The sequence below is a fragment of the Schistocerca gregaria genome, chromosome 1 (genome assembly GCF_023897955.1).
Source record: "Schistocerca gregaria isolate iqSchGreg1 chromosome 1, iqSchGreg1.2, whole genome shotgun sequence".
Classification (NCBI taxonomy): domain Eukaryota; kingdom Metazoa; phylum Arthropoda; class Insecta; order Orthoptera; family Acrididae; genus Schistocerca; species Schistocerca gregaria.
This window is the reverse complement of record NC_064920.1, coordinates 853741270-853885448: the sequence shown is the minus strand read 5'-3', so window position 1 is coordinate 853885448 and position 144179 is coordinate 853741270. Positions and strand designations below refer to the sequence as shown.

Genomic DNA, 144179 nt, shown 5'->3' with positions numbered 1-144179 from the left:
TTTGGAACAACTCACGGCTTCCGTTCCCGGCTGCATAAACTATCTGAATGACATTGTTGTCACGGGGGCCTCCACTGAGGAGCACCTTCGTAATTTGCGTTCACTGTTGCGGGTTTTGCATTCGGCTGGGTTGAGGTGCAATCTGGACAAGTCACAGTTCTTCCAACCCTCCATTGTGTATCTTGGTTTCCACTTGTCACGTACAGGTATACGTCCTCTACGTCAGCACGTTGCGGCCATTAACGCTCTACCCCGGCCGTCTACGGTCAAAGAACTTCAGGCGTTTCTAGGCAAGATTGCTTATTATCACAAATTCATTCCATCCTCAGCGGCTGTAGCTTATCCTCTGCATCAGCTGTTACGCAAAAACGTCCCCTTCTGTTGGTCCGACGGGTGTGAGCAGGCTTTTGTCCGCCTGAAGGCTCATTTGCAGTCAGCGCCTTGTCTTGCCACATTCCGTCCGGGTCAGCACTTGGTTCTGGCGACTGATGCAACACAGTATGCCCCAGGGGCTGTTCTCGCCCATCGGTATGATGATGGGTCAGAACTACCCATCGCCTATGCTTCCAAGACCCTCAACGAGGCGCAACGGCATTACTCTCAAATCGAAAAGGAGGCGCTCGCTATCATTTATGCTCTAAAAAAGTTCAGCGTTTTTTTGTATGGTTCTAAGTTTCACCTCATCACCGACCACAAACCGCTGTCTCACTGTTCAAGCCCATCGGCGTCGCTTCCAGATAAGGCAGCTCACCGCCTGCAACGTTGGGCCTTATACTTGTCTCGTTTTCATTATGAGATTCACTATCGCCCCACAGCCCAGCACACCAACACTGACGCATTGTCGCGATTGCCAATGGGCAACGACCCAGTTTTCGATCGTGATGAACTCCTCTGTTTCCACATTGATGAGAAAGAACGTCGCGTGGTCGAGCATTTTCCACTTACAGGTTCGAAGGTCGTGTCGGCTACTGCGCGGGATCCGGTCCTACATCGGGTGATCGGTTTTGTTCACTGGGGTTGGCCAGACAGGACTAAGGGCCGGGCATCGGACCCCCTTCGCAAGTACCATGCCTTGCACCTTCGTCTGTCTGTTCGTGATTGTGCTGTTCTTCTGGCCACGGATGGCGCATCTCCACGGGTCGTGGTGCCAGCCTCTCTTCGCAAAGATGGTCTCAAACTGTTGCACGAAGGCCATTGGGGTATTTCTTGGACTAAGTCCCTGGCCCGCAGGCACGTTTACTGGCCCGGTATTGATTCGGACATCGCCCATATGGTTGCTGCGTGTGGTCAGTGTGCTCAACAACTGGCTGCACCTCGTACAATGCCCTCGCCGTGGCCTGATCCAGCTCAGCCATGGGAACGGGTGCACGCCGACTTTGCCGGCCCCTTCCTCGGTACTTATTGGCTACTGTTGATTGACGCCTACTCGAAGTTTCCGTTTGTTGTTAGATGTCCGTCACCCACCACTGCGGCGATGACGCTGGCTTTGTCCAAAATCTTTGCGCTAGAAGGTCTTACATCCACGATCGTCACAGACAATGGCCCTCAGTTCTCTTCGCAGGCCTTCCGTGATTTTTGTACTGGACAAGAGATTCGTCATGTTACAGCACCTCCCTTCCATCCGCAATCGAATGGGAAGGTCAAGCGCCTTCTCCTCACTTTCAAATGCCAGATGAAAAAATTCCTTAGTGATTTTTCCACAGATGATGCTCTGCTGCAATTTCTGAGTTCTTATCGCTTCATGCCTCTGGGTGATCGCAGCCCTGCTGAACTCTTGCATGGCCGCCAACCGCGCACTCTACTGCACCTGCTTCACCCTGTCAGGCCTTGTGCTGTGTCCCCTAGTGCGGGAAAATACTTGGTGGGCGCTGACGTGTGGGCATGAGGGTATGGATCTCGCCCTAAATGGATTCCAGGGGTGGTCAAGGTTCTTCGCGGCCGCCGGCTTTGTAAGGGCGACGGCACCGTTGTTCGCCATTACGACCAGACGCGCCCACGAGTGGTGGCCACGCCAGTGCCACCACCCCATCCTTCGCCTCCGCCAGCCCGAGAAGCCAGTCCTGTCGCTGCTGCCGATCTACTGTACGTGTTGATGCAGCCGACGTTGCTGGAACCGGCCCCAGTTGCGACGCCGCCTTCTCTGGGACCCATCTCGCTGGAGCACACTCCTAGGTCCATGACACCTATGGATGCTGCTCCGGAGTTTTCACCCATCATCTCATCCAGGAGGCACGTTCCATGCACAAGCTTCCGTCCTGGACATTTTCGACCATACTCTCGTGTCTCACCACGGGATCTCCTCGGGGCCTCACAAGAGGCCATGGATGTCTCCGCGCTGTCCATGTCTTCAAGAAAGTGAGTGTTTTTTTTCCAAGGGGGGAAAAGTGTTGTGACAGTGCCACGACATTTAACAGTGCCACCACGACAGTGCGCGCAAACGGCGATAGAGGCGCTCCGCAAATCGGCCACCTAACTACGAACGGCGCCGGCCGCATGTCACGGCATGGCAGTCGAATACGAGAGACTGAGTTGTTATCATGTGATCAGCTATTGTTTCTAAGAGAGAGTGTTGAATATCCTCGCAATTATTGGTGATTAAAGGTTATAACAGTAAAAGGCGACGAAAAGAACAAACCACTAATAGGGCTAACCCCCCTTTTAGTGTGATTAGTTGGTTCAGGACACAACTAAAGAAGCCTCAGACAAGTGCTGTCATGGTTGGGGACAACGCTTGAACCCTATGCTTACCCACAATGGTAACGACACTGCTAGCCAACTGGAAAATGATTTAAATCGAAATAGAGGTGGTTTGCAGGATATGCTTCCTGCAACCACTCTAGAAGGATAACAAAGACAGAGGATGAGATGGTCAGATGAAGTTAATCGACACCTCATGTTCTGTTATTACCAAACAACAAACCTAGGAACCAACACAACTGGATACAGATCACAAGTATACACAACATTTATAACCAGATACCCAGAATTAAAATTTTTAACAGAACAACGACTAGCTGATCAGATCCGTGTAATAATAAAAAAGAACAGGATACCCCAGTCAGAATTAGAAAACATCAAACAACAAGAACAACAAATACTGGAACAAAATAATGTGCAATCAAAAGAAGAAGAAGAAAATACAGTAATGGACTCACACACCCCAGAACAAACAAACAAAGAACAACACGCATCAATTAAACAATCATAGGAAAACGAAATCTTACGACTGCCACCAGAACAAGTACAAATAGAACACGAAGTGACACACATGTTAGATATAGAACAAAAATTTCAGCTGACATATATAGAATACAAAGACACAAATACAGACATTAGACCATTCTTGCATAGACTGCCAAATAACCCACAAGTCGAAACAACAATAAAAACTATCAACACAATCATACACAACAAAATAAATGAAAACACAACTATGGAAGAGTTACAACTACTGATTTATATAGGCGCACTCACTACACTAAATATACACACTGGGCAGAGATCAGAACCAACCAACACACAGAAGAAACCCACAAAACCTGCATGGCAACACAGCCTACAGATCAGAATAGAAAAACTGAGAAAAGACATTGGACAGCTAACAAAATTTATAAGAAAAGAAATATCAGACAAAAAACGAAAAAGGTTAGATAAAATCTCACAACAAGAAGCGATAGAGCAATTAGATGAAAAGAAGCAGAAATTACAAGCATTGGCCAAACGACATAGAGGATACAAAAAAAGTGAAAATAGAAGGAAACAAAACCAAACATTAAACAAAAACCAAAAGAAATTTTACCAGACAATAGATAACACACACATTAAAATAGACAATCCACCAAACATAACAGACATGGGACACTTCGGGAGCAACATATGGTCAAACCCAGTACAACATAACAGGCATGCATGGTGGATAGAAGCAGAAACAGACACATAGAAGATGATACCACAAATGAGTGAAGTGATAATTTTGTAACATGAAGTCACCAAAGCAATTAATTCTACTCACAATTGGAAAGACCCTGCAAAAGATAAAATAGCAAATTTCTAGCTAAAGAAGTTCATCTCAACAAATTCACATCTAATTAAATTATTTAACAGTTACATTGCAGACCCATACACATTCCCTGATACACTTACACATGGAATAACTTATATGAAACCTAAAGATCAAGCAGACACAGCAAACCCAGCTAAATACCGCCCCATAACATGGCTACCAACAATATATTAACTTCAGTCATTACACATAAATTAATGACACATACAACACAGAACAAAATTATAAATGAAGAACAAAAAAGCTGTTGCAAAGGAGCACGAGGATGTAAAGAGCAACTGATAATAGATGCAGAGGTAACATATCAAGCTAAAACTAAACAAAGGTCGCTACACTACGCATACATTGATTACCGAAAAGCTTTTGATAGTGTACCCCACTCATGGTTACTACAAATATTGGAAATATACAAAGTAGATCCTAAATTGATACAGTTCCTAAACATAGTAATGAAAAATTGGTAAACCACACTTAATATCCAAACAAATTCAAATAATATCACATCACAGCCAATACAGATTTAGTGTGGAATATACCAAGGAGACTCATTAAGTCCTTTCTGGTTCTGCCTTGCTGTGAACCCACTATCCAACATGCTAAATAATACAAATTATGGATAAAATATTACTGGAACATACCCAAACAATATCACACATTTGCTATACATGGATGATCTAAAACTACTGGCAGCAACAAATCAACAACTCAACCAATTACTAAAGATAACAGAAGTATTCAGCAATGATATAAATATGGCTTTTGGAACAGACAAATGTAAGAAAAATAGCATAGTCAAGGGAAAACACACTAAACAAGAAGATTACATATTGGATAACCACAGCGACTGCATAGAAGCGATGGAAAAAACAGATGCCTATAAATATCTAGGATACAGACATAAAATAGGAATAGATAATACAAATATTAAAGAAGAACCAAAAGAAAAATATAGACAAAGACTAACAAAAATAATGAAAACAGAACCGACAGCAAGAAATAAAACAAAAGCTTTAAATACTTATGCTATACCAATATTGACCTACTCATTTGGAGTAGTGAAATGGAGTAACACAGACCTAGAAGCACTCAATACACTTACACGATCACAATGCCACAAATATAGAATACATCACATACATTCAGCAACAGAAAGATTCACATTAAGCAGAAAGGAAGGAGGAAGGGGATTTATCGACATAAAAAACCTACATTATGGACAGGTAGACAATTTAAGAAAATTCTTTCCACACTCCTGGAAATTGAAATAAGAACACCGTGAATTCATTGTCCCAGGAAAGGGACACTTTATTGACACATTCCTGGGGTCAAATACATCACATGATCACACTGACAGAACCACAGGCACATAGACACAGGCAACAGAGCATGCACAATTTCGGCACTAGTACAGTGTATATCCACCTTTCGCAGCAATGCAGGCTGCTATTCTCCCATGGAGACGATCGTAGAGATGCTGGATGTAGTCCTGTGGAACGGCTTGCCATGCCATTTCCACCTGGCACCTCAGTTGGACCAGCGATCGTGCTGGACGTGCAGACCGCATGAGACGACACTTCATCCAGTCCCAAACATGCTCAATGGGGGACAGATCCGGAGATCTTGCTGGCCAGGGTAGTTGACTTACACCTTCTAGAGCACGTTGGATGGCACGGGATACATGATGACGTGCATTGTCCTGTTGGAACAGCAAGTTCCCTTGCCGGTCTAGGAATGGTAGAATGATGGGTTCGATGACGGTTTGGATGTACCGTGCACTATTCAGTGTCCCCTCGACGATCACCAGAGGTGTATGGCCAGTGTAGGAGATCGCTCCCCACACCATGATGCCAGGTGTTGGCCCAGTGTACCTCGGTCATATGCAGTCCTGATTGTGGCGCTCACCTGCACGGCGCCAAACACGCATACGACCATCATTGGCACCAAGGCAGAAGCGACTCTCATCGCTGAAGACGACACATCTCCATTCGTCCCTCCATTCACGCCTGTCGCGACACCACTGGAAGCGGGCTGCACGATGTTGGGGCGTGAGCGGAAGACGGCCTAACGGTGTGCGGGACCGTAGCCCAGCTTCATGGAGACGGTTGCAAATGGTCCTTGCCAATACCCCAGGAGCAACAGTGTCCCTAATTTGCTGGGAAGTGGCGGTGCGGTCCCCTACGGCACTGCGTAGGATCCTACGGTCTTGGCGTGCATCCGTGCGTCGCTGCGGTCCGGTCCCAGGTCGACGGGCATGTGCACCTTCCGCCGACCACTGGCGACAACATCGATGTACTGTGGAGACCTGACGCCCCACGTGTTGAGCAATTCGGCGGTACGTCCACCCGGCCTACCGCATGCCCACTATATGCCCTCGCTCAAAGTCCGTCAACTGCACATATGGTTCACGTCCACACTGTCGCGGCATGCTACTAGTGTTAAAGACTGCGATGGAGCTCCGTATGCCACAGCAAACTGGCTGACACTGACGGCGGCAGTGCACAAATGCTGCGCAGCTAGCGCCATTCGACGGCCAACATCGCGGTTCCTGGTGTGTCCGCTGTGCCATGCGTGTGATCATTGCTTGTACAGCCCTCTGGCAGTGTCCGGAGCAGGTATGGTGGGTCGGACACACTGGTGTCAATGTGTTCTTTTTTCCTTTTCCAGGAGTGTAGAACGAGCAGAAACTAGCAAAATACACAAAGCAATCACTCATATAAATACATCGGCTACACCACTGCAATGTCATAACCACTTCTACAACCCTTTAGATCACAGAACATCAACAGATACGAAGAAAGTAAATTGGAAAAAGAAAACACTACATGGCAAGGACCTGCATCATCTAACACAGCCACACATCGATCGAGACGCATCCAACACATGGCTAAGAAAAGGCAATATATACAGTGAGACGGATGGATTCATGATTGCAATACAGAATCAAACAATAAATACCATATATTACAGCAAGCATATTATTAAAGATCCCAATACCACAACAGATAAATGCAGACTTTGCAAACAACAAATAGAAACAGTAGATCACATAACAATCGGATGTACAATACTAGCAAATACAGAATACCCCAGAAGACATGACAATGTAGCAAAAATAATACATCAACAGCTTGCCTTACAACATAAACTTATAAAACAACACGTTTCCATATACAAGTATGCACCACAAAATATACTGGAGAAAGATGAATACAAATTATACTGGAACAGAACCATTATAACAGATAAAACAACACCACATAACAAACCTGACATCATACTCACCAATAAAAAGAAGAAATTAACACAACTAATCGAAATATCCATACCCAATACAACAAATATACAAAAGAAAACAGGAGAAAAAATTGAAAAATACATCTAACTAGCTGAGGAAGTCGAGGATATGTGGCATCAGGATAAAATTGACATTATACCAATTATACTATCAACTACAGGAGTCGTACCACACAATATCCACCAGTACACCAATGCAATACAGCTACATCCAAACTTATATATACAACTACAGAAATCCATAATTATTGATACATGTTCAATTACCCGAAAGTTCCTAAATGCAATATAACATATACTGTACAGTTAAAAGGAAGTCACGCTTGATCAAGGTCCGCGTCACTTTCTACTTTTGACCAGACATAACGTCTGAGATAAGAAAGAAATAATAATAATAACAAGAATGCATAACTTATCTGACAAAAGAAAGGTATTATTTTTGTGAAATTTTGTTGTTTTGTGCAAAATTAAGTACTGTTTAGGGCAATAAGGAAATAATTATACAGGCAAATGTACAAGATACATAACAGATGTATTAGTTCATGAATATACTTCTAGGGTCAAAATCAGATATTATCATGCTGCACTCACACAATTACTTCTGCTAACTGTACACTTGCTAGTTAAGTGTTCACTTGTAGTCACGCTTATTTGATTTTGTCACTCTCTCAGTCAAAGGATCTGTTCTCAGAGGTCCTAGTTCCTTTGTAGCTAACTTTTCATGGTAATTTACTTTTCTGTTTCCAGAATGAGATTTTCTTTCTACAGCAGAGTGTGCACTGATAAAAAATTTCCTGGCATCTTAATGCTATGTACCAAACTGAGACTCAAACTTGGGACCTTTGCCTTTTACAGTAAAGTGCTCCACTGACTGAGCTACTCTAGCAAGACTCACAATGAGTCCTCACAACTTTACTTTTCTGTTAGCATTTAAAACAGCTTCAACATAATTCCTGTATACACTGCACACAAAAGCTGAATCACACAGTAAACAACGAACTCCAAATACAAAGTGCCTTTCGTGGAAATGATTAAACTCATGCACTAATGTCTACCAACATGGTCACTTGACTAGAATCCAGATGAGGTGCTGAGATCCATAAGGGTCTAAAGCACACTGCTGTTGATCTCACATTTAAATATCAGAGAAACCACTGAGGGCTTTTCATGAATTTTCATATATACAGTGTGGGCCTATAGGACAGATAAACTTGACTCACCATAAGCTCAACATATTTCAGAAGCATGAATAAATGCTGCAATCTCACAATCGACAGTGACATACTTTAGACCCTCATGATTGTTGGCGCCTCAAATGGGTTACTGTCTGATAAAATTCATAACGTAATATACCATAACTCATTCAGAAACCCAAAAAATAGATTTACTGTTAGTACAACTTTAACATATACTGACATCCAATTTTACTGCAGTATATAGTGAGTGTATTAGTATATCTGAGGAGTGTGCTATCATCTAGCAGGATTTATGCTGAGCAAATGGGGATAAAAGTTTCTAGCATTGTGCTATCATCTGGTGCCTCTGATGTAAACGTCTAGTTGAGTAGCAATGTTTAGCTGTGCACATCGTGAACCGTATACATGTTTATCAGGCTGTATTTGACCTGTAAGGCAATTATGTCATGCGAGTTGCACATGCGTTAAAGCTCCTTAAAATGTGTACAACTGCAGGTGTGTGTGTGACCCTGACACCAAGTTTCAAGGAGCAGTAGCACAGTAGTTTAGGTGCTGTATCTTTCAGATTTCAGCATCTATGTTATGTTCTAGCACCATTCAAAGAAAAATAACAAATAAATCTGCAAGGTGTTGAAAGTTAGGGTGTTCACATGCTCTTGAGCTCTTACACAGCTGCTGCCACTGGCTGCAGCTAAGTTTGGTGGTGTGATAAAGGTCCACCTCTCATTCTGCATGATGTTACGATGGATGTGTTATATATTCAGTTACTTTTACACAATTTGACGATACCCCAAAAGGATGGAATGTGTTATTGAGATACATAACTTTGCAACTCAGACTCTTTTTCAATCTGAAAGGGATTGCAAATAATTGCTGTTTGGCATAAACTGAAGATTTAGTCAGTTCTGATTTAGGTGTACTAACATGCCATGTTTCTGTTCTCATTATATATTGATATGTTTTCATGTGAGCAATCGCTGGGACACTGTATGTGAATAATTTTTTTCTTCACACTCACGTGTGCGCACATACACGCACACGCGCGCGCGCACACACACACACACACACACACACACACACACACACACACACACACAAACAAACCTGTGTTGCAAACCAAAGTCAACTGTTGTGACCAACATCTTTCCTTGTTCTAAAGAGCAGTCAGGCTATGTTAAAAATTGTACTGTTCTGTGTAACACTGTCCACACATCATCACTGATGCTGTGTTTAAATCATAATCAAGGTATCTGGATGTGTTACCTTTCCTTTAACATTATTCAATGCCATTATATTTTAGTCACACACCAAGTGAGCTTGTTTTTCAGTGGTAAGTCTCCTACAGGCATCCAGCTTAGCGTTAACTTTATACTGTTTGAAACTTTTTGAACAGTGTTGACTACTGGTTGCACCTTTGCCCATGTTTAAAAAGCAAAAGAAAAACCAATATTCTATGAACTAAATCTAGTTAGAGCAAATGTTTAGCTAGTTTCTGCTTTTCCTGTAAACACTATTTGCACAGAAAAGGGAGTGGCTCATGTCAAATTTCTTGTATGGTCACAAATGACTGGACTTAAGTTCTTTTGTCAAAATGATGCATATGTGTAGTGATTAAATTATTTATGGAGACATGTTAAATGAGATCACCTTACTTGACACCTCTTGACTCACTAGACTAGTTAGTTCAGAATAATGTGCAAGCACAATCTCAGATTGTTATAGGTGGAACATAGCTCCAAGCATTATTGATAAAATGTTTTCTTCTCTTTTGCAAGAGTATAATATTTTGTGTATCACAATATTACAAAACAGATAGATCACTACTCACCATATAGCAGAGATACTGAGGCACAATCAGGCACAACCAAAAGACTACTAAACATGTAAGCTATCAACTAGAAGGCTGCCTTCTGAAACAGACAACAGAGGAAATGTTTTCCGCTAGAGATACAATGACTACAGGTGGCTAGGTTGTATGGAAGGGACTTCTTGACAGCTGTCAAAGTGGAGGTTCTGTTTGTGGTTGGCAGGTTTGATATGGACAGAGGTGTCATTGTAGACACTTTTGAGGTGGAGGTCACAATTGAGGAAGGTGGTTTGTTGGGTTAAGGCATTCAGGTTCAAGAGGAACATGGATATGGTGTCCTCACCCTTGACCCAAATCACGAAGATGTCATCAGTGTATCTGAGCCAGGTGAGACTTCTTGGTGCTTAGGAAATATTCCTCTAAATACCCCATTACTATGTTGGCATAGGATGGTGCCATGTGGATGACCATTTCAGTACTCCAGATTTGAATGCCCCACCCACTATTATCTCTACTCCTCCCATGGTGCCATTCCACCACCCAAAAACCTACACAATATCCTTGTCCATCCCTACCAACTCTTCCTCTCAACCCCTTGCCTCATGACTGATATGCCTGTAATAAACCTAGATGCAAGACCTGTCCCACACTTCCTCCCACCAGCACCACCCACTCCAGTCCTGTCACAAGTGTTACCTATTCCATCAAAGACAAGGCTACCCATAAAACTAGTCACATTATCTGCAAGCTAAGCTGCATCTACTGTGTTTTTTTCTATGTGATCATTGCAAACAGCAAGCTGACTGCTCACATCAATGGTCACCGACAAACTTTGGTCAAGAAACACCTGGACCACCCAGTTGCTAAGCAGGCTGCCCAACACAACATTCTTCATTATAATGACTGCTTCACAGTCTGTGCCATCTGTCACTTACTTACCAACATCAGCTTTTCTGAACTGCACAGGTGGGAACTCTCCTTGCAATACATCCTATGTTCCTGTAATCCTACTGACCTCAACCTTTGTTAGTCATTGTTCTTCATCCGTCTTCCCCTTCCCTGTTGCCACCACAGCCCCACATGAACTTCTATTCCACCAATGCACCCACAGTATTTTACTTCCCTCCTTTTCCATAAACCTCCCCCTGCTGTCCATCTAACCTCCCAACTGCAGTTAGCTGCCCTACCCTTTCTGCACCTTGTCTGTGTATGCTCCCACAAAGAGCACTTTATTGCCCCCAGGTGTACCCTGCTTCCCCTTTCCCTTCCCTCCTCAGCCTCTTCCTTCCTCCCTCCCCCCCCCCCCTCCCCCATGCAAAGTTGCTCACAGTCTGGGTCAGCTGCCAGAAACAGTAGTTTTGTGTGTGTGTGTGTGTGTGTGTGTGTGTGTGTGTGTGTGTGTGTGTGAGAGAGAGAGAGAGAGAGAGAGAGAGAGAGAGGTATGATGATAATGATGATGATGTTGGTTGTTGGTTTGTAGGTTACTCAACATCATGGTCATCAGTGCCTGTACAAGTTCCAAATCTTTCCATTTCTAGTTTCAGCACTTCCTGAATGATGACGAGATGACAAGGACAACACAAATGCCCACTCCCCATGGCAGAGAAAATCCCCAACCCGGCTGGGAATCAAACTGGGACCATGTGATTTAGAGACAGCAATGTTAGCCACTAGACCATGAGCTGCGGATGGGGGAATAAAGAGAGAGAGAGAGAGAGAGTGAGAGAGAAAGAGAGCTGTAGCTGTCTTTGTGTGAATGTGTATTTGCATTTGTCTGTTTCAGAAGAAGGCCTTCTAGAATATGTTTTTAGTAGTCTTTTTGTTATGCCTGTCTGTGACTCAACATCTTCAGTATATCATGAGTAGCAATCTATCCTTTTCATAATGTTTTCATTATTTCATCCTGGAGTTTTCATTTTTTAATGTTTTGTCTTTGTATTTCTTTAAGGTGTGATGGCCTTGTGTTTGTACTCGATCCACAAGTGGAGCATGCTAAATGGAAGACTAACTCACTAATTGTTTTGCCAAAAGGGATTTATTTTGATGTATGTTGCCTGCTACAATGGGAATTTCAGAGGTTGCATTATCCATATCACTGTTATTCACTGCCTTGTGGGGGGGATAGTTGATGAATGATTACTTTTAAAGCACCCCTAGACCCAGATAAGCTGACTTAGTTTGTGTGTGTCTATTGTAAATGCTTGCTCTGTACAACAAAGAGAATCCAAGTTATATTTGATGATACAATGTAAATACTTTATTAATCTTGTAGAAACATTGTTTCTTGTGTGAATGATTCTGATTACTCTTTGCAGCTGCCATGATGTTACTACTTTGTGGAATTCTGACTTACAAACTGAACCTCTGTTAGTTCCTTGGAACTAAGATTATTATAATTATTATTTTGCCCAATTTACATTTATTTCTGTTCAGGGGAGTGTCTTTGGATTTTGACCTTACCTGTTTCCTTAAATTCATACTTGACCAACTACCACTACCACTGGCACTGTTCATTTATAAACTGTGCAGTGGTATTAATAAATAAATTGTGTTTGATTAAATTGAATCTTTATTGGCATCGTGGTCCAGCACCTAACCACTCCTAATGCAGCTCAGCTCCCTGCCACCACAATTGTCACAGAGCATGGTGCTACCGTTGCGGCAGTATGCAAGTGCCTTATGGGAACGAAAGAGTGTGTGAGAGCTATTGATACAGACTTGTACCAAGAAAATAGAAATGTGCATGGAACATAAATATAATAATTTGGAACAAAATGTATTTTGTATTAGAAAATAGTAGTTTTTCCAGAAATAGAGTGAATCATAAGTATAATGTGTGGGAACTCTGAATGTGCAGTTTCCTGTTTGACAGTATTTTGTGGTTGGTCTCACTCATGTACAGCACTTCTGATTAATGAGTGCTATGTTAATGTATAAGAAATGTCAATAAATGTTCACTTAAGTAGCACATGAGGCTTTTTATTTAAATGCTTGCATAATTTTGCAGAACCTTAGAATCATTTTGCAACAGAAATCATAAAACAAATTGACAGCCAATTTGTAACAAGGATAAGAAAAAACACTAATTACTTATATTAAAAGCATAAAATATACAATTTCTTATGTTCATCTCATTTCATATTAAGGTATGAGAAAATATTCAGCAAACAGATTCATAAAGTCTGCAAAATAACTGATTAATTACTGATCTATGTGCATGTAGTAAAGAGGTGAATCCACTGTGAAACCATTTCTGCCTCTCCCAAAGTTGTATTCCATGACCACACAGTCTGTGAAATATTCTGAGCTATCCTTAAGCTGCACCTACTCCCAACAACATCTTGCCGTGTTTGTCATACCCCATACATATACACAAGTGCAGTACCTGTCTAAAGTGCACAACCAGCACATCCTATTGCAGTCCAGTCACAGGTATATAGTATCTCATTGGAGGCAGAGTCCCCTGTAAAACCCGTCATATCTATATCAGCTCTTTGTATGTGTTGTATGGTCTTTTGTATGGGAATGACCTGTCAAATTCTCAAACTGAATAAATAAACCCTGTGAAATAATTGCTAACAGAAGAGGATTGACCAACCAGTGGCACAACATGCAGCTCTGGTTGTTACACAACCAATACCTTGTAGCAGCCCCTCCCCTCCTTCCCTTTACTATAAATAAAAGCTTCCTTAAAATATGTAAATATAAATTCTCCTAATGGTATATTCTTTGATCCCACAGTTTCCTGGCTTCAGTCTCCATTAGCACATCTCACAAACATTTCCACATTTTTCCCCAAGTACACCACTTCAGTTCTATATTCAAGCAGTCATCTCCACAGACTTCTTCTTGTTCTGTTCTCCCTCAAACAAAAACTGTACCAAATAATTGGAAGAAAGCACATGCCACATCACTCTTTAAGAAGGGCAACAGAAATGAAACACAAAACTACAAGTCAGTATCTTTGAAATACATGTCACATCAGTCTATAAGAAGGGTAAGAGAAATGATTCACAAAGCTACCAGTCAATAGCTTTAAAATCTATACGTTTCAAAGGTCATAGAACATATTCTCAGTATTTATCTCAAATGGATAGCTTTCTCCATTTCAACAAGCGTGAAATATGTAAACTTCAGTCATGTGGACCCTAACTTGTGTTTTTATCACATGGCACCCTCAAAGTCATAAATCAAGGCAATCTTGCCATTGCAGTATTTATAGATTTCTGAAAAGCATTTGATTCAGCACCACACCAATATTCATTAATGTATGTACAGTCATATGAGAGCCAAATGAAATTTTGTCTGAATCAAACAATGGAAAATCTAAGGTGGTATAATAATATTATTATTAGGGAAAGCCCAGATTGCTAGTCATCATATAGAGCAGATATTGGGCTGAAGACATTTGCAACACAAAGGCTGCTGAAATTATTAGCTTTTGGTCACTGTCACTGGCCTCTGTGGTCATACCGCAAGCAACTCAACTGTTCATGATGGGAGAAACAATCTGCATGGTGGGGGCAAGGAGGGGCTAGGGCAGGGAGGGGAAGGAACAGCAGGGTAGGGATGGGACAGCAAAGTGCTGTTTGAGAGAGCATGCAGGTATATGGTGGGGACAGAGTAGGGCAGCTAGGTTTAGTCAGTAGGTTAGACTGGAGGGGGGGGGGGGTTAAGTGGAAGAGGATAGAAGTTGAAGAGGGGAAAAATTAGTAATGAGTGTGTTGGTGGAATACAAGACTGTGTAGTGCTGGAATGGGAGCAAGGGAGGGGATAGGTGGGTGAAGGACAAGGACTAATGAAGATTGAGGCCAGTGGGTCACAGAAATATATTGCAGGGAGAGTTCCCACCTGCACATTTCAGAAAAGCTGGTGTTGGTAGGAAGGATACAAGTGGCACAGTCTGTGAAGCCATTATTGAAGTGAAGAACACTATGTTAGGCAGCATGCTCAGCAACAGAGTTGTCCAGCTGTCTCTTGGCCACAGTTTGTTGGTGGCCTTTCATGTGGACAGACAGGGTGTTGGTTTCCATGCCCACAAAGAAAGCAGCACAGTGGTTGCACTTTAGTTGTAAAGCTTATTACTGCATTCACAGGTACCTCTTTGATATGATGGATGATGCTTGCAACAAGACTGCAATAGATGGAGGTAGTGGGAGGATGTATGGAAAAGGTCTTGCATCTAGGACTATTACAAGGATATGAGCCACGAGGTAAGGGATTGGGAGCAGGGGCAGAGTAGGAATGGAAGAGGATATTTCGTAGATTTGGTAGGTGGTAGAATAGCACTATGGGAGGGATGCAAAGAAAGGAAGGATGGTGGATAGGATATTCCTCATTTAGGGCACAATGAGAGGTTGTCAAAACCCTGCTAGAGAATGTGATTCATTGCTCCAGTGCTGGGTGGTATTAAGTCATGTTCAGAATGTGGGAGGTGGTGGGTGACTAGAGAGATAAGGCACAGAAGATTTGTTTCTGTACAATGTTGGGAGAGTAATTTTGGTCATTGAAGGTCTCACTGAGACACTTGGTATATTAAGAGGCAATACTTGTTACTGCATATGTGATGGCCTGGGTGGGTAGAGTATATGGAAGGGACATCTTGGTATTTAGGGGTGGCAGCTGTCAAAGTGGGTGTATTGCTGGTTTTTAATAGGTTTGATATGCCAGAGGTACTGATGTAGCCTTCTTTGAGGTGGAGTTCAACAACAAGGAGGTTGTTGGGTTGAGGAAGACCAGATAAAGCAAATGGGGGAGGCAATATAGAGGTTCCGGAGGAATGGGAGTAGGGTGTCCTCATCCTCAGTTCAGATCATAATGTTAACAATGAATCTGAACCAGGTGAGGGGCTTAGCATTTTGGGTGTCCAGGAAGGATTTCTTTAGGTGGGCCATGAGCAGGTTGGCAGAGGATGGTGTCAGGCAGGTGTTCATTGCCACACCACAGATTTGTTTGTAAGTGATTCCTTAAAAGGTGAAGTAATTGTGGATGAGTATATAGATGGTCATGGCGACAAGGAAGAAAGTTGTGGGTTTGGAAGGAGAGTTGGCGCAGGGGATGATTGGTATCTTTCATGTAGGAGGGTAGGTTGTGGATAATAGGCTAAAGGCAATGGTCTGTCAGACCAGAGATTCTCTAAGTGGGGGCACAGTGACCAACCACAATGTGGTGTCCTGGTTGGTTGGGTTTACGGGCATTAGGATGCATGCAGAAGATAGGACTGTGGGGAGTGGTAGGGGTGAGAAAAGAGGTTCTGCAATGAGCCAAGGAATTTGAAGAGAGACTGGGAATCTTGCTGGGTTTCTGGAAAGGGATGACTTTGGCAGGATTTTTAGGTGAACAGATCTGAAAATTTGAGGAGTCCTTCTGCCATGTAATCCTTGTGATTCATAAGAACAGTGGCGGGACCTTTGTGAGCAGGTAGGGTAGGAAGGCTGGGATCAGATTTTAGGTGGTGAATTGCAGTTCTTTCTGTCATTACTCCATTCTAGAATTCCATTATTTGATTTTGTCATTTATGTCATGTATTTTAATACTCACGAAATCACTGATCAAAAGCTATAGGGCACTTCCTATTGGCCTAAAACCATGAAATTTGGAGAAAAGGAAGGTTTCACAGTACAAACAAAGGAAAAAAGTCTGAAAACTATAAATTGGTAATTATATCATGGTAATTACATCACTTGAAGAAATATTTCTTTTATCATTTGTTATCCAATGTCACACATGAAATGAAAACAATCCATAGTTCTGCATTCGGACTGGCCAGGTCCCAAGGTCAAACATCAAGCAAGGAATGACTTTATTGCTCATATGATGCATTTCAGAATTTATCCATCATCAGATATCCAGGAGCAATTATAGCACATAGATGTGTGGTTTCAAGTTTTATATGAAATGCCTATGTGCAATAATCACTCTTGGATTTGTGGTGATGGATAAATTCCAAAACACATCATATGAGCAGTAATGCCACTTCATGCCTGATGTTTGGCTTTTATGATTGCAATCCAGTCAGCTTGAAAAGAGAGCTACTGATTATTATAATAATGATTCCTGCCTACTGCATAACTTTGTCACATATATCACTGAAATTAAAACATTTTCTAAAATATTGGAACCCCTGGGACCAATATCTTGCCATTATTAATGTCAATAACAGGAAAAGTGGTTGAGATTCTTGGTTCCTAGAATGGATGTACTGTCTATATACATAATTAAGTTTGTATGGAACCCCACAGTACACGAGTCATACTCATGCAGGGCCATTTTTAATATAGTCACTTCTGAAGTACTTGGACCTTGTGAGGAACTGGCCATATCTCTAAAGAGTTCAAATTTTAAGCCAGCTGTAGTGAAACATTGTATAGACATTCTAAATGCAGATGTGAATTTTAGGACTGCAGAAGTATTTGGTATGTGTTAGAGGGTGACCAAGATTCTTCTAAGAACCTAAATGTGAAAGGCCCAAATATCTCACAGGAAAAAAAATTCTATCTTGAATAAGTACTTGTTATGTCTTTCTAAACAAATCCTCCATCTACATGTTGTTTTGATCATGCATTCACACACAAAGAAAAACCAAGAAGTGGCCTTAAGCATACACAAAATATTAAAAAGGCCATGGATTTTGTACTTAGCTGAATTTCTGACACTTTCTACACGTGTGTGCCAAAAACAAACACTCAGTGTATCCTACTCAAAACAGTACAAATCCTGGAGCACAAACAAAAAACATCTATTTATGGTGGCTAACAAGACCTGTAAGTCAGTGTAGTTTTCTAAATAAAATCCCTGGTAGAGAGATACATACTGCTCTGAAAGGACCAAAAGTGATACAGAATAGGTGAATTTCTGATGTTGATAGCAAAAGGCCAAATTTTGTAAATACATGATTTACAGGATGAGACAAGAAAACCAGTGATGGATAAGTCTGTTCTTGGGGCAAAGTGTCTAGAGTTTTCTCTCTGTATTCTACTCATATATGTTCAACTGCACATTGTGAGCTGAAACTACAGCAAGTTTGTGTAAATGATTGGCTGTATTGGTAAAACTGAGTAATAGTGATTTAAAGAAACACTTGTATATCTTTGCTGGGTACAATATGTATTTAACCAGTTTCAGTGGACTGTTGAAGCAAAGCTAAAAAAAAAAGGATAGTGATAACGAAATTAATGATAACCACTTGAAGCAGAGCATATGGAAAGGTGGAAACATCAATGTTTTTTTATATACATATTCATGAGAATTTGAACTAGTAAAAAACTTGTATTGGAACCCCTGAAACAACTTAGTTCAGCCATGTTTACACAACAGATCATTGTAAATCTTGGGGAGAGAAAAATCAGTTGACGTATTTTGCATATTTTCATTCTATAGTGAGGGATGTAGTAGTGAAGGCAGCAGAGGATAAAGTAGGTACAAAGATGAGGGCTGCTAGAAATCCTTGGGTAACAGAAGAAATATTGAATTTAATTGATGAAAGGAGAAAATATAAAAATGCAGTAAATGAAGCAGGCAAAAAGGAATACAAACGTCTCAAAAATGAGATCGACAGGAAGTGCAAAATGGCTAAACAGGGATGGCTAGAGGACAAATGTAAGGATGTAGAAGCTTATCTCACTAGGGGAAAGATAGATACTGCCTACAGGAAAATTAAAGAGACCTTTGGAGAGAAGAGAACCACGTGTATGAATATCAAGAGCTCAGATGGCAGCCCAGTTCTAAGCAAAGAAGGGAAGGCAGAAAGGTGGAAGGAGTATATAGAAGGTTTATACAAGGGCGATGTACTTGAGGACAATATTATGGAAATAGAAGAGGATGTAGATGAAGACGAAATGGGAGATACGATACTGCGTGAAGAGTTTGACAGAGCACTGAAAGACCTGAGTCGAAACAAGGCCCCCGGAGTAGACAACATTCCATTAGAACTACTGACGGCCTTGGGAGAGCCAGTCATGACAAAACTCTACCAGCTGGTGAGCAAGATGTATGAGACAGGCGAAATGCCCTCAGACTTCAAGAAGAATGTAATAATTCCAATCCCAAAGAAAGCAGGTGCTGACAGATGTGAAAATTACCGAACTATCAGTTTAATAAGCCACGGCTGCAAAATACTAACGCGAATTCTTTACAGACGAATGGAAAAACTGGTAGATGCAGACCTCGGGGAGGATCAGTTTGGATTCCGTCGAAATGTTGGAACACGTGAGGCAATACTGACCTTACGACTTATCTTAGAAGAAAGATTAAGAAAAGGCAAACCTACGTTTCTAGCATTTGTAGACTTAGAGAAAGCTTTTGACAATGTTGACTGGAATACTCTTTTTCAAATTCTAAAGGTGGCAGGGGTAAAATACAGGGAGCGAAAGGCTATTTATAATTTGTACAGAAACCAGATGGCAGTAATAAGAGTCGAGGGGCATGAAAGGGAAGCAGTGGTTGGGAAAGGAGTGAGACAGGGTTGTAGCCTCTCCCCGATGTTATTCAATCTGTATATTGAGCAAGCAGTAAAGGAAATAAAAGAAAAATTTGGAGTAGGTATTAAAATTCTCGGAGACGAAGTAAAAACTTTGAGGTTCGCCGATGACATTGTAATTCTGTCAGAGACGGCAAAGGACTTGGAAGAGCAGTTGAACGGAATGGACAGTGTCTTGAAAGAAGGATATAAGATGAACATTAACAAAAGCAAAACGAGGATAATGGAATGTAGTCAAATTAAATCGGGTGATGCTGAGGGAATTAGATTAGGAAATGAGACACTTAAAGTAGTAAAGGAGTTTTGCTATTTAGGAAGTAAAATAACTGCTGATGGTCGAAGTAGAGAGGATATAAAATGTAGACTGGCAATGGCAAGGAAAGCGTTTCTGAAGAAGAGAAATTTGTTAACATCGAATATAGATTTATGTATCAGGAAGTCGTTTCTGAAAGTATTTGTTTGGAGTGTAGCCATGTATGGAAGTGAAACATGGACGATAACTAGTTTGGACAAGAAGAGAATAGAAGCTTTCGAAATGTGGTGCTACAGAAGAATACTGAAGATAAGGTGGATAGATCACGTAACTAATGAGGAGGTATTGAATAGGATTGGGGAGAAGAGAAGTTTGTGGCACAACTTGACTAGAAGAAGGGATCGGTTGGTAGGACATGTTTTGAGGCATCAAGGGATCACAAATTTAGCATTGGAGGGCAGCGTGGAGGGTAAAAATCGTAGAGGGAGACCGAGAGATGAGTACACTAAGCAGATTCAGAAGGATGTAGGTTGCAGTAGGTACTGGGAGATGAAGCAGCTTGCACAGGATAGAGTAGCATGGAGAGCTGCATCAAACCAGTCTCAGGACTGAAGACAACAACAACAACAACAGTGTCATTTGGAATTATGTTCTGGGATAACTCAACCTTAAAAAAGAGTCTTCATTGCTCAAAAATGTGCTGTAACGGTTATATGAGGTGCTCATCCACAATCATCTTGTAGACATCAATTTAAAGAGTTAAGCATTTTGACTACTACTTCACTGAATATTTACTTCCACACAAAAGTTTCTGGTAAGCAAACCACTGCAGTTTAAAAGGAACAATGATGTACGTAATTACAATGCCAGGTGAAAAATTGATGTTCGTTACTCCACATTAAGATTGGTTTAAGCACAACACGGTGTGCACAATGTTGCCATTAAAGTGTAGGTGTACCCATTGACATAAAATGTCTGACAGACCAAAAAGTTAAATCTGAAAACAAACTGAAGAAGTTTTTCCTTGACAACTCCTTGCATTTCATAGAAAAATTTTTAACTTTGTAAAGCATTAAAAGGTCATGGGTAGGAATTACTAAAAAATGACAGAACATTAGCATGTAGCCATATTTACACATGAATTTACAATATGAAAGCAAACTGACTTGTTCAACACCATTAAAATTAATTGTATAAATGATCCATGTAGCATGAAACTAACTAACAAACAAACTAAATAACTACGTGTATATATACACCCTTCTTTAAGCTGACCAGTTCAGACATCTGCTGCACTATTGACATTTTCCTCTGGAACATCAAGGCTAAATATGAACAGGAGAAGGCAATTTAAAATTTAAATTGTTGTAAAACACTATTTATCTTATTCAAATAGAATACAATAATACACTCCAAAGGTTTTGGTCTTTTCATGCACTACTAAATATTTTACTAAATAAATATTTTACTAAATAGATGTATGAGTACCAATAAATAAGAATTAAAAACATTTGAAAATGTTGCATCACAATGATACTTTAACATGAGCCCAAGGTCAAAGAATGGAAGTGAAATATTCAGAGTCTAATTTCTATCACTTATAAGCAAAAGGGCATACTTTTATTATGATATTGCTGCATAAGATTTAAAAATGGTATGTTCAATGAACATGAAAACTGAATACTGACCTGTCCTGTCTGTGTATCCTCAGTTGCTAGGGCCATTGTAAGAGAAATGCCACACCCAAAAAGCATATCAATGTTTATTAAGGAATAAAAATCAGGTATTCATGAGAAACACACATCAACTTATAATAATTGCTTTCTTGTGGCTGCAACTTTTGCTTTCAGTAGTAACTATTTCAGAAAAATGGCAACAGTTGTCATTGTTTCATTATCAGATTTTTGTTATTTCTCAACACTAAAAGAATGTAGATTAGCGTATATATAACTTTTTCTAGTTTACAGTTTATTTGTCATTCAGACTATCTGTAACTTTATACTGTATCTATGTGATGAGTGGTTATCTTTCATAACACCATTGTTTTTATAGCATTGTGTTTGCCTTGAATTTTTGGCATGTGGAATCACATATGCATAAACTATATGTAATGTTTTCATAGTTCATAGTTTGAAAATCATCATGTGAATCACAATTAACTCTGGTTCTAGAAGACCACAAAGCAAAACTTCCTGAAATCACATACCTTTTTGATATGCTAGGGATTTTACGATAATTTATAAATAATTTGTAGATGGGAATGACAATGTGGATCACCATAAACACAATATTAATATGTTCAAAATACATCTGAAATTTAATTACCTATGTCAGTAACACTGGTGTCACACAGTAAACTGGCAGCTATGATAATCATTCAGTTTGGGGTCATTTTCCAAATCATATCTGATCAAAAACTTTAACAGCTGACCATGTTTATAAAATCTCACAATGTGTGAGTAGGAGCTCCATGATGAACGGATCAGTGCATACTAAATAATTAGAAAGAAGTGAAAAAGAACCGTGGAAGAGTTATTCCTTTGACACCATTTTGAAGAACATGGCGTATTTTGTATGCATGTGTTTGTAATCAATGTGAAGAAAATATGCAAACAATGTGAATGCCACATCAGCTAATATTAATATACAGAGAAATAATCATTTAAAATATTATAAAACACTTTACTGCAGTTTCTTGTTAAAGACTTCATCCATATCAGTCTTGTCTGCATACATACTCATAACCTTAAACCTTATTGTCAATTTTCATATATAATGTGTTTATAATTGCTCTAAATTCACACAATAATAATGCCATTCTTAAATAACATTAAAGAAATTACCATAGAAATGTTAGTCGTAAAGATATAAACTGTAATTTTTGTATCCGAATTAGTAATTAATACTCTATAATAGTTATCTTTAGAAAAACTAGTATGAAGACTCTACAAAACAAAGAAAAAGATAGAATCTTTCATTGATTTCATATAAATGAAGTTTAATATCACATTATGATACACTCACAAGTGCCAGGTGTAGAAGTATGTAACTGGAATTTCCATACAGATGGTGCTAGCTGTTAGCGTAGGGCCCATGAGACCACGTCCGCAGCACCATCTGCTTCATATAACAGCTGACGATGAATGTCAACACACATTAACCCAAGTTCCATACATCAGTATCTGTTTCAATCCCATAAAAATGTTGAGTTTTGTGCTAACAATCTACAATTTGTGGACATTATTGTTGTTCTGTTATCATTTGAAGAAAACTGCTGCAGAATCACATCGAATGCTTATCAAAGCTTTTGGCAAACATGCTCTTGGGAAAACACAGCGTTTCAAGTGGTTCAAAAAACTTAACAGTAGTTCGTTTTACATGAGAAACAACAAGGGCAGGAAACCACCAAAAAAGTTCAAAGACAATGAATTGCAGGCTTTATTGGATAAAGATGATACTCAAACTCAACAGGAGCTCGTTGAACAATTGATTGTGATGCAGGAAGCTGTTTCTCTTCAGTTGAAAGCTAGGGGAAATGTGCAGAAAGTAGGAAAATGGGTTCCACATAAACTGAATGAAAGACAGTAAGCATATTGAAAGATGACTTGTGAAATGCTGCTCGCCAGATACAAAAGAATGTTGTTTCTCCATTGGCTAGTGACAGATGATAAAAAATTGATATATTTTTGAGAACTGACATCCACTGCAAGGCAAATCGTTTTGGAAAGAAGAAAATGCTCTGTGTTTGGTGGGACCAGGAGGGTGTCATCTATTAAGAGCTGCTAAAACCTGCTGAAACCCTTAACACTGATTGGTACCAACAGCAAATGATTGATTAAAATTGCGCATTTTGTGAAAAACGACTGGAATACAGAAAAAGGCAACACAAATTTTTATTGCTCCATGAAGACACCCCATCACACACAGAAAAATGGGTCAGGGAAACAATTGAGGCATTCAGTTGGGAAATAATATGGTATGATGCGTATTCTCCAGACTTGACTCTGATTATCATCTATTTGCATCACTGGGAAATGCTGTCACTGAATAACACTTCAGTTTGTAATAAATAGCAATGGAGATTACTTTGAATAAAATATTGCTTATTAGTTTCAAACAACAGATGTATCATTATTGCAACCAAATTCAGGTTTCATACTTCTACATCTGGTACGTGCTGTAGGTAACTGATGTGTTGTGTCAGGCAGAAGAGAAGAAAACCAGTTTCTGTAAGTTATATAACAGCTATTTTACACAGATAAGTACTGACAACCAACATCAACAACCATGGACACCTGCCAGATTTAATCCCATAGAATTGTTGGTTATCCACTGAAAATATGTATACAATCTCTGTACTCCAGATCCCAGTTAGAGGACGGCAAGTGGGAGGGGTGACAATCTCTCTTGCCCTTCCACCCCATCCTTGTGAATGCCTGTGCAACAACAAACAGTATTATAGAAATAAACAACAAAGTATACAAAAGTTATATAGATCCGTCATACCATAGAAAAACAGAGAAGAATTTTTAATGAAATTGAAACACTACTTTTAAGTGTATTATCACTTACTTACAGCACCAGAAATGCAGTTTTGGACTCATTATACAATACATTCTTCTATATTCTCAGAATTTCTCTTTTCCTGCCTTTCCACACTCCTTAAGAAAGTGGTTTCCACAACTGAAAAAGAACAACAGCAACAGCCCTACACAAAAACAAAAATGTATGATAAATAACTGCTATCTTTGATTTATATGCTTTTTAATTTAATTTTGAAAATTTATTGTCTATCATTTATAAACTCATTAATACTGTAAGGACTAAATGATCATAGACAGGTAGTATTTTCCCAGATCATGTACTATCAACAGCATTGCCTAAAAATTTGTGACAGTATATCTAATTTAGAACTGAGTTCACCAGTCATAAGACTGAGTTCCTTTCAGTTTGCTGTTTTGTTGGCACCAAATTACAAATATATTGTTACTTTTTTAATTTTTTATTTCTATAATTAAGTTTTCCTCCCCTGAAGAACATGTTTCAATGAGTTATGTATTGAGGTATTACAGGTCTTGTCTTGAATCAGTAATTACTATGAAAGGTATTTCGTCTGTACACATGATTTCACTGTCTAAAAGCATGTAGTTTACATATAGTACGAATAGAAATTGTTCCAACAGTTGTAAGATAACCATCCCAGTTATTTGTCTGCCTCTTTGGTAGGGCATCAGTCTGTAGGTGTGAAACTGAAAACCTGAATGAATAGAGATTGTTGTCTACTTAGTAATGCATGCAGGTCTAAAGTTTCGAGTTCACTTTTTTTTACACAAGTATTGAACTATAAGTAAATAACCCTTAATGTGCAATCTTGATTTGAATTTATTGACTGAAACGTCAGCACTTTTTTTTTTTTTTTTTTACTTTGTACAGCCATGAGCTGTGAATTCACTGCATGTTTCAGGAAAAATATTGAGAGATGCATTACATTACCTTTAAATTTTTGTAGAGTTCTGAGGGTTAATTAATCATGCAGACATAGAAAGGCTTCCTTACTTATGTCTTCCTGATTTACTCTTAGACAATCTTCTTCTAGATTGAACAAATTATCATCCTTATCACTCTCAGTATCAAGAACACAGTAGTCCTCAGTCTGAGATGCTGGATTCTGATGATTAAAAACTGACCAGAAAAACTGAACTTTTCTTGCACTTTTAATGTCCTCTCCTCAAATATGGAATCTGTTAATGGATTTCCACTCATTTGTACAATATATTCTGTAATATTCATAAGAATTCCTTTCACTGTTCTCTGATCCATCATCATCCTCTGTTTTTTTGGAATATGAACTTGGCAGGTACAGCTAATCACATGCAGATGTTTCAATCTTGGCTTCTTCCCATAAGATAGTTCATATGGAGATGTTTCTGGAATATTGGAAGGCCCCGTTTGGTTCAGGATATATTTTGCAGTGTTCGCTATCTATCTCCACATAAGAGTTTCATCGAATATTTCTATATGCATGTATTATGGCTCTGGGAGTTTCCTCAACTGTATGATTCTCTTTTTCACAGCATCCATTCTGTTCCAGAATGTATGGTATTTTGAGGCACTGAATTATATTTTCTCTCCAAAGAGTTTCCTTTACTTGTTTGTTGTCAAACGTTTTTCCCTTGGTACTCAGGGGCAGGTCCAGCAGTTTTTGGTTCAGCTATGAATGAACTTTTCTGCAACTTGAGATTTTTCTTTGAAGAAAACTGTCACCCTAAACTTTGTATAATCAATCATCTTTGAGAAAATACAAAATACTGATATCTCAATAACGGTGTTGAATTGTGAACAGGACCACACAGATCAGTGTGAATAAGCTCATCCAGTTCAGCTATCCTCTTCCTGGTGCCAAATGGTAATTAATGTGCCTTGGCATAAATATTGCCAGCAAACAGTTCACTCTCTATTTTCTTCTTTATATTTAGCTCCCTGCTGAGTATGAACTTCATACAGTGATTGATTTGGTGTCCAAGCCCTCCATGATAAAGGTGTAAAAGACTGTCTTTGCTAGATGTAAATGGACATCCTCCTCTAGCATTATTTTTCCTCAACAGAAGTAGTCAAGAACAGAAATGCTTTTTGAATTTTGGACAGGGCAGTGTTATCTCAGCTGATTTTTTGAAAAGTTTCATACAGTTTTAGAACAGCAATTACTTTATTTTCATTGTTACAGCATACTTTTAATTTTTTTAATTTTTAGAAACATTTAAATTTATTAAATATATGGCACACTTAAAATTTCTATTGTTAATTACACAATCTAGTACTGTTTATTATGTTTATTTCTGGATTCCTTTATAAAATAATAATCTAAACTAATATAAATTCATTTGTCAAGAAAAATTGTTTTCCCAATGGAATATTGTTATTACTGCAGAGTTGGGTAGTAATATGCATGCCCCTGATGTTGTGGGATGTATTTTTGTATTTTGACCAAAAAATTTAATTTCAGCTTTGTTAAAGTGAAAATTCAAAAGACAGTGTGATAAAACAAAATGTGGGACAATAAATTATCATGAAAACAAAAATTCTGCAAAGACATTCTTCAAAAGGTGTAAAAGGTGAATCAATTGAACCCTGAGAACCTAAAATTTGAGAATTTCAGCTTCAAGGATCAGATGCCTAGACATGAAAAACTGGAGTCAGCTGTGCAAGAAAAGATAAGTAAAAAGTTAATTGTAAATCTTACTCCTTCTGCAAAGACTTCACCACCATGGACAGTAGCAACAACAAGAAAGGTAGGGCTGGATTACAAGTGTTAGTGTCATCTGGGATTAATTGACCAATAATGAAGTTTTGTCTCTTGCAAAAAAAGAAAGTGACTTATTTTGTTCACAATTTACGTATGAATAAATTTCCAGTCACATGAATCAAGAAAACTCTGAAGGCTGTCCAACAGAGCAACTTATACCAAAAGTGAAGATGTACTACCAATAATGATGCACTGGATCAAATGAAAGAGGAATTTACAACTACAACCAGAAATATCAAAAAGGAAAGATAATTACAAACTATTTGTGAAGTTAATTTGTTCTTGGACTCATGTGTTTGTTGACAAAATGAAAAGGTACAAGGGTAGAAGTGAAGAAGAAGTGAAAGCTGTAGGATCCAGCCAGGAAATGTTAGAGCAAAGTGATGTCATAGTCAGTGAAGAAACAGTAAAAACTGATATTTTGCAGTTAATTTTGGCAAAGATAGAGGAAATGAAGATAGACAACAATAGTAAATTAGACAGAATATAAAATCAATTGGATCAACTTAGTAATCAAGTTTCAGACCTAACAAATGGTATTGTTAGAGGGGTTGAAAAGTGTGAATGAAAAAGTTGATGATTTAGGAAACGCAAGTGCTAACCACAAACCAGAATGGGAGAGTAGTGAGAATTTTGATCTACTATGTACTAATGATTAGTCATTAGTCACTAGAATACATAAATCAGATGATGACTGTATTGGATCTGAACTAGGTGATATTTTTTATGTAGGTTGAATGAGAGCTGTGAAATAATTGAAGTTGGTAAGTCTGAGACTGGTGGCTTATTGCAAATGACTGTAGGTGAGGTAAGTGACTTTGATGGGGATGAGACATGATGTCTGCGTGTGTCAGTATATGTGTGGATGGATATGTGTGTGTGTGTGCAAGTGTATACCTGTCCTTTTTTCCCCCTAAGGTAAGTCTTTCCACTCCCAAGACTGGAATGACACCTTACCCTCTCCCTTAAAACCCACATTCCTTTTGTCTTTCCCTCTCCTTCCCTCTTTCCTCCTGAGAGAGAGAGAGAGAGAGAGAGAGAGAGAGAGAGAGAGAGAGAGAGAGAGAGAGCGAGAGAGAGAGAGGGGGGGGAGGGGGGGCGGAGAGAAACATTCCATGTGGGAAAAATATATCTAAAAACAAAGATGATGTGACCTACCAAACGAAAGTGCTGGCAGGTTGATAGACACACAAACAAACACAAACATACACACAAAATTCAAGCTTTCACAACCAATGGTTGCTTCATCGGGAAAGAGGGAAGGAGAGGGAAAGACGAAAGGATGTGGGTATTAAGGGAGAGGGTAAGGAGTCATTCCAATCCCGGGAGCAGAAAGACTTACCTTAGTGGGAAAATAGGATAGGTATATACTCGCGCACACACACACACACACACACACACACACACACACACACACACACATATCCATCCATACATACACAGACACAAGCAGACATATTTAAAGGCAAAGAGTGAGGGCAGAGATGTAAGTCGAGGCGGAAGTATGGAGGCAAAGATATTGTTGAAAGACAGGTGAGGCATGAGTGGCGGCAACTTGAAATTAGCGGAGATTGAGGCCTGGTGGATAACGAGAAGAGAGGATATATTGAAGGGCAAGTTCCCATCTCCGGAGTTCGGATATGTTGGTGTTGGTGGGAAGTATCCAGATAACTCGGACGGTGTAACACTGTGCCAAGATGTGCTGGCCGTGCACCAAGGCATGTTTAGCCACAGGGTGATCCTCATTACCAACAAACACTGTCTGCCTGTGTCCATTCATTCGAATGGACAGTTTGTTGCTGGTCATTCCCACACAGAAAGCGTCACAGTGTAGGCAGGTCAGTTGGTAAATCACGTGGGTGCTTTCACACGTGGCTCTGACTTTGGTCGTGTACACCTTCCGGGTTACAGGACTGGAGTAGGTGGTGGTGGGAGGGTGCATAGGACAGGTTTTACACCGAGTGCATTTATAAGTGTAGGAGCCAGAGGGTAGGGAAGGTGGTTTGGGGATTTCATAGGGTTGAACCAAGAGGTTACGAAGGTTAGGTGGACGGCGGAAAGACAATCTTGGTGGAGTGGGGAGGATTTCATGAAGGATGGATCTCATTTCGGGGCAGGATTTTAGGAAGTCGTATCCCTGCTGGAGAGCCACATTCAGAGTCTGATCCAGTCCCGGGAAGTATCCTCTCACAAGTGGGGCACTTTTGGGGTTCTTCTGTGAGAGGTTCTGGGTTTGAGGGGATGAGGAAGTGGCTCTGGTTATCTGTTTTTGTAGCAGGTCGGGAGGGTAGTTGCGGGATGCGAAAGCTGTTTTCAGGTTGTTGGTGTAATGGTCCAGGGATTCAGGACTGGAGCAGATTCATTTGCCACAAAGGCCTAGGCTGTAGGGAAGAGACCGTTTGATATGGAATGGGTGGCAGCTGTCAAAATGGAGGTACTGTTGCTTGTTGGTGGGGCTGATGTGGAAGGATGTGTGAAGCTGGCCATTGGACTGATGGAGGTCAACGTCAAGGAAAGTGGCATGAGATTTGGAGTAGGACCAGGTGAATCTGATGGAACCAAAGGAGTTGAGGTTGGAGAGGAAATTCTGGAGTTGTTCTTCACTGTGAGTCCAGATCATGAAGATGTCATCAATAAATCTGTACCAAACTTTGGGTTAGCAGGCTTGGGTAACCAAGAAGGCTTCCTCTATGCGACCCATGAATAGGTTGGCATATGAGGGGGCCATCCTGGTACCCATGGCTGTTCCCTTTAATTGTTGGTATGTCTGGCCTTCAAAAGTGAAGAAATTGTGCGTCAGGATGAAGCTGGCTAAGGTGACGAGGAAAGAGGTTTTAGGTAGGGTGGCAGGTGATCGGCGTGAAAGGAAGTGCTCTATCGCAGCGAGGCCCTGGATGTGCAGAATATTTGTGTATAAGGAAGTGGCATCGATGGTTACAAGGATGGTTTCTGGGGGTAACAGACTGGGTACGGATTCCAGGCGTTGGAGAAAGTGGTTGGTGTCTTTGATGAAGGATGGGAGACTGCATGTAATAGGTTGAAGGTGTTGATCTACATAGGCACAGATACGTTCTGTGGGGGCTTGGTAACCAGCTACAATGGGGCAGCCACAATGATTGGGTTTTTGAATTTTAGGAAGTAGGTAGAAGGTAGGGGTGTGGGGTGTCGGTGGGGTCAGGAGGTTGATTGAGTCAGGTGAAAGGTTTTGTAGGGGGCCTAAGGTTCTGAGGATTCCTTGAAGCTCCACCTGGACATCAGGAATGGGATTACCTTGGCAAACTTTTTATGTAGAGTCGTCTGAAAGCTGACACAGTCCCTCAGCCACATACACCCCACGATCAAGTACCACGGTCGTGGAACCCTTGTCAGCCGGAAGAATGATGATGGATCGGTCAGCTTTCAGATCACGGATAGCCTGGGCTTCGGCTGTGGTGATGTTGGGAGTAGGATTAAGGTTTTTCAAGAAAGATTGAGAGGCAAGGCTGGAAGTGAGAAATTCCTGGAAGGTTTGGAGAGGGTGATTTTGAGGAAGAGGACGTGGGTCCCGCTGTGATGGAGGACGGAACTGTTCCAGGCAGGGTTCAATTTGGATAGTGTCTTGGGGAGTTGGATCATTAGGAGTGGGATCAGGATTATTTTTCTTCATGGCAAAGTGATATTTTCAGCACAGACTACGAGTGTAGGACAGTAAATCTTTGACAAGGGCAGTTTGGTTGAACCTGGGAGTGGGGCTGAAGGTGAGGGCTTTGGATAGGACAGAGGTTTCCGATTGGGAGAGAGGTTTGGAGGAAAGGTTAGCTACTGAATTGGGGTGTTGTGGTTCCAGATTGTGTTGACTAGAATTTTGAGGTGTTGGGAGGAGTGGAGCTGGAAGTGGGAGATTGAGTAGATGCAAGAGACTGGGTCTGTGTGCAATGAGAGGAGGCTGAGGTTTGTTGGAAAGGTTGTGGAGGGTGAGTGAGTTGCCTTTCCGGAGGTGGGAAACCAGGAGATTGGATAGTTTTTTGAGGTGGAGGGTGGCATGCTGTTCTAATTTGCGGTTGGCCTGTAGGAGGATGCTATGAACATCCGGTGTGGATGTGGGAGAGGAAAGATTGTGGACTTTGATTTGGGATAGGAGTTGACGGATGTGTTCATTGGTCGAGTCGATGTATAGGTGAAGGATTAGGCGGGTGAGGGCTATGGATTGTGCTGTTTGGAACTGGTATAAGGACTGATGGAAAGAAGGATTGCAGCCAGAGATGGGAACTTAAAGTGTGAGGCCTTTGGGGGTAATGCCAAATGTCAGACAAGCCTGAATAAATAAAATATGGGAGCGTAATCTGTCTAGGGTGAAGGCATGTTTGCGGAGGGAATTTAAATAAAATTTAATGGGGTCGTTGTAGGGATGTTGTGAGGTTGACATGGTATTAGAAGGTGGAAAGGGTAATTTGAGGTTAAAGTGAAAATAAATAGAAATTTATATATAGAGAGATAAAGGTGTGAAAAAAGTCGAAAAAGTGTTGGTTTGAGATGAGCTATGTTGATCCTGTGCTGAACTTAGGTTGGTGAACAATAGGTGCAAAGGGTTAGGTGGTTGTGTTGTCTCCAAACCACCTTAAAGGGTGGGGAAATTCAGAAAAATATCGAAAAAAATTTCTCGAAAAAAGTTTCGAAAGAAAAAAAAGAAAAAAATTTTCGAAAAAGTTTCGAAAGAAAAAATTTTTCGAAAAAAGTTTCGAAAGAAAAAAGAAAAAAATTTTCGAATTTTTTTTTCGAATAAAATCTCGAAAAATATGCGTGTAAATGTATTCAAAGGACTGGTTGTGTACTGGCAGGTTACGAGAATGAGGCTAACACATCCACATCAAACCCACCAACAAGCAACAGTACCTCCATTATGACAGCTGCCACCCATTCCATATCAAACGGGCCCTTCCCTACAGCCTAGGCCTTCGTGGCAAACAAATCTTCTCCAGTCCTGAATCCCTGGACCATTACACCAACAACCCGAAAACAGCTTTCGCATCCCGCAATTACCCTCCTGACCTTGTACAAAAGCAGATAACCAGAGCTACTTCCTCATCCCCTCAAACCAAGGACCTCTCACAGAAGAACCCCAAAAGTGCCCCACTTGTGACAGGATACTTCCCGGGACTGGATCAGACTCTGAATGTGGCTCTCCAGCAGGGATACGACTTCCTAAAATCCTGCCCCGAAATGAGATCCATCCTTCATGAAATCCTCCCCACTCCACCCAAAGAGTGTCTTTCCGCCATCCACCTAACCTTCGTAACCTCTTGGTTCATTCCTATGAAATCCCCAAACCACCTTCCCTACCCTCTGGCTCCTACCCTTGCAACCGCCCCCAGTGTAAAATCTGCCCTATGCACCCTCCCACAACCACCTACTCCAGTCCTGTAACCTGGAAGGTGTACACGATCAAAGGCAGAGCCACGTGTGAAGGCACCCACGTGATTTACCAACTGACCTGCCTACACTGTGACGCTTTCTATGTGGGAATGACCAGCAACAAACTGTCCATTCGCATGAATGGACACAGGCAGACAGTGTTTGTTGGTAATGAGGATCACCCTGTGGATTAACATGCCTTGGTGCACGGCCAGCACATCTTGGCACAGTGTTACACCGTCCGAGTTATCTGGATACTTCCCACCAACACCAACCTATCCGAACTCTGGAGATGGGAACTTGACCTTCAATATATCATCTCTTCTTGTTATCCACCAGACCTCAATCTCCACTAATTTCAAGTTGCCACCACTCATACCTCACCTGTCTTTCAACAACATATTTGCTTCCACGCTTCCGCCTCGACTTACATCTCTGCCCTCACTCTTTGCCTTTAAATATGTCTGCTTGTGTCTGTGTATGTTGGATGGATATGTGTGTGTGTGTGTGTGTGTGTGCGCGAGTATATACCTATCCTTTTTTCCCCTTAAGGTAATTCTTTCCGCTCCTGGGATTAGAATGACTCCTTACCCTCTCCCTTAAAACCCACATCCTTTCATGTTTCCTTTTCCTTCCCTCTTTCCTGACGAAGCAGCAGCCGGTTGCGAAAGCTCGAAATTCTGTGTGTGTGTTTGTGTGTTTTATTCATTGTGCCTATCTACCAGCACTTTCCCGCTTGGTAAGTCTTGGAATCCTTGTTTTTAAAATACTGTTCAACTTCATTCAATATCAAATAGGATGAAGTGTGAATGCAAATTTTGATTGAAGAAGGAGACATACTAGGCTCATTGTGCACAGCCAGTGTGTAAGGGTGGTGTTGTGATTAGCATTTCAGCCTAGTGAGCAGAAGACCTGGGTTTGAATCTTGGCCTTGGTACAAATATTCATTCATTGCTTCAGGTTGCATAGGTACATCACAGAATCTTTTTGCGTTTTCTTTCACATTTTGAGACAGAGTTTCATTGTGGAAACTATTAAAAGTATCTCACATTGAAGTTCATGCTAATTTTCAAGCATCTGTAAAACTTTCCTAATCTCAGAGATTTTGTGTTCTTTAAAATTTTTCATGATTCTTCCATTGCTTCTGTAACAGAGTTCTGACCTGTTTTGCATACCATGGGAGATCAGCACCATCTCTTACTAATTTATTTAGTATACATCCTTTGTTTGCGATTTATACCATTTCTTTGAATTTAAACTGCTTCTCGTCTATTTTTACATAGTCAGACTAGAAGGAGTGGAGACTGTATCATAGAAAGGCATCAAGTGAATTTTTATCTTCTTTCTTAAACAGATATAAGTTGTGTGTATTTTTCAAACAATGGAAAATCCAAGATGGAATGTAGCAATACTATGAAAAAGATATTCGCTACTCACCATACAGTGGAGATGCTGAGTTGCAAACAAGTAAAACAAAAAGACTGTCACAAAATAAGCTTTTGGCCAACAAGACCTTTGTCAAAAATAGATAAAAGACATATACACACACACTCATGTGTGTTTGTGAGTTGCATATCCATGAGTGTGTGTGTGTCTGTCATATATTTTTGACATAAGCCTTGTTGGTCGAAAGCTCATTTTGTGGCAGTCTTTTTGTTGTGCCTATCTGCAACTCAGCATTTCCATTATATGGTGAGTAGCAACTATCCTTTTCATAATATTCTGTTTATTTTTGGTGGTTTTGGATGTTACAATATTCAGTCTTGTTACATAAACTTTGTGGTCACTAATCCCTGTATCCGTCATGATGCTCCTCATTCACTGAGGATTATTTGTACATAAGGAAGTCAAATATGTTTTCACTACTATTTACACTTTGAGGGGCTCATGAACTAACTGTTGAATGAATATAACTTTCTGAGAAAGCATTCATTTGAGTTCCAGATGACATTTTATGCCTACTGCTAACTTTAAACATGTATTTTTACCAAAATGTAGAGGGTAGTCTGAAGTCACCACCAACTGTAATTGTATGAGTGGTGTACTTATTTGAATTATTAAGGCTAAAGTTTTCTCTTAACTGCTCAGCAATTGTAACATCCAAGTGTGAGGGTAAAGGAGGGGAGAGGAGGGGAGGTCTGTAAAAAGGAACCAATTTTTACAATTTTTAATTTATTCCATTTGTCAGGTATAACCTCTACCTGTAGTAAACCGCACAAACTCTTTACTTCTGTTTCACTGAAAGATAAATTACCTGTGATGGATCCTCCACCATCACCTGTATTTAATCCTTTCTTTATGAACACAGTTAGATCCTTTGTAAAAATTTTAGCTGAACTTTTTCCTGCTTTAACCGGCTTTCCATACCTACAATGATTTAAGCTCCAGTGCTTTCTATTAGTGCTTGGAACTCTGATTCTTTCTCAACACAGCTATGACAGTTTATAACTATAATACCAATCGTTGTTAGCATTACCTTTCCGTGTTTGTCCTTCATCATTTTAGAGTGGCACACTTCCTGTAGTTTCCTGAGACCCCTGACCAATAAAATTGCCTAGTCCTCTCCACACAGCTATGTAGCAGTTTTCTGTGTGTACTGGACCCCTGACTTATTAAGTGGAACCCATAAACCCACCACCCATTGTGTAAGTTGAGGAATCTGCAACTACATGGCTGTAGAACTGTCTGAGCCTCTGATTGAGACCTTCTACTCAGCTCTATACCAAAGGACCACAGTTGGTACCACTGATGATGTTACAGATGCTGAGCTCCATCTTCTTCTTGCAAGCAAGACTGCCAGTCTTTGTCACTTTAGCTATCCATTCAAACCAAGATAGAATCTCTTCCAATACAAAATGACAAACATGCCACCACCCACAGTTGACTGCACCCTGTGTTCTTCATGACATCAATAAGCATCCTTTCCAAATCTGGAATGGCCCCTCCCAGTGTGCACACAGAATGCACAAAGGGGTCTCCATTCTTAGCAGCCATATCCCTAAGTGGCTCCACTATGTGCCTAATGTTGGAGCTCCTAACTACAAATAATCCCACCCTCTGTGAATGCCCAGATATTGCAGGCTGAGAAGATTCCTCCAGAACAGGCTAAATAGCAGCATCCGGCTTCAGGTCTTCGTCAGCCATGGAACTGCCTAAAACTTGTTCATCAGGTCAACACAGAAGGACCTCCAATTTGCCGTCCAGAAATTCTTTCACTGTCTGCCACACCTTGGAAGACTTCCCACTCGACCGTGTGTGAGAGGTCGGCATCAGTGCAGGCAGTACCTGGGGCAGCCAGTTCCCCTGGACCGATCAGGGGAAATGTGGGATGTGCTAGACATCTCTCAGTTTTCCATGTATGGCCCACCACATTGGCAGCAGTCTCAAGCTTTCTGACCAAAGCCAACACTCCCTGAAGCTGCAAACAAAGCGTTACCAACTCAGCTCACATCTGAACACAACAGTCACAGTTCCTCTTCATCCTAAGGATTGTGGAACTATACTATAGACAACTAATAAATGTGGAAATGCGTATGATAAATAAACACACACACACACAATTAACAAGACTAAATATCACCAAGGAAATTTAAAGTAAGTCACTTATTATGAGAAGCAGTATCAACACACAGATAAAAACAGTGTTCTCTGATGTACTGCTGCAGGTATGAAAGCTACCATTTAAGTAAGGGTCAATAACTACTGCATTGACTATTTAAACACAAAATAAATGTCTAGTGTGATGCGAACAGTGGTACCATGCACTGCACAGTAAATAAAACATGACGCTGTGCCTGATAAATAAACCAATATGCATGAAATTAATGAGTTTAACCTTTAGCTAACATAGTGGCATACATGGGACACTAAGATCATGGTGTGGTCAATCTGACCTCTTAATTATAGGTGGGTGTAATGTTAAGAATTTGAATTCCTTTGAAATTCTCTGTTTTGTGTATAGCAGAGTCTTTAATACAATGTAAATAAACATGAAAATACCGAACATTAACTTTAAATAATTATTGATAAAGTGGCATTCAGATATGTTACCTGCACATCTTGTAAATTTATACATTTATATGTTTTTCATAAGCTAATAACAAAATTAATGCTTTGATAGATTTTGTATTTCTTCTTGAAGAACTAATAGAACAAAAATGTGACGTTTTTAACCTGAAAAAATACCTCATGAAAAATCAGAGTCCTCCAAATCACAATTTTTCACAACAGTGCTTGCAAACCTGGGAACAGCAATGCATGCATATTGGTCTCTTGCAGATGTAGCAAACATGCAAACTCTTCCTTTTCTTACTCACTGGGCAGATTCTGCATGTTTTACTATTCCTAGGTCCTAATTCTGCTTCCACTGCTTCTTTTGCTGAAGTATTGGGGCCTAAAATCCGGCGGGTCATTAGTCGTAACTCCTGTGGAAGTCGTGGGTTCTGAGCTCACGTTTGCATATGTTTCAGCACAAGACTACAGGTAAGCTCTTTCAGGAAGATACCTCTCTCAACAGGAGCTTCATCTGATCCACTCTTCTGAAGAACATATGCATTTCCTGTGCTGATGTCCAATAAACAGTAGAATAAACGCATTGGCCAATGCCGAGTTCTTCGAATGCGGGAGTATATGGAGCGCTTTTTGTCCAGTTCATCAATACCTCCTTTAGTGGTGTTGCAGTATGATAGTGTTTCTGATTTCTGACAATTCAAATCCTCAGCATTGAAGAGACAAGAATAACTGCTTTGTTTGTCTTTAGTACGTGCAACAATAGAGTCATGCCTTGCGTAAAACTGTACAAAGACGAACCAACTGGACTATGCTTATTTAGTTGGAAAGTTTGCAGAATCTCTCATTCTTTTTTAGAGTTCCCATAAAAGTCAATCCTCTTTTCCTTAACTCTTCTACAGCCTGTATTGATCTGCACTATTTGTCAGCAATAATGTTGAGATTACTGCTATAGATTGGTTTACACAATCACAACAGAGACTGCTTTGGTATCATCAGTTTATTACCATTGTCCGGCAAAGTATCATCATCAGAGCCTTTTCCACTGTACATATACCCATTATAAAAGTAACTGGTCCTCGCGTCACACAATGACATGATTTTTAAACTGTATTTACCAGGCTTCTTTGCCATGTGGACCATAAATGAGCATTTACCATGGAAGGAAACTAGTTGCTCATCTACAGTAGCACGTGTGCCTAAATTGAAATATTTTTGGGAATTTTCCACAATTTTTTCTAAGGAGAAAAGAGGTTGCTGCCATTTTGTCAACTTTGAGACTCTCTTTTCTAGTTTGAAAGTCATCAAACCGTAAGGAGTTCAACAACATTAGGTAATGGTTCTTAGACATGACAAATTTGAAAATTTCCCAACCTCAACGATCAATTGTAAATATATAATTAACGTTTTTTTGCTCGGATTTAAAGACAGAAGAATATATCAAAAGTCCTCAAAAAGCCTAAAGTTCATCAAAATCCAGGTTCTGCAGTTCAGCTTTGCTTTTGTCAGAGTACTTCTGCCTGATGCAATCTATTTTAGCATTTTTAGGCTGTAATGGAAAACTTCATCATCAAAATAGAGATGCCATAATAAAAATGGTCTTTTGGACCTCCTGTTGTCAATGTGGCAGACGGAAATTTCATTATGATGTTATGGCGAGGAGCTCTAGCAGCTCGGATCAGAGGTGCTTTGGCCCATTTGTACTGATTCTTGCCATAGAAGTAATTGCTTCTCTGTTGCTCATCACATGGATTCCTACTTTCACTACTTTCATCAGAGTAATTTTCTGTTGCACTTTGTTCTGACAATGTGTCATGCTCACTCACAATGGGTTCAGTTTCTTCAGAATTATCACCACAGTCACTATCATCTGATTCCTCCAACCATCTACTCACAGTTTCTTCAACATTTTGGTCTGAAGTGCTCACACATTGTCTGCTACTTTCATCAGATCCTTTACCTGTGGAATTACTAGGTTCTGCCATATTTCAAAAGCTGTGAAATGGAAAATTTAGAGAATATGTAAGGAGAATAACTGCAGAAACAATTACACAAACAACATAATGTGGTGAAAATGACAGTGAGTGACTTTGAAAAGCACGTCACTCACATTATAGAAGCTCTGGAATAACACCAAATGTGTTGCTGATCCACTCACAACTAAACTTGAAGCTAACAATCCGATGGCTCCAATAATGGGTAGGGGACTGGCTAAATCGCAATTGTTGATGAAAGTGCATGGTCAAATAGATCACACCACATTAGTTAAAGGTTAAACTAAAGAACACAACAACAAAATTTTTGTCACTTCTTATGAGAATCTGTGTTAGCTCAAAGACGAAAATGATGTCCACTGATGTGCTGCAGTAACAAAACCTAGCATTCAGCTGAGAGCTGTAACTAATGTGTGGCTATTCAAATGTAAACAAATGACTGGCTTTATGCACACAGTGGTACTATGCACTACAAAGTAAAAAAAAATGTGGAACTGTTTCAGGCAAATAAAATGCACGAAATTAACAAAACTAAACAGTGCAGGTGAAATTTAAAACAAATCGCTTCTTATGAGAAGCTTTGCCAACTCACAAATGAAAACAGTGTCATCTGATGTGCTGCTGCAGCAATGAGAGCTACCACTTGAATGAGGGCATAGACTACTGCAGTAGTTATTCAAACACGCTTGGTGTGTTGCAAACAGTGGTACTATGCACTACACAGTAAATAAAACATGAAACTGTGCTCATAAATAAACAAATATGCATGAAATTAATGAGTTCAAACTAAATAGGACAGAGGAAATTTTTGTCACTTGTTATGAGAATCTATATTAACTCAAAGATGAAAATGGTGTCCACTGATGTGATGTGGCAACAAAAGCTAGCACTCAACTGAGAGCTGTAACTAATGTGTGGCTATTCAAATGTAAACAAATGACTAGCTTTATGCACACAGTGGTACTATGCACCACACAGCAGATAAAGCTTGAATGTCATGTTGGTTATTGGTCTTAAGCATAAGTGTTCACCCAGTTTATTGCCAGGTGTGCACCAGGCTGGGAATGTGTTGATATCTGAGCCAGTGTCAAGCAGGGAGGTCTGCAATGCAGTTAAGATATGCTGATGACAGTAGTGTTAGTGCAGCTTTAATAGACATTACTCTGCTGCCATGGGTGTAACAACTGGCATTTTGCAGTTTTTTTTACCAAGTGACCACATGATGTACATTTACTGAAATTTTTCAGTTGACTTCACTTCATTCAAAGTGCCAGAATGCATTTGTTACATATCAGTACAAAGCTCTTTATTGGATGTATCACATCTGAAGAAGACGGCTACTTGCTGAAATTGAGCCAGTTTCATCAAAAATTCGGTACATATTTTCATGATAACAGAAGTTTTTAGTATAATTACTTCAGTTATGATTACTTCAGTTAATATACAGGATGTTGCATATGTGACTGTAGACTGAGGATCCTATATTTGAAAGTTCAATTGGAAATTGCTTTGGAGAATATCAAAATATATGTACATTTACACACATGCATCCTTAGTTATGAGTAAAACAACTAGAAAATAGTTGGGAGGCCATATTACTTATAGTGTGTGAGTGCCAGGCTGTCAAGAGTTATCAATTTAATTAGAAACTTAAAAAGACATGTCCCTAATAGTTATATAAGATCAGCATATTTTGCTTTCTTTCAAAGTATCATATCATATGGAATCTTATTGTGGGGAAATAGCAGTCACGTAAAGGGCATTCTACTTTTACAAAAAAAAATTTGTGAGATAATAACCCAAATGATTAATGGAAAATCTCATATAAAGGTGTGAAACACATACTAACAAAGAGATAGAGGGGCTGGCCAGTACTTACCTCAGCTCAGTACAGCTGATAGATACACAAAAAACAACCAAAAAAATACATTCCTAGGTTTCGGAATAAATGTTCCTTCATCAGGGAGGAGAAAGGGGGAAGAAAGGGAATAAGGGAAAGTGGATTTAGCTACTCACAACCCAGGTTGTGAAGCAACAGGGAAAGGAAAACAGGTAGGGTAGCAAGGATGGAGGAATGGTTGTCAGAGGGAAGCCAAAGATATTCTATTGTAAGTACTGTGCCAGCTTCAAACCAAAGAGGATGCATACAGAAGTAAAGAGGTATATAATATAAAGATAAACACAACTATGTAGGATGAAAAGATGCGTGAATGGCTAAAGACAAAAGGGAAAGAGGAGAAGACTAAAGAGTAAATGGGAGTGAGGTTGTTTAACATAGGTTCAGTCCAGGGGGATGGAGGGATGAAAGAATGTGTTGGAGTGCAAGTTCCCATCTCTGCAGCTCAGAGGGACTGGTGTTGGGTGGGAGAAGCCAAATGGCACATACGGTGTAGCAGGTTCCTAGGTCCCTAGAATTATGCTGGAGGGCATGCCCCGCTACTGTGTATTGGACATCTCCTAGGCGGACAGTTCGCAGTTCGTCTGTGTCCGTTCATGCGCTCAGCCAGTTTAGTTGTTGTCATACCGATGTAAAAGGCTGTGCAGTGCAGGCATGTCAGCTGATAAATGACACGTGTAGTTTTACAGGGTGCCCTGCCTTGAATTGTGTATGTTTTACCAGTAGCGGGGCTGGAGTAGGTGGTTGTGGGGGGATGAGAATCTGTTTTACACCGGGGATGGTCACAAGGGTAGGAGGCACAGCGTAGGGAAGGTGGTTTGGGGATTTCGTAGGGATGAACCAAGACGTTACAAAAGTTAGGTGGACGACGGAAAGACACTCTTGGTGGAGTGGGGAGGATTTCATGAAGGATGGATCTCATTTCAGGGCAGGGTTTGAGGAAGTCGTATCCCTGCTGGAGAGCCACATTCAGAGTCTGATACAGTTCCGGAAAGTATCCTGTCACAAGTGGGACACTTTTGGCATTCTTCTGTGGGAGGTTCTGGGTTTGAGGGGATGAGGACGTGGCTCTGGTAATGTGCTTCTGTACCAGGTCAGGAGGATAGTTGTGGGATGCGAAAGCTGTTTTCTGGTTGTTGGTGTAATGGTTCAGGGATTCAGGACTGGAGCAGATTCGTTTGCCACGAAGACCTAGGCTGTAGGGAAGGGACCATTTGATGTGGAATGGGTGGTAGCTGTCATAATGGAGGTACTGTTGCTTGTTGGTGGGTTTGATGTGGACGGATGTGTGAAGTTGGCCACTGGACAGATGGAGGTCAACATCAAGGAAAGTGGCATGGGATTTGGAGTAGGACCAGGTGAATCTGATGGAATCAAAGGAGTTGAGGTTGGAGAAGAAATTCTGGAGACGTCATCAATAAATCTGTACCAAACTTTGGGCAGGCAGGCCTGGGTAAATAAGAGGGCTTCCTCTAAGCTACCCATGAATAGGTTGGCGTACGAGGTGGCCCTCCTGGTACCCATGGCTGTTTCCTTTAATTGTTGGTATGTCTGGCCTTCAAAAGTGAAGAAGTTGTGAGTCAGGATGAAGGTGGCTAAGATAATGAGGAAAGAGGTTTTAGGTAGGGTGGCAGGCGATCGCAGCGAGGCCCTGGATGTGCAGAATATTTGTGTATAAGGAAGTGGCATCGATGGTTACAAGGATGGTTTCCGGGGGTAACAGATTGGGTAAGGACTCCAGGCGTTTGAGAAAGTGGTTGGTGTCTTTGATGAAGGATGGGAGACTGCATGTAATGGGTTGAAGGTGTTGATCTATGTAGGCAGAGATATGTTCTGCGGGGGCTTGGTAACCAGCTACAATAGGGCAGACACAATGGTTGGGTTTTTGTATTTTAGGAAGTAGGTAGAAGGTAGGGGTGCGGGGTGTCGGTGGGGTCAGGAGGTTGATTGAGTCAGGTGAAAGGTTCTGTAGGAGGCCTAAGGTTCTGGACATCAGGAATGGGATTACCTTGGCAAACTTTGTATGTAGTGTTGTCTGAAAACTGAAGCAGTCCCTCAGCCACATACACCCGACGATCAAGTACCACGGTCATGGAACCCTTGTCCGCCGGAAGAATGACGATGGTTCCGTCAGACTTCAGATCATGGATAGCCTGGGCTTCAGCAGTGGTTATCTTGGGAGTAGGATTAAGGTTTTTTAAGGATTGAGAGGCAAGGGTTTAAGTGAGAAATTTCTGGAAGGTTTGGAGAGGGTGATTTTGAGGAAGAGGAAGTGGGTCCTACTGCGACGGAGGACAGAACTGTTCCAGGCAGGGTTGAATTTGGAGAGTGTCTTGGGGAGTTGGATCATTGGAGTAAGATTAGGATTATTTTTCTTCGTGGCAAAGTGATATTTCCAGCAGAGAGTACGAGTGTAGTAAAGTAAATCTTTGACGAGGGCTGTTTGGCTGAATATGAGAGTAGGGCTGAAGGTGAGGCCTTTGGATAAGACAGAGTTTTCGGATTGGGAGAGAAGTTTGGAGGAAAGGTTAACTACTGAATTAGAATGTAGTGGTTCCAGATTGTGTTGATTAGAATTTTGAGGTTTTGGAGGGAGTGGAGCTGGAAGTGGGAGATTGAGCAGATGGGAGAGACTGAGTCTGTGTGCAATGAGAGGAGGTTGAGGTTTGCTGGAAAGGTTGTGGAGGGTGAGTGAGTTGCTTTCCCGGAGGTGGGAAACAAGGAGATTGGATAGTTTTTTGAGGTGGAGGGTGGCATGCTGTTCTAATTTGCGGTTGGCCTGTAGGAGGATGCTATGAACAGCCGGTGTGGATATGGGAGAGGAAAGATTGAGGACTTTTAATAAGGATAGGAGTTGACGGGTGTGTTCATTGGCTGAGTTGATGTGTAGGTGAAGGATTAGGTTGGTGAGGGCAATGGATTGTTTAGTTTGGAACTGGTATAGCGACTGATGGAAAGAAGGGTTACAGTCAGAGATGGGAACTTTAAGTGTGAGGCTTTTGGGGGTAATGCCAAATGTCAGACAAGCCTGAGTAAATAAAATATGGGAGCGTAATCTGTCTAGAGCGAAGGCATGTTTGCGGAGGGAATGTAAATTAAACTTAATGGGGTCATTGTGGGGATGTTGTGAGGGTGACATGGTATTAGAAGGTCGAAAGTGTAATGTGAGGCTGAAATGAAAATGAAAATAAAAATATATGTGGAGAGATAAAGGTAATCTAGAAAGCAACTGGAGATCTGGTGTGAAAAAAGGAGAAAAGTTTTGGTTAAAGCTCAACTATTTTGATACTGTGGTGAACTTGGTTTGGTAAACAACGATGTGCACAAAGGTTAGGTGGTTGTGTTGCCGCTAAAACACGTTAATGGGTGGAGAAATTTGAGAAAATTTCGAATCCAATGGAACCAGCCAATGATCCAACTCCCCAAGACACTATCCAAATTGAACCCTTCCTGGAACAGCTCATTCCTCCGTTACAGCGGGACCCACCCCCTCTTCCTCAAAATAACCCTCTCCAAACCTTCCAGTAATTTCTCACTTCTACCCTTGCCTCTCAATCCTTCTTAAAAAAAAAACCTATTCCTTCTCCCAACATCACCAATGCTGAAGCCCAGGCTATCCATGATCTGAAGTCTGACCAATCCATCATCATTCTTCCGGCAGACAAGGGTTCCACAACCGTGGTACTTGATAATTGGGAGTATGTGGCTGAGGGACTACTTCAGATTTCAGACAAAAATACATACAAAGTTTGCCAAGGTAAACCCATTCCTGATGTCCAGACAGAGCTTCAAGGAATCCTCAGTACCTTAAGCCCCCTACAAAACCTTTCTTCTGACTCAATCCACCTCCTACCCCCACCGACATCCCGCACCCCTACCTTCTACCTACTTCCTAAAATTCAAAAACCCAATCATTGTGGCTCCCCCATTGTAGCTGGTTACCAAGGCCCCACAGAATGTATCTCTGCCTACATAGATCAACAGCTTCAACCCATTACATACAGTCTCCCATCCTTCATCAAAAGACACCAACCACTTTCTCAAAAGCCTGGAATCCTTACGCAAACTGTTACCCCCAGAAACCATCCTTGTAACCATTGATGCCACTCACTTCCTTATACACAAATATTCTGCACATCCAGGGCATCGCTGTGATGGTTCACTTCTTTTCACACCAATCACCTGCCACCGTACCTAAAACCTCTTTCCTCATTATCTTAGCCACCTTCATCCTGACTCACAACTTCTTCACTTTAGAAGGCCAGACATACCAACAATTAAAGGAAACAGCCATGGGTACCAGGATGGCCCCCTCGTATGCCAACCCATTTCTGGGTTTCTTAGAGGAAGCCTTCTTGGTTACCCAGGCCTGCCAACCCAAAGTTTGGTACAGATTTATTGATGACATCTTCATGATCTGGACTCACAGTGAAGATGAACTCCAGAATTTCCTCTCCAACCTCAACTCCTTTGGTTCCGTCAGATTCACCTGGTCCTACTCCAAATCCCATGCCACTTTCCTTGATGTTGACCTCCATCTGTCCAATGGCCAACTTCTCACATCCGTCCACATCAAACCCACAAACAAGCAATAGTACCTCCATTATGACAGCTTCCACCCATTCCATATCAAACGATCCCTTCCCTACAACCTAGGTCTTCGTGGCAAACGAATCTGCTCCAGTCTGGAATCCCTGAACCATTACACCAACAACCAGAAAACAGCTTTCGCATTCCGCAACTACTCTCCCGACCTGGTACAGAGGAAAATTACCAGAGCCACTTCTTCATCCCCTCAAACCCAGAACCTCCCACAGAAGAACGCCAAAAGTGCCCCACTTGTGACAGGATACTTTCCGGGACTGGATCAGACCCTGAATGTGGCTCTCCAGCAGGGATACGACTTCCTCAAATCCTGCTCTGAAATGAGATCCATCCTTCATGAAATCCTCCCCACTCCACCAAGAGTGTCTCTCTGCCATCCACCTAACCTTCATAACCTCTTGGGTCATCCCTATGAAATCCCCAAACCACCTTCCCAACCCTCTGGCTCCCACCCTTGTAACTGTCCCCGGTATAAAACCTGTCCCATGCACCCTCGCACCACCAACTGCTCCAGTCCTGTAATGCGGAAGGTGTGCACGATGAAAGGCAAAGCCACATGTGAAACCACCCACGTGATTTACCAACTGAGCTGCCTACACTGTGAAGCTTTCTATGTGGGAATGACCAGCAACAAACTGTCCATTCGCATGAATGGACACAGGCAGACCGTGTTTGTTGGTAATGAGGATCACCCTGTGGCTAAACATGCCTTGGTGCACGGCCAGCACATCTTGGCACAGTGTTACACCGTCCGGGTTATCTGGGTACTTCCCACTAACACCAACCTGTCAGATCTCCAGAGATGGGAACTTGCCCTTCAGTATATCCTCTCTTCCCATTACCCACCAGGCCTCAACATCAGCTAATTTCAAGTTGCCGCTGCTCATACCTAACCTGTCATTCAACAACATCTTTGCCTCTGTACTTCCGCCTTGACTGACATCTCTGCCCAAACTCTTTGCCTTTACAAATGTCTGCTTGTGTCTGTACATGTGCAGATGGATATGTGTGTGTGCGCGCGAGTGTGTACGTGTCCCTTTTTCCCCCTAAGGTAAGTCTTTCTGCTCCCGGGATTGGAATGACTCCTTACCCTCTCCCTTAAAACCCACATCCTTTCGTCTTTCCTTCTCCATCCCTCTTTCCTAATGAAGAAACCACTGGTTGCGAAAGCTTGAATTTTGTGTGTGTGTTTGTGTTTGATTGTGTGTCTATCAACATGCCATCGCTTTCGTTTGGTAAGTTACATCATCTTTGTTTCTAGATATTTTTTTCCCACGTGGAATATTTCCTCTCTCTCTCTCTCTCTCTCTCTCTCTCTCTCTCTCTCTCTCTCTCTCTCTCTCTCTCTCTCTCGATATATATATATATATATATATATATATATATATATATATATATATATATATATATATAAATATATATATATATATATATATATAAGGCAAAGTCTTACACTTCTTTATCAAGCCAGTATTCACAAAATAATAATAAAACATCATGTAGATGCATTTTGTTTCATGTAAATAAAATGCATACTTTCTAATTTAAAAATTATCCAGAAATGCACTTTTAACAGTGTTTACCAGTCTCAATACAAATTTTATTAATAATTAGTTGCTGCTGGCCAGTGGCTGTGGCCGAGCGGTTCTAGGCACTTCAGCCACGTGACTGCTATGGCCGTAGGTTCGAATCATGATTGTGTGTGATGTCCTTAGGTTTAAGTAGTACTAAGTCCTAGGGGACTGATGACCTCAGATGTTAAGTCCCATAGTGCTCAGAGTGACTTGCTGCTGAGTTACACAGCACCTTCAAATGATAAGTTACGCTTTGTTATGGCAGGCAGGCAAGTGACTTTTGATGAATACTGCACTACATTTCAGAGTGACAGATAATTGACAATGTATTACCAAGTTCCTGTAAAGAATGGTCAGAACATTTTACCAATGATTCAGTTCTGTGATGTTAGAATTCCACTGCTTGGCCCCACAGAATTTCAAGATCCACTGTGTGAACATCCTCATTGTCTGAAAATCTCTCTTTTATGTGAATCAGTTTCTGCATGGGCATTGTTATCTGGGGCTGAGGCTGGTGGCCTTTCTTCCCAATTAGTATAACCCACATCTGTCCAGTCTTGGTCAAATTATTGACACAATATGGTCAAGAAATTGCATTTGGTCCACAAACAACAAGAATTTGATGCTAAACCTGTGTGCAGTTTATATATTTAGTCCACAAGAATCATACTACCCTCTATACTCCAATTTGTGACTATGTTTCCAATTCCGAAGCCCTTGCACCTGTTATCCACACAGAATGAGAACTGTATCTGTTGAAACCTCAGAACATGTATTCTCTTCTGAAAATGCACCGCTATAGCTGTGCAATGTCTTGGTGTGGAATGACAAGTATATATTACAATTTGAAGTCACTCATAATTTACACCAGCTAGCTGAAGTACAGTTGCTTGAAAAGTCTTGTGTCTATCTGCCAGTATTGTGAGGTGAGGTTGGTTACAATTTTATGATAGCAAGCTCAGAAATTTTGTTATACTTTATCTGTTATTCACAAGAAATTCACCAGTAATGAGCAATATGAAATGTGATTTTGACTTGCTGCAAAGGATACTAAACAGAGGTCCACCGAAGCATGCTGCAAAGCCCATTCTTGGAAATCCTGCTCTTGCTATTGATGTATTAGAAATCAAATCTGAAAGGAGAATACAAGAGTACTTATTTACAAAAAATGTTCTCTGATAAATGACATATTCTCAAAACTTGGGTGAATAGCATAGCTATACTCCACTGTCCCAGTGAACAACTTATTTGTTAGGGCTATATATATATTATATCTACATCTGCATGTACTGCTATATCTACACCCACATCAACAGCCATATCTAAATCTACATTTGCATTTACATTTTATACTATGGCAGACAAAGTTGGATATTATGAGGTGCATGATACTGTCCATTAAGAAACACTGAGATTTGTAAACAACAGTGGCAGCCTTTGTGTAAGAGCACAAGAGCATAAGAGCATGTTAACATCCTGACTTTTCACACCTTGTGGATTTATTGGTTATTTTACTTTGAATGTTTCCAACATAATTTAGATGCAATAATTGGAAATGCATGGCACTAAATGAATCACGCTGTGCTACATTGCTCCTCCAGACTCAGTGACACTTGGCATCACGGCCGTGAGCAGATCTTCACTCTTGCATGCTTTAAGGAGCTTCTGTGCATGTGCAACTAGTATGACATAATTGCCTTATGGGCCAAATATGTATGAAGTTGATAAACAATGTGCACGGCTCATGACGAGTGCTGCTAGCCCTTACCACTCAACTACGAGTTAATGTCAATGACATCAGGTGGTAGCATAGTGCACCACACTTTTGTCCATATTCATTTGGCATAAATTCCACAAGATGGTATTACACTCCACAGATATACCAATTCATTCACTATACAGGGTGTATCAAAAAGAATCATCCGATTTAAAAAAAAAAAAATTATAACTATTATGTTATTTGAGATATGTGTGTGAACAACATACTGTTGGAAAGAGCAAACTCTCAAGTTTTACAAGGTTCCTGGTACACTGGCATCTGGAGGTGCAGGAATTTTTAAATCAAAGGATTACTGAATGATGGATTGGTTACACTGGACCAAATGATTCAGCCTTACATTACCGGCCTCCAAGGTCACTGGACCTGACTATATCTGATTATTTCTGGTGGGGGTTTATAAAAGACGCTGTTTATGTGTCTCCATCACCAACAACAATGAATGAACTGAGACATTGCTTAATAGCAGCTGTGGAATCTGTAACTCAAGACATGGTTGCTGCTGTATGGGGCAATCTGAATACCGCATTGACATATACTGTGCATCTCAAGGGAGGCACCTATGTAAAGGTATGAAAGATACTTTGAGTTTCCCATTAATTAAAAAACAAAATTCATTGTATACATTTATTAGTTTCAGAAGTATAGAGATGCCAAATCAGATGATTCTTTTTGATACACCCTGTATAGTCAAATTAGATTGGACATCAGTGTATGTTACAGTTATAATGGTAGAAAAGCCTATCTTGTGTGATTCTGAATGAGATATAGTACATTAAGGTTTGGATTTTATCACACAGTAATCCATTTTAGGTGGTGAGAACCATAAAGCACTTCATCATCGATTGTGAGACTGTAGCATCTATTCATGCTTGTGACATCTTTTGATGTTAGGGTGGGTCAATGTATATCTGAACATTCATGAAAAGCTGCCTCACTGGTTCATCGGGAGCCAAAGATGGTGTACTTTTGCCCTGTATGTCTCTCAGAACCTCATTTTTAATCTAGTGAAGCAATCTTGTTGGTAAATAGTACTATGAATTTAATAATTTCAGCAAACAGCAATTTGTGTTTGGAGTTAGTTGTTTACTGTGGATGAATTGGCTTACCTGTACAGTGTCAACATGAATTCTTTTGAAATCGTATTAAGCACTAACAGAAAAGAAAACAACCAGGAAAAGTTAGCCACGAAGGATGTATGGCTTCCCAGACCAGATCTGTTGTCTGAGAAAGTGACAAAATCAAATAAGTGAAACTACAAGTAAACATTTAACAAAGAAGTGTATAATAAGCATGAGATGTTGTGTGGATGCAACATAAGAATGCCTGATTTTCAGCCCCAAAGTTGATTCATTAACTAATACATGAATTACGGACCTTCTACATTTATCCAAAAACATAAAAAAGCATGAAAACCCTCACTAACACAAAAATGTGAAACAGAGAGTAGCAAAAGCTTGAATATTATTTAGTTATTGCCATAAACTGCACTTAATTAAAAACAAAACAACAAAATTCACAAAAACAATTTGTCCTTTCTTCAAACAAGTTATACATACTCTTATTATTATTATTATTATTATTGATAGCTGCTGAAGTGTTATAAAGGTGCTGTGCTGATGAGCATAGCTGTTATACAGCAGATGCTATTAATTTTGCACTCTCATATTTATCTGAACTAAAAATTTGTGAACACCCAGAACGTGTATCTATGAGCCACAATGGTAAATGGAAATGATTGAATGGCATCTGTGGGCGGGAAGTTCGGCCACCAAGTGCAAGTCTTATTGAGTGTGAAGCCATATTGGGCAACTTGTGCATCGACAATGGGGATGACATGATGATGAGGACTACACAACACCCAGTTCCTGAGAGGAGAAAATCTCCCACCCCAGCGGGGAATCAAACCCGGGCCCCCGTGCATGGCATTCCAATGCACTGAAATGGTAAACAAACATCTGTATACACATTTCCTTTCATCTCAAATTGTTCTTTTAAAACCAACTTCATAATTCAGATGTACTTTACATGAGAAAACAGGATAGTTGCTAGGAACCAGAAAAACACTTTATCAAAAACAGTTAATGACTTTTTTTAAATTTCTTTGCATTTGAAAAACTTGCATTTTATGCTAAAGAAAACACTATACTAAATTGTTTATGTATGCAACCAAATGAAATGCCCAGAGTAATGAAAACTCGAATGTTATAGTTGAAAATTAAATTATTTAATGAATTTAAGAATAGAGCTCTAGGTTTCCAGTTGTTGTAAACTATAAAAGCCAGAGTTGTGAAGGCAGCTATAGTTCTTTGCACCAAAATTTCATTAGGTCCCTTGTCACTAGAAGTTGCAACTTTGTCACATTCTCAAACTTTTATTAATATTCATTTTACTCTCTTTTGTGCAGAGAAGTAAAGTGTAATGAACATCAAAAGTATTACAAGCCTGGTGTTCTCTACATTATTTAGAGAGCCAATTCACATATAAGATTTTTGCAGGCAGCCAACTGTAGAGAGACATCGCGAATCATTAAGAAGGACAGTATCACAAAATCAGATGAATAACTTCAATTTCAACTTAAATGTGTATTCCAGTCTGTTAAAATTAATTACCACATGATGAATACTCATAAAATGTTTGTTACTTGAGTTCAAAACTTTAAAATATATTACTGCACAGATAACAAAAGGAATATCACATTCCGCATCTACATCTGCATCAACAAACACACCCATACTTTGCAAATCATTGTTAACTGCATTGGAGTGGAACCTTCCCATTGTACCAACTTCCTGTTCCTATTCCTGTTCCTGTGTGTGTGTGTCTGTCTGTGTGTGTGTGTGTGTGTGTGTGTGTGTGTGTGTGTGTGTGTGTGAATGTGTGCAAAATGGAAGCAGATGATGTGGTTGATGCAACAGCTGTTTGAGGAAATGGGAGCCAACATGGGGCCAGAGAAGAAGATGGATATGATACTGAAGGCAGTTTAGTTACCACCAGTGGAAATAGAGATGTGTGTGGGGTGCGTATATCATCATGGAAAATGAAATTTCTAGTGCAAATAATGAAGTAGGTTTGTGACAGTCTTCATGTATGGTGAGGCCAAGAAAATATGTTTTGTGTCTCTTTGCACACTTTTTACTACCTCAAGTGAAGTGAATCCATCTGATCCAACATCAGCATAAGAGGCTTTAGCCTCACTTCACAGCAACAAGTGGTTTACAGCAATGGAGTTAGAGATGCTACAATACATGGCAACTTGTTGGCAGATCAAAAGTTGATCATGTTATAGGAAGTAAGTGGGAGTTTACTACAAAGAGAAACAGAGAGAGTGAAATTACTAATTTTAAAGCAAGCCAGATATTTGGAAATTATTGTGAAAGCTACAGCTTAGTAATGAGACAAAGTTGATTGAGAATTCTTACAGCAATTACAATACTTAGGGGATCGAAAATCATATACTTTTATGTAGAAACTGTTTATCTAATAGCCCTGCTAATCTTAGTAGTCTCATAAGTGGCACAGTTTTCACTGAGCAACTGAAATTGTTTTGTTTGGGGAATGAAGTGTGTTTATTGCATAAAAGTTTGTATGGGCTTCGCCAAGCAGGTAAGAATTGGAATGATTTTTCTGTCCTGTGAAGAAAACGTTATGTTTGGAATAATGTGAAAAGGAACTTTGTGCATTCTTCTCTAATCATTTGATCATTGGGGATCATGTTGATGATGTTGTTGTAATAGGTGAGGAAGAGGGAATTGAAAAATTCAAGAATGTTTTTAAATGTCACATTAGCATTGAAGAAATCGATGACTTGTTGTTTGTTCAAAAATATTCAAATGTGTGTGAAATCTTACGGGACTTAACTGCTAAGGTCATCAGTCCTTAAGCTTACACACTACTTAACCTAAATTATCCTAAGGACAAACACACACACCCATGCCTGAGGGAGGACTCAAACCTCCACCGGGACCAGCCGTACAGTCCATGACTGCAGCGCCTTAGACCGCTCTGCTAATCCCGCGTGGCACTTGTTTATTTTAGGACTTAAGATTGAGCAGTCTCAAGAGAAAGTGAAATTAAACCAAACTAGTTATATTCAGCTGACGATGAGTGAGTTTAAATGCATGACTCCAAGGGCATAGCTACACCATGTAATGACAATCATTTTGGTGAAGATGATAATGACAAGCCATTTGACCAAAAATTGTACCAAAAGGCGTTGGGTTGTTTGTTTTATATATCCACATGTACTAAACCTGATATTGCCCTTATAGCTAGGAGGTTGAGTCAGTTCAACTTTAAACCTAGTGCTTCTCATTGGGTCAGAGTAAAAAGGGTGTTTCATTACCGGCAGCAAACTAAAGATCTGAGCTTATGTTCCAATGACAGTTGTTCTGATCATAGTGCATTCAGTGATGCTGACCAGGGAAGGAAGCAGCTACAGTAAATCTGTAACAGGGTACACAATTTTGCTGGCTGGAACAGGAGTCACCTGAAAGAGTAGAGGCAATCCTTTGTAGCCACCTCCACAGTAGAAGCTGAATACATTGCAGTGTTTGAGACATGTAAGAAATGCAACAGTTTGTAGTTTTTTTTTTTAATGAGATTGTGGCGCCAATGAGATTGACACCAGTATCAATCTGAGCATCATCTTTGAGCTAAGCAAAACATTATCTTTGTGCAGTTCCGCCATCCAGTTGTTTGTAAGCCTTACTTGTGTAAAGAGGTGAATAAATGAACTCCTGATTATAAGGTGTTTGGTGTAACTGTCCCGAGCATTCACCTCACTGGTGACTCCAAGTTGTAAAATCTTCCGTTTTTGCCGTTTTACTGTGTCTGTGGCCTCTGCGTTGGTTATTTTTGCATGTATTACATCAACACAATATTCGAACAATGGCTTCGGCCCAACGTAACGCTGTGTGGGCAATGTACACCCACTAGGACTGCAACACAATGCCTCTCACTCGTCGATTATGCCTATTTCACCGGACATTATGTTCTCTCGTCTATCAACAAAACAACTCACTGGGTCAAGGCTGTCCCCCTCCCCAATATCACGGCAGAAACTGTTGCTCGAGCTTTTGTCGAGTCATCGGTATCGCGTTTCGGATGTCCAGCTATCATCACGACTGACCAGGGCAGACAATTTGAGCTGAGTTCGTATACGGCCAGAACGTTGTTCTCTCTGGTGAACTTGTGAGCCCTTCTGCTTCTCTCCCTCAGTCTCACTTACCTTCCTTCGTGGACCATGTCAGATGACACTTCATCAACCTCCACATCCCTCCACCCACCAGCCATTCCTGTCCTAAGGTTCACATCCGAAAATCTCTGAACAACTGCGAGTACATCACGCTCTGAGATAACACTGTCCGTGCTCCCCTCCAACCCCCATATACCAGCCCGTACTGAGTTCTCCGGTGCTCAGCCAACACCTATGACATCCAGATAAAAGATTTAACTGTTACAGTCTCTCCCAACAGACTTAAGCCTGCTCATGTTGAGCTTGCTTCTACCCCCCTTCAGCTATATTATGTCTGCTTGTGTCTGTTTATGTGCGGATGGATATGTGTGTGTGTGTGTGTGTGTGTGTGTGTGTGCGAGTGTACACCTGTCCTTTTTTTCCCCCTAAGGGAAGTCTTTCCGCTCCCGGGATTGGAATGACTCCTTACCCTCTCCCTTAAAACCCACATCCTTTCGTCTTTCCCTCTCTTTCCTGAAGAAGCAACCATCGGTTGTGAAAGCTAGTAATTCTGTGTGTGTGTTTGTGTGTTTTGTTCATTGTGCCTGTCTGCCGGCGCTTTCCTGCTTGGTAAGTCTTGGAATCTTTGTTTTTAATATAGAAAATATTTGTAGGTTTATAAGACTACATAATTTTGCTTTGTTTGCCATGACTGTTGTATGTAAGAACATGTAGTTTCTAAAGTTCTATGTTATCCAGTGACTGAGTTTAAATCCATCAGTAGATTCATAAAACTATACAATTGTGTTTTGCTTGTCAGGAATTTAGTAGCTAAGATGATGTGATTTTTGAAGTTCTGCCTTACCTATTGACTGAGTTAAAATCTATGATACACTATATGTTGTATCCACAGACCCAACCAAACAAACAACCAACCAACTTGCACATGCACGCCCTGGCTGTGACATCGCTGGCCACAGTTCCTGTCACAGCTGTTGGTGTCTCAGGGCATTACCACCGATGGAAGAGGTCGCGCCAAGGCTGAGCTCGGGTCTGCAGCACCCTCTGCCTTTTGCATATAAGGAGGAGCGCTGGCACCAAGACGGACTGTCTATTGTCGATTGTCTATTGCTAACCTTTTGTGGAGTTTATAGCGGAGCCATTGCAGTGGGATATTTGCTACTTTATTTGACTAGGCTCAGTACACGGATTACTCTTGGATATTACTTGGACTTGTGTTGTTGGTGCATGTTTTGTCAGAAATAAAGATAAGTTATCTCTTCATTTTAGCTGGCGCAATTCTTGTCATTAATTATTTTTTAGCCAACATACATAGCTACATCCTGGTCACTACCCATGCTTTATACAATTTGTGGTGGCTGCCCCAAAAGTACCGCCGAGGACCTTTGGTTTGGAAGCCATCACAAAACTATATAATTATGTTCTGTAATAGATTGGTGCTTTTGAATTTGCTACACATATGCCATGAGACTAAATGAGTAGATCTTCTATACAACTTTGAAATGGGACAATATACATAAATTGTACTGCAAAGATTTGGAATAGTATCTAAGCATGTCTGTGTGTATTACTTTACTAGTCCGTTCATTCATCATTCAAAGTTAATTTATGGCTATGTTTTACCTGAATATATCCTGAGTATTGCAATATTGAATCTAACCGGAACTTGAGTTGTGCACTAGTCAGATCTCTAATGTTAGGCACATTATGGAGCCCCTTAGGAAAATAACATCCAGGGTTGAAAAGAATTCCAGTGTGCACTCAATATGTTTGCTGGGGGACTTCATCTGAGATGTGGAGGAGGCATGCCTGCAGCTATTGAGGGTACAAGGTATAGTTGTCTGCAAGGTATTATTCATGTTGGCACCAATGACAGCTGTTGCTGGTGTTCTGAGAATGTGGATGAGTGGTGGAAGTGGTGAAGAGTGCTGGCCTCACTTGTGGGGTGCAAGCAGTGCTTGCAATTTGCAGAGTTGATAGGGTCCTTTGGTTTGGAGCCAAATGTTGAATCTTAACCAGACTCCATCAATTCTGTGATGGTCATGGTTGCAGACTTCTGGACCTGCATTACAGAGTGCAGAGTTGTATGACTCCTCTTGATAGGATAGGGGTGCACTACACACTGAAAGCAACTACTTGGGTATAGGCTAGGCAGTAATCTGAGATCCTCTGATGAATGTTTGCCAATCAACATGCAGAGCGTGAAATCTGACTGCACATAAGTAGACACGCTTCGACTGTCAAAATTATAACAGTAAACTGTTGAAGTATTCATAATAAAATTCCAGAATTTACTGCTCTCTAGGAAATTTCTAATGCTCAAATTATTTTTTGGATGGAGAGATGCCTGAAATCCAAAATATATAGCTCTGAGATATTTAGCAATTAATGAAATATGTATCAGAAAGACATATTAGACACCATAGCAGCTGACAAAATATTCTCTCTATCAAGGTCAAATTTGAGTATGACAGTGAAATTTTCTTGATGTGTACATTCGGTCTAAGTGAAATAAAGCAAATTTTTGCATGTTTTTACCAGCCATCTAATTCTACTGTGACAGTATTAGACTCATTCAAGGAATGTCTATGGTCAGTATTACAGAAATACCCAGATAATTTCAAATTAGTTGCAGATGATATTTTTGCCCTAATTGAAAATGAAAATTCTGACAATATATCACAGAGTGTCGAATACATTAAGCAACCTGCAAACATTTCAAAACCCACATGATTTGTTTTACAACCAAACATTCCAAAACTGAAGAAATCTGTGTCACTCACAACAATCAAAAAATGTAAGGACTTAACTCAGTCAGGTTTCTGGGAATAAACTTAGACAGAACTTTGAGTTGGAATTCTCATATAGAATATCTAGCAAATAAATTAAACAGCCTTGCATTTACAATGGAAATTTTAGCCTGTGCCACTGATATGGCCACCAAGAAAACAGCATATTACAGCTACTTTGAATCAGTTATTCGATATGGAATAAATGTTTGGGGAAACTTGGGAAATGTTACATGAATTTTAAAGTTAAAAAAAAATCATTTGCATGTGCTCTGTACAGCCAGGGGCATCATATCGACCACTATAAATACCTAAAAATATTAACTGTCCCCTCTTTATACATATTTGAGGTGGTTCTTTTCCTATGCAGCAGAGATGATCTTCTAAAAAAATCATTTTGAACACAAAACATAAAGAGAACTTTATGCTCACCTCTCATCCCTTAACACTGCTTGTGCAGGCTCCTCAGTATATAGCCATGAAAATTCACAACACAATAAAAGGATGTGACATAATGAATATGAAGACATATATTTTAAAAAGCAAGGTACATGATTTTCTAATTGAACAATGCTATTATTCTGTGGAAAATTTCATGAAGGACAATGTGATACCTTGAGTTGGATCCCTAAAATCGAATAAATATTTAGATGTAAATACTGTAAGTTTGACAAATTGCAAGTAAGAAAACACTCCACAAAGTATTATTGTAAGTGTGACAAAAATTTTAAATAAGCAAATTGTAACCTTGATATGTGTCCTGTACATCAGACATATGTTCTGAAATTGTGTATGTTAGGAAATGAATAAACCACATTTCACATTTCAGGTAGCTTTAACCTATCGAGTACAGACTGGGATGTCTATGGATTCACTATAGGTGGTACAGACACAAAATCTTATGAAGTACTTCTGAACATGTTTTCTGAAAACTGTCCTGAATAACTAGTTAGACAACCAACATGCAATGGAAATATTTTAGATCTTGAGCTACAAATTGGCCTGACCTTATTGACAGTGTCAGTATAAAAACTGGGATAATGTCATCATAACAATGATGGTTACTAAAGGTAAAAAATCCATCAAGAAAACCAGGAGACTGTTTAAGTTAGAAAAAACATATAAGCTGTTTTTATCACCCATTTAGGTATGTGCCTAGTAAGTGGGTTAAGGATGGAAGGGTTTAATAATCAAATCCGGAAAATGCTGAGGAAACCGAGGATTGTTGCATGCATAATCCAAAAAGAGTGTGCAAACATTGACAGGCAAAAGTCAATAGAAATTTGTGTGTCCATAAGAAGAGCAATGCATAAAGTGCACAACAAATTGTGTGATCACATCTTAGCAGAAGATCTTGCTAAGAACCTGAGGAAACTGGTCATACATAAAATCACTAAATGGGTCAATGGTTCTATACAGTAACTCATTGACCAGTCTGGGGTGGCACTAAAAGATACCAAAATGAAACCTGAAGTTTTAAGTTTCACATTTAAGAAATCATTCATGCAGAAGGATTGTACAAACATACTATCATTTTACTGTCAAACAGATTCCTACAGGTAGGACATAAAAATTTGCATCAGTGTACTGTAAGATTTAAAAGGAAATTCACTACATCCAGATGGAATCTCAACTCATTTTACAAATAGTATTCTCCAGTATTGGTCCTATACTCAGGCTTCATTTATCACAAATCTCTTGTACAGTAGCCGAGCGGTCTAAGGCGCTGTGGTCATGGACTGTGAGTCCTCCTTTGGGCATGGGTGTGTGTGTTTGTCCTTAGAATAATTTAGGTTAAGTAGTGTGTAAGCTTAGGGACTGATGACCTTAGCAGTTAAGTCCCATAAGATTTCACACACATTTGAACATTTTTCTTGTACAGTGAAAAATCCCAAGTGAATGGAAAAAAGTATAGATGACACCTGTACATAAGAAAGGAAAAAGAACTAACCTGCATAATTACAAACCAATAGTCTTAACATTAGTTTGCAGCAGAATTCTTGAAATGATTCTGAGTTGAAATACAGCAAATTTCCTTGAGACAGAATAGAATCCATACACAAATCACCAAAGATTTAGGAAGCATCGCTTGTGCAAAACTCATCTTGCCATTTTCTCACGTGATATCCTACAAACCATGGATAGAGTGAAATAGTCAAATTCCATAGTCCTAGAATTCCAAAAAGCATTTGACATGGTGCCCCACTGCAGATTGTTAATGAAGGTTGAGTATATGTTTTAGGTTCCCAGATATGTAAGTGGCTTGAAGAAGTAATAGAACTCAGTATGTGGTCCTCAATGGCAAGTGTTCATCAGAGACAAGGGTATCAACAGGTGTGTACCAGGGAAATGTGACAAGATCACTTTTATTCTTTGTGTACATAAATGACCTGACAGACTAGGTGAGCAGCATTTTACAGCTGTTGGCTAATCATTTTGTGGTGTTGGGGAGGTTTCATCATTGGGTTACTGAAGGATTATACAAGATGACTTGGACAAAATTACTAGTTGGTGTGATGAATGGCAGTTTGCTCTAAATGTAGAAAAATATAAGTTCATGTGAAAGAGTAGGAAAACAGTCCTTTAACATTCAAATACAGCATTATAGACTTATCCATGAATAATGGTTGTTGTCGCAAGTCATAGGTTGAGAAACAGATGTGGATTGCAGTGTTGCCCATTCCAAGTGGCAGTTTCCACATTTACATACCCATACTTTCACTTGATGTAAGTGTGTATCCTGCAAATTATGTCTCACATTTGCTTATGTAGAATATGTCCCTTACCACCACCATTAGTCATAACAGAAAATGGTATAAGAATTCACTAAACAACACATGATGATTACATTTAATGCTCACATTTGGTATGACATTCACAACATAGTGCTCAGAACATTACTAACACAGGCACTTTGATTAAATATTTAGACATAATATTGCAAACCAATATGACATGGAATGGGCATGTCACATTGAGAGCAAGAAAGGCAAATGCTTGACTTTGTTTTATTGGTAGAATTTTGGAAAATTGTAGTTTATTCATAAATGAGTTTGCATACTGAATGCTAGTCTAACTCATTCTTGAGTACTGTTCAAGTGTTTGGGATTCCCATCAATTTGGATTAAAGGAAGACACTGAACCAATTCAGAGATGGACTGCTAGATTTGTTACCAGTAGATTCAATCATCAGGCAAGTTTTACAGATATAGTATGTGAACTCAAATGGGAATCCCTGGAAGAAAGACATTATTCTCTCTGCAAAGCACTATTGTGCAAATTTAGAGAAGCAGCATTTGGGGCCAACTGCAGAATGATTCTACTGTTGCCAACATACATTTCACACAAGGATGGCTAGAGATCAAATGTAAGGATTTAGAGGCACGTATCGCTAGGGGTAAGATAGATACTGCCTACAGGAAAAGTAGAGAGCTTTGGAAAAAAGAGAACCACTTGTATGAATATCAAGAGCTCAGATGGAAACCCAGTTCTAAGAAAAGAAGGGAAAGCAGAAAAGTGGAAGGAGTATATAGAGGGTCTATACAAGGGCGATGTACTTGAGGACAATATTGTGGAAATGAAAGAGGATGTAGATGAAGATGAAATGGGAGATATACTGTGTGAAGAGTTTGACAGAGCACTGAAAGACCTGAGTTGAAACAAGGTCCCCGGAGTAGGCAACATTCCATTAGAACAACTGACAGCCTTTGGAGAGCCAGTCCTGACAAAACTCTACCATGTATGAGACAGGCGAAATGCTCTAAGACTTCAAGAAGAATATAATAATTCCAATCCAAAATAAAGCAGGTGTTGACATGCGAAAATTACCAAACTATCAGTTTAATAAGTCAAAGCTGCAAACTACTAACGCAGATTCTTTACAGGCGAATGGAAAAACTGGTAGAAGTCGACCTCGGGGGCAGATCAGTTTGAATTCCATAGAAATGTTGGAACACGTGAGGCAATACTGATCCTACGACTTATCTTAGAAGAAAAATTAAGGAAAGGCAAGCCTACGTTTCTAGCATTTGTAGACTTAGAGAAAGCTTTTGACAATGTTGATTGGAATACTCTCTTCCAAATTCTGAAGGTGGCAGGGGTAAAATACAGGGAGCGAAAGGCTATTTACAATTTGTACAGAAACCAGACGGCAGTTATAAGAGTCGAGGGGTATGAAAGGGAAGCAGTGTTTGGGAAGGGAGTGAGACAGGTTTGTAGCCTATCCCCGATGTTATTCAATCTGTATATTGAGCTTGAGCATGCAATAAAGGAAACAAAAGAAAAATTCGGAGTAGGTATTAAAATCCATGGAGAAGAAATAAAAACTTTGAGGTTCGCTGATGATATTGTAATTCTGCCAGAGACAGCAAGGGACTTGGAAGAGCAGCTGAACGGAATGGACAGTGTCTTGAAAGAAGGATATAAGATGAACATCAACAAAAGCAAAATGAGGGTAATGGAATGTAGTCGAATTAAATCTGGTGATGCTGAGGGAATTAGATTAGGAAATGAGACACTTAAAGAAGTAAAGGAGTTTTGCTATTTGGGGAGCAAAATAACTGATGATGGTCAAAGTAGGGAGGATATAAAATGTAGACTGGCATTGGCAAGGAAAGCGTTTCTTAAGAAGAGAAATTTGTTAACATCGAGTATAGATTAAAATTTCAGGAAGTGGTTTTTGAAAGTATTTGTATGGAATGTAGCAACATATGGAAGTGAAACATGGATGATAAATAGCTTAAACAAAAAGAGAATAGAAGCTTTCAAAATGTGGTGTTGCAGAAGAATGCTGAAGATTAGATGGGTAGATCACATAACTAATTAGGAGGTATTGAATAGAATTGGGGAGAAGAGGAGCTTGTGGCACAACTTGACTAGAAGAAGAGATCAGTTGGTAGGACATGTTCTGAGACATGAAGGGATCACCAATTCAGTATTGGAGGACAGCGTGGAGGGTAAAAATCATAGAGGGAGACCAAGAGATGAATACACTAAGCAGATTCAGAAGGATGTAGGCTGCAGTAGGTACTGGGAGATGAAGAAGCTTGCACAGGATAGAGTAGCATGGAGAGCTGCATCAAATCAGTCTCAGGACTGAAGACCACAACAACAACATGGTAAATCATATATACTTTAGTTAACTATGTAGCATGGTTTTGCATACTGATATGTAAATCACAGGTGATAATTGAAACGTAGGCAGTGGATGTTAATGTGAGAATATGAATGAGAATATTAGTTAAACACATTATTAATTCCATAATATTTATGAGTAAAAGAATGAAATTCAACCAAGCTACAAATTCAAATTTATCAGTTGAACACCTACTAAAAAGCTGTACTAGAAGAATAGTTATGCTCTTCTCATGATTGTATGATAGCCATTTCTATTAGCACATGACATAAACTCGCAGAGTATAATATGTTGAATGAAACTTGAAAAAATTGGTTTACCTCCTACACTGTTTCCCCAGGCCAGGATTGATAATCCAATTGTAGCTTCTGATATTCTGAAAACAACTCCAACACAATGTAGAATGCTTATGACCTCTCCAGCAATGCGAAAAACTATTATCATTGCACTTATAAAGCCGAGAATTGCAAAAATCTGAAAATAAATTAAAATTACATAAGTAAAACAATAGAACTGTACAATGTTTATGGTCTGTCATTTAGATTTTATGAAATCATACCTTTGTCTTTGTCGGCTGACACATTACTGTATGTAAAGTGGATGTGTCTCTTATCTTCTAATTATTACTACTGTCTTTGCTTTAATAACAGTTCCACTTGACCTTTATTTAAGTCAGTAGTAGAGAAATACTTGTAAACTTATACTTTGCAATTTATTTTGATGGATTATAAAATAAATAGCATTTTTTAGAGAAATTACAAAAACGAGAGTGGTATAGTCAAAGATTAATAATAATAATAATAATAATAATAAAATCTGTCTATACCGTGAAGAACCAATATAAGGCAGAAATGCTAGAAAGCATCAGGAATTCACACAGTCCATACTGTTACAAATACCAGTAGTAACACTCACATCTTTCTGCCCAACTGATGTCAGGTAAACATTCTTAGGAAGGGACCTGGGAAAGGATGGTGTGGCCAAGTTGTAGGTATGGAATTTCTGAAAGGTGATCAGGCAGTGGTGAGGTGGGCAGTGGAGAGGATCACAATTGGATGATGATATGAACTGGAAGAGGCAGGGTTCAGTGTTGGAATTAGCTTGGTTTGGTAGCAGGGATTTGTAGCAAGGAAGTGTTTCCATTGTAGGAATTGGGAGAAGGAGGGTAAGTCTTTGACAAGTCCAAGATGATTAAGTTTGAATTAACTTGTGATATTAATTAGAAAACTATTAGTGTGTCAGCCAAAACAATCTATAAAACCTGTAAGGAGTGCCCACATTGACTCAAACTATGATGAATAATTGATTGTTGAAATTCTGGGTTGCAGAAAATTTGATTATGAGTCAAGGCACCAATCTCAGTCATCATCATCATTATCATCATTTAAGACTGATTATGCCTTTCAGTGTTCAGTCTGGAGCATAGCCTTCAGAGTTAATGAAGCAACTTTGTCATTTATTATCCAGTTGGAAGTTAAGGACAAGTGCATTACACCTACAAGTGAATGGGAGACCAGAGCACATTCATTGGGCATTTTAACCTGCAATAAACCATCTGGACCATTTATATTCTCAAATTTATGATCCTATACTTTTTCTGATCTTATTTGAAATGTTTTAAACTCTGACTGTATTATAGTACATGTCATGTGAACACAATTAACCCCTATGATTAAAAACACAAATGTCATAAAATTACTGTACTACAAAAAGATAATTTTTTTTATTGTTCTATTGTGCTGTTGAGTGAATTTCATTTTTTGCAAAATTATTTTTGATTTAATGTTCTATGTTTTGTTCTTAATATGACTATATCTTTACTGATGTACTTTGGAATGATGTTAACATTGGGAGAGCTGTTTTTTTGGTGAGTAGGAAGGAAGGAGGGATGTAAAGATTTTCCTGTTGTGCTCAGTTGCTGGACAAAGTGAAAATTCAAGTTGCATACAAATGGAATGTATTTCGCTGAGTGAGCATCTAGGACTATTGAACATGAAAATTACATATGAATCAATTCATCATCTATGTTATTCAAGAAACACATCCAGACCTACAAGAGAATCTGAGTTCCAGACAGGAGGAAATCAAGCAATGAATTGAAGGAGATCCCCAAAAAACAAGATAAGTATTTTTTCTTTAAAAGTACCACTAGAGCCGACCAATATTTTTTACTCCATAAACATTTATTATAATTGACAGTCATCCAAATGTGCATAACAAAGGAGGTCATTAAACTGGCGCCATCATGACCAGTATACTTGTAATTTGGATTTTTGAGTGTGTTTATGTTTCAGGTGACCAAAAAGCATAAAATTGTGTTGCAAAGTGGAATGATTTTAAATGAAATATACTTTGACATAGTATACGTGGAGAAGTTCTGGAATGATGCAACACTATGGATAAACATGGTTGTAAAGGTTGAAGCATTGTTGGTAAAGTTGATGCCACCTACCCAACCCAAGACAATAGTAAGCTAAGTACCAATTAAAATATTTATTTTTGTATTTTCTCTGTGCAGTGTTGTGCGAAAATTTTGACTTTTTGTTAGCATTGATAATTTATGAACAAATTAAACAGGACATATCCGATAATTACATGTTTTAAGATGTATTAGACAATAGTCATTCAAGACAGTTAAATGAAATCAGTGTAGACTTGAGAGTTTTATATTTTAGTGTTTTAGATTTAAGTCCAGATCATGAGAAAGAAGTACAGTCGCATGAAAGTAAAACAATGCTGAGTGAAAAACCCAGACAGTTAACTTTTCAAGACATGTTTACTGAATTAATGACAGCAATTGGAAAAAATAGTGAAAAAGTTGGAAACTGTCATTTATGGAAAAATATAGTGAAAACTTGGGAAAAAACTTGCATCAATGGAAAAAATAGAGAAAAACTTGTTAAGTCAATAGCCTCAGAATGTAATCTCATTAAAGCAATGCTTAATGCACAAATTTCAAACATTAAAAAAGACTTAGTTGATGTGCGTTATCCAGCGAAAGCTATAGATGAACGTGTGAAAGAAGTTGAGTGAAGGGTAGAGGTTTCAGAATCAAAAATACAATCATTAGAGACAAAAATAGGGAAAGTATACAATGATCTCAGATCTGAAATAGGTGTTGTTGAAGTTAGATGTAAAGATGTTGTTGGAGACACTAGTAAACTTTTATAAATACATTAAATGAAAAATGGACAGTGTTGCCACAGATGTAGATGAAAAAGTTCAGAAGATAGCTGGGATAACAGACTCAAATGTGTCAGACTTACATGATGATGACACTATTATCAATAAACAAGTACAACAGCTACAAGACGGGGCTTATCTAAAAACATTATGTAATGTAGGGCACCCAAGCTTTTCTACTATGGCAGTAAAGTGTTTCCCTGGGTACAAGTTTTTTCATCCAGTTGATTTTATACAACACTGTTGTGATAGTTTTCTCCTGGTATGAGTCATGAATAAAAAATTTATTAAAGTTTATTAAAGGATCATTAGACGGGGAAGCCTTGTCATGGGCCAACCAACTTGACTCTACAATTTATCAGCAGATTAATTTCAAAAGTGTTTCTTGAAAGTGTTTTGGTCTGATACTGAACAGTCAAGGATAAAGAGTGTGTTTTTTAAGTCCAATGTACAGGGAACAGAGAGGGGGTATGAAAGAGTTTTGGAAAGACCAGATCGTGAAACTTGCACATTTAGTTAAACCTTGTGATGAATTAATTAAATAGGTGCACTTAAGGCTGCCAGATGCAGAATTCTACAAAGTACACAAAGGTATACTGTTTTGTAGAACCCAAGAAGACTCAGATATTTGGAAATTATGCTGGCCACAACAATTTATTGAAAAATTAGTTAGTTATACTCATGAAAGCTACAGACATTTTGGTGCACAAAAATGTTTACAAAAATTACAACAAAATGTTCATTTTTATAGTATGCCAGAACATATTGAGAAAATTATGCTAGGTCTGACAAATACCAAAGAGTAAAGGTGAGCAACCAAACTAGTCAAGGTTTGATGCAGAATATTTTACCTGAAAAATCGTTAAGTCTCATGACTGTCGATCTTTATCAACCCTCACCACATCAAAAGAAGGATACAATTACGTTATGGTGATTGTAGACATTTTCTCAAAATTCATTAAACTCTACCCTATTAGGAAAGCCACTAGCCATGCAATTGGATTTACAGTTGAAAACAAGTATATCCCTAGAGTAGGTAAACCTGAAGCCATTTTATCAGATAATGGGTCACAATTCATTGCAAATAATTGGAGATATATGATTTAAACAACAAAAATTAAACACATTTTAATATCTGCCTATAATCTGTCTAGTAGCCTAGAAGAGAGCTATAAACATACATCCTGTATTGAACACATTGAAGATTTGGAAGATGTCACAAATAGTTTACATCACTCAACTACTGGTTTTCCCCCTTTTGAAGTTATGTTTAACAGGGAACCACCAAATTTCATAAATGAATCCATAGATTTCCCAACCTGTACACCCATTTTGCCCCAGGAGACAGAAGAAATTGTTAGAACCATAATGAAGAAACAAGGTGATGCTAGGAAAGAGGGGCATGACAACAAAGTAAAAACCACTCAGATGAATCTTGGTGACTTGGTTGTTGTTAAGACTCATTAATGATCCAAATTACTCACTTTTGAACTACAGAAATTCTTCCATATTTACATTGGACCCTTTGAAGAAGCTGGAATCCCACAATCCAATGCTTACAGTCTGGTATACCATAAGCCCAGAAAACTCCTAGGTTTGAGAAATATTACTAGTTTGAAACCTTACATCCAAAAAACTTAGTTTTCAAAATTTTCAGAAGACAAGTAGGGTTTCCCAAGATCTGTCTGGGACACTTCAGTGGCGATGTCACTTACTCTTCTTCTTGCCATGTCATTAGTTAGGTAGTATCTTCAACTGTCTTAGATTCTGGATAATATATGGTTAACATTTTGAGAGAGTGACATATATAATTTGAGCAGAAGTATTGGTGAACAGTAATCTTTGAGAGTAAACAAAAACATAAAAGCTATACAGTACTGCTTATGTAGAATTCAGAGAGTTAACTCATATTTGATAAGTAATGCAGGGGAATGATTTTCTATTTGTAGTGAAAAAATGAGTTTTTTGATTAAACCAAAAAGATAAGTTAATGGAAATTTACAAATTTTTACAAGTATATCAAATTAGTTGAACACCCTCAGTAGCTCGTACACATGAAAGTGTAAAAGGTTGTATAATTGGAGGAGAAATGAGATTAGTACATAGTGTACACACAATTTTTGGTAAATCTTGAGGAACTACGCACATCAAAAATAGTTTTACATCACCTTGGCACTGAGAGTTCTGGAAATTGTACAGAAAATTGGAATAGGGATCAACATAAACATCATTTCTGCCATTTTTATTGCTCTTGAAAACCACACATTGCATGTTGTACCACCATACAGTGAGACTTTCAGAGGTGGTGGTCCAGACTGTTGTACACACTGTACCCAGCAGCATGTCCTCTTGCATGGAGGCAAGCCTGTATTTGTCATGGCAAACTATCCACGAGTTCATCAAGGCACTGTTGGTCCAGATTGTCCCACGGCGATTCAGTGTAGATTCCTCAGAAAGGTTGGTGGGTCACATTGTCTAAAACAGCCCTTTTCAATCTATCCCCATTCAATCTATGTTCAATAGAGTGCATGTCTGGAGAATCTGCTGGCCGATCTAGTTGAGCGATGTCGTTGTCCCGAAGAAGTCATTCACGAGATGTGCATGATGGGGGTGCAAGATGTCGTCCATGAGGACAAATACCTCCCCAATTTCCTGCTGATATGGTTGCACTATTGATTGGAGAATGGCATTCACGTTTCATACAGCCATATGGCGCCTTTCATTACCACCAGCTGCATACGTCAGCCTCACATAATGCCACCCCAAAACAGCAAGGACCTCCACCTTGTTACACTCACTGGACAGTGTGTATAAGGCATTCAGCCTGACCGGAATGCCTCCAAACACGTCTCTGGTGATTGTGTGGTTGAAGGCATATGCAATACTCATTGGTGAAGAGAACGTGATGCCAGTCCTCAACAGCCCATTTGGTATGTTGTTGGACCCATCTGTACTGTGCTGCATGGTGTCATGGTTGCGAAGATGGACCTTGCTACAGATATCGAAAGTGAAGCTGCACATCATGCAGCCAACTGCACACAGTTTGAGCTGTAACACGACGTCCTGTGGCTGCACAAAAAGCATTATTCTACATGGTGGTGTTACTGTCAGGGTTCCTCAGACCCATAATTCATAAGCAGCGGTCACCCACTGCAGTAGTAGCCCTTGGGCAACCTGAACGAGGCACCTCACTGACAGTTCCTGCTCTCTGTGTCTTGTCCATGACCAAACAGCATCTCTATGGTTCACTCTGAGATGCCTGGGCAATTCCCTTTTTGAGAGCCCTTCCTGGCACAAATTTACAATGCTTACATGATCAAACTGTGGTACTGACTGTCTAGGCATGGTTGAACTACAGACAACAAGAGCTGTGCACCTCCTACCTGGTGGAATGACTGAAACTGATGGACTGTTGGAACCCCTCCATCCAATAGGCGCTGTTCATACATGGTTGTTTACATCTTTGGGTGGGTTAAGTGACATCTCTGAACAGTCGAAGGGACTGTGTCTGTGATACAATATCCTCAGTCAATGTCTATCTTCAGGAGTTCTGGGAACCGGGGGGATGCAAAACTTTGTTTTTATGTGTGTATGTGGTACATAGAGATATCAGTAGATGAGTACACCTGAGTTATTCAGTGTCATGCACTAGTTTTCAAAGTGTTTATCTAATGTAACAAGTGAAAGCACAGTTGCCTAGTGAAGTGTATATGAAAGTGGTTGCAGGGAGTGTTATCTTTCTGACCCTTACATTGAAGTAATATGATTGTATACAGTAATGAGTTGTGCAAGCAATGCAATGATTACATACAATAAAGTATTAAAATGTGTAAATAGTACAATGTCTAATCACAGCGTGTAGGCTTTCACGGCCGGTGTCTTCAGTAAAAATTCTGGGCTAAGAGGTAGAAACACTTCTCCCTGACGTTTTATTGCCAGCTGCGGGCAACATAATCCTAACACACCTCAGATGATGTTGCCCGCAGCTGGCAATGAAACATCAGGGAGAAGTATTTCTACTATTGGACCACGGCCTCTTAGCCCGGAAGTTTTAATTACTGGAGTGCAATGTCTGTTTCTGTTGTCAGAGAAAAATCTGTACTAATTGTGAGATCTGCTGATGTGTGGTGTTATTTCATGAGGTTAATCTATTGTGTAATATGATGCAGGTGATTTTTCTTAGGTGATTATTATTATTATGGAGTATTTAGTGGAATAATGAGGTGATATTATGAGTATATGACATAAAGTTGATGCAATGAGGAGATATTTGATGTATTTAGTGATGTATTGATGTATTCTGACATAATTAGGAGAGTGATGCTAGGTATGGACTGGTTAGGAACCTGTATTTTCTTACTGTGGACAAAGTTTATGAAAGACACACATAGTCAGCAAGGTTTTTAATGCAAGCAATTTTTGATTTGAAGTAACAGATGCAAGTAAATACTCCGCTATACTTATGCAGAAAAGTTGATCCTATGTGAAGTATGACATCTTATGTAATTAGATAACACATCAGTAATCCACAGACTGTTGGTGAAACTTTCTGGCAGATTAAAACTGTGTGCCCGACCGAGACTCGAACTCGGGACCTTTGCCTTTCGCGGGCAAGTGCTCTACCATCTGAGCTACCGAAGCACGACTCACGCCGCGTCCTCGCCTCTCATTCTGGCACCTTGTTGGTAATTGATGTGAAGAACATGGCACTTGAAAATAGGAAGTAAACTGGAGAATGTTTTTAGTGAATTAACAACTGTATCTATACATCACTGCATACTTGTACATTGTTGAAAGGTAATGGGAAGTGAAAACTGTTTATTTCTGAACTTATGAAACTTTTTATACTTACACTGGACCATATAAGGTAAGTCAGGATGACACATTTGAACACTTGATGGTTGATGTATTTAGCACTCAAAAGGCTATATGAACTGAGCTACTTCTGTATAATACTTGTATACTATTGTATACTACTTATTGTAACTTGAGACCTGTAACTGTTTTGTTACTGTTTCTAAAAATCTAATTAGTTATTTTGTTACTTTTCTGAAAACCTGATGAGGCATTTATTAAGTTTTTGAAACTTTGTATCCTTGATGGGAGACGCTATATTGAATTTGTCTTGTGTTCGATGTGTACAAAGTGTTACAACCATACAGTGATTTATTGAAACATGTAATGATCAACATTTATCTGTACAGAAATTCCAGTTTTTGAGTGTTTCAGCAAAACGATATCCCACACAATGACTTTTAAATATCTTAGTGCTATTCATGGAACATTGCTACACACCATATAGCGGAGATGCTGAGTCACAGATAGGCACACAAAAAGATTTTCATGCTTAAAACTTTCAGCCAATGGCCTTTGTCAACAATAGTCACACATACATACACACAGACTCACGCAAATGTAACTCACACACACACACACACACACACACACACATCCATCCTGGATTTTGCATTGTTTGATCTTAGTACTATTACATATTTTCTTTGATGTTTTGATATTTATGTAACCATCTATGAGTATGAGGGTGATTCTTGAAAGATACTAACAGGTACAAGGAGTACTTTCCCATTGAATACTATACTCACATTCCATAAGCACTGCATAACATTTTATCGTTTTTGTAAATACCTTGAAGATGCTTTCTGATAACTAGTGATATATGTATACTGGTCTTTGTCTTGGAGCTACTTGTAAATAGTGAAGAATGCATCATGCAATTTTAAATTGATGTCTATGACACAGAACTCTTAAACAAACAAATCCTATTTTCACCAAAGTGTGTAAAAAATATCGGGAGAGTTACTGAAATCTATGGGCACTTGTTCCCAAAAATTATATATACAATTTCATTTGTGTAGAGTATATAATCTTGCATATTACCTAAGTGCACATTTTCCAATTCTATCTGACTTTAAGTGAATTTTCAACTAGAAATGATAACTAAATTTCATACAACCCCATGATCTGTGGAGGACATTTTCATTTTTGTATTTAAATTTTACATTACTCGTTCTATGGACATTCACCATAGTGCTTATAAATATAGGTTATTTCACTGATGTTGTATAGTATCCTCACCAATGAGTTGAACCAAATTGACAGTGAACTTAGCTGTGTGCTTTAACACACTACATGGTATACTAAACTGGACTTGAACTTAAATTGTTATAAAGAACTTTTAGTTGTGTGAAAGATTTTTCCATTTGCTATTCCAGACTGAAGTTGTGCCATGTTAGCACACTGGACTTATATTTGAACTACTATACACATAATCTAATATCCTGGAACTGAGTAGCACACAGAACTTTACTAAATGCTTTGACATTTTAGTAGTACCTGTGCTGCACACAGTATTTCATAAACTACTGACAATGTAAAATGGTACTGTAGACCATAGTAGTGCCAAAAAGACACAGAGGACTTGCTTCTGAGATATGGCAACGCATTTTTTGTAGTGAAATTGGTATCATAATCTACAATATTGCAAGTGATATCACATTTTTACAGTTATGATGAAAGTAACAGAAAAGTTTGTTTTCAAAATTGGTTTAACTTTTCAGAAATTGAGTAACTTTAGGAAGTCAAGTGTATAAGGGAACAAATCATTTATCTTATTATTTTCTGCATCCAAGTTCAAATTTACTGATTGTTGAGCATTAGTTTAGTCTTGTTACCCTTAATGCATTAATATTTGCTTTACAGTTTTGTCTAAGTTTTTTTGACATTGCTGATTAGTATTTGTACAAAATCAAACAACATAATTACATGTGACAAAATCTAAAATTTTTTTGTTAGAAGTAACCTTTTTCAATTTTTTTTCAAGATTGCAACTTTGTCATTTATTATCCAATTGTAAGTTAAGGACAAGTGCATTACACCTAAAAGTTAATGAGAGACCAGAGCACATTCATTGGACATTGTAATGTGCAATAAGCTGTTTGGACCATGTATATTCTCAAATTTATGATCTTATCCATTTTGCGATCTTATTTGAAAGTTTTTAAACCCTGACTGTATAGTAGTATATTTTGTGCTAACACAATTAACCCCTGTGACAAAAAAATTCATAGAATCACTGTACTACAAAAAGGTAAATTTTTTGTTACGTGAATATATATTATCATAATTGTTTTATAGTGCTGTTGAGTAAATTTCATTTTCTGTAAATTATTTTTGATTTAATGTTCTATGTTTCAATCTTAATATGACTATGTCTTTACTGATGTACTTTGGAATGATGTTAACGGGGGTGAGGTCTTTTTTTTTTTTCTGGCGGGAAGGAAGGAAGGAGGGACGTAAAGTTTTTCTGTTGTGCTCAGTATTTGGACAAAGTGTAAATTCAAGTTGTTTACAAATGGAATATATTTTTCTGATAAACACTGTAACTGATGGCAGTAAAGAATCTAGGACTATTAAATATGAAAATTACATACAAATCAGTTTGTTGTCTATGTTATTCAAGAAACACATCAATCTATTAGGTTTCCAGACCTACAAGAGAATCAGGGTTCAAGACAAAAGAAATTCAAGCAATGGATTGAAGGAGAGCCTCAAAAAACAAGATGAGTATTTTTTCTTTAAAACTACCACTAGGCCTGGCCAATATTTTTTACTCTGTTGTTGTTGTTGTCTTCAGTCCTGAGACTGGTTTGATGCAGCTCTCCATGCTACTCTATCCTGTGCAAGCTGCTTCATTTCCCAGTACCTACTGCAACCTATATCCTTCTGAATCTGCTTAGTGTACTCATCTCTCGGTCTCCCTCTACGATTTTTACCCTCCACGCTGCCCTCCAATGCTAAATTTGTGATCCCTTGATGCCTCAAAACATGTCCTACCAACCGATCCCTTCTTCTAGTCAAGTTGTGCCACAAACTTCTCTTCTCCCCAATCCTATTCAATACCTCCTCATTAGTTACGTGATCTATCCACCTTATCTTCAGTATTCTTCTGTAGCACCACATTTCGAAAGCTTCTATTCTCTTCTTGTCCAAACTAGTTATCGTCCATGTTTCACTTCCATACATGGCTACACTCCAAACAAATACTTTCAGAAACGACTTCCTGATACATAAATCGATATTCGATGTTAACAAATTTCTCTTCTTCAGAAACGCTTTCCTTGCCATTGCCAGTCTACATTTTATATCCTCTCTACTTCGACCATCATCAGTTATTTTACTTCCTAAATAGCAAAACTCCTTTACTACTTTAAGTGTCTCATTTCCTAATCTAATTCCCTCAGCATCACCCGATTTAATTTGACTACATTCCATTATTCTCGTTTTGCTTTTGTTAATGTTCATCTTATATCCTCCTTTCAAGACACTGTCCATTCCGTTCAACTGCTCTTCCAAGTCCTTTGCCGTCTCTGACAGAATTACAATGTCATCGGCGAACCTCAAAGTTTTTACTTCGTCTCCATGAATTTTAATACCTACTCCAAATTTTTCTTTTGTTTCCTTTACTGCTTGCTCAATATACAGATTGAATAACATCGGGGAAAGGCTACAACCCTGTCTCGCTCCTTTCCCAACCACTGCTTCCCTTTCATGCCCCTCGACTCTTATGACTGCCATCTGGTTTCTGTACAAATTATAAATAGCCTTTCGCTCCCTGTATTTTACCCCTGCCACCTTTAGAATTTGAAAAAGAGTATTCCAGTCAACATTGTCAAAAGCTTTCTCTAAGTCTACAAATGCTAGAAACGTAGGTTTACCTTTTCTTAATCTTTCTTCTAACATAAGTCATAAGGTCAGTATTGCCTCACGTGTTCCAACATTTCGACGGAATCCAAACTGATCCTCCCCGAGGTCTGCATCTACCAGTTTTTCCATTCATCTGTAAAGAATTCGCGTTAGTATTTTGCAGCCGTGGCTTATTAAACTGAAAGTTCGGTAATTTTCACATCTGTCAGCACCTGCTTTCTTTGGGATTGGAATTATTATATTCTTCTTGAAGTCTGAGGGTATTTCGCCTGTCTCATACATCTTGCTCACCAGCTGATAGAGTTTTGTCAGGACTGGTTGTTCCAAGGCCGTCAGTAGTTCTAATGGAATGTTGTCTACTCCGGGGGCCTTGTTTCGACTCAGGTCTTTCAGTGCTCTGTCAAACTCTTCACGCAGTATCGTATCTCCCATTTCGTCTTCATCTACATCCTGTTCCATTTCCATAATATTGTCCTCAAGTACATCGCCCTTGTATAAACCTTCTATATACTCCTTCCACCTTTCTGCCTTCCCTTCTTTGCTTAGAACTGGGCTGCCATCTGAGCTCTTGATATTCATACACGTGGTTCTCTTCTCTCTACAGGTCTCTTTAATTTTCCTGTAGGCAGTATCTATCTTACCCCTAGTGAGATAAGCTTCTACACCCTTACATTTGTCCTCTAGCCATCCCTGTTTAGCCATTTTGCACTTCCTGTCGATCTCATTTTTGAGACGTTTGTATTCCTTTTTGCCTGCTTCATTTACTTAATCTATGAACATTTATTACAATTAACAGTCATACAAATGTCCATAACAAAGGAGGTCATTAAAACATTATGGAAGATGTTAATCCATTTTGTAAATAGTCATCATAATGATTAGGAAACGCTATTAGCCAACATTATGGCTTTATATAATTCAAGTTTCATGTCAGTATGGGTCTATCACTGTAAAAGATAGCAGATGGCCAGAAAATGCCATCACTATTCAAGGTAGTGAAGCCCAAAGAAGGGAAGAATGGAAAATCAGTAAGGAGTTCCAAAAGAACTTTATGCAAGGTTGCAATGTTCTCTCCTTTTAAGGTGCGCACAAAATTTTTACTTTTTCTGATATTGCATGTGAGTGAACTTTGTAAAAGACCATCCTCATCTCTTGGCACTTTTGTTTCCTGGTCAGCAAATTGCTGAAGGTGGTTTGAAGCTGGAGTGCCAGAATTGCTGCAGTCTCACCAAAATGTTTGGCTGTAGTTCTTGAAGACTGTGAGGGTCCTTGTGATACACCTTAGACTTGGGGATTTCCCACACAAAATAATCACACACTGAAAAATCAGGTGACCTGCATGGTCATCTAGAGCCATAACCAGACTGACATCTGTTAACAGCTCTGTCAGAAGTTAAGATTGTATAAGTGTACTCCAAGGTTTAGCTGGCTTTATGGGCAGTTGCTCCATCCTGTTGGAAGTACTTAAAGGTCTTTTGCTTCACATACAATCATCACCACTCATTCAGGCCACTTTTATTTGCTCCACCCTGTACTTTTCTTGAAACATTCTTTGTATGTCATGCATACAACAGTTTTATTTCAAGAATTTGCATGTCAGTACCTTCATAAAATCAACATCGTCAATTCTATTTTCTGTTCCTATACTACATTGACTCCACTAATGGCCTCCTTATATAAAATATTATACTATTCAGCACACAAGTCTGAAACTACCTTTTTCATAAATGCAAAAAATCAATTATTCCCAGAATGATGATTTCTAAATAACGTAGGTAAATATGTCATCAGCCCTTAGTCAAAAAAAATTAGAATTTGAGATTAATCATACAAAGGGGATCTTTCATAATTCAGATGCAAGGATAAACAAAAAAAATTGTGGAAATATTTTTAGTATTGCTCCACATATGATATTTGTACCTTATGCAGGTGGCAGGGGTAAAATACAGGGAGCGAAAGGCTATTTACAATTTGTACAGAAACCAGATGGCAGTTATAAGAATGGAGGGGCATGAAAGGGAAGCAGTGGTTGGGAAGGGAGTGAGGCAGGGTTGTAGCCTATCCCCCATGTTATTCAATATGTATATTGAGCAAGCAGTGAAGGAAACAAAAGAAAAATTCAGAGTAGGTATGGAGAAGAAATAAAAACTTTGAGGTTTGCCAATGACATTGTAATTCTGTCAAAGACAGCAAAGGATTTGGAAGAACAGTTGAACAGAATGGACAGTGTCTTGAAAGAAGGATATAAGATGAACATCAACGAAAGCAAAACGAGGATAATGGACTGTAGTCAAATTAAGTCGGGTGATGCTGAGGGAATTGGGTTAGGAAATGAGACACTTAAAGTAGTAAAGGAGTTTTGCTATTTGGGGAGCAAAATAACTGATGATGGTCGAAGCAGAAAGGATATAAAATGTAGACTGGCAATGCCAAGGAAAGCATTTCTGAAGAAGAGAAATTTGTTAACATTGAGTATAGATTTAAGTGTAAGGAAGTCATTTCTGAAAGTATTTGTATGGAGTGTAGCCACGTATGGAAGTGAAACATGGACAATAAATAGTTTGGACAAGAAGAGAATAGAAGCTTTTGAAATGTGGTGCTACAGAAGAATGCTGAAGATTAGATGGGTAGATCACATAACGAATGAGGAAGTATTGAATAGGATTGGGGAGAAGAGAAGTTTGTGGCACAACTTGATTAGAACAAGGGACCGGTTGGTAGTACATATTATGTATCAAGGGATCAAGGGATCACCAATTTAGTATTGGAAGGCAGCGTGGAGGATAAAAATCATAGAGGGAGACCAAGAGATGAATACACTAAGCAGATTCAGAAGGATGTAGGTTGCGGTAGGTACTGGAATATGAAGAGGCTTGCGTAGGATAGAATAGCATGGAGAGCTGCATCAAACCAGTCCCAGGACTGAAGACTACAACAACAACAACATCAACCTTATGCAGACTATTACAGAGATCAAACAAAATTTTATTATTATTCAAGTGTTCTTAGGTTCAATTGAAAACAGTTTTCTATCGTCTTGCAAACATGAAGCTACAAAACTGGAAGATATTGATAAAATGTGTTTTACATTTTGATGAAATCACATTTGAGCCACTTGTCAGTGGAAAGCGAATCAAAAATATTTTTGCATGTTCTTGGAACTTTACTTATGCCATTTTTCAGCACACAAGTGAGATAAAGGGGCTTATTTCAATACAAGTCACTTTAAATTTTATTTTTTAGTAGTAGTCTATTTTTTAAGCAACCATGTGTTGTGTATTCAACTAATTTGATCTTACTATTTTTTTTTCTACTCTCTAAATGGCAGAGAAGCAGAGTTGTAATAGGCACAAAAAAAAAAGATTCACACAATTATAATGTTCATCCATTAAGGCCTTGGACAGCAATAGACAGACAGACACACACACACACACACACACACACACACACCCACACACACACACACACACACACACACACACACACACACACACAAATGCAACTTGCACACACATCTGCAGTCTCAGACAACTGAAAACACATTGCGAGTAGCAGCACCAGTGCATGATGGGAGTGGTGACTGGGTGGGAGTAGAAGGAGGCTGGGGCGGAGAGGGGGGGGATACTATGGTGGGGGTTGCGGGTAGCAGACAGTGAAGTGCTGCAGTTTAGACAGAGTGCAGGAGAGAAGGTGGTGAGGTGGTGGTGGGGGGGGGGGGGGGAGTAAGTAACAGAAAGGAGAGAAATAAAAAGAAATTAAAGACTGGGTGTGGTGGTGAAATGATGTCTGTGTAGTGCTGTAACGGGAACAGGGAGGGGGGGGGGGGGTGGTGGATGGGAGAGGACAGTGACTAATGAAGGTTGAGGCCAGGAGTGTTACGGGAATGTAGGATGTATTGCAGATAAAGTTCCCACCTGCACAATTCAGAATCCTTCCCATAAACACCACCTTTACCACCTTTTCTGAATTGTGCAGATGGGAACTTTCCCTGCAATACATCCTACTTTTTATATCTCTCCTTTCCGCTACTTACTCCCCACCCACCCATGCCCCATCTTCTCTCCTGCACTGCAGCACTTCACTGTCTGCCACCCCCACTATACTATCCCTCCCCATCCCTGCCCCAGACTCCTCCTTACCCCCACCCAGTCACCACTCCCATCATGCACTGGTGCTGCTGCTCGCAGTGTGGTTTCAGTTGTGTGAGACTGCAGATGTGTGTGCAAGTTGTGTTTCCGTGAATATATGTGTGTGTGTGTGTGTGTGTGTGTGTGTGTGTGTGTGTGTGTGTGTCTACTGCTGACAAAGACCTTAATGGCCGAAAGATATAATTGTTTGAACGTGCCTACGCGACTCAGCATCTCCACTATATGGTGAGTAGCAACTTTCCTTCTCTTTTTGTTACATTGTATTCTGGATTTTCCACTCTTTGATTTTTTTTTCTTTTCTGTATGATCTATAATGACTTTTTCAACACTTTCTGGTACAAGAACCTTTACTAGTGGGCACTCACTCTGAAGTACACTAAATGTAATTTGGGTGCTATCTAAAGCCAAAGCTTCGGATAATTCTTGTTTTGTCAATTTTATATATGACAAGAGCCACTTGGCTTCAGCTAATCTAAGGTACCATTTTGTGACTTAACAAGTCCCACTCTTTCTGAAGAAGATATTTTTAGAAATATTGAAATCTAGGTCAAGGGCTAATAAACCTTTGTTTTGTAACTTGTTGGCTGATTTTTTTCAATCTCTTCAGATTTACACAATTGCTGTTTCGAATCCATGTTTACGATTTTGACATATTTTATGTATTATAGTAACCCAGTCCTCCTCTCTAATAAATCAAATTGAGACATGATGCAAAGGCCACAACTAAGAGAACAACCATAAAACATGGAAAAATTTAGGGAAAACAATGGAAATAACATATGGAAAGAGAAGAGTACATAACTAGGTTAATTTCTTCTTGTCTGTTCACAATACTGAACATGTGCATGCAGTTGCATCATGTAGACAACCAACAAACTTTTACAGAAACAAAGTGATTTTACAAATGTTATTCTATGTGAATATAGAGACAATTGATTCAATTTTTTACACATTTGTCAATTGTTCTTCAAAAAGTAATCAAAATCTAACTAACTGGAAACAGTTCTTTCAGAATCAGAAGAAAGGAGCTCCACTTTATATAACATATGATTTCTTTGTATTTAAACTGATTTTCATTGTAGAATAATTAAATAAGCACAAAACATGAATGTCATAATAACCTTATGCTTCTTATTGATAAAAAATATGAACAAAATTTTCAGTATGCATTGATATTAAGAGTTTTAATCAAAAAATTGTTACAAATGATAATACAGATTTTCTTTACCTTTTCTTAATATTTGTCATTATTATGAAAAGGATCGCTTGCTACTCACCATATACTAGATATGTGGAATCATAGACAGGCATAATGAAAAGACTGCTAGCAAGTAAACTTTCAGCCAAAATGCCTTCTTCTGACATAGACAACACACACACACACACACACACACACACACACACACACACACACACACACACACACATGACTACTGTGAGCCCTGTGAGCAACTGTGCATGATAGGAGAAGCAGTCTGGAAGGTGGGGGTAAGGTGGAGGCTCGGAGAGGGACTGATGGCAGTTTACTGGGGTGGAGATTGGGGGACAGTTAAGTGCTGCTTATGATGACATGGACAGAGGATGGGGCAGCTAGGTGCAGTCATAAGGTTAGATGAGAGGCAGGATGGAGGGTGGTGGGGTGGGAGAGAGGGCACATTGATGGAATTCAAGGTTGTGTAGTGCTGGAATGGGAATAGGGAAGGGGGCAGGTGGCTATAGGAACATGACTAAGAAAATTTGAGGATAAGAGGGTCACAGGAAAGTAGGTTATATTGCAGGGAGAGTTCCCCCCCTCCCCCCCCCCCCCCCCCCTTGCGCAGTTCAAATAAGTTGGTGTCGGTATGAAGGATGTAGATGCCACAGGCTGTGAAGCAGTCATTTAAATTAAGAACATAGTGCTGTGCAGCATGCTCAGCAATTGGGTGGTACAGTTGTTTCTAGGTCACAGTTTGTCAGTAGCCATTCATGTGGACAGATAGCACATCATTCGCCATGCTCAAGTAGAATGCAGCACAGTGGTTGCAGCTTAGCTTGTAGATCATATGACTGGTTTCACAAGTAGCCCTGTATTTGATGGAGTAAGTGATGCTTGTGACCAGACTGGAGTAGCTGGTAGTGGGAGCAAGTATGGGATAGGGCTTGCATCTAGGTCTATTACACTTATATAAGCCATCAGGCAAAAGGATGCATGTAGCACTTGAGTAAGACTGGATGAGGATATTGTGTAGGTTCGATGGATGATGGATGACCACTGTGGGAGGGGTGGGAAGGGTAGTGGGTAAGACAGTTCTCATTTCATTGAAAGCCTGTTGAGATGGAGGGGAGAGGAGTAAGGGTGCAAAATCCCTGGGGCTCAAGTGTCATGGGTGCCCAAATCTCTGAAGGATTCAGGTCTTTGAGGGTGATCTGTGTGCAAATATCAGACTGCAATTCTGAAATAAATTTTGTATCATATTGCATTTTAGAACATGTCCAAAGTGTTGCCAAGTCAGCAATGTTAAAATTACATCTTCAGTAACACAAGTTTGCACGTGGAAATTCCCTGTTACAGTGGCTCTTCTACAAATAAACAAGGAAACGTGTTCATCTAGCAAAATCCAATTCCTCAGTTCTTTCTTGTTAACAGCAGACAGCAACTGACAGTGCCAAAGTAAAGAATTACTATTAACTATGTCACCTCTGGGATTCCCCTTGCTGTTCCTAAAGTCACCATCTCAATGGACAACTGTCACCAGTTACCTGCACCCAGAGCAGGTGTAACACCTATGGTTTCATACACAGCAATACCAAGAGGTGAGAGCAACGTGCCTCAACCTTGTCTTGAGAGATTTGAGTTGGATATACTGATAGTGATTCATTTTACAACCTCTTGGCAGTTGTGTGTAGGTGTGCAAGAATGCAAGCCTATTTACATGATATTAACATCATGAACTCTAAACACAAGCCTGGGGCAATGAAGAGAAAAGAAAGAAAGAGAGCAAGGGAAAAAAGGGTCAGACAAACTTATTCAGCCTTGGATATGTTTCTACCCCTATGTGTAACAAAAATGAAAATGACGAAAATCACCCACCTGGTGTTCAAGCTGCACAAATGGAAAACGGTAAGGATGAATCTCTTACATGACTGTGGAATAATTACTATTTATTAATTTGTTAGTTTTTATAACTTTATTTCCTTCGGTGGACTGTTGTATAAAATTTTCATTTATAGCCACATGGTAACCAGTATACTATTTTTGCAGTGTCCAATGATAATGCAGGAAACAAAAGTCATACAACTGAATTTAATGAGAGCTGCACCAAAGCTGAATCATTAAAATACATTACTGATAAATCACTTTTTACTGTCTTGGGGTGGGTACAATTTGGCCTGCCCTTGATCAGTATTTGTCAGAGACCATTGTTGTTGAACAACTGAAAATGTATGCAAGCTAACAGTGGTTGGCACTGAATTATTACCAGTGTGTTGAGCCATTATACTGTGGCTGATGGTAAGTGACCATGATTAAAGAGCTACAATGCACTTTCGCAAAACACTGTTACTTCCATGCATCGGTTCTGGCAATAACAAATTATCAGTATGACATGTGAAGTGGCCAGAACTGACCAAGCATAGCAGTTGTTTGCAGATGGAACAAAGAGGTAAGCAGCACTGCCACCATAGGTAGTGGAATATTGCAGTGGAGGATCTCCCACAATGCTCACAACATTTTCAGCTCATCCTACTGTTTGATCACTTGCTGTGATATAAATTACACACTGGAGTAACAAGGTTTCATGCATGTGCAAAACAGTGATTTTCATATTCAGATGTTATAATTGTATGTAGAATTGAATAGGAAATGAAATTAAGGCCACAGCTCAAGGCCAAACAATAGGAAGTTCAAAGCATAATTATTACTGCAGTGCCACACAATGTCAGCTCATACTGACTGGTTGTAGTGGTGAAATTACTATAGCTGTTGAATGTAAACTGAAAAAAGTGGTGGTCAAAAACACCAGGCATAACATTTTGTGTCAGATCTTGTGCACTGAGGCAAAACTGAACTGAAGTAATTGTGCACCCTTGGCTGAACTGCCAAAACTGCACCCTCCCCTTTCTCCCCTCCTCAACCCCTTTGGAAAATAACTTTCTGCCATTTTGTCCAATCTCATTTGACAAGTTTAAATTTTGTGAGAAGGTATAATAAAAACAAAACACAGCAAAACTGATAGTTTATTGAGGTTTGGTATAAGAATGACAGTTAAATATGAGCAAAGTGATTAGCAAAATACATTTAAGTTTTTAGGTGCTTCAGTGTGTGTCAGAGTTCAGTTCACATTAGAATAAACCAAAATACCTTATACTAAGTGAGAACTACTTTCAGCATCCTTACGACACCAGATGCTTAAGCAATTCAGCTGATGACCAGTGGCAGCATGTACGTTTGTTTCCACTAGGGTGTAGCACAGACAAACAGAGTACAAGAACTAACGAGTCCCATAATGTTAGTAATCAGCCGCAAAAGGCTTATTCTTGAATAATTTTTTATTTACACCTCAGATCATATCAATTGAAACATGGGAGCAGTAAATTATTGGTTGAAGGGGCAAATAAATTTCATAATGTATCCTCTCCACCTCAGTTGGTAGAAATCACCAAAACTAGGGAGCCTTCAGTCAAATGGCATACTTGCTTCAGCACCATTTACAGATTTTTGAGATCCTACAATACCATAATGAAGCACTGGCAACAACTCTATTGTTGAACATGGACTAGCTGTGTAGGTAGTGTTGTGTGAACAGAGCACACTGTTGCCACTTGAACCTGGACATCTGTTGGATAGTAGCCATTTTTTATGCTGCTACTTGGACAGAATGACTTTGTAGAAATGACACTATGACAGCAATGTGCATTTACAGTCATAGGAGAGGGAAAGGCTTCTTCTCCTAGGCAGAGGATAAGCACACAAGGGTTACGAGAATTCACATATGTTTGTTGGTTAATTTTTAAAATGTGTTTCGCCCTTACTTTTTTTCAGTCAGTGTTTGCAACCCCCTGTGCCCACACCCTTGGTTCAGGCCTATCTTGCCACTTCCTTGGTACAGCCCTGCTCTGAAGTAAAAACTATTCCATGAATAGGAATGAGTAAGTTTTAAAAGTAAAACCATCTTCCCTACTTAAAGTGCACTCCGATCACATCAGCTGATGCTGATCACAGCTTTTTTATGTATAAAATCTTGTTGGCAAATAATCAGTGACCCATGAGAATGAGAATGAAATTGTAACAAGTTCATTCGAATACAGGTATCATGAACCATTATGATGATTTGCCAACTGTCTCTACCTCAAAACAGCAGTTTCATGATTGTCATTATCACAATTGTGTTTGTCAAATGTATATTTAATGTGCTTCATTGTTTGGCCACCTGTGGGACTAGCTGACACCTACGCTTTCTTCTTCTTCTTCTTCTTCTTCTTCTTCTCTCTCTCTCTCTCTCTCTCTCTCTCTCTCTCTCTCTCTCTCTCCCCCCCCCCCCCCTCTCTCTCTCTCTCTCTGTTCTTGGTTTGGGTAATATAGGCTACAATTTTGTTGCTGATTGCTACTAATTATCTGCTGTGTTTGAAGAATGAAAACATGGTCCAAGCAGGCTGTAATCTCTTTACTGTCAGTGCTATTAGCTAATTTTGACTGGCACTCATTTTCACAAGCTTCAAGTCATATTTGTGATGTGAAGCTTGAGGCTTTTGATAAGTGCTTGCAAATGACCAATGGTCAAAATTAGCTAATAGCACTGACAGTAAATAGATTACTGTCTGCTTGGACTCTTTTTTTGGTCTTAAAACATAATGAAGCTGTGGCCCCCCACAAAACAAAATTCTATCCACTGTGTATTATCAATGTTTATAAAGAACAATACACTAACTTCCCGAATGTTACAAATGCTGGGAATTATCTAATTCCAAGGAAAATTAAGTTTGGTTAAGCTGGTAGAGAGTGGCTGCAATATGTCCGATGTACAGATGTACGGCTAGTGCTATTGGCATGATGTATATTTATGAAAATCAGTGTTCCAGGTTAGGGTCAATGAATTAATTTCAAATGGAAAAGTGATTTGTGTTTAGACTCCATAAATATATGATTTAATATCAGTTAAAGTGGCCAGGTCCATACCTCAGTAAACTGTTGGTAAGTACATTGTCACTTCAACGTCTTTCAAAATTTTATCACTCCACTGGTAGGCCTTTGGGAGCAAGTACGCCAGTGGCAATGTAAGTGTAATTTGTAGAAAAACATTTAGCAAATACTTCATTTCAGTGTGCAGTTCTGTTGCTTCTGTTGCTTTACACATCCAAAACTTTTGTGCAGATAGTGGTTTGTGTGGTCACTGACAACAGTGGTTATGGACATGCATATGCAGTTTAATTTCACCAATATATGTGTAGTGGTATTCCATGCAGGTCAGTACCTATGCCATATTCCTTCTAATTTGAGACAAGTTAATGTGTGTATATAATCCATAACCACAAGTATAGTATCTGACCTACATTGTCAGATCTTGCAGTTTGACTGTTGTACAGAAGACGGAAAAATTGTTCATTTTGAGAGTTGCTTCCCATGCTCTAGGATTCATACACAAAATGCTTTTCTGCTGAACAATTCTTCAGTAGAATGAAATTACACAGGGATATATTTCATTTACACTAGGTTAAGGTGTACCGTCCTTTAAAAGGCTAGCAGGCACCTAGTAGTTGTTTTCTTCAATGAGAGGCTATGAGGTAGAATACAAAAAGCCAAATTATTAAATGCTTTGGAGAAACCAGAAGAAATTCCTGTGATTAGTCAGGGCAAGTCATGCCCATCCATTGGCATACGTGAACAGCTTTTGGCCAGTCATGATGCACTGGAACAAGGAAAATATCTGGACTGAATGCATTCCTGTGATCATGACCGGTTGTGATTGTTACTCAAACAAACCTAATTCAGCTCAAGAATAAGGTAAATTAAAAATATTACATACAATGCTCAAGACCCTTGTTTATGAAATATTTGTTAAACATTTACTATATGATAATTTTATAAAGTATTTTCATAAGATTTATGTCATTACTTAAAGTCATTTCTAGTGTTGTATGTTTTGACCATCCCTACTGTCTTGTTGCCCAGTGTTGAACTTACTGACGTCTCGAGTAAGTTAGTAATCTGGGTGGCTGGTCACATTTTCACAGCACTTGCACACTGAGATAGTGACACACTGCAGCAAGTGACAGGGGCAGTCGAATTTTAGTAACGGGTTCTGTTAATAATCTTTGAGAAATACATTCCATAAGTAAAATACTATTAATTGCTTATCTTTTTTCAGAAGTCCATAATCATCATTGTAATTCCATTAAGTACTTATAAATGTTAACATTTAAAAGTTTTCACATAGCTTTGTAGTAGTGAATTTTTATTTTTGCATGTCTTCACTGTGGTATTGTTCACCTCATATTAGCCAAGATTGGGTAGCACATTTATCTCACTACAACTAGTTTTATACAGTAGCCCCCCAAAAATTTTGAAAGCATAAAATGCTAAAAAAATTTGGTACGAAATAATAAAAATGGTTATCCCAGCAAATTTTGGAGTGCAAGAAATTAATATTCAACAGTTTATTCATTACATGATACATGCTTTTTTGACTCCCTTAACATCACCACTTCATTCAAATGAGGTCAAGATCAAAATTTCATTTCACTGAGCTTTTTTCTCATAAATTTTCAAATACATTTTCAAAGTGTGACCTTTTACCTATTCTATCGCTCTCAAATTGTCCACACACACACACACACACACACACACACATACACACACACACACACACACACAAATTCTAAAACTTTTAAAAAAACATTTCGAAACTGCTGGTCAGACTAGGTGCTGTGAAACCTATGTCAATGCGAAAGTAGTGCCAGACAGTACTACGAACAACTCTCTGTGCTGTGGTCCCCGAGCACCGTGTGTACCAGCGCAGTGTGCTGCCTGTGAGCACAAAACAGGGAGTAGTGGATGTGAACGAGGAGGCAAATTGTTAAACCAGATTGGCAAAAGTGTTGCCATCTACTGTCAGAGAGAAGAACACGGGGCCACCAGCCTGACAGCTCACAGTTTGAATTTAGTGGTTTACATTTAAAACGAAGAAAAAACAAAAAAACTTACATAAAAAATACACAAAATAAGCTAAAAGTGCGTTATGCATAGTAAAGGAGCATACTGAACAGGTCAGTACAGAACTGTGGTAGAATTGAGTGGAAGGTGTGATATAAAATTATTGTATAAACCGTAAACCACAATGAAACTTTCTTTTTACATGAGTGGCAAACAAGTTTTAAATTTAGTGGGAATATATAAGTGGAAATGTGGAAAAAAGTGCCACAGTCATCAGTTAAAAAAAGATACACATGTGCCGCTCCTATTTACAAGCTCCCGTTGCTGATCAACAAGGAAAGTAGTGAAACGTTCATTTTAAATGTAAACCACTAAATTCAAACTGTGAGTGGCCAGTCTTCCCTCTGTCAATAGATGGTAGCACTTTTGCCACTCTGGTTTACCAATTTGGTTCATCATACACAACTGCTACTCCCTGTTCTGTGCTCACAGGCAGCACACTGCACCTGGTACACATGGCACTCGGGGACCACAACACAGCGTAAGTGTTGTAATACCATCTGTATATTTCCCTGCCCAGGCAGTCATCTGTAATACTGTCTGGTGCTACATTCACATTCACAGCACCTAGCCCAGCCGATAGTTTCGAAATGTTTTTTAAAACTATATAATACTTCTTAGAAAAATTTTTGTTTTATTTTTTATGTGTGTTGCAGCATGTGGAAATTATCTCCCATCTTTTGCTATCTCCAGTATGATACCTGAAGATGGGCTTATAACAGTACGAAACCAGTCATAAGAAAGTAAAGAAATTTACAACTGAAGCAGTATTTTCAGCCTCTGCTATAATGCTAAGTTGCAGATGTTCTCCCAACAGAATCATTAATGTATATGGGATAAGCAAAAAGATGGTGCAGATAACAGCAATTTTATTGTATTAGCATGACAGTAGATCTTTTATTTACAGACGAATAGAAAAACTGGTAAAATCCAACCTTGTGGAAGATGAGTTTGGATTCCATAGAATGTTGGAACACGCGAGGCAATACTGACCCTACAAGTTATCTTAGAAGATAGATTAAGGAAAGGCAAACATATGTTTATAGCATTTGTAGACTTAGTTTTGACAATGTCATCTGGAATACCCCTCTTTCAAATTCTGAAGGTGGTGGTGGTGGTGAAATAGAGTGAGCAAAAGGCTATTTACAATTTATACAAAAACTGAGGGGCATGAAAGTGAAGCAGTGGCTGGGAAGGGTGTGAAACAGGATTGTAGCCTATCTCCAATGTTATTCAATTGGACAAGCAACAAAGGAAATGAAAGAAAAATTTGGAGAAGGAATTATAATCCATGGACAAGAAATAAAAACTTTGAGGTTTGCCGATGACATTGAATTCTGTCAGAGACAGCAAAGGACGTGGAAGAGCAGTTGAACGTAATGGACAGTGTCTTGAAAGAAGGCTATAAGATGACCATCAACAAAAGCAAATTGAGGATAAAAGACTGTAGTCTAACTAAATCAGGTGATGCCAAGGGAATTAAGAGTAGGATATAAGGCTGATGATGGTCGAAGTAGGGAGGATATAAAATTTAGACTTGAAATGGCAAGAAAAGCGTGTCTGAGGAAGAGAAATTTGTTAACATTGAGTATAGATTTAAGTGTCAGGAATTCTTTTCTGTAAGTATTTGAATGGAGTGTAGCAATGTACATAAGTGAAACATGGACAATAAGTAATTTAGACAAGAAAAGAATAGAAGCTTTCAGAATGTTGTGTTACGGAAGAATGTTGACGGTTAGATGGGTAGATCATATAGCTAATGAGGAGGTATTGAATAAAATTGGGGAAAAGAGTAATTTGTGGCATAACCTGTCTAGGAAAAGGGATTGGTTGGTAGGATATGTTCTGACACATCAAGGGATCACCAATTTGTTATAGGAGGGCAGCTTGTAGGGTAAAAATTGTAGAGGGAGACCAAGAGATGAATACACTAAGCATCAAACCAGTCTCTGGACTGAAGATGACAACAACAAGTAATGGTTTTTTTGGATCTTTTCTCCTTGAGTTGTGATGTTTTATGTATTTATGGTTTTCTGATGGTGCTTTAATTTGTATAAGTATGTTTGATTTTCTCAGTTTTCAAGGTGTTATGGTTTTGACTTTATTTTTTATAGTTGTAGGTGTTCTTTTTTTTATTATCAGTGATTGTGGTTGACCTATATAAGTCTTTTCATAGCTTTAGGCGTTGGTGTTTTGGTATTGTCAGCTATGGTTGACCTCCTATATAGGTCAAGGGAAATGTCTTAATACTAATTTTCACAGTTTTAGTTGTAGGTGTTGGTGTTTTGCCAATGCCAGCTGTGGTTGACCTATATAGGCCAAGAGAAACATCCAGTTCAAATTTTCATAGTTGCAAGTGTTTTTGTGGTATTGACAGTTGTGGTTGAGCTATATAGGTCAAGGGAACTGTCAGATTCCTGTATATTTTGTTGGTGTATCAGAATGTTGTAATTTGTTTTTCATTATTCTGTGTGTTTTGGGATCACAGTGTGTTTTTTTGCTGTTATATTTAGCTCGTCCCACCCTAAAACCCCTAATTTCCCATGGTTGTTTCATTAGTTTGATTGCATTTTTGGAGGGACATGTTGCTGTCTTATTTAGATGCATTTTCGTGTTTGTTGCCATGTGTATGTAGTGACATCATAGGTGCCATATTGGAGAGTAATTACAGTTTGTGATGGCCTCAGAGAGACCCTTGGTATATTTTGAGAGGGCCTGCTTGTCACTACAGATCTAATGGCCACAGGTGGCTAGGCTGTATGGAATGGACTTCTTGGTATGGAATGGGTGGCAGCTGTTGAAGTGGAGGTACTGCTACTGGTTGGTAGTTTTGATATGGCAGGAAATACTGATGTAGCCATCTTCGAAGTGGATGTCAACATTGAAGAAGGTGGCTTGCTGGGTTGAGGTGGTCATTCTGCCTACAGCCTTTCAAACAAATGGAGGAGCAGAAGAGGTTCAGGGAACTCTCTTGTCCTTGAGGTGGGAAACTGCCCCTGAAGGAGGAAGAATCAGCAATAATCAATGATATGAGGAAGCAGAAAGCAATGGAAACCACTACATTAAAAACACATAATGTGTACCTGCAGGAAATATGGCCTGTAATAAAAAAAGTGACATGATTATCTCTCCATTTGCAAAAGATTTCAGAATACTCCCTCATTTAAGTCTCTGGAAGGGGACTTCCAAGGGGAAAGTGACCATGAGAAAAGGTTGAATAACCAACAAAAGGATAACTTTTAAAAATCAAAGCACAGAATGTCAGAATCTTGAACATGGCAGGGAAGCTATGAGGGTGATCCCAAAAGTAAGGTCTCCTATTTTTTGTAAGTACATAGACCTGTTTATTTCTACAATGTTTAACATCAGTTTACAGCTTGAACATTTGGCTGTTTTTGACATAATCACAATTTCTGTCAATGCATTTTTGTAGAAGCTGTGGCAGTGTTTGCATGCCCATGTCATACCAACTCGCCGCCATGCTGTTCAGAAAGTTATGTGCCTCTTCTTTCACCTTGTCATCGGAGCTGAATTGATTTCCAGCCAAATGTTATTTTAATGTAGGGAACAGGTGAGTCACTGGGCACCTAGTCAGGACTTTAGGGTGGGTGGGTGATTATGTTCCACTGAAACTGTTGCAGGAGAGCAACGGTTTGCCGAACGATGTGTGGGTGAGCGTTGTCATGGAGAATGTGTATGCCCTTGCTCCGTGTTCCTCTTCTCAAGTTCTGAATTGCCCATTTGAGTTTTTTCAGAGTCTTACAGTACCTGTCAGCGTTAATTGTGGTCCCAGTGGGCATAAAGTTGACCAAAAATACCCATTTCTCATCCCAAAAAGTGGTTGTCATGACCTTACCAGAAAGTTGTCCTGTTTGGCTGCAAGGCAGTGAAGAAATGCGCAGGAAGTATCAACTCATTGCTGCATGTGGTCCTCAGTCAGCATGTGTGGCACACAGCTTGCATGCACCTTCGGGTAGTTCAATGTTTCCATTAAAATTCTGTGAGCGGTGCTTCAGAAAACCTCAGGAACTAACATGCAGAGGTCATCCAGGGTGATCCACTGATCTTCACACATGCTTTGCTCAACCTTCAACACTGTCTCCTCAGAAATTGATGCTCTCCCACTCATTTGTTCATTGTGAATTTCGGTCTGACCAGCTGCACACTCTCTACATCACTTACGAACATTTTTGACATCCATGCACAACTCCATACACTTCCGTCAATTGGTGATGGGATTTCAATTGGGGCTGAATAACTGCACGCAATTCACACTTGGCAGTAACATCCAATGGGAACTCCTTTCCCAATAGCTGCCAAGCCGAGACTGAGCACCTCAGCACAGCGTGCACATGTTTACACATAGCGTGTGGAGCACTCTTCATAACAGTGTGACCAACTGCCACACAAACAGTGTTCTGTATTTATAAAAAAAAAAAAAAAATTAGACCTTACTTTTGGGATAACCCTTGTAGAAAATCTGAAAATGGAAATACAATGCCAGGCACGTACTTAGGATTTGTCAATAATAAGAGCCAAGATGGCATAACAACAGTGGATGACCAAGAATGAAGTGCTCTGATTAAAAAAGAATCTTTTGCCCCTACTGTTCAATTGTTCAATCTGTACATCAAAGAAGCAATGATTGAAACAAAAGAGAGGTTCAGGAGTGGGATTAAAATTCAAGGTGAAAAGATAGCAATGGTACCATTCACTGATGACATTACTATCCTAAGTGAAAGCGAAGAAGAATTACATAATCTGCTGAATGGAATGAGCAATCTATTGAGTACAGAAAATGGACTGAGAGTAAATGAAAGAAAAACAAAACTAATGGTAAGTGGCAGAAATGAGAACAGCCAGAAACTTAACATCAGGATTGATGGTCACAAACTAGATAAAAAATAACAAAATACACTCCTGGAAATTGAAATAAGAACACCGTGAATTCATTGTCCCAGGAAGGGGAAACTTTATTGACACATTCCTGGGGTCAGATACATCACATGATCACACTGACAGAACCACAGGCACATAGACACAGGCAACAGAGCATGCACAATGTCGGCACTAGTACAGTGTATATCCACCTTTTGCAGCAATGCAGGCTGCTATTCTCCCATGGAGACGATCGTAGAGATGCTGGATGTAGTCCTGTGGAATGGCTTGCCATGCTGTTTCCACCTGGTGCCTCAGTTGGACCAGCGTTCGTGCTGGACATGCAGACCGCGTGAGACGACGCTTCATCCAGTCCCAAACATGCTCAATGGGGGACACATCCGGAGATCTTGCTGGCCAGGGTAGTTGACTTACACCTTCTAGAGCACGTTGGGTGGCCCGGGATACATGCGGACGTGCATTGTCCTGTTGGAACAGCAAGTTCCCTTGCCGGTCTAGGAATGGTAGAACGATGGGTTCGATGACGGTTTGGATGTACCGTGCACTATTCAGTGTCCCCTCGACGATCACCAGAGGTGTACGGCCAGTGTAGGAGATCGCTCCCCACACCATGATGCCGGGTGTTGGCCCTGTGTGCCTCGGTCGTATGCAGTCCTGATTGTGGCGCTCACCTGCACGGCGCCAAACACGCATACGACCATCATTGGCACCAAGGCAGAAAAGACTCTCATCACTGAAGACGACACGTCTCCATTCGTCCCTCCATTCATGCCTGTCGCGACACCACTGGAAGCGGGCTGCACGATGTTGGGGCGTGAGCGGAAGATGGCCTAACGGTGTGCGGGACCGTAGCCCAGCTTCATGGAGACGGTTGCGAATGGTCCTCGCCGATACCCCAGGAGCAACAATCTCCCTAATTTGCTGGGAAGTGGCGGTGCGGTCCCCTACGGCACTGCGTAGGATCCTACGGTCTTGGCGTGCATCCGTGCATAGCTGCGGTCCGGTCCCAGGTTGACGGGCACGTGCACCTTCCACCGACCACTGGCGACAACATCGATGTACTGTGGAGACCTCACACCCCACGTGTTGAGCAATTCGGCGGTACGTCCACCCAGCCTCCCGCATGCCCACTATACGCCCTCGCTCAAAGTCCGTCAACTGCACATACGGTTCAAGTTCACGCTGTCGCGGCATGCTACCAGTGTTAAAGACTGCGATGGAGCTCCGTATGCCACGGCAAACTGGCTGACACTGACGGCGGCGGTGCACAAATGCTGCGCAGCTAGCGCCATTCGACGGCCAACACCGCGGTTCCTGGTGTGTCCGCTGTGCCGTGCGTGTTATCATTGCTTGTACAGCCCTCTCACAGTGTCCGGAGCAAGTATGGTGGGTCTGACACACCGATGTCAATGTGTTCTTTTTTCCATTTCCAGGAGTGTAGCACATGATGGATGGAGCAAGGAGGATATCGAAAGCAGACCAGCACTGGCAAGAAGGTCATTCCTGGGTGAGAGAGAAATCTACTGGTATCAAATGTGGGCCTCAATTTGAGGAAGAAATTTCTGAGAATGTACCTGTGGAGTATGGCACTGTATAGTAGTGAAACATGGCTGTGGGAAAACAGGAACAGAAGAGTATTGAAGCATTTGAGATGTAGTGCTACAGGTGAATGCTGAAAACCAGGTGGAACAATAAGGAAAGGAATGAGGTGGTTCTGCTCAAAATCAGAGGGGAAAGGAGTATGTGGAAGACACTGACAATGAGAAGAGCAGGGTGATAGGACATCTGTTAAGACATTAGGGAATGACTTCTAGCAAATAATTGAGGATATGGGTTGCAAGTGCTATTTTGAGATGAAGAGGCTGGCACAAGAGAGGAATTTGTGGTGGGCCATATAAAATAAAAAAAGGGAGGAAGGATTCCTCTAAATGGCCCACAAATAGGTTGGCATAGAATAGTGCCCACTGCCATACCCTGGGTTTGTATGTAGTTGATGCCTTGCATGGAGAAGTAATTGATGGTGAAGATATAGTTAGTCTTGGTGATCAGGAAGGAGGTTGTAGCTTTGGGATCTGTTGTCTGTTGTCGGTTGAGTGTTGGGGAAGTTAGTGTTCAATAGCAGCAAGGAAATGAGTGTTAGAGATGCTAGTGTAAAGGGAAGTGGCATCAATAATAACAAGCAGGCACCATTTGGTAAAGGAACAGAAACTGTGTGAAGTTGGTGGAGGAAATGGTTGGTACCTTTGTATATAGGAGACTAAGTTGTGGGTAAAAGGTGTTGGTCTATAAGAACAGATATTTTCTCAGTGGGGGCACAGTAACTGGCCAGAATAGGGTGTCCTGTGTACATCTTGTTATATTGTCCATATTAGTACATTTCTTCCATATTATTTGCTAATTGTCCATACAAACTAACCTACATATATAAAAACCTAGAAGATTCATTTAAAGATGATTAAAAAAAAACAACATGAATTTATGCTGAATAACACTGTCTTTACAGTCCTTGCTAACAATTCACCAATATCAGTCACAACACAGATCCAGCAGACAGATGCTCAATTATGTTACCTGGAACCAAGATCTCTCGCAAGCTGACTTGACCAGCAGGGTACAGTCATACAGCAGTGTAGGGAGTGGATACGCCCACATCTATCAGTTAACTCCCTAGAGTTCTCACCACATGCTCTAACAGATAGGTAACTTCCAGTGCAGCATTCACATCAAATGCTGAAACACTGTTTTGTGTACTAAATATGATGTTCAATAGCTTCTTCACATCACACGAGATATATTCTTCTTAGTCATTTTTCAAAGTCAATTATATGGGATTAATGTCAGGTGAAATTAAAAAATGTTCACATATGAAACATTAATAATCAGAGTTTAAAACAATACAAAAGAAATGAACTAACAAGGTGACACACACAGATATTACTAAGATACTATTCCTAATTTTTAGATTACAGATTATAAATATTATCTTATTTCAAAATTGCAAAAGGATCTGCTCATATAGTCTCATGGCATATACGTATCAAATTCTACAGCACAAATCTATTACAGAATATAATTATATAGTGTATCATAGATTTTTAACTCAGTCAATAGATAAGATAGATCTTTAGGGATCACATCATCTTACATACTACGTAAATAACCAACAAAATACTATTATAGAGTCTTATAAATCTACAGATAGATTTAAACTTAGTCAGTGTATGAGACAGAACTTAAGGAACTACATGTTCTTACATACTACTCAATCTCACTGTATTTTCATCACACATAACAGTTTTCATACAACCAAAACATTTTTCTTAAGCTTGACACCTTCCTGTCTGTCAGGAACTATCACATTCATTTTTCCATAGTCTACGAATCTCTCCAAGTTTAAGAAGACAACTGTCTGGACCTTACGAAAGTAAGAGAATGAATGAATAAGTAAGTGTCTCTTCTCTTCTTTCAACAACATTCAAATGTTCACACAATACTGTTTGACATCACACGGAGTACAGCGTGTTTATTCCTTGAGCTGGACTTCTTAGGCGGGCTCGGTGACTACCTGCCCACACCGATCGTCCGTCTGATACACATCTTGCCTGCCCGCACATGATTGTGGTGCAGTAGACACAGTTTTACTTCTCCATACTTATCTCTAAAATAACACATGTTCAAGACAGTGGAAATATGAGGGTCTCTAAAATTCACTCCAAAATTCTCGAGGCACTACACATCCCTCCCCTTATCTCGAACACACAATATTTTATACATGTTCATTATGTACATCAGTATTGTTTTCATATAATATTACTATACATTTCCATCAATTTATGTAGCAATTTTTCTAGCAATCGGGTACTTCATGTATAGCTCTCTCTCCTTTTCTGTGTTAATACCATTATATCATGGACCTTTTGATCAATGTAAACTTTGTAAGGACAAGAATCTTTCTGTTCCCCTTTCAATCGTAAACTCCAAGTGTGCATTATCCCAGAGTTTGCTGTTGTTTGCTCGTACTTCACATACTACTTTTTCTAAGTAAGGATTTTTATTCAATACCTTTCACAATCTGGAGGAACTCTGGGTAAACAAAGCTGTTCTTTTCAACACATGTAACTTCACACAAACATAACTATGTAAGTGGAAACAAGAATTCAAACTTACCAGAGTAATCTCCACAAAATGTGTGATTTTTGTCATGATACTGCCGTTTTCCTTTAGGCTCAGTACCTATAGCTGACATACAGGTTGATACTATGAAAGAACTTCCTCCTTCCGTTCTAGTAGGTAAGCAAATTCCTAATATACTATGGTACATGTCAATCCCATTCTTGGTGCCCCTGCCTGCACAGTATAGGTCACCTTTCTTGGGTCTGCCCGCCTGCCCCATTCCATCCAACCAGTACTGCGTGTGCCCTCCTTCTCCTTACTGAGTTGGCTTCATAGACCATTGCCCTAGCATACATCTTTATGTACTCTAGAATTTGAATACTTCTTAGAGAAATTAACATTCTACTTCACTCCTTATACTCACTTCTCAATACGTTCTTTAACCCTCTAGAGTCTTCCATTACTCTTCCAGTCCTATGTTCCCGATAGACACCACACTTGGAAATATTATTTAGAGGGTTTCAGATAGATTATATAATGGTAAGGCAGAGATTCAGGAACCAGGTTTTAAATTGTAAGACATTTCCAGGGGCAAATGTGGACTCTGATGGCAATCTATTGCTTATGAGTTGTAGATTAAAACTGAAGAAACTGCAAAGAGGTGGGAATTTGAGGAGATGGGTCATGGATAAACTGAAAGAACTAGAGGTTGTAGAGAGTTTCAGTGAGAGCATTAGGGAACGATTGACAAGAATGGGGGAAAGAAATACAGTAGAAGAAGAATGGGTAGCTTTGAGAGAAGAAATAGTGAAGGTAGCAGAGGATCAAGTAGGTAAAATGACGAGAGCCAACAGAAATCCTTGGGTAACAAAAGACATATTGAATTTAATTGATGAAAGGAGAAAATACAAAAATGCAGTAAATGAAGCAGGCAAAAAGGAACACAAATGTCTCATAAATGAGATCGACAGGAAGTGCAAAAGGGCTAAGCAGGGATGGATAGAGGACAAATGTAAGGATGTAGAGGCATATATCACCAGGGGTAAGATAGATACTGCCTACAGGAAAACTTAAGAGACCTCTGGAGAAAAGAGAACAACTTGTATGAATATCAAGAGCTCAGATGGAAACCCAGTTCTAAGCAAAGAAAGGAAAGCAAAAAGGTGGAAGGAGTATATAGAGGGTCTATAGAAGGGTGATGTTCTTGAGAACAATATTAAGGAAATGGAAGAGAATGTAGATTAAGATGATATGGGAGATATGATACTGCGTGAAGAGTTCGACAGAGCACTGAAAGACCTAAGTTGAAAAAAGACCCCAGGAGTAGACAACATTCCATTAGAGCTCCTGACAGCCTTGGGAAAGCCAGGCCTAAAACTCTACCATCTAGTGAGCTAGATGTATGAGACAGGCTAAATACACTCAAGACTTCAAGAAGAATATAATAATTTCAATCACAAAGAAAGCAGGTGTTGACAGATGTGAAAATTACTGAACTATCAGTTTAGTAAGCCACGGCTGAAAAATACTAACGCGAATTCTTTACAGATGAATGGAAAAACTGGCAGAAGCCGACCTCAGGGAAGATCAGTTTGGGTTCCATAGAAATCTGTGTACTGAGCAAGTAGTAATGGAAACAAAAGAAAAATTTGGAGTAGGAATTAAAATCCATGGAGAAGAAATAAAAATTTTGAAGTTTGCCAATGACATTGTAATTCTGTCAGACACATCAAAGGACCTGGAAGAGCAGCTGAAAGGAATGGACAGTGTCTTGGAAGGAGGATATAAGATGAACATCAACAAAAGCAAAACAAGGATAATGGAATGTAGTCGAATTAAATCAGGTGATGCAATGGGAATTAGATTAGGAAATGAGATGCTTAAAGTAGCAAATGAGTTTTGCTATTTGAAGAGGATAATAACTGATGATGGTCGAAGTAGAGAGGATATAAAATGTAGACTGACAATGGCAATGAAAGTGTTTCTGCAGAAGAGAAATCTGTTAACATTGACTATAGATTGAAGTGTTAGGAAGTTGTTTCTGAAATTATTGGTATGGAGTGTAGCCATGTATGGAAGTGATATGTGGATGATAAATAGCTTAGACAAGAAGAGAATAGAAGCTTTTGAAATGTTTGGTGCTACAGAAGAAGGCCGAAGATTAGATGGCAGATCACATAACTAATGAGGAGGTACTGAATATAAATGGAGAGAAGAGAAATCTGTGGCACAACTTGACTAGAAGAAGTATGCGATGTCACATGTTATTCTTCTACAATGTACACATACTAGTGTAATACCATCATCATAGCGATAAATACTCTTAGCTGTTACACATATAAATATATCCCTGTACATACTTTTATGTGATGTGGAACCTTCATCTCACATAGCCAGGTGCGCATACCTATCACTACGTGCACAATTTTCACCCTCCAACACATGACGGTTCCCACTTTGCCTTAAATTGTACTCTTCCTGTTTGTGTCTTTGTGTTTCATTGTATGTATGTGTATGGGTAGTCGTGTAGCCTGATTCTTCAGCCAGATTATGGAAAATAAGTTGAAGGTTATAGAAAACTACGGAAATTGAGAAGGACTTCAGCGATAGAAGTGTATGCGTATGGAGAGAGGGAAAGGTAGACTGGTACTCAGAAGAGAAGTAAGAAAGTAAAAAGTAGAAATGGTTGCTAAGATTGAAAAAGAGAAAGAAGAAAGCCCCAAACACAGGACACCCTTCCCATCCCCCTTCCCCAGGACCCCCACTTCTCCGGTACTTGAGTGAGAAGCCTGGGAGGTATGATGTTAAATGTCTCCTGCAGAACGGACATTCTCACCTTCACCTTTGAAGTCCCTGAAGGACGTTCTTAGCAACTTCTATGGAAGGGCAAATGGTGAAGAATCAGTCACATTAGTCTGCAAGGGTCATTTGTGAGGTGTGGTGTGTGTGTAATGTTAGTCATGTTTGTACCTACACTACCCACCCCTTTCAAAATTTATTTAAACCCTCCACATTCCTATCACATTTCACAAAACATAAAATATTCCATAATAAGTAGAAAACTATGTATCATTTCACTGTAAGTAGAAACTATGTACCGTATTGTTGTAAGTAGAAACTAGGTATCACATCATCATAAGTAGAAAATATGTATCATATCATCATAAGCAGAAACTAAGTATCATACATCACAAATATCTCATTATTCCTATTACCCCGTATCGTATCTTTCACATATTTTCACAAAGGATACCAAATATTCAGTAGTAAGTAAAAGCTATTCATCATACCATTGCAAATATAGAAATATTCGTATCATATTGTATCCTCCAATAGGTTAGGCCCGAATCAGACTTAACTATACGTTGGTTGGTTATGCAAAAATAATACCTTACTATATGTGGATGGCGGGATAGACTGGCTGGTTAGGCAAAAATAGGACCTAACAATCCATGGAGACGGTGTCAGCTGCTGTTGACACTACAATCGAGATCCCAGGACAGGTCACAAAAATGATCAATGGTGCCACTGGAATAACTGAGGAGGATGTCATTAAATGTTTATCCTTTGCCAGCCATGAATACCTCTGCACAGAGGTTCGTCTGGAAAACTGGTGAAGATATTATGCACTAAGACTGCATTTGGCACAAACAAAACCTATCTATCATCGGATTTGAAATACTTACAATTGAGATTAGAGCATCAGTTCACCTTCACATCGAGACTAGAGCAGAGCATGCTGTCAGTTGATATATTATGATATATTACCCAATGCTTCAGTCTTGACTCAATATAACAACCCAATTCATCACAGGGGAATCACAGCGTCTGTAAAACAAGTAAGACTGTGTATATTGATGAGATAAATTACTACTATCTCCACATGAAGCAGTATGACCTTGATATCAACCCTGCTTGTCCGCGACGTCTAGATGAGGAGCCAAGTACTAAACTATTTGACAGTATAAGAGGAAGAAAACAGAATACAGGATAGTGTATGCAGAATGGTAATATCGCTGGGGAATAATGTGACTCCACCTGGATCCCACAGATCTGCTCTTAACCTCACTTAAGCAAGTGCAGACCTGCACTTCTCATTACATTTTGTGTGAAAGTCTCCCCTCAACAAAACAATTACCACTTTACTAGTCAACACTACATTCTGTGAAGCTACCCCATTCTCTGCCTTATTCCGGATAAGTTTAAATTCCTTCGCAAATCATCTATGACTTTTTAGTATCATTAAGTTCCAATGCTAAATGTGATGGAATGTTGTCTGTTTTCACCCTCTTAACAACTTTCCAGTCGATTAATTCCTCTACCTGTTCCTCGAGACCACTTATATTTATGGTGTGACGTGGCTAGCTTTTTATTTAAATTTCTCTCTACCGCATCTACATGAGTGTTGATGCCAGAAATTTGTAATTGGACAATAGGGATCAGTTTGTATTGTCTTTAAATAGTATATTTAAGGAATGTATCTCTGTTTCGAATGTAACATTACACACACTTTTAAATGACCCCAACTTTTCATTAAATTCATACTATATATTGGTACACTTGTCCTCAATATCAAATTCTAATTTCAGGGTCAACTTCTGAAATTGATCATCCTGCCTTTGGTTAAAGTCTGTAAATATTTGATTCATTTGTACACTTAAATAATTACTTAATTCATTCTTTAAATGTACTCATAGATTTTCCACTTTATCATTTAACACCTCAAATTTAGAATTTAAAGCTTCACCCTGTGATTCTAGTTTTTCAAAAGTTTCACTCTGTGCTTCTACTTTTTCATTTAAAGAAACATTTTGGTCACTTAGTTGTGCTTCTAGTTTTTCACTTAAAGAAAGATTTTGGTCACTTACTTCTTGTCTCTGTACATATAACATAGTATTTAACTTGGTATTCACTGAGTCAAACTTCAGACTTAGTCCCTTCATTAAATTTGCTACTTCAGTCCAGTCTGGCATGACCTTAGTCACTTTCATTGCCATGGCTGGTTCTACAGTTTCTGTAGGTAGTTGTTCCTTCTCCATAGTCCTAATTTTCTTTGATCTTGTGATCATTCAAAAACAAAATCACCTCTTTAAATAATGAGCACCCTAGTTTACAATCAAATAGTTATTATCTTGAGCTCACCCAGCATAGGATTGTAGGTTGCATCGGTGAGGTGTAGAAACAGCACCGGCGAACCACACGGGCACCGGCAGCGGCAAATGTTGGTCGCAGCATTGGCATCGGCGGGCGTGAAGTCAGCAACTCAACCAGCAACGGTGGCAAGTTAACTGTGACTGTGTTGGAATTGGATGGTTACTGTGTCGGCATTGGCTGGCTACTGTGTGTGTGAGGATTGCTTCCTCCCCACAACCAAATCTTCTTAATCGGATCTTGCACACCAATGTTTTTGCCTCATTATTATATGTTGCAATGGCAACTCTCAACTTTTTCTCACCTCAATCTTCTTCAAAGAATTCCTCCTTTTCATGTCCTGCTCACTTTGGTCACCACATTCTCGCATGTTTCTGGTGATTAAGGATGGTAGTGTGGTACTGGTGTACAAGACTCACGCTCCCACTTGGCTATCAAACTTACTGGGAGTTGCTTCACTGATCTTCTGTTCATGATATACTGCACAACTTCTTCTCTGAAGATAAGATGCTACTTTGGAAGGACTTTTTATACTTTTAAAATAACTTCATACACTAGAGGATACGTTGAACTCAGTCTCACTGTATTTTCATCACACACAACAGTTTTCATATACCTAAAACATTTTTCATAAGCTTGACACCTTCCTGTCCATTAGAAACTATCACATTCATTTTTCCATAAATACAGTCTAACAAGACAACTGTCTGGACCTTACGAGAGTAAGAGAACGAATGAATAAGTAAGTGTCTCTTCTCTTCTTTCAACAACATTCAAATGTTCACACAATAATGTTTGACTTTGCATGGAGTACAGTATGTTTATTCCTTGAGATGGGTATGTAACTTCTTAAGCAGGCTCAGCATCATCCTGCCCACGCTGATCATCCATCCGATACACGTTCGTCCTGCACACACATAATAATTGTGGTGCAGTAGACAAATTTCTAATTTACCACACTCATCTCTAAAATATCGCATGTTCAAGATGGTGGAAATACGAGGGTCTCTAGAATTTACCTCAAAATTCTCAAGGCACTACATTATGATGTCATATTTCTTGAACTATGTGTCTCACAATGGTATATTTGTTTAGGTGCATTCAGTGGCATATATAGACGCAGCCTGCAAAATATGTTGCAAATAGATTTAATAACAAAGAAGTAATAAACTCAAATGGAATGCATGATGCAGCAGTTTTTCACGAATTTCTGTGTTTATGACATTATATCTCCTGCTCTATGTGTCATACAATGATATAATAAGTTCATATACGAGTACTGTCTGCAAAATTTGTTGTGAACAGTGTTAATAGCAGGAGTAATAAATTTCAACATCATCATGCACAATGTGGCAGTTTTATGCATGTCAATGTTTATGATGTCATATTCCCTCGACTGTGATAAGCAGGCAGCTCTTACTCTCTCAGCAATTGTTGTTGACACTAAGTGATTTGAGTACCAAGTTCAGTTGAAACTGGTCAAGTGGATTAGGAGGAGATGTGGAACATACATACATTCATACATGGTAATAATATGCATGGATTATTATTACAAAGATGTAGAATTATTATGAGAAAATCAACAACATACAAACCAGGAGGATCTTTAGAATAGATGGGTGACTTCTTTTTCTCGCAGCTGGCTTCACTATTACATAAACTGCATCAAGGAGACTGAAATTTTCTAAGTGTCAAGTACACAGTTCCTAAGCCACTGGGAATATTCTCAGTTTTCTCATAAAACATGGGGTGGCAGTGCTGAACTCATGTAAGGTCAGAAGGTGCATAGTAATTGCATTGAAGCCTCCTTGGAACCTTATATGTAATAAATATAGTCAGATCTCCAAGATTTGTCCTACACTGATATCGTGCCACAGAGAAGCCATCATTTTCATTCATAAGGATTTAAAGATGCAGTCACATGTTATGCTGAGGACAAATGCTCCTCAGTCAGCAAAACTTCCTTATTCTGGTTCTTATCATTTTTTTGAAGAGTAATGAACATGCTATGCAAATCTTCTTCAGAAGTAAATCTAAAATTGTGTCATTTGAAAGTGTAAAACCGGCTTACATGTTACCCACCACTGAGCTACCAACTCAGCATCCCTGTACTCCCTCAACAGATACACCCCCATATGAAAAGCTCCTAGGATTGCCTCTTGAGGACACCATCTTGGGAACTTGTGGCTGCCACCATTTTATATGAGGACCAGACTGGATGTCGAGTTGAACACTAGTTAACATACAGTCCTAGATATCTGCTCTGGTGTGGGGTGTAGAGGGGAGGGGTAATGGCTGGGAGTAGACATGTGGAATGGAAATTTGATTAGTGCTTCTAATGTAGTGTCTACTCTTTGGTTTACACAATGTATTGCTGTTCACACAAGTTCAGTGTTACCTCTGGTATTTTCCTGTCTTTATTTACCAAGTCTTAGGAAGTGTTATTTATTATGGTTAACACATGCATGAGATGAATGCACTACAACTATTGCTGAATTGTTCTAAAGAAAAATATTTTGCAATTCACTTTTTTGTTTATGAAGAATTTTATTTAATATGAAAATGGACTACTTGGAATGTATGCCAAAACAAATAAAAAAAAATAGTCATGAGATTTTCCTATGAAAATAATTATAATTTGGCCACTCAGTGATTGTCATACAGTCCTTTTGCTGTATCAGGGAGTTGCAGTTATATCTGACTGAATAATTTTGGAAAAAATTTTCAAAACACAAGAAAATATTTGTCTCAGAATTCTTATGTCTTCTGTACTGATTTTCAATTGATTGATTTTTTATTTGGTCCCATCTGATTACATTTTGTAAAAAGTGTTTACTTGTAATACAGGACAAGTCAACTTAAACGTATTTTCTGTCAATATTTAAGCTATTTATTACAATTTAATATATAAAAGAGACAATACTTGTAATAATGTTGCATACATTTTTTGTCCATTGTTTAGGCCATGAAAATTATTTACATACTACACTATACTCATATTTAGATTTTTCTCTCAGTATTCATTTTATCGTGTTATTTATATATCATAAAATGTTCAGGACTTACCAAGCGGGAAAGCGCCGGCAGACAGGCACAATGAACAAAACACACAAACACACACACAGAATTACTAGCTTTCGCAACCGATGGTTGCTTCTTCAGGAAGGAGAGGGAAAGACGAAAGGATGTGGGTTTTAAGGGAGAGGGTAAGGAGTCATTTCAATCCCGGGAGCGGAAAGACTTCCCTTGTTGTTGTTGTTGTTGTTGTCTTCAGTCCTGAGACTGGTTTGATGCAGCTCTCCATGCTACTCTATCCTGTGCAAGCTGCTTCATCTCCCAGTACCTACTGCAACCTACATCCTTCTGAATCTGCTTAGTGTACTCATCTCTCGGTCTCCCTCTACGATTTTTACCCTCCACGCTGCCCTCCAATGCTAAATTTGTGATCCCTTGATGCCTCAAAACATGTCCTACCAACCGATCCCTTCTTCTAGTCAAGTTGTGCCACAAACTTCTCTTCTCCCCAATCCTATTCAATACCTCCTCACTAGTTACGTGATCTATCCACCTTATCTTCAGTATTCTTCTGTAGCACCACATTTCGAAAGCTTCTATTCTCTTCTTGTCCAAACTAGTTATCATCCATGTTTCACTTCCATACATGGCTACACTCCAAACAAATACTTTCAGAAACAACTTCCTGATACATAAATCGATATTCGATGTTAACAAATTTCTCTTCTTCAGAAACGCTTTCCTTGCCATTGCCAGTCTACATTTTATATCCTCTCTACTTCGACCATCATCAGTTATTTTACTTCCTAAATAGCAAAACTCCTTTACTACTTTAAGTGTCTCATTTCCTAATCTAATTCCCTCATCATCACCCGATTTAATTTGACTACATTCCATTATCCTCGTTTTGCTTTTGTTAATGTTCATCTTATATCCTCCTTTCAAGACACTGTCCATTCCGTTCAACTGCTCTTCCAAGTCCTTTGCCGTCTCTGACAGAATTACAATGTCATCGGCGAACCTCAAGGTTTTTACTTCGTCTCCATGAATTTTAATACCTACTCCAAATTTTTCTTTTGTTTCCTTTACTGCATGCTCAATATACAGATTGAATAACATCGGGGAGAGGCTACAACCCTGTCTCACTCCTTTCCCAACCACTGCTTCCCTTTCATGCCCCTCGACTCTTATTACTGCCATCTGGTTTCTGTACAAATTATAAATAGCCTTTCGCTCCCTGTATTTTACCCCTGCCACCTTTAGAATTTGAAAAAGAGTATTCCAGTCAACATTGTCAAAAGCTTTCTCTAAGTCTACAAATGCTAGAAACGTAGGTTTGCCTTTTCTTAATCTTTCTTCTAAGATAAGTCGTAAGGTCAGTATTGCCTCACGTGTTCCAACATTTCGACGGAATCCAAACTGATCCTCCCCGAGGTCTGCATCTACCAGTTTTTCCATTCGTCTGTAAAGAATTCGCATTAGTATTTTGCAGCCGTGGCTTATTAAACTGATAGTTCGGTAATTTTCACATCTGTCAGCACCTGCTTTCCTTGGGATTGGAATTATTATATTATTCTTGAAGTCTGAGGGTATTTCACCTGTCTCATACATCTTGCTCACCAGCTGGTAGAGTTTTGTCATGACTGGCTCTCCCAAGGCTGTCAGTAGTTCTAATGGAATGCTGTCTACTCCGGGGGCCTTGTTTCGACTCAGGTCTTTCAGTGCTCTGTCAAACTCTTCACGCAGTATCGTATCTCCCATTTCGTCTTCATCTACATCCTGTTCCATTTCCATAATATTGTCCTCAAGTACATCGCCCTTGTATAAACCTTCTATATACTCCTTCCACCTTTCTGCCTTCCCTTCTTTGCTTAGAACTGGGCTGCCATCTGAGCTCTTGATATTCATACACGTGGTTCTCTTCTCTCCAACTTAGGGGGAAAAAAAGGACAGGTGTACACCCGCGCACACACACACGCGCACACATATCCATCCGCACATACACAGACACAAGCAGACACCTGTCCTTTTTCTCTATTTGTGAACACCTTGATAATTGCCTTTTTTAGATTTAAAATTAAATAATTTTGTATAAGCCACTGTGCTGCAGTGTTATTTATTGGCAAAAATGCACTTCTTTCCAGTGTTTCCTGATTCTTTCATTAATGTCATTTCATCTGCATATAGTATTTTTTTTATCTTTGTCACTGATATCAATGTTGTTTATAAACAGGTTGAACAGAAGTGGGGCAAGTACAGATCCTCGAGGCACTCCATTCTTAATATTTTTGATTTCAGATCTCCATCCAGTTTCTTTTTCCACATACTGCTTTCTGTTGCTGATGTATCATTTTATCCACTTTGGCTGCACGTCTACGAATACCACAGCTTTCACATTTTTAAATAAGTGTAGTATAGGTGATTGTGTCAAATGCTTTAGACAACCCCAGAAACCTAGCAGACACAGAGTTTCTTTTTTCTAATGCATCTATAACAGATTTGGTGACGCTTGAATGCATGGTTTCTGTAGATTTCTCTTTTTGGTAACCATGCTGTGCTGGAATCTGTGTTCTCCAGGAATGTTGTCAACCTACTATGCATGAGCATCTGAAGTATTTTTGAAAAACCAGAGATTAAAGACACAGGTCTGTAGTTATTGGGATCATTTTTGTCTCCTTTCTTAAGTATTTGTATTACTTTGCTTACTTTTAATTTTTGTGGGAATACTCCTCCTCTAAATTAGAAGTTTACAATATCCAAAAGAGGTTTGATTTTCTTCATTCCCATGTTCTATTAATTAATTTAATACTACATCATCTCCTGCAGACGTTTTGGGTTTTACTTTCTGAATTACTTTTATGAGTTCTGTTTTTGTCACTGGTTGTTGAAACATTAAGTGAGTTGTTGGCCAAGTGTTTTAGCATGCTTCAACCACTGATGATTTGTATCCTGTTTTAAATTTCATATGGCATATATAAAATTATTGTTTAGTATATTACCAATTTTTGTTACACCTGTAGCTATATTGTCATCAGTTCTCATCAACTTAATAAAATTGCTGTTTTTTACACTTTTTTGGCTATATCTTTCACTGTTGATTATATCCCATGTTGTTTTACTTTTTCGATTTGACTTTGCTATGGCTCTATTTATTGAAATGGCTTTTGCTTTTCTTATTAATTTCCTGTACTTCTTCTGACATTGTTTATATGTCTCCATATTCCCTCCTTGTCTTGTAAACTTGCAAGAATTAATTTTAAAAAAGCTGGAATAAAAGAGGAAAGCAACAAAAGACCCTGTATTTATAGGTTTCCTATGAAAAAGAAAGATATCCTCACAATTTTTTTGTTTCCTACTACTCTTGTGAATCCTGATAGTCAGATACTGGATAATGAAACTAATATTAGACCTCTTTTTGAGTAAAGCTTGTGAATTAGCTTGAAGAATACATGTCATGCCACAGACTTACTGCAATAAAAGAGATTATTAAAGAACTCAGAAACAATAAAGTGCCAGTAAACCTGATGGAATATTGTAGGGATTTGGCAATGACATACAACTTCTCACCAGAGAACCATCTCTAAGATATGGAACTTATTACTTCAACAAATGCAGGTAAACTGCAGCTATATACCATATGATATCGTGGTGCTTTGGTCACTTCAGATGTGAAAAAAACTAAACAGCTTGCAGCAGCTCCTACTAGAAACAGGAGTAACCACAGAGGAAATACGTCAGCAATATATACACCTCCACCTGAAATAAAATACAAATAAAGTTTCATTGATTGAAACTTAGAAAGAAAATTTGACTTTATAATTGGTCAAAGTACTATTCAAATAAACACTGGTTACTGAAAAAGACATAAAAATAAATTTGGTTTCAAAAAAATTATGACTGTACAAATCTACATTTTGTTATTCATGACATTATGGCAAATGCTACATTTTGAGTGAAAGTAACTTAATCAATATATAAATAATATTGATAGGAAAACAATTTTTGGAAAGATAGAAGAGGAAGCAAATCATGACTATGTGAACATTGTTCAACTTTCATAAGGGAACATGGACAGCCCCTCAGACCACACTACTGGCAATGACACAATACATGGCATTTTTAATATGAGTAAAACATTTTTGAAATTTCAAGGGAAAGTAGCGGACCATAAGACCTTGAGACATAACTGTAAAAACAGAGTAAATAGGTGTACAGAATTAAAATAATAATTACACTGAGAGTTTCAGTAAATAAGCTAATTAATACCAATTTCAGATTCTGTGCCAGAGTTGAGAATTAATTAGTTTTCCATAAATTACTACTTAACATACTACTAATACAAAATTTTGTGTCTTAAGCTATCTGTTTTGCCATGTGATTATCAGGCATCATAGGATATGAATACATACTCAAGAAAATTGAATAAAATATTAATATAAGCCTTTGTCAGCAACTAGGTAGCCTTTCTACATAGAATTCTTTTTAATTTATCCATCTTTAAGCATTTGCATGCACATGAGGTCATCATGAGCGACTTTAAAAATAGCTTTTACATGTATTTGATGAGTATTACGTTGATCCACCGAACTACCTTATACTCATTATAGTTTGGGGAGCCCTATTCAATGTAACTTTGCTGCTATGTGACTTTACTTTACAGAGGATAATCTTTGACACACCTGTATATGCAAATAGTGTGTTCTATGCTTTTGGATAGAACAGTCATGTTTGTCTTATCATGTAGTATTTGTACCATGAAGAGTTATTATTGTACTGTAACAAGCCATATCTTACTTATACTACTCCTACAGTCTACTGTACTATATTGGTGTCCTATAACAACTGCACATCATAGCAAAACATGTCCGCCCTGATAGCAGAATGGTGAGCATGACGGACTGCCATCCTAAGGGGCCCAGGTTCAATTCCCGGCTGGTTCGGGGATTTTCCCCACTCAGGGACTGGGTGTTGTGCTGTCTTCATCATCATTTCATCCCCATCCAGTGCGCAGGTTGCCCAATGTGGCGTCAAATGCAATAAGACCTGCACCAAGGCGGCTGGACCGGCCCCGTCAGGCACCTCCGGCGAATGATGCCAGACACTCATTTCATTTCATTTTCATGGCAAAACATACTGGATACCTCACAGAAACAATACAGTCAATGTGTAGCCACTGTGCATCACAACTAGCAACGTTTGCCAATGAGTGAAATGATGCAGTCCCACTCCAAAATCAAGTTTCCAACAAAGTGTTTTAATTAAAAGTGACAGTGACATTTGGCAGTAGAGTGAACTGTCAGCCAACATCATGGCTGAACAATGGTGTCCTAATGTGAACTTCAGTGTGGCTTTGATGTCATTACTGCTTCACACATGGTATGTTCTGAACTTCTACCACACGACTGATTGTCCTTGTGACCACTAAACATGAACAACAATCCTACCATGCTGGGTGAACTAAATTTCAAACTGGTGCAAACACACTGCCCCTCCACCACATGCTTTGCTCATGCTACCAGTGACACTACTTACAGTAGTGGATCATTCAGCTGCACCAATGCAGCACATTCTCCCATGACCTCAGGTTCAACCAAACATTAATATCAACCCCTCAGCAATTTGGCATCTAACTCAAATTTCCACAATTTTGCTCGGATCAGACCTTCATATGATTCATCATAGCTGATAGTATCCTTGCTGCCTACAACATAATGATTGATGTAGTTAAATTTGTCACCCTTCTCACCAATGTGAGGGGAACATGTAAACATGATTAGTGATATCATCATCTTGGCAACACCAGGGGAAAATAAACATTCAACAGCAAAATCAATGCTTCTGCAGTGTCTCTCCAGGGCAACTCAAGAGCAACTACAGCAAGTAATATCCAATGAACATTTAACAAATAGATCACCATCTCTACTAAGGTGCTAATGACGAACATCAGTTGACCACAACTAATACCTGATTGCACATTGTAGACATTGTGGTAGTGAATTCTCACTGAGGTATGAGTCACATAAGTACCAGCTAGTGAGAACTGCTGGAGCATAAACTCAAATTAGCACATCAAATCTTCATTGTTACACAACACAGAGAGTGTATCAGTTTAGTTGACAACAATGACACCATTCACAGCCTGCAGCAGCAGCCTCAATGTGCACTGCTCTCTGCACCTGCTGAACCAGCCTGCCCACACCCAGCTGCTGCTGATGACAATGTCACAGCTTCTACCTGGGACAGTGAGCTCCACACAGCTGGCAACTGCAGTCCACTAACCATCCCACACTACTACTGCTATCACACACAGTTTTGTGACACCGTCCATAACTGTCACTCCCCCTACAACCACCCAAAAGATTTGCATGGCTCACGATAGCCACACAAAACCACAATTAAGATGCAAGTTGTCTTTTTTCAATTGTCATCAATATGCAATAACTGCAGACTCTATATCCTGGAGCATCTCTGACAACCACACCACTTAATCAGTTCAGGCTCAGGCATTAGTGGACCACCTCCAACCTCAACTACCAAAGCCTACAACAAAACAGCCATGCAGCTTCACACAGCAAACAGCTCTATAGCAACTGTTTATGGTTGTGAAACATATACTTTAGAACTGGGGTTTGAAATGACTCCTACACGGAACTTTCAAACTTCAAAGCTTAGCAAACATGTCCCATAGCAGATTTCTTCCATTACTACAGGTTACCACTGGTTTCATCCTGTGTCATGATGCAATGTGACACCAGCCATGTAGTCTCCAGCACAAATAGCTATACACTTTCTCAGAAGCAGCACACCATAACTGCATCTCCTTCAAACGATGTACGACAAAGTATTGAAATGGATGAACGTTACAGTCATTACCTTGACTTCTTCCTGACGAGTGAGCAAATTCCACAAAATCTGTTTCATTACATCAAAAACCTATTACAATCTCCACCTCTCTAACATGATAATGAAACACTATGTCTAGCAACACAAACTTGCCACAGCATGAGCCCATCTCCAAAATCAGCTGGTAACTCTGGCATTGGATGACAACTTCACCATGCAGACACAACACAGCCATGGTATTACTTCACCTGTCTTGTGGGGGTGCCACCACCTATACAACCTTCGTATACCAAAAAGATCAGTAACATGATCCTTGCAAAAGTTCACCCAACCCCTGGCACTTCTAATCTGCATCTCCAACCACCCGCAGACCATCCATGAGCTTCTTTCACTCAAGATTCCATCACAAATGGTACTGTACACTGGACTCTTACCTCACCAGTGCTCTCAGTTCAACAGATACCATGCCAGCTACCATCTAATAAACTCTGCACAGTGAAAGCACCAGTCAGTTAACAACTAAAAGCAGGAATAGTTAAGACCTCAAACATCCCATGGATTTTTTCCATCAAACTAGCACTGAAGAATAAATGATAATTTGTGTTTGTGTGTTGGCTACTGAATCCTTGACACATACACTATCATCAAAAGTTACCTAACACCTAATACTTAAGACTTTGCTCACTTTCTTGTGGGTGATTCTGTATTCAGTGTTCTCAACTGTAAATAAGCTTATCATCAAGTACCTATGCACCTGGCAGATGTGTAAAAGAGAATGCTGTCATCAAGGACAAAGAAAGCAAACTGAAGTTATCTTCCTGGGTCATATAATCAACATGCAAGCAGCCATTCAACATCAAAACGAATGGAACTACCCCCTCCTGCCTACCAAGAATTATGCCATTTCTTGGGGATGATAAATTTCTACCAGTGCACAGTTACCATAAGGGCCCCACTATCCACTAACAGAAGTACTAAAAGGAAAAACACCAAAGGGAAATAGAAACTGCTGTGGACTACTGACATGCAGACAACTTTCGAACAACTAAAAATTTGCCTTACCTATGCCACAACCTTGGCCCTTCTGCTCCCTCATACTCAGTCATCAGCAATAGCGGATGTGAGTGACTTTGTTATCAGCACAGTCCTCCAGCAAGAGGTGCCTGGCATCCAACAACTACTCAGACTTTTTTTCTGAAATATTACTGCCTCACAAATCAAATGGTCAGCTTATGACTAAAAACTCCTAACATTTTATGGGCTAATTTGCCAGTTTAAGGACAATGTGAAAGTTAGACCACCAGCCACTAGCAGCTCAACATGTCTGAAATCTCAAGTACACCACATGATCCTGGATGGACATATGCAACTAAAGAGTGTGGATAACATTGTTGCCAATTACTTATCTTAGATCAATGCTATCTCTGCTCAAATCAATTATGATGGCACCTCTTACTGGATACAAAAAAGGCAGATCCTGTGTGATGTCTCACAGAATCAAACTCATCTCCTCATACCAAGGCAATTTTGAAAATTCATTATCAAGCAACTACACAACTTAGCGCAACACAGCATCCAACCAATGACAAAACTTGTAACTGACTGTTTTGTGCAGCCACATGTCAAGAGAGATTGAACAGAATGGACACACCTCTCAGAGAAGCAAAGTGGGACAAGATGCACAACCACAATTTGACCACGTCATGCGATGGGTAGAATCTATTTCTCTACACAACTTATCACCAGAGTCAACAGCCAGAGCTTTTATCAACACCTGGATAGCTCACTAGAGATTCACTGCATCCATTACCACATATCAGGGTCTACAGTACAATACCATTCTATTTTCTGCACTATGCACTCACCACTTCGTACTACCCACAAAACAATGGTATGATGGAAGAATGGCATCACACATTAAACACTGGTCTAATGTGCCATGGAGATAACTGGACAGAAGCACTGCTATGGGCACTTCTGGGTATTTGCACAACAAACAAGAAAGAATTCAATGCTTCCTTCACCAAACTATTATACGGCGAATCACTCACCCTTTCTGCTGCTTCACACACCAGCAGCTGACACCACTCAATTGCCCACACTACAAGGGTTGAAGAACATTGTGCTTGGCTGGAAATTCCACCTCCACAACACCATGGCATCCCTAAAATTTCCATCCATAAAGCACTTGCAGATTTCACCCACATCATGCTCTGTGATGATACAACCTGACCCACTTTGCAGCCAGACTCTGAGTATGGGCCCACAAAAGTAGATAAATGCAACACATACTTTCAACATATATATTAATGGCAAACCCACCAAAACCAGCATGGACACTTTAGAATGATGCATCCACTGCTGAAACATTGACTCCTGACAAGCTCCACGACAATGCAACCATACACGCTGTCACCGTCACTGATTTTTTGGTGAATCTTGACACTGATGAACAATTTCCAAACTGACAACCTGAATGTCAAACTGATCGATAATTTCCTCATCATTGAAGGCAAGCACCCTGAATACAAGACTGAGAACACTTTCGTCATCTGCCACTTCACCGATTATTATTTATTGCCTAATAATGTCAACACAGCAGCCATCTTATCATGGCTATCTTCTGAAAGCTTTCTCACCATTACCATCCCTCGAACCCACTATGAGAGTAACAATGGAACATGAGGCTGACACTGTAACTCAGCCTTGATGCAGTGCCCCCATTGGCAGATGCCCAACAACAATCTCATAATTACCATGCACTGTACCCACCCAAATACCAACAGGATTGATCTCCATGCAGGAAATGAGCACCTTATCACCCTCTCCCGAGTGCTTCACACTATGAGGTGAGGACACTACTGGAACTTAATGCCATGTAACATTGCTGACAAATGATTTTACAGTACAGAGAACGATCTTTAACTTGGATGTGTGCTCAAACAGTGTGTGCTATGCTCTCAGGCAGAACAGTAATGTTTGTCTCACCATGTTATGTTTATGTAATAAAGAGTTGCTATTATATTGTGCTCTGCTGTATCTTAGTTATATTACACTTACTCTAACAATGTACTGAACAACATATCTTTCTATTACATGCAAGAGGCAACTGTGGATGAAAAGAGATGGCACTATTAATACACTCAAATTTAACTGTTTGACATTAGTCATATAAGATATTTTGGTTATGAAGTATTCAGTCATGCACCTTATGATTTTCTTCTGCTTTATAAAAACTTTTTGGTCCCTGAGGAATCACCCCACAAAAGAATGTTGTATCTTTTATGAAATTGAAGAAAGAATAATAGCAACTGGGCAGTAGCTTTTCTGTAACACATGTGCTTAGTTTGGTCAACAGATAAACAACACATAGGAGCTTTTTACATACACAGGATGTTCAAAAAATGTGTTGAATACTTTAAGAGGTGATAGTACTCATTGAAACAAGGAAAATAAGTCCAATAAACATGGCTCCAGAAATGCATATGTTCTGAATAAGTCTGAAATAATTCCAATAAACTTGGGGCAAACATGAGACAAAAATGTGTTTACAGGAAGTGCTCAGTGTAGTGTCCATTCATGACAATGCAGCCCTCTGGCCTCCAGCTTAAGAAATGATGCACTCTTTGAAGTATACCTGGTTGTTGTTATACCTGCTGGCATGCACTGAAGGCACAACCTTGTAGTATTCACAAATCATTGATCAGCATGGTATGGACTAGTTCCTTTAAGTGTACCCATAACCAAAAGTCTAGGGTTTCGAGATCTGAGGAATGAGCAGGCCATGGTGGGGGCCTTCTGACCAATCCAGTGGTGCTGAAATGTCTGCAGCACATGTTCACTCACTTTGTGATGAGAGTTTACTGGTGTTCCATCATGCATGAACAATATCTGTGTTCATTTCTGCAATGGCACAACCTCCAGCAAGGTTGGCAATTTATTATGAGAAAGTTGAGACAATTCTCTCCTGTTAACCTTTGTGGCAGCACATATGGCTCCATTAATCCATGGCCAAGTATGCCTGTCCATACGTTGATTGAGAATCAGTGTTGCTGCCCTATTTCCTGAACTGCTTGGGAACCTACATCTGCCCATACATGCTCATTATGGAAATCCACAATACCATTCTTGTGAACCCTGCCTCACTGGAAAATGAAATCTTGGATGCAACAATGAATCAGCAGCACACTTCTGCAACAGCCACTGACAGAACTGCCATCTGTCATGATGACCCTGTGGCCTTAGGGCCTGAACACAATGAGATGATATGGGTACAGCAATTGTTCATGAAGGAGCACCTACTCCCACCCCCTCTGCTCCCTCCCCTCCCCTTTCAGGATTAGAGAGTGGGAAAATGCCATCTGCTGCAGCCAACTGTCAGTGGGTTTCTCCCACCGAACTTAGCACATGCTCCTCCATGTCAGGCGTGCAGACTGTGTGGAGCCATCCACTGTCAGTCTTCCAAGGTGCAAGGGCATCTGTGTCCCTCAGATGCTGGAAAAGTTGGCTGAACAGCTTATCAGAGAGAACTCTTCAGTGTGGGTATTTTTCAGTTTAGAGGGCATGGGCTCGCAGGCTACAACCGTTTGCTAAACCACAGCAGACTATCATATCAGCCATTTCACTTGTTAAATAGTAGGCTTCTATTGCTAACAAGTGGTGGAAGAGAGAATATGTAAATGTACTACACCATTTGTACATAATGGTAAACACATAAGTGAATCTGAATTTGGAAGAAGGTAAAATACCAAGATACGTACCCCAGGTTGACAGTACTATACAATAAGGCACAGAAACATGACAGAAACTAACATAGCCTACAACATGACTGGAACCACTCAACTGCCTGCAGACCATATAATGGTAGGTAGCATTCTGGAAGACATCATAACACCCTGCTGACACATCTGACACAGCACCAATGCAATGACTGTGCTAATATTCGCAACCAAGCATAAACATATGTTTATCTCAGAAAGTATACATTTCTGGACCCATTTTTATTGGACATATTTTTCTTGTTTTGTTGAGTACTACCACCTCTCAAAATATTCAACACTTTTTTAACACCCTGTATATTCTGTATGAGTGTTCTACTGTAAGTTAATTTTAAATCCAGTGTCTCGACAATAAGTTTATCAGAACTAAGTGTCAACACTGAATAAATTAAAAATAATGGTACAGTATTTTCATAATTAATACATAATTCATTGGTTTTAAACCAGATATGTGGTAGTTTAAGCCACTTTTTGCACTGTACTTTCAGTTTGTTTATATGTTTTTGAGAAACTATTAACGTTGTGTTCTCTATATAAAATATAAGTTTACCTGGCGCATCACATGGCAGGTCATTAACAAATATTATGAACACTTCTTTGGTCTTAAAGCACATTGTATATTGTAGTTGCTGTAACTGTTCACACAGAACTCAAACTATAGATGCTGCAATTTGGCTGCTACACTGTCATGGTCCAGTATTTTACATGCTATGCGCATTACTTTACTTTGGACATCTTCTCATTACAAAGGAAGATGACTGCTGAAAGCATGCAAGTACAGATCAGTATGTGTTGTTTTACAGTAAGTGCTGTGCTTTTGTATGCCATCTGATCTCTTATGTATGTGTTTGAGGAAGGAGGAAGATATCAGATCTTCAGAGCTAGGTGACTTGAATAGAGTGTTGTGAAAATCCAAGTGACTGATTATGAAAACTCTGGACATAATATCATTTGGGATAATTTTTAGATCTCTTGATTTAGCTCAATATCTGCACAATTATTACAAGATCTGACACTAGTTGGTAGTCAATTAAAAAAAATTAAATTAAAAAAAAAAAAAAACAGCTTCACTACAAGGTTATTTCACCTTGTGTGCCGTGGTCAAGTGTACATTTAGATGGGGTTGCATTCATAATGCATTGTGGAGCTGAATTTGTATGAGGTTGTATGAATCATATAATTTCATTTGCATAGAATAATATTTTTGATAAATAAAATGACAGTTCTCACTCCTATAATAGAGACGTATGGTATAATCACTAAACAAAATATATCACGGCAACAAGAACTATCATTTTATCTGTTAAAAACAGTATTCTATACAGACAAAATTATGTGACTCATAGAACTTGTCGTGTGACAAATATCCACTCCAAAATGCATTATAAATATCACTCCACTTAGAGGTACACTTGACAATGACATACCACCTGAAACAAGCTTGTAGTGAAGAAACACAACCAGCATTAGCTAAATAAAAAGTTTAGAAACTAAATGGGAATCAGTCAATATAAAAAATGAAGTTGTTACTGTCCTTAACTCTCTTCAAGACCAACCCATCATAAGTAAAGAAGCCATTGTGACACAGTGCCAAATGTGTTGTTGACACCATGGACTTGAAGAGGCAATGCAATAGTGTGAATAGAAAAGCTAGATGATGGTCTTGAGTGGTTTTCTTGAAAATGATCGATGCTTACATAACTGGGATGATGCTATCAATAAAAAATGAAATTTTAGCCTTTCATCATCAATTTGGGAAAGCAACTAGGAGGGTAAAAGAAGACAATGAATTCATTAGTAGCACAAGATCCAGGAAGCACAGCAAAACATCCAGCTGAGAAAAGAAAAGGTGTGCATATTGTGTAGACAAGAGAGATAGAAAAAGTCAAATGACATGTTATAAGTGCACCAAATCTGTCTGCTCAGAAGACTCTGTTATTTTTATGTGGCCAGACTGTGCAAATTTGTCTTAAGAATTATTTTACAAAAAAAATGTAGAATGAACTTAACTATCATCATTATAAAGCCACCATCAAAAGTTTAAATCCTTGTTTTTTTAAAATATAAATTATAATAAATAACATTATTTTAATAGAATTTATATTTCAAAGGTTGTTAACTTCATAACTAGCCAAAATAGTGACAATTTATTTCAATTTAAACAACAGGGATCTAAGATGATAAATAGCTGCTGTACATCCACTGTACAGCAGAAGATTCTTTTTTTCAAAGTGGAAGCTTTCTTTCTAATTTAGTCAGTTAAATTTAGATTGTATTTCATTATGGTGAATGAATAGCATTAAGCAGTACAGTAGCAGATTTTGTTAAAACAATATATGGATAGTATTTCTAAGAGGTCTTTGTCTTATGGTAATATATACCCTGACTTGTTTGGCATACCTGAACATTCTCCTTCTTGATGAGATCCATGGGCCACAATGAATAAACAAGTAAATGAAAACAGGTATTCAGCTATGTCTGAGACAAGAACTACTCTCTATGGTTTCACTAATTAGCTCAACCAACCTTGCCTTACAAAGACCCTTGTCAATAATCTCAACTAGTATATGTGAAAAACAGTAGTCAACCAGCCATCACTGTCATCCTCAGCTCTCCATTATCAAATTTTACACCACTGTTAAGGCATGGTAACTCAACAAAATGCGTATTGGTGCCACAAGTCTGGGAAGCTGTCTTGTCCAGTTCACGACTTATATCATATACTCAGACCCTACCCAAATTGTTTCTTGCTCCTCCCACTAATATTACCTCATATTCATTTGTGAAATACCTACATAAAAATCACATTACTCAATTTTAGAATAAGACATGGCTCCTATAAATTTGTATTATTTAAAAAAAAAGATTCCTGCAACATGTAAAGACAATAAGCAGGGTGTCATGTAATAAACCTACCTTTAGTAGCATAAAATAAGTTATTGCCACTAATGGTTGCAGAAACCGAAATCAAGAAACTCATCACAAGCATTTAAAATGGAAGAGAATGTCACAAGATACAATACAGAATTGGAAGAGATTGAATTATTATTAAAAATAAATATCATGGTTTCCAACATTTAAGAAATGTCAGCAGCTGTTATGGCTGTTTGGTCACTTAATGTTGCATTCCTTTACTGTGGTAAGTTTAGAGCATTTAATCATTTTTTAAATCCAACCAGGAACCCTCCATATTTTAGCAATTAATTTATTATCTCATATCCATTAAATATGCCTCAAGTTGGATGGAAATTAACATATGTGAATATTTAACAAAGATTAAATCCAGTAAAAGATACACCAGAAAGAAAACTAAAGAATTAATCTGTTTACAAAGAGTAGAATAATGGAGATAATTGACAAGCAGGCATACAGGTATGTAATGGCAACTGTTAATATGAAGAAGGCAGTAGGCTAAAGTGAGGAACTTGGAAAATTAGTGGAATGCATGTAATAAAGAGAGGAGGAAAGCAAGATAAGACAAGTGACTGGAAATTGAAAAGAAACATGGAAGAATGCATGACTATTGGAATTTTCTCTGTTGATAGAAAATGAGGAATAACATTATGTAAACTTTTAGTTGGACCTGAAATCATTATCATCATTGTCAACAGAATTTTCATCAGGCATTTTGATGTCCACTGCTCAATATAGACTTCCTTCAGAATTCTTAGTGCTTAACTGTGTTCAGCTATTCCCAACAACATAGTTCTTGCATGTTTTATAATTTTGTCTAATCAGTTTCCATCATATCATCACTTCAGATTATTCTTGTCCTATAGAATCGAGTGACGTACTTTATTCATCCCTCTTTTCAATGTGAGATGGGTAATAATAATGCTGAAAGATAGTATTATTGTTTCATATCTGAATGTGTCTGTTGGTAGTAGGAAGCCCATTGATGTTTTGACTCCCAAAAATAAGTATTGACCAACTACTCTTGTCTTTTTGTTCAAATGTTTGAGTGGAGTGGAAACAAGGAACCCTATAAATCACAAGCTGTGGCATAGTTGTGAATTGAACAGTGACATAAATACATAATAAATTTCCTTTACTTTATGTCTATGGCTAGAAATTTGCTGTCATCAGACTGTCGGTTTTAGTCTATAATGACCATCTTTCTGAAGATGGTCTTTACAGATCAAAACTGGTAGTCCAATGTTTTTATCATCAGACTACTAGTTTTGGTCTATAATCTTCAGAAAGATGCTCATTATTGAGCAGAATCGGTAGTATGATGACAAATAATTTGTGACCATAGAAATGAAGTACAGGAAATTTACACCCTATAAATTAACAATGTGTTTTTTCCAAATTCTTATAGTCAATTGAAGAGTGAGAAAGGTATAAATTTGGCTTCATATTGAACAGCATGAGGTCTAATTTTGCAATGAGAGGGTTAATTACTTTAAATTAATCAGATAATTAAGAAAAAGTTAGTAAGTTATTTGAGGTAAAATTGAAATACTTCACTAGCCACTACTGATTGCTATGTAACTGACGTGCCAAAAACTTCATCTGTTCAATGAGTGGCTATTTTTCAAAATAAAAGTTTCATTGGTGGGATATTTGATTTCTAAAATGTCTTCTTTTGAATCAAGTACTAAATTTAGGGCATCTTGAGACCAACATACACGAGCAAGACAAGTAAGGTGTCAAAAAGATGATATTTTCAAGGCCTAGCTAAATGTGCATACATATTTATATCAGTGTGACATTTGTTGTTGTTGATGTTGTTGCTGTTGTTGTTGTTGTTGTTTTCAGTCCGGAGACTGGTTTGACGCAGCTATTCATGCTACTCTATCCTGTGCAAGCTTCTTCATCTCCCAGTACTTACTGCAACCTACATTCTTCTGAATCTGCTTAGTGTATTCGTCTATTGGTCTCCCTCTGTGATTTTTACATTGCCCTCCAATACCAAATTGTCCTAACAACCAATCCCTTCTTCTAGTCAAGTTGTGCCACAAATTACTCTACCCCCCCAATTCTATTCAATAGCTCCTCATTAGTTATGTGATCTATCCATCTTCCACATTTCGAAAGCTTCTACTCTCTTCTTGTCCAAACTATTTATCGTCTATGTTTCACTTCCGTAAATGGATACAATCCATACAAATACTTTCATAAACGACTTCCTGACACTTAAATCTATACTTGCTGTTAACAAATTTCTCTTCTTCAGAAACACTTTCCTTGTCATTGTCAGTCTACATTTTATATCCCCTCTACTTCCACCATCATTAGTTATTTTTCTCTCCAAATAGCAAAACTCCTTTACTACTTTAAGTGTCTCATTTCCTATTCTAATTCTCTCAGCACCACCCGAGTTAACTCAACTACATTGCATTACCCTCATTTCGCTTTTGTTGATGGTCATCTTATATCCTCCTTTCAAGACACTCTTCATTCTATTCAACTGCTCTTCCAGGACCTTTGCTGTCTTTGACAGAATTACAATGTCATCGGCAAACCTCCAAGTTTTTATTTCTTCTCCACGGATTTTAATTCCTACTCAAATCTTATAACTGCCATCTCGTTTCTGTACAAGTTGTAAATAGCCTTTTTTGAAAGAGAGTATTCCAGTCAACATTGTCAAAAGCTTTTTCTAAGTCTACAAATGCTAGAAATGTAGGTTTGTCTTTCCTTAATCTATCTTCTAAAATAAGCTGTAGGATTAGTATTGCCTCGTGTGTTCCAACATTTCTACGAAATCCACACTGATCTTCCCCGAGGTCGGCTTCTGCCAGTTTTTCCATTCATTTGTAAAGAATTTGCGTTAGTATTCTGCAGCCGTAGGTTATTAAACTGATAGTTCAGTAATTTTCACATCTGTCAACACCTGCTTTCTTTGTGATCAGAATTATTATATTCTTCTTGAAGTCTGAGGGTATTTCGCCTGTCTATACATCTTGCTCACTAGATGGTAGAGTTTTTTAGGCCTGGCTTTCCCAAGCCTGTCAGGAGCTCTAATGGAATGTTGTCTACCCCCGGGGTCTTGTTTAAACTTAGGTCTTTCAGTGCTCTGTCAAACTCTTCACGAAGTGTCATATCTCCCATATCATTTTCATCTACATTCTCTTCCATTTCCTTAATATTGTTCTCAAGAACGTCGCCCTTGTATAGACCCTCTATATACTCCTTACACCTTTCTGCTTTCCCTTCTCTGCTTAGAACTGGGTTTCCATCTGAGCTCTTGATATTCATACAAGTGATTCTCTTTTCTCGAAATGTCTCGTTAAGTTTTCCTGTAGGCAGTATCTATCTTACCCCTAGTGATATGTGCCTCTACATACTTACATTTGTCCTCTAGCAATCCCTGCTGAGCCATTTTGCACTTCCTGTCGATCTCCTTTTTGAGACGTCTCTATTCCTTTTTGCCTACGTCATTTACTGCATTTTTATATTTTCTCCTTTCCTCAATTAAATTCAATATTTCTTCTGTTACCCAAGGGTTTTCACTAGCCCTCGTCTTATTACCTACTTGATCCTCTGCTGCCTTTACTATTTCTTCTCTCAAAGCTACCCATTCTTCTTCTACTGTATTTCTTTCCCCCATTCTTGTCAATCATTCCCTACTGCTCTCTCTGAAACTCTCTACAACCTCTAGTTCTTTCAGTTTAACCAGGTCCCATCTCCTTAAATTCCCATCTTTTTGCAGTTTCTTCAGTTTTAATCTGCAGTTCATGACCAGTAGATTGTGGTCAGAGTCCACATTTGCCCCTGGAAATGTCTTACAATTTAAAACCTGGTTCCTAAATCTCTGTCTTACCATTGTATAATCTATCTCAACCCTTCCAGTATCTCCAGGTTTCTTCCATGTATATACCCTTCTTTCATGATGCTTGAAACAAGTGTTGGCTATGATTAAGTTCTGTGCAAAATTCTACCAGGCTGCTTCCTCTTTCATTCCTTACCCCCAATCCAAATTCACCTAGTACATTTCCTTCTCTTCCTTTTCCTAATATCGAATTTCAGTCACTCATGACTATTAAATTTTCGTCTCCCTTCACTATCTGAATAATTTCTTTTATCTCATCGTACATTTCATCAATCTCTTTGTAATCTACATAGCTAGTTGGCATATAAACTTGTACTACTGTGGTAGGCATGGGCTTCCTATCTATCTTGGCTACAATAATACGTTCACTGTGCTGTTTGTTGTAGCTTACCCGCACTCCTATATTTTTATTCATTATTAAGCCTACTCCTGCGTTACCCCTATTTGGTTTTGTATTCATAACCCTGTATTCACCTGACCAGAAGTCTTGTTCCTCCTTCCACCAAACTTCACTAATTCCCACTATATCCAACTTTAATCCTATCCATTTCCCTTTTTAAATTTTCTAACCTACCTGCTCGATTAAGGGATCTGGCATTCCATGCTCTGATCCATAGAACGCCAGCTTTCTTTCTCCTGATAACAACATCCTCCTGAGTAGTCCCCACCCAGAGATCCGAATGGGAGACTATTTTACCTCCAGAATATTTTACCCAAGAGGACACCATCATCATTTAACTATACAGTAAAGTTGCATGCCGTCGGGAAAAATTATGGCTGTAGTTTCCCCCTGCTTTCAGCTGTTCGCAGTACCTGCACAGCAAGGCCATTTTGGTTAGTGTTACAAGGCCAGATCAGTCAATCATCCGGACTGTTGCCCCTGCAACTACTGAAAAAGGCTGCTGCCCCTCTTCAGAAACCACACGTTTGTCTGGTCTCTCAAGAGATTCCCCTCTGTTATGGTTGCACCTATGGTATGGCTATCTGTATCGCTGAGGCACGCAAGCCTCCCCACCAAAGGTAAGATCCATGGTCCATGGATAATAGTTACCACTGAATTGAGGTTAAAATTCAGATAATTTCGAGAAGGGGAAAATACTACGAAAACAAATGAAGTGTCAATAAGACCACACTGAACAATGCTGATAGCTTTGCTTTATTCATATTACACGCTGAACAAAACTTGAAAACAAAAAAAAATTTAAAAAATGTTCAAATATTTTATGAAATGATTTGCCTAAAAGTAAGAAATAAAATAAATTAGAAAAACATGTGACATTCCTTCAAATGATGTTTGAAATTACGCACAACATCAAAATTTTTCTAATCTGTTTTATGTCTTACTTTTAGACTAAAAATAACTGAGTGACATTGAGAATTTATTCCTGTTTGAAATCCAAATACAAGATCTCTCTCTCTCTCTCTCTCTCTCTCTCTCTCTCTCTCTCTCTCTCTCTATCTCTCTCTCTCTCTCTCTCTCTCTCTCTCTCTTTTTTTTTTTTTGCCACGCATAAAATATCACTGGGGAAAGCACCTCAATATGACTAAGGTTTAAATATACACACGTGTGTACTATAGTCTCAGTCAATTGTTTAATTTGGAAATTTGCCAGAAACTGTACAGCTGAAATCTTAGTGAAAGAAATGTACAGCTGAAATCTTACTGAAAGAAACTGAGTTTCAACTGCTGCAGACATGAAACCTAGTAGATAAAGAAGGCAATTTTTTCCCAGAAAAGGTTTTTCAAATGCTGGTTGACATCTCTATTTGATACTTGAATGATTATTTGTGGTGGGGAGGTTCTTTCAATATTTAGTTTTGCTATGAATACTTTTGTACAGACCATGTATATGAGGACGAATTTCTCACTTTGAATAGTGACAGATGTTGCCAATCCCACTACCTATGTTGCAGTGAGGCTTAAAGAACTGTCTCATGTTGTCTCGAGGGTTCAGTGTAATACATTATGCTACTGTGTCTACAGTGTCAAGCATAAAAGATTTTCCAGTATTTTGCCTCATGTTCTACATATTTTAGATTCTCATTCTCCATTGTTTCTGAACAATTTATGAAAAGTTCCTGTTGCATGTCAGATATATCTTTTTATGAGAGACAGTCTGTTAAATGTAATGACTGTATTACAAATAAAATTCTTAACATAGTTTAATGACTAAATTATACTTATGCCTGAATTTACCTCCTACAGTGAAGCACACCAGCACAGGAACTGTCAGGCAGTGCAGTGTGTTTAGTAACTTACACCAGCCATTACGTTCAACAGTGTCATTAACTACTGGACAAAGGAACTTGAGAACGAAGACTGCAGGTGCCTGAAACAAAAAGAAAAGTATTGCTACCACCAACTATGAATGTGATTTATGAAATATGAGAATATTCTTAAAATATTTAATTAAACAATATAATATTAGCCATACCAATTACTGTTTGGTTTTTGCTGAGCCAAACAAACATACACTGTAGTCAGCAGTGAGTTCCATCCAACTCTACATGGCTGGATAATGTAACTAAATAAACAATATCTTTCAATTTTCTTTCATTTAGCCAATTTGAAGTTAGTGTTAATAATTTAGAGGGACATTATTGCCCCTGAAACATTCACTGATGGATGTGATGCTATAGTGCTTCTGCCACTTTAGGAAATATTTTTATGTACACTGAGATTATTCAATTGGATTAAGCCTCCTTCTGTAACTTTCTAATGACAAGAGACAGTGTGGTATTGAGTTGCAAGCATCACACGTCTCTTCAATCAGTTAATTTGCATGTTGTGTGTAGCCAGTCCTCTTCTCTACATTGATCTCCCAAAAACATCTTCTTCAAAGACTATAGCTGGTTAAAGGAATTTTAAACTACAACTCTATTCTTGAAATAATTTGGGTACTCATAGAATACTTTTCAGTTCAATCACTTTATATTTTCAACTTTCACAGACAATAAATTCTGCAACCTAACTTATTCCTCAAACTTTAGACTCATTTACACATAGTCAAATAGCATACACGTGTCTTGCTTCATTCATAGCCAAGACACAAGGTGATTCAAAAGTCTGTAGTCTCAAATGAGTCCAATACATGAATGTGCATAGGAATCTATATTCAATTGTTCATTAGTCTTTTTACAAACAACACATACACTAAAGAGCACAGAATACTACATAAACTTTTCTTGTTCTTCTCTACAGAAACTCTGTGAACCATACAGCATATACTTGTCTGCTGCCGTTCGGCTGCCTGGTACGTCTTTTTCTCGTAACTTTTCTTTGACCTGAACATACAAGTAGTCAATGCACAGTAGGGCATATTCGTTTCTCTCACTCACCTCTAAAATATCGGGTGTTCAAAATGGTGGAAGGCTAAATGGTTCTAGAATTTACTCCGAAATTCTTGAAGCATTACATCATATTCCCCCCCCCCTCCCCCCCCCTTCCCCCCCCCCCCCCCCCAAACTGAACTCACGATATTTTATACAATCATTATGTGAATTTATATCACATACAATTCTAACAATATACATTCCAACATAGAGCTTTGTACTCATTTAGAATAAACTTTAGCTTATCTTTTATTTATTCTATTCTCACTCTATTTTGACATCAACCCCAAATATTCCATAGTGACCTGGTAAGTTTTGCTAATTGTTATGATTTGTCTCAATTTCCAACCACAAACTCCAGGTGTTCATGACATTTGAGTACTTTATTCTTTACTCTAATTCTTTATACTGCTTCTTTATTATGCAAGGGTCTTATTATTTATAAACGTTTTGTAGACTGGAGGAACTCTGGACCAAAATAAAAGTGTTCCTATTGACACTCATAAAACATAATAATGCTAGTGAAGTATAGAATTCAAACTTACCAGAATAATTTCTACAAAATTTTGTGACTTTTGTCATGATACTGCCTCTTCCCCTCTAGAAACAGTAACTATACCTCACATATGGATTGATCCTATGACTACCCTTCCTCCTTCTATTTGGTAGGTACATCCCATTTTTAATTCCTATTTTCATATGGTACAGGTAAATCCCCTTCTTGGTGGCCCTGTCCACACAGTATAGGTCAGACTTTCTTAGGTCTGCCTATCTGATATTTTCATCCAATACATGCTGGGTGTGCCCCCCTTATCCTTCTTGAGTAGGCCTCATGCTTCATTGCCCTGTTATACGTCTTTATGTACACTATAACTAAATATTATCTGGTAAAACTAAAATCTACTTCACGCTTGCTTTTTCATACTTCTCTTTTATACCCTAATGTCCTCCATTACTTATCCACTTCTATGTTTCCAGTATCTACTTCATGCCTACATAAATTATTCAATATATAATATGCTTACTTAGGTTATAAGAGTCCCGCTATCCTACAAGTCATCAGAACATTTGTTAGACTGACCTCTCTGGCTGATGTTCTCTTTCCTTATTCACACTTCCTACTTAGGTATACTCGATAAAATTATCATAGTTTTTATATCCTTATGTACCTACGTGATATAGAATTGTCACTGTTCTTATACATATACTTACTATATACACATATTAATAAATATCTACATGATAGTTTTTCCAAGTAACTACTAGGTGATGTAGAACTGTCACAATAATCAACCATAAGTGCATATTTCTCTATGTGCACATTTTTTCCCCCCTACAACACTTGACGGTTCTCACATCCATTTAATCTGTACTTCCACTGTTTTTGTCTTTGTGTTATGGTGTGTGTGTGTGTGTGTGGAAGTTTGTTTGTGTATCCTGATTCTTCACCCTACTTATACGAAATAAGTTGAAGGTTGTTCGAAACCATGGAAAATAAGAAGGACTTCAGCGATAGAAGTATATGCTTATTGAAAGAGGGAAAGATTAACCAGTACTCAGATGAGAAGTAAGAAAGAAAAAAGTAAAAATGGTTGCTAAGATCAAAGAAGAGAAAGAAGATACCCCCAAATACAGGAAAGCCTTCCCACCCCCCCTTCTCCAGGATTCCTACTTCTCTGGTACTTTAGTGAGATGCTGGAGGAGGTATGATGCTAAACATCTCCTACAGAGTGGACATTCTCACCTTCACCTCTGAAGTCCCTGAAGAAAAATATTAGCAACCCCTATGGAATGGCAAATGGTCAAGAATCAGTCACACTTGTCTGCAAGGGTTGTCTGAAAGGTGTGGTGTGTGTTTTGTGTTAGTCATGCTTGTACTTATATTACCCACCCCTTGCAAAACTAATACAAACCCTCCCATCCACTTCATGTCTCATAAAAGGTATAAAATGTTCTTTAAAAATAGAAAATTATACACTATGATAACATAGTTGTTTAGTCATTCAGTTTATACTATACTTTTATACACTCAGAAAATCCTCTATTCAGTTTATGTCGTCTTGACATCACTCAGTTTAAAAAGTACCGTCGTATTATACTTTCCACTAATATAACATTCTATTTGCTTAACTTCATGTCTGGAGATCACTGTTCATCCGTGATTCTCTTAAATTGGTCTCAATCTTGTAGCCATATCCAGTTTCCTATGCACTAAAATTATAAGATAGTTTAAAAAAATCAAGAATAGATTACAGATTTTAAAGGAATTCAGTGCAGGAAAAATAGTACAGAAGAAACACCGAAAACAACTAGGGATCCAATGGTCATCACTCTGCCATTAACACAGAACGTTAATGTCCCTGGGAGACAGATGTGACTCCGCCTGGATACCATGGATCTGACATTAACCTCACATGGTTACTTACGGACCAATACTTCTCATTAAATTTTGTGTGAAAGCCTCCCCACAACAAAACAATTACCACTTTACTAGGTAACACAACATCAGGCAAAGTTATTCTATTTTCTACTCTGTCATGGACAAGTTTGAATTCTTTGCACAAGTTGTCTATAACATTGCTATTATCATTAAGTTTGGAAAAAGCAACAGTCAAAACATTTCCGGAGATTGTCCTCACGGCAACTTTTCGATGTCTGAAGTAGCTAGTTTCTCTTTAAAATTTCTTTCCATGCTGTTAAGTCACGTGTTAACACCTGCAATTTGCATTGAACTATAGGAATTAGTTTTTCCTGCTTCTCCAAACTCTCTTTTAAAGATTGCAACCTTTGCTTTACAGCATCAAATGAAACATTACATACACTTTGAAATGATCCTAGTTTTTTGCTCAGTTCAGACTCAACACTATTACATTTATCTTCAATATCAAATTCTAGTTTCTTTGCCAAATCCTAAAATTGGTTACTCTGCGTCTGACTTAAGTCAGTGAACAGCTGATTGACGTGACTACTTAAAGAGCTAGTTAATTCACCTTTCAAATCTATCTTAAAATTTTCCACTTTAGTGATTAAAATATCAAATTCAGTCTTCAAAATTCTCATAGCTTCATGCAACTGGCTAAATTCTGTTCATCTGGTTTTGCACTTGACAATCCTAAAGTCTTATTCTGAACGTCCAATTTATTATTTACCTGATTATTCAATGTGTGTATTTCTCTACTCAAATTAGCACTCTGTGCATCTAGCTTTTCACTTAAAGTCACAGTTTGTGCTTCTAGTTTTTTGCTTAAACTCGCACTCATTTCATCTCTCAACAAAGCATTTTGGGCATTTAAATTTTTATTTACAGTAGTAATTTGGGCATTTGACTCAGCTCTCACTGAGGCTAACTTTAGACTTAATTTCTTTGATTAAATTTGCTACTTCAGCTCAGTCTGGCATTTCCTTATTCACTGTCATAGCCATGGCTGGTTCTGCTAGTTCCTGTTCTTGATGCATATCTTTATTAATTTCAGACCTGGTAACCATCTAAAAGAAAATTCACCACTAAGTACAATAACTACACTTACAGTGTATCATTCAACAGTTCCTTCAGCTGTACCAAACAATTATTGTTTTTTGCTCATCCAATGTAGAGATGTAGCTACGTTGGTGTGCGGATGTGTTATCAGCACCAGTGGACAGCACTTGTGCCGGCGGTGAGCAGACCCGGAGTCAGCACCAGTGAGCAGCAACTGGTGCAGTTGGCATTTGTGGTTACTGCATCAGCATGATGTATGTGTGTGATCTACGTACCCAATCTTCTTAGTCAAGAAGTTGAGGTATTCTCTCCATTTTTCGTTTTCCTTTTCTCTCTTTATTTTCTCTCTTTCCTTGCTATTACTTTCTCATGTCTTTTACTTTGTTGCACTCACAACTTTCTTCCATTGGTTTATTGGACTCAATACAATTACTGGAGACATTTTCGTATCTTGTTAGGGGTGGTTGCTATGGCAACACCTAATATATTATTCCTATTTCCGTCTTGAAATTCCCATTTTCTTCGGGTTCTGTCACTTGGGTCGCCACATTCTAACACTTTTCACGACAGAAAAGAATGTCTTCTTATTTCTGTAATCTATTGATCACATATATGAACTTTAGTGTCAACCTACTAGTTGATTAACTAGAACTGCTATTCAGAACAAAATTCTCTTCTTAGATATATAATATCTTCATTGTCTCACTTGTATCACAAGCTTTAGAAATAATTAAGTACATTGAGACATAAGAATTGGTTTAAAAACCATATGAAAATTTGAACATGCACCTTTATTTCTCTGAGTCCAATACATGAATGTGCATAGAAATCTATATTCAATTGTTCATTAGTCTTTTTCCAATGAACACAGACACTAAAGAGCACAGCATACTACATAAACTATTCTTGTTCTACTCTACCTGTACATGGAAACTCTGTGGACCATACAGCCGCCGGGTCCATCTTTTTCTTGTACCTGTTTTTGGACCTGAACATACAAATAAGCCATGCACAGTAGGGCATATTCATTTCTCCCACTCATCTCTAAAATTTTGGGTGTTCGAAATGGTGGAAGGCTGAGTGGTTCTAGAATTTACTCTGAAATTCTTGAAGCACTACAACTTTTCCACCCTTATTTTTGCTTTGTAGTTTTATATATACATTTTATACTCTTTTAAGTCTCTGGCCACAATGTGGATTGCATTGTGTTTCATCTGAGCAGTTAGCTTGCCTATTTCATCTATTGTACTGACAGTATTACGTAAAGGATAAATTGCTACTCACCATGTGGAGGAGATTGAGTTGCAGACAGACTGCTATATATATGAGCTTTTCACCAAAAGATGATCTTCTAACATTGAAAACTCACATGTGTCCTTGCAAGGACAACTTGCACACATGTGCCATTGGCCCTGGGCACCAAGGCAGCACTTGAGTGGTCACACTGGTCACACATGGGACAAGGTTGTACTTGCATGAATGTGTGTGTGTGTTTTCTATGTTAGAAGAAGGCCTTTCAGTCAAAAGGTCACAAGCGTACAAATCTTTTTGTAGTGCCTTTCTCTTACACAACATGTTGTCTATATGGTGAGCAGCAGTCAATTCTTTTCATAATATTGTCATTACTCCATCCTGGATTTTCTGTGGTTTGAGTTCATCTATGATACTGGTCACTTTTTGGTTCAATTTGAGATGGGACTACCTTTCCATCCTTATCTTAAATTCCTTCATCATGTAAACATTCTCTGAAGAGGTCATTTTAGCTTGAATTTTTATCTTTCTGGACTCCATACTGTTATGTCTATACCCAGTTCCTGTAGTAAATAGCCTTTTTTAAAAAAAATAACACAAATGAGCTTATTCTCAGATTAAATTTCACAGCAATATACTACCCAAATTATATTAGCAGATGTAGGGAATAAGCCTTTTGCTAATAATCCAACTTTGAAATTTCAGGATATGAACTGTGTATTCGTGATACACCAGATGTTCCTGAATAATTCCCCCTCCCTATTTCTGGAAAGCTACAATCTTTATTCATTAAGATCTTTTAAAACAATAGATCTATTTGAGAGCAAACTGAAATATTATTAATAATATTTTATTCAAAGTGGTTTGCTTATAATTAACCAAACGGTAATTTAAATTGTTGTACTGTTCAATGCATTGAAATTGTATATGAAATTGAGTAAACATTTCTAAATTGAATATCAGAACGTGTAGGGCAATATGTGGTTCATTTTTTGATGTAAGTAACTAAAATCGTCTCATGACTTTTAATTATTATTTTGTAAATCATACATTCAATTATATATTCGATTATTTAGTTTTAAATAAAAGAAAGTTGTACATGAGCCACAGGGTCAGTCTGCATTATTGTCTTTCTGAAGCTGTTTTGTGTGTCAGAGTCTTCCAGAGGGTGTCAGATGGCCAATGTATATTCCACCTATGTCCTTGATAATCAGTCAAAATATCAAAGTTGAGTATGTCATCATATGGTACATGTAAGTTATTATGTGAACGTTCATTAACTGTGATTGAAATTTTCTAGTTTTCACTCCTTATACTTGTGAATAGCAGAGGCCAAACTATTAGGTTGTTCTGACGGTATGAATGAGAATTCATTATTACCACTGTCCAACTACTGTTAGAACTTGAGAAACTGTATAAATTTTTTTTATCCCACAGAGCCACAGAGTCAGTAGTAATTAAAATGTTTCCCTCCTCTCATATTTAAAGGTGGCCTTTTAATATGGTGTTGCTGAGCTAGGATATGTGTAAGTCTGTGTACTAATTTTTTCACTATATTTCAGAGTCTAATTGTGAAATGTGACAATTGATTATTGGACAACAGCTGGGAGAAGACATAAAGTGTGTTGTGGCAATTCATCACTGGACCCATTTGAGATGAGTACAATTTTTAAATTTTGAATTACTTTCCCTCCCTCAGACTATTATTTTTCCAACTTCTTGATAGGCAGGATAACTGCGAACTTGCGAGTGATGATAATTTGGTTAGGTAGGTTCATTTTTTGTGTTTTGTACCCAATATTATCTTCAAATATGGCAAGCATGGAAAATCTTGATACAACTGGAGAAGTTTCTTATACTCAACATCCTCAATTGATCACACCGAACCTGCAACAGTCACCCATTTTCTTCTGACTTTCTCCAAATGAACAGGCCTCAGGTTTATTACAAAGATTCTCTCAACTCTTGTACCACAAGCTTACAAGTCAGAATAATGATTCAAAGAATGATTTAAAGAATAGACTTTCTAGTCAAAGCAGTGACCTAAAAATGAGTATTTTTAATCTAAATGACAGTGTTAAGACAATGGAAAGGAAAATTCAGCCTGAGAAGGAACAAGTAGAAAACTCCTTTTCAAAATTTAGTCAGTTGCATAGTCAACTGCCTTTCAAATTCAAACAGAAAATAGTAAGGTTGATCACATACAGTTCATGTGGAGAATGTTGAAGATGTTATTCATGCTGAGTTAGGTAGAAGGAACGCTGAATTCAAAATTATCCACGAATATAGAGAGCAGGAAAGTGAAACTAAAACTAAATAATTATCAAATTCATAGCCATACTACCAGTAATAATTATAAAATTGAGACTCTCTGAAAATTTACAACAGGTTAACATCTGATTAAGTAATGTTTAAACAAATATGTCATATCCACAAATTGGCAGAAATTTTGTACCATTTTGTAACAATTTAAATACTTCCCTGGGCGTTTTAAAACACACCCAGTGGACTACCTATGGCAATTTGAAGACAGTTTTCCTTCAAGCTTGCCTGATTCTGGTGAAGCATTTTCATTGGCTTATCAAAATGTAAAGCCAAACATAACATTTAATGAATTCAAACAAATGCTCTTGAATAATTCCTTGTGTGAAAGTAAACAGATGGACATCAAAACAGCATTTTTGAATGGTAGTAGATACACACCAGGTAATCTCTCAATGCAAGAATTCTGTGATAAACAGTTATGTAAGCTTGCTCACCTGGACAAATATTTTGATGATCTTACTCTTACTGACACCTTGAACAGATGTCTACCAATGAGAGCTCCTTGGGACCATGTTTGTGGTCTTGGTGATTCATTAAAGAATTTTCTAAACATGTTGATAAACTTGACAAAGTTTTTGAGAAAGATGACAGGGCTAATAACTCACATAACAATAAAAACAACAATAATAATGGGGTGGGAGAGGGGCTGTCATCTCAACACAACCAGCAACATATACAGAATGGTACCACAATACTTATAATAACAGTAATAACAATAAAAGGAGTGGTAATGGTAATTGTCAGAATAGAAACCATAGTAACCAGAAACAGGAAAACTGTTAATACATTCACTTGGTGCCTGTCAGGTGGAGGATGTAAATAATTTTCATGACCAGGCGATAACAAATTCAGATATAGAGGAGTGTGATGATGAGAGTGTATATGACTATCCCATTAAAGCACATAATTTGGAAAGTAAATTTTGGGATGTTATAATTAAACAAGTGTATTGTGGTAAGAAATGTATTGTGGCTCCTTATGAACTTGCAGATGATGTTTTAGTAAAATTGTTTAAGTCTGAATGTTCTGTGGAAGATGCAGATGTAGATAGTGATTACTTTGGTTTTGGTATTTTAATGTATCCTGAGCAGGAGACTTTTGAAGCTAATTATGATGGGAAAGGGGAGGCTTATCCTGAGTCAGCAGTTGTGGAAGTGTGTGACAACCAGATAAGTAACTGATAATGACCAGGCTAATAGTGAGGCTCAGAAAGGTCAACCTGTTCCATTCGACATTAGTGATATTTTGTGTCAATTCCAGGACATTAGAAAATGGCATTGTGAGGTAAATAAGAGGATTATTGAACATTTCAGAGATGCTGGTAAGGATGAGTCAGATTTCAATTCAGTTGGTCACTTTATTGATCATTCTCAGCCAGATTTTAATTGCAACAGTAATGAGCACACCTCTTCAAGTCCAACTTGTAAATCCAATCAAATATTAGAAGTTATTCATGACACAAGCATACAGGTACCATTTTGCCATATAACTTTATCTAATGATAATGAGAACCATTTGCAGAAAGATTTATATTTTGAAGATATAGAGGATGATTTGCTTAGAGAAATTAATATTAATGAAAGTCAGGATTTATGCAGTCATCCATATATCAAAATCACAGTTCGCAATCGGTACACTTATTGTTTGGCTGACACAGTTAGTGTAATTTCCATTACTTCTGAAAATTTCAGGGATAGACTTAAGAAGAGTTCTGATTTTCCTATAATGGGAGTTAGGATTAAAGGTGCTGCAGGTAAGTTCAGTAAAGTTGTAAACAAACAAGCTTTAATCACATTACATGTCAACAACACAGTTTTTGAGGAAGGAAACTTGGTGGTCAGTAACCTGAATGAAGATATATTGCAAAGCATGGATTTAATATTGAAAAAAAAGTAACATTTGATTGGGTAAAGTTCAGAGTAAATTTTTCTAACACCTAAGAGCTGATGACCCATCAGCTGATGAAATATCTGGTTTTGACATTGAGGTAGGAAAAGGCTATATAAATGATGATGATTTGTTAAGTAATGACACAACTGATGAGATTTTGATCAACTTGTTACTGACAAGGTAAAAGAAGCAGACAAACTTACTGGTGATGAGAAGTCAGAACTGGAAGAAGTATTGAGATCCTACAAAGATTGATTTACTGACAAACCAGCTAAGCTTAAGAACTATGCATGGAAGCTAAGGCTTAAAGAGCACCAGCCTTTCTTTATAAAACCATATTCAGTTCCTTTTTGTAAAAAATAGATTGTGGAGAGGGAGTTGCAGAAGATCAAAAGTGGAAGAGTATTGAAAGGAGTCTAACCAATACAACAAGACTTTGGTTGTTGTAATTGAAAAGGATGGTGAGGTCAGACTCATGCCTGGTTCCAGCTGAATAGGTTGTGATAGGCATGGCAGGGCCATACACAGTGGCTGCCACGGTGTCAGTCATCACCACAAGTTCTACTGACACAGCTGTTAACCATAAAATAAATATTACACATCCACAAATGCAAACCCCAGGCTCCCAAAGAGCGGCCACTGCCAAACTACCCAGCCTTGGCAGCCACCATTCTGCTGCTGTCTTTGTGACACTCCTCTCTGGCATGACAGCTTCCATCTCATGGCCAGGGTATGAACAGACAACCCACCAGCCTTGTGCTGTTAAGGTCTGTCACCATTTAATACTGTGCTGCAGACAACAGTCCAAGGTTCAACTCCATGGCTGGTACTGCCAGTCATCAGCTCTGTAGTGTACTGTCACCTGCAATAAAAGATGCCATGAACTGCCACCTCCAAGACAGGGGCTGTGACCACTATATGAGTTCAGCACAAGTGTGCCAGCTATGCCAAGTTAGCATGCTGCCTAACTATCAGCTTGCGTATTCCACAGCCTGTTTGCTTCACTTTCCTAAACTGCCACACTGAAGGAGAATATTAGGAGCTGGACTAATCCACACCCAAGATGAGGACATACTCAGGTGACCATTCAATATGAGTGAATTAATAAGAAACACTTTATGTTCACCAAGTGTTTCTCTACACTGAGAACCATGTTACTACCATCTCCCCAGTTAACAAAAAGAGAGAGAGGATGGGGCCCCTCCACGCCCGCATCAACGTGGTGACCAAACCAAAAGTTCTACTGTCACCTCCGTAAGCATGTTAGTTTTGAATCAGGCGTCACAGGATGCAGGCTGTGATGTTGTCCATGCGTCTGGGTAAGATTACTCATTTACATGGTCCATCAGGAGATAGAAGTGGTCGAAAGCGATTGAAGGGTAGCGGTTGTAAGGGCAGAGGGAAAAAAAGTGCCAAGGCCAGAGCCAAGGGAAAAAAAACCTCTGCGACAGTAGGACGGGTAGTAAGGGCAGTAGCGGCTTGCTAGCTGCGATAGAGCATGCAAGGTGAGGTCGGTTAGCGTGAGGTATCATGCATCGTTACCTATGTGCTGCGTGTCCGTTAGCTGGGTCAGTCCGAGTGCTGCGGCTGGGCTTGCTTGTAGTCCCCTGGGCCGGCTGCAGTGGCTTCCTCCCTGTAACATAAGAGTTCGGCGCGGCAACGCATGCTTTGCTGTTAGGCCCTCTGCTGCGCCTTGTCGTCGGTGACTTGGTGCAGCTTCATCAGGCTGGTGCAGAACGACAGCGATCGGCTACCGTTCAGCGTCCTCCTCTACTGCACGCCGCAGCCCTTTCGCAATGTAGCTTCAAAGAGCTCCATTTGTTCGAAGAGCTGCGTCAGTTCAGCGTCCAAGGAAGTTTTGCCGTTCGCTCGCACCTGGGCGATAAAGGCTGCCCTTTTGGCTTCTCGATCCCTTGGGGGACCCGCTCCCGTCGCGGTCGGCGTTGCCACCGGTTCAGCTGGAGCGGCGGTTTCTTCTTAGCGCCTTTCACCTGCGGCGCTGCTGGGGCAGCCGCTGGCTCAGGCGCCCGGACGTCCTTCTGCGAGGTCGCAGGAGTGTTCGCAGGTACTACTGCGCCGGGGCCTCGGGCAAAGACTGCACGCAGCTGCCTTAAGGCCTCTTCTTTCTCTGCAGCCACGGCAGCTGCGAAGGGAGCCCTCTCTGTCGCAATGACGGCTCTGAGGGCTGCAGTGGCCTCCTTCACGGCGGTGCCGAGTTCGAGGTCACTTATCTTCTCGGGAGCGCAGGCTGCGTCCTGGCCGCCCGTTTCCAAGCGGTCTTCCCTGCTCCTGGCAGGTGGAGCTGCTGCTGCGCCGTCCCTCTGCTGCGCCGGGCTGTTCTGCGCCCTACGCCGTTTCTGATGTCGTCTTCGCATCTTCCACTGCGTCGGTGCGGCCGCCTCGCTGCCCCCGACACGGCTGCGGCTTGCAAAAGCAGCACAGCCGCGCCAGCTGGCGACGTGCGGGCCGCCACACCGGACACAGGTCGGCAGAACGTCGCTGCCGCGGTTGCAGGCGCGGCTGTCGTGCTCCCCTGAGCACTTGACGCACCGCACCGCGTTGCGGCAATACTTCGCAACATGGCCCTCGCCCTGGCACCTGAAGCACTGGGGCTGGGGGTCCATGGCGGTCGGGAGAGCCTCTGACGTCACCGGGAAGCCCAGCAGCTTCCGCAAGTCGAAGATGTCGCTCCCGCTGTCGACCATATGCACGGTAACGGCATAGAGCGGCGCCCTCTTCTTGTTGGTCCGGTTGTGCAGCCTTGCGGTTACACCACCAAACCCGGCTCGCAGCAGCCCTTCCCGGACCGCTGCCTCGTCACAGCACCAAGGTAACCCCCTGAGGAGTGCCGTCTTCATCCTTCCTGCGGAAGGTGCCTTCTCACGCGCTGGCGGCGCGTCGACGATGTGGTCGGCCACTGCGACCTTGATCGCCCTGTGGTCGGCCACGTTTGCAGCTCGAACGCAGATCAGCGAGTCTGTATCGACAGACTCGTAGACCACTTCGTTCCGTGCGCAGTTCATCATGGTGTCGAACAGCGCTGTCCACCCACCTTTACACTTGATGTATAAAGGGGGGACAGGCCGCGACTCGTCTTCTCGGGAGTTCCTTGCATGGTCAGCAGACTCAGTGAGTTGCGCAACCGAAGGACCCTTCGTAGCGGCAGGTTTCCTCTGCGCACCCTTCTTTCCCATGCTGTGAGGCGCGAAACACGACAATCTGCACGCGTTGTGAAAACAACGCACGACAATTTGCTCTGCATGGCTCCCACAGCACAGAAACCTCTTCACGAGCTCTCAACGGCCGAGTTAGCATAGCGTGCAACGGCAGCGATGCGCTCGCCTCGCCAGCTCAGGCCGCTCTAACAAAAAGAACCCCTGATCCCGCAGGTGGGGGTCAAGGCCATGCTGGTAAAACAGAACTCATGTCTGATCAACCAGCAGTGGCCATTTTCACCACCTGATCTGCTATGTTTAGATGAATCAAATGTTTTAAATCTAAAGTCTAAGTTACTATCAGCATACATTCAAGCTCCAGATGGGTCATTATTTACAGAATGAAGTGTACCTTCTTCATGTCCGAACTGTTGTAGTGGACTGTAATCTGAGTCCATTTTAGCAAACTAATAATTTCTCCCAGGCAATAAAATTATATTGATTATGAAATGCAAGTTCTTGAAGTTTATTCAGAATTGGAAATGTTTAATTAGTAATTACATGCCATAATTTATTTGTTTAATGTTAAAGTGTTTTTAATTTTGTATACATAAAAAAAGTATGACATTATGTGCGGCTTTTACTCTGAGGCAAGTTATCACTTAGAGTGCCAGAAGTGTGCATGTACAGTTTGCTGACCTATGTAATGAATTCTATTTTATGATCTTGACCTGAAGGGAGAGTAAATACAGTTTCATTTAAACTTTACATGAGATAGACACATCACATTATTACAAAAGAGTCATTTAGCCCATTGGGGAGAACTGAAACCTGCCTGCTAGATTTGAAATACATTACATGCCAGTGCGTGATCGAGCGATCTAGTAAATCGTGTATAATAGCTGCAAATGCGTTTGGACTTAATGCACAAAGCTGGAAATTAATTTTGAGACAAGTTCTGATTTTTACAAAAAATGAACCAAAAGTTTATTGAAAATATTGAGGTTTAGTTTTAATTGAGACATGTATCACCTTGTTGATTATGTTGCCTAGCAACACTGTAAAGCAGCTTAATTAACTCATTAGAATCATCTGTGACATAGTATGGCCCATTACACATGAAGTTTGCTGACCCCATGAGAGTAGAAAAGTGTTTTTCTTTCTGTAAATGACAATAAACCAGCAGTTTCAAAAGTTAAATTATTAACTGTTGTGTAACTTCACTGATTGTCCTACACAACTATGGAACTTGTGATACAGCGTCTCTTCACAAGAGATCTCAAGAAGCCAGGATAAACAAGAAGAAGAAAAAGACTAAAGAAGAGGCATTGGTATACTGTATCACTGCTGACACAAAAAAAAAAAAAAAAAAAAAAAAATGTAATGGATCGGAAGGTGTAAATGACTGCTGCTGATTGATTGGAGAAAACTTGCATTTTAAGAGCAAAAAAGATAGATTAAGATAACATCAAACAATGGGAAGTCTAGGTTGGAATATTATCAACATTGCTATTCATTGTAAATATGACACATTGAGTTGCATGCAGGCCAACAAAAACTGTTAAATAATGAGCTTTCAGCTGAAGCCTTATTCAGAAAAGAAAGAAAAAACACACGCACGTACATTCATACAAGCAGAAACATCCCATCCACCCTTGACCACTACCACCAACTGCTCTAGACAGACTACAACTATTGCATTGAAAAAAAAAATAGGGTACAGGGGGGAGGGGGGGGGGGGGGGGGGGGAGAGAAGAGTGATTTCTGGAGGAGTGGACAAGGACTATATGGCGGCAGGACAAGACTGCCAGGTGCAGTGCTGAGAGGCTATGCGGGATGGAGGAGGGGACACGGGGAGTGGAAACAGAGAGAAGAAGGGAAGGAAAAAAAGACTGGTGGTGGATAGAGAGAGAGGCAGAAGTGAAATCAGAGGAGCTGATAGGATAGAGGAGGTGGAGGCTGTTGGGTGGTGGTTGTGGAGACAGTAAGTTACCTCAGGCGGAGCCCATGACTATTTCAGGGGCAGAGAATCCATTATGGTGTCACCACCAGACACCACACTTGCTAGATGGTAGCCTTTAAATCGGCCGCGGTCCATTAGTATACATCGGACCCACGTGTCACCACTCTCAGTGACTGCAGACCAAGCGCCGCCACACAGCATGTCTAGAGAGACTTCCTAGCACTCGCCCAGTTGTACAGTCGACTTTGCTAGCGATGGTTCACTGACTTCTACACTCTAATTTGCCGAGACGATAGTTAGCATAGCCTTCAGCTACGTTATTTGCTACGACCTAGCAAGGCGCCAGTATCCATACTATTGATATTGTGAATCATGTACCATAAAGAGTGACGTTCTCCATTATAGGATTAAAGTTAAGTATTTCACCAGCTACATCCGTTTTTCTCAATTCTAATTCCCTTGTCATGTTCCAGACCTCACACCAGCCAGCGTGAGCTAAAACGCGTGCATTTTGGCCTCCTTTGGCAATACGGGGTTGTCTCTCCTGCCAACCACAACAGTAAGTATAACTTCCATCTGTGCAGATTAGAAAAACTGGTGGTGGAGGGTTGTGTCTAGATGGTTAGGGGACATTGAAGTGAAGCCTATTATGTTCAGCTACATATTGTGCACAGTGTAGCCCACTTTGTTCTTGGCCAAAGTTTGGCAGCAGCAGTTCATCCTAGAGGGCATATGTTTGGTGGTCTTACCAATATCAAAAGCTGTGCAGGACTGCAACAAAGCTGGTATATCACATGGCTGCCTTCAAAAGTGGACCAGCATCGGATGGCAGGATTGGAATAAAAAGTGCTGGCGGACAATGGAGGGAGGGAGGGGGTGGGGACTGGCCAAATTTTGCATCAAAATAGGTCCTAGTCTAATTATCCTAACTGCAGGCAAATGTTCAACCACTGTTGTTCTGAATCAACCCCTAGTGGAAGGCCTCTGCGAAATGACTGACTCCTCCACCTACACTCCTGGAAATGGAAAAAAGAACACATTGACACTGGTGTGTCAGACACACCATACTTGCTCCGGACACTGCGAGAGGGCTGTACAAGCAATGATCACACGCACGGCACAGCGGACACACCAGGAACCGCGGTCGAATGGCGCTAGCTGCGCAGCTTTTGTGCACCACCGCCGTCAGTGTCAGCCAGTTTGCCATGGCATACGGAGCTCCATCGCAGTCTTTAACACTGGTAGCATGCCGCGACAGCATGGACGTGAACCGTATGTGCAGTTGACGGACTTTGAGCGAGGGCGTATAGTGGGCATGCGGGAGGCCGGGTGGACGTACCGCCGAATTGCTCAACACGTGGGGCGTGAGGTCTCCACAGTAGATCGATGTTGTCGCCAGTGGTCGGCGGAAGGTGCACGTGCCCGTCGACCTGGGACCGGACCGCAGCTATGCACGGATGCACGCCAAGACCGTAGGATCCTACGCAGTGCCGTAGGGGACCGCACCGCCACTTCCCAGCAAATTGGGGACACTGTTGCTCCTGGGGTATCAGCGAGGACCATTCGCAACCGTCTCCATGAAGCTGGGCTACGATCCCGCACACCGTTAGGCCGTCTTCCGCTCACGCCCCAACATCGTGCAGCCCGCCTCCAGTGGTGTCGCGACAGGTGTGAATGGAGGGACGAATGGAGACGTGTCATCTTCAGTGATGAGAGTCGCTTCTGCCTTGGTGCCAATGATGGTCGTATGCGTGTTTGGCGCCATGCAGGTGAGCGCCACAATCAGGACTGCATACGACCGAGGCACACAGGGCCAACACCCTGCATCATGGTGTGGGGAGCGATCTCCTACACTGGCCGTACACCTCTGGTGATCGTTGAGGGGACACTGAATAGTGCACGGTACATCCAAACCGTCATCGAACCCATCGTTCTACCATTCCTAGACCGGCAAGGGAACTTGCTGTTCCAACAGGACAATGCACGTCCGCATGTATACCGTGCCACCCAATGTGCTCTAGAAGGTGTAAGTCAACTAACCTGGCCAGCAAGATCTCTGGATCTGTCCCTCATTGAGCATGTTTGGGACTGGATGAAGCGTCGTCTCACGCGGTCTGCACGTCCAGCATGAACGCTGGTCCAACTGAGGTGCCAGGTGGAAATGGCATGGCAAGCCATTCCACAGGACTACATCCAGCATCTCTACAATCGTCTCCATGGGAGAATAGCAGCCTGCATTGCTGCGAAAGGTGGATATACACTGTACTAGTGCCGACATTGTGCATGCTCTGTTGCCTGTGTCTATGTGCCTGTGGTTCTGTCAGTGTGATCATGTGATGTATCTGACCCCAGGAATGTGTCAATAAAGTTTCCCCTTCCTGGGACAATGAATTCACGGTGTTCTTATTTCAATTTCCAGGAGTGTATAAACTTTGCCAGAGTGATGGCATCCAGAAGTCCAGTACACCCTCCAATCCCTGCTAAACGCCTTATGTCCTTCCCAGAACATCTCCTCTGAGTCCATTTCCCCCTTATTCCTATGATACCCCACACACTCCCACCTTTTACATACCGGCACTCCCAAAAATCCACAAACCCAGCATTCCTGGATGCCCCATTACAGCTGGTTATCATGTCCCCACTGAAAGAATTTTGGCCCTCAATGACTAACACTTCCAACCAATTGCCCAAAATGTAGCCTTCTAAGACAAAGATGCCAACCACTTACCTTACCAACTCTCCATCCATCTCCAACATTTCACCACATTGATGTCTAACCACATGGATTCCTACTATATGCACTGTCTGTTTTTTCAGACATGTCTGAAAGAACAGACACCACATATATGATTAAGGTGAGGACGACCAATTGATCACTTCAGTACAGATGCACACAATGCTCAAACTCATACAGAAATCACTGAAATGCTGTAAATAATGAGGATAATTGACAAGTGGTACTACATCAGTACTGTATGGATAAATTGAGAAACTGGGTCTGACAGGAGGTAAGCTAGGGTAGTCCACACAATTGCAATGAGAACTGTGTCATGGCCTGCCTAGTAAGCATGAGTATCCAGGTTTGAATCCCAGTCTGGCACAAATACCCATGGTCTTACTGGCCTGGACATTGCCTCTGCCATTATACTTTGCATTCCAAACCCAGTACTTCAGTCTTCATACACCTTACCAACTGTGCCCTAACATACAATTTTATTTCCTTTGAATGGAAGGTATACAAACGAATACGCAGCACAACCATGGGAACTCACATGATATTCACCTATGCCAACCTGTTTATGGGGCACCTAGAGGAAATCATTCTTGCTTCCCAAAATCTCAAACCTCTTTTTTGGTTCGATTCACTGATGATATTTTCATGATCTGGTCCAAGACACACTATCTTCAGTCCTTTACATCCTCAACCCCTTCTTTCCCACACACTTGACTTGCTCCTCCTCAAACCAGCATGCCACCTTGCTGGAATTGACCCCCTCTTCTCTGATGGCACCATCCACACATCTATCCACATTAAATCCATCAACCACCAACAGTACCTGCATTTTGATAGCTGCCATCACCTCCACACCAAAAAATCCCTCTCATAGAGACTGGCCACCTGAGGGCAGCGTATCTGCAAAGACCAGAACTTCCTTGCCCAGTATGCTGAAGATCTCACAAAGGCCTTCACAGACAGGCAGGCACAATATCCCACACGTAGCCCACAAACAGATTTCCCATGCCACATCTCCGAGGACCCTCAACACTCCCTCCAAACCACTTTTTGACGTCGACGTTTGCTTGCAACACTCCTTGTCGCTACACATTGTGTTAAAGATAGTACTGCCTTCAGAAAGCCTTTCTCATGTCTTGCCAGTTTCCATCAAATTTAGGGTGCAGCCCTGGAGAATTTCAAGGGATGAACTGCATTGGAATGCATCACATTTGTGCTGCCAGAGGGCTCATTGATCTAGGGGTATGATTCCTGCTTAGGGTCCAGGAGGTCCTGGGTTTGTGCCAGTACAAAGGGATGCCCCTTTGTCACCCAAGAGTATCCTGGGCTGGAACAACTGAACCACATTCTTTGTCATGGCTCTGATTATCTACTTTCATGCCCTAAAATAGGGGCTTTCCCATGTAAGATCCTTCTCAACCTCTAAAGTAGTGTTCCATCACTGACACAACCTCCACAACATTCGAGTCCAGTCCTATGCCATTCCTAATCCCAACATCTTGCTGCAGGGAACACCAAGTAGTATGACCTGCCCAATCCATGTTCCCAGTACTTCCTATTCCAGTCTTGCCGCAGGCTTTTCCCACCCCATCACGGGCCAAGTCATCTGTGAAAGCAGCCGTCATATACCAGCTCTAATGCAACCCCTGCAGAGCTTTTTATATTGGTATGACTAACAACCAGCTGTGCACCAAGATGAATTGCCACTGGCAAACTCTGGTCAAGAGCAAAGTGGACAACACTGTGGCACAATATGTATCTTAACATAACATGCCTGATTTCAATTACTGCTTCATAGCTTGGTGCATCTGCATGCTCCCCTCTATCACCAACTTTTCTGAACTATGCAGATGAGAGCCATCCTTCCAACACATTCTCCCCTCCTTAAATAATCCTGCCCTCAACCTAGAGTAACCTACTGTCCACGCACTCTCCTCCAAATTGTTTTCACCCCTTCCATCCCCTCATCTCCTCCCAATTCATGTCCCCACACACTTTACTGTTCTCTGTCTATGCACCCACCACCCTTTACCTCTTATGTACTCCTCTCCTATTCCACTCCCCATTTCCCACCTCCTCCCCACAGGCTCTGACACTAACTGGCAGCCTGATAACAAAACCAGCTAGTCACTGCAGACTCTGCCAGAAAGCATTCTTCTTCCTCACCCCATCTCCCTCCTGTGTTGTGTTACCCTTCCTTTCCTGAAGAAGACTATGGCCAAAAGTTCAATATGTATCAGTCTTTTCATTGTACCTGTCTGCAATTCAACATCTCATCTTTACAGTGATTGGTAATCTATCCTTTTCATAATATTCCTGATATTCCAACCTGGACTTTGAATTAATCAATTTTGTGTAACAGCTTTTCTTACATCCCACAACTTTGTGAGCTTTTCCATTGCCACTATTCTTTCAAGCATTACTCTGCTCAGTGTCCAATTTCTTTCTTCCTTCCTGTTTTTCTTCATCACCTT

At 39.6% G+C, this 144179-nt stretch overlaps 1 protein-coding gene across 1 annotated transcript; it reads right to left on the bottom strand.

Annotated features, from left to right (window-relative positions):
• Nucleotides 1-24719: 24719 nt before the first annotated feature.
• On the bottom strand, nucleotides 24720-108952 carry LOC126278136 (mitochondrial sodium/calcium exchanger protein-like). The gene is made up of 4 exons (XM_049978059.1): nucleotides 108844-108952; nucleotides 106816-106937; nucleotides 62081-62234; nucleotides 24720-24799 (listed from the first exon to the last, which is right to left on the bottom strand). The coding sequence occupies exons 1-4, from the start codon at nucleotides 108950-108952 to the stop codon at nucleotides 24720-24722; spliced, it is 465 nt and encodes a 154-aa protein (XP_049834016.1).
• Nucleotides 108953-144179: the final 35227 nt, after the last annotated feature.

Coding starts and splice junctions, on each gene's coding strand:
- LOC126278136 (XM_049978059.1), bottom strand. CDS start 108,952: ATGTTTACATGTTCCCCTCACATTGGTGAGAAGGGTGACAAATTTAAC. Junction 62,235..106,815: donor AAGCACCACGATATCATATG/GTATATAGCTGC, acceptor ATTTATTTTCAG/ATTTTTGCAATTCTCGGCTT. Junction 24,800..62,080: donor CTGGGGAAACAGTGTAGGAG/GTAAACCAATTT, acceptor GTTTTTGTGTAG/GGCTGTTGCTGTTGTTCTTT.